This window comes from Sciurus vulgaris, assembly GCF_902686455.1.
Source record: "Sciurus vulgaris genome assembly, chromosome: 12".
NCBI classification, from domain to species: Eukaryota; Metazoa; Chordata; class Mammalia; order Rodentia; family Sciuridae; genus Sciurus; species Sciurus vulgaris.
The window spans coordinates 99,561,590-99,705,768 of NC_136473.1; the positions used below are offsets into that span (position 1 = coordinate 99,561,590).

The 144,179-nt window shown below is 42.4% G+C and overlaps 5 protein-coding genes across 6 annotated transcripts in view; 3 read left to right on the forward strand and 2 right to left on the reverse strand.

Annotated features, from left to right (window-relative positions):
* Positions 1-7,469: 7,469 nt before the first annotated feature.
* RGSL1 (regulator of G protein signaling like 1) lies at positions 7,470-67,273 on the reverse strand (the record flags this gene model as incomplete). The annotated part of the gene is made up of 20 exons (XM_079107306.1): positions 7,470-7,534; positions 16,655-16,764; positions 18,854-18,978; positions 19,216-19,354; positions 19,691-19,865; positions 23,883-24,012; positions 26,496-26,607; positions 27,052-27,169; positions 29,071-29,264; positions 32,703-32,808; positions 44,536-44,643; positions 47,395-47,617; positions 48,046-48,108; positions 52,380-53,344; positions 54,440-54,601; positions 55,648-55,752; positions 60,458-60,587; positions 61,741-61,815; positions 64,068-64,150; positions 67,261-67,273. The coding sequence occupies 20 exons, from the start codon at positions 67,271-67,273 to the stop codon at positions 7,470-7,472; spliced, it is 3,201 nt and encodes a 1,066-aa protein (XP_078963432.1).
* Positions 67,274-72,057: 4,784 nt separating this feature from the next.
* Positions 72,058-72,831, reverse strand: LOC306641985 (transmembrane epididymal protein 1-like; the record flags this gene model as incomplete). The annotated part of the gene is made up of 1 exon (XM_079107307.1): positions 72,058-72,831. The coding sequence occupies one exon, from the start codon at positions 72,829-72,831 to the stop codon at positions 72,058-72,060; it is 774 nt and encodes a 257-aa protein (XP_078963433.1).
* Positions 72,832-117,065: 44,234 nt separating this feature from the next.
* Positions 117,066-117,953, forward strand: LOC306642071 (transmembrane epididymal protein 1-like; the record flags this gene model as incomplete). The annotated part of the gene is made up of 1 exon (XM_079107486.1): positions 117,066-117,953. The coding sequence occupies one exon, from the start codon at positions 117,066-117,068 to the stop codon at positions 117,951-117,953; it is 888 nt and encodes a 295-aa protein (XP_078963612.1).
* Positions 117,954-129,293: 11,340 nt separating this feature from the next.
* LOC306641597 (transmembrane epididymal protein 1A-like) lies at positions 129,294-130,980 on the forward strand. The gene has a single exon (XM_079106739.1). It carries the CDS (start codon positions 129,559-129,561, stop codon positions 130,462-130,464), a length of 906 nt encoding a protein of 301 aa, XP_078962865.1. The 5' UTR covers positions 129,294-129,558; the 3' UTR covers positions 130,465-130,980.
* A 6,487-nt stretch (positions 130,981-137,467) lies between these two features.
* GLUL (glutamate-ammonia ligase) overlaps positions 137,468-144,179 on the forward strand; it is a 9,191-nt gene continuing 2,479 nt past the window's right edge. Inside the window, exons 1-6 of one of the 2 annotated variants that reach the window (XM_079107844.1) lie at positions 137,468-137,575; positions 140,170-140,348; positions 141,636-141,797; positions 143,311-143,457; positions 143,816-143,943; positions 144,157-144,179. The exon at positions 144,157-144,179 is cut by the window's right edge and continues 177 nt beyond it. In XM_079107844.1, the coding sequence (XP_078963970.1) occupies positions 140,183-140,348; positions 141,636-141,797; positions 143,311-143,457; positions 143,816-143,943; positions 144,157-144,179 (626 nt within the window). In that variant the 5' untranslated portion in view covers positions 137,468-137,575; positions 140,170-140,182. Of the gene's footprint in view, positions 137,576-140,048; positions 140,349-141,635; positions 141,798-143,310; positions 143,458-143,815; positions 143,944-144,156 lie in introns of those variants that run through there. The other variant, XM_079107845.1, reaches the window with a different exon arrangement.

Below are 144,179 nucleotides of genomic sequence, written 5' to 3' on the forward strand. Positions count from 1 at the left end.
AAATCTTGAAGGAAGCCAGGGTTAAAAATATTCTTACTTTAGAGGATCAAAGATAATAATTATATCTGATTTCTCCTGAGAAACCTTGCAAGCAAGAAAAGAGTACAATGATGTATTTAAAGCTTCAAAAGAAAAAAACTCACCAAACAAGAATTCTATAGCCTGTGAAGCTATCCTTCAAAAAGAAGGATAAGTAATTTCTTAGACAAACAAAAATTGAGGCAATCTGTTGCCAAGAAATGTTGAAAGAAGTTCTTCAGACAGAAGGGAAAGAATATGGGTCAGAAACTCAGAATTATATAAAAAAGGAAGAGCATCAAAGAATGACCAAGTGAAGATCAAATAAAAACTTTTATTTTTCTTATTCTTAATTGATCTAACAGACAACAATGTGTTATAAATGATAGCAACAATGTATTTGATGCTCATAGGTTATGTATAAGTGAAATGAATGATAGAAATTATATTAAAAATGTGAGGGATATAGTAGGAATATTTTACCACTGTAAGGTACTAACACTACCCAGGAATTGGTATACTATTAATTGACGCATCTTGAATTAATTGTAAATGTATTTTTGCAAAAGACTAAGCTCCTAAAAAAGTAAAAAGAGAAGTGAAATTGCTATGCTAAGGTGAGAAAATGAAATATACGAAATACTCAATTAAAATCAACAAAGGCCAAAAAAAAAAAAAAAAAAAGAGTGGAAGACAAAAATGGGACCAAAGAATTAGAGCAACAAAGAAAAATCAGCAAGAAACATGGCAGATGTTAATCCAGATACATCAATAAACATTTACATATTAGTGGTCTAAAGACACCAATTAAGAGATTGTCAGAGTAGATAAAAAAAAAAAACAGGACCCAACTATATTTTGTCAATAAGAAACCAGGTTTCAGAGCAGGGAACATTGATCAGGAATAAAGAGGGGCATTACTTTGTGATAGAGGGGCCAGTTCTCTAGAAAGACACACTGTTCCTAAAGTACAGGTACCCAGCAGAGTGTTAGAATAAGAGGCAAAGCCAAAGTTAACTGCAGGGAGATGGAGAGGCATTCACGACAGTAGGGCATTCACTGTCTATCAGAAGTAGATCCAGTAGGCAGAAGATCAGGAAGAACAGTTGAAATCAACACCACCCATCAACTGAATACTCTGCCATCTGTAGGCTACTTCATGTAACAGCAGCAGAATACACTTTCTTCCCAACCACAAGAAGGTAGACTACATTCTGGGACATTAAGCACATTTTATCAAAATTTAAAGAATAGCTGGGCATGGTGGTACACGCCTGTAATCCCAGCGGCTCAGGAGGCTGAGACAGGAGGAATGAGTTCAAAGCCAGTTCTAGCAATGGCGGGGTGCTAAGCAACTCTCTCTAAATAAAATGCAAAACACACACACACACACACACACACACACACACACACACACACACACAAAAAAAAAAAAAAGGCTGGGGATTGGCTCAGTGGTTGAGTGTCCCTGAGTTCAATCTCTGGTACAAATAAAAAAAAAAATTAGAGAATAAAAAATCTTACATGGTATGCTTTCAGAAATTACACTAGAATTCAAAAACAGATAGCAGGAAAACCCCCAAAACTTTAAGAATAAGAAACACATTCTCCCAAGTTAGTCCCCAGAAGACTTTAGGAGGTACCTGTTATCAGCTCCATTTTGTACACGGGGTAATGGGTCTTGAGGAGGGTGAGAAATTCTGAGATCACAGAGTTACTCAGGAGTAAAGGTGGGAGCCAGCCTGCCTTGTGGAAAACCTTGAACTCTGAAGGCAGGCCAGCAGAGCCTCCTGGACTGGATGGGGGTCAGGGGACAGTCATGTGTCAAAGCCCCTGGAGGAGACTGGCTGGCCCGTGTTCTTGATGCGGGATGGGAAGTGTCATGTCCTCTGATCTCTTAATTGGAAAAGATCCCGGGAGCCTCTGGGAAGCTACATGTTGCTGCTCCTGAACCCTTTCTCTTAAGAGGAGCGTGGCAGGCCCACAGTGGTGAGTATGGACTTGCTTTATTTTGGCTAGTGACCCACAGACCTGATGGAGGTGTAGGGGTAAGGACTGGCACTCTGAAGTGCTACGTACGTGGGCCACTCCCTTCTTGGGTTGACACTTGGGACAGTTGGAGCCACTCGAAATGAAGGGCAGATGTTTTGTTATACTTCTGTAGAAAAGGGGGAGATTTCATGCCACCCTCTGACACAAGCATCTGCAAAGACTTCTCTGAGGGTGAAGGCAGATCTCTCAGTTTCTCTTGTTCTTTCTTCTTTCCTCTCCCTCTTGCGGTCACTCTTTAGTGTGAATGGGTTGTTTGTGCTTCCTAAAAAATAAAAAAGCTCTTAAAGCATCAAGAATTATTGGAACATAAAAAGTTTCATTAGGAAAACAGCATTTGAAGAAAAATTTTTAAATAAAAAAAACAGCATTTGATATTTCTTCTTTCTTGTGCTATCACAATTGTAATTGACAGTTGATTTGATTTTCTGGTAATAGCACTGTGTAAGGTCACCAAAGGCATAAACTTCACAGTCTGTTTCTTCTACATTCCCAGCAACCTGCACAATCCATTCACTCATGCATGCAATACATACCGACGGGGCAACTAGTACATGCATGCCACAGTGTTCAGTGCTGGCGGTACAGAGAAAAACAGGACACGTCTCTGTCCTCAAAAGTACGTGATCTAGGTCTGTAAGGGTGTAAGATCACTATTTATCCCGTTAGTAAAAGCTGGATCATTAGTATAAGTCACACTCTCTACCCCTTGCTCCCTCCAAATCAGACCATTATTTTATTATTTTCTCCTTTATCTCAGGTCTCTTATGGAGGTGGTCTCAGGCTGAAGGAGTCACACTCCAGGTCTGCGTCATGTGATTTAGAAAAATCTTATTCTACGTATTCAAGTGATCCTATATTTCCTTAGTCAAACAAGGATATAGATTAATTTTTCTTTTTTCAATTCAAAACTAATTCATGGGTTTGCTTAATTCTACATTGTGATTTTTCCATGGGAATTAATTTTCATATTGCTGAATACGACTGATGTCACCAGGAGGACAATGGAAGGGAAGGGCATTTTAGACAATCATGTTTGTTAGAGAGAAAAAGAGAGAAAGAGAGAGAGAGAGAGAGAGAGAGAGAGAGAGAGAGAGAGAGAGGGAGAGAGAAAGGGAGGGAGAGAGAAGAAAGAGATGAACCTGGAAGCTTGCATTGGGGTCACATTATCCATGGCCTGGTGTTCTCCAAAAAGGAATGGAAGTTTTTTCATTCAGGAAAAGAAGGGGGATACATAGGGATACATAGTTTTCTACATGGAACAGATCAGAGTTGGTCTTAAGGTGTGGGGTGAAGTAGACTGTGTTGGGTGTGTGTGGAGAGAGGAGCGAAGAGGCTAGGACTGGTAGGTGACTTCCCAGTGCTGGTGACACAGGTGAACTAGGCTGGATAGAGAGATACCTCCAGGACCAAACCACTAGGACTTCCTGCTCCCACAGCTGCAGTGCAGGAGGCAAGGCTGTGGGATGTGCTGAAGATGATGCTTATGTTTTCTATCTGGGCTTGAGAAACAGAGTGAAGCAGCCACAGCCAGTTTGGGATCTATTAAAGTTGTACTGTCCCATTATGTAATTGGAAATTCGGATTCTAAGCTTGGAGGAGATATAGGGAGTAGGGGTTTCTATCCAATGGGAGAATGTGCATTGTAAGAAGAGAAATTCAACAGTAGAGACATGGAAGCCCAATGTCAGTGGAAGAAGCAGGAGAAGTCAAGGAGACCGAGAAAGGATAATCAGAAAGACATGGCAAGAAGAGTGGTGTTCCCAAGGGTCTCGGAGCAGTGATGGCCTCGGAGTCCTGATTCTGAGTTCCACATTCTTTTCTTTTCTAGGGAGGTTATTCTAAGGACTGTAGTAGGCAGTCTTTGTTGTGGCCACACCTAATCCCTGGAACCTGTTAATATGCTGCCTTATATGGAAAAAGGAATTTGGGAGATGGAATCAAGGATAAGAACCTTAAAACAGATTATCCTGGATTATCCAGGGGCTCTTCCAAGGGTATTTGGGAGGCAGAGGAGGAAGGAGGAGAGGAGTGAGGTGGGAGAGGCAGGAGAAACTCAAAGCATGAGAGGAACTTGATTTGCCATCACTGATCCTAAAGATGGGGGAGGAAAGGAGGAAGGAGGCCATGAGCTAAGAAATGCAGGTGGCTTCTGAGTGACTGCGAATGGCTTGAGATGATGCCAGCAAAGGGATCTCATAGCTACTCCTGCGAGGACTGGGTTTTGCCAGCAACTTGAATCAGCAAGGAAGAGGCTCTATCTCAGGACTTCCCAGGAAGGAACACATCCCTACTGAAACTTGACATCAGCCCAGTGAGTCCCAGGTTAGACTTCTCTTTCTTTTTTTTTTTTTTCCTAAATAGAAGGTGGGCTGGGTTGGCTGGCCAGAGCTGGTTGTCACGGTCCCCTTAAAGACATGTTCTCAAGTTTACCACAGTCTCTACCACTCCCTATTGCCTCTCATGGGCCGCTTTACTCATTTATGTCACCTTCTGCACTCTCCGGGGGATCACCTTTGTGATAGCGACCTAAACTGGTGTTAGAACATGTTAGAACTGGCATCTCTCAAGAGACAGCATGATAAATCTGAAGAAGTAATCAACAAGGTTTGATGAAAGAGCAGATTCTTTTCCTATCTGGGGGTGGTCCTAGCAAGTGTCACCAGCCCTTTTAAATAATCTGCTTGTGTGTTCTTCCATACCTGCATCTGTGTATACCCAAGGTGAGTGTGGAGAGGGAGGCGATTAAGAAATGGGGAAACTCAGTTTAAAGTGAGTCAGTTACACTCCTTTTTCATTCTTGAGTTGAATCTGCCTCCTGTCAATCTGTGGATTCAGCCATGCCTGAGTCCCATACCTGAGGGCTTTTAGGCATGTGACCCTGGGTCAGTATTTTACTGGATCAATCACTTGTTGCTGGCTTTACATTCTCGGTAGTCCAATGAGCAGGGCTCTTGATATGCTCCTTTTTTTTTGGTCCTGGGGGATTGAACTCAGGAGTGCTTTACCCACCGAGCCACATCCTCAGCTCTTTTTATTTTATTTTGAGGTGGGGTCTCTCTAAGTTGCGGACGGCCTCACTAAATTACAGAGGTCAGCTTTGAACCTGTGATCCTCCTGCCTCAGCCTCTGGAACCACTGGGATTAGAGGTGTGCACCACCGTGGCCCACTGACTTGTTCCTTGTTGATCAAGCTCTTTCCTGGTACTTCAGTTCCATAACTGGACTCTCTCTTTCCTTTCCCAGCATCGCGTCTAAGTTTTGGCCTGATTTTTAGGTATTCTTTTTCTTAACCACTTTTCCTTTGATTAACTGAAGTCCTGCTTTGGAGACCTGCCCCTGTCCTCATTTGCTGCTTCTGGGCCTTCCTTCGGAATGCCTGCCCGGTGGGGCCTTCTTCCTGGAGCCCGGAGGCACCCCTGGCTTCCTTGCATACCCCACACCTCCTCTGTAGTCATGTCTGCCCACAGTCTAGGACTTCCTGCAATGACAGCCCCACTAGATGATGTCAGCCCTGTTTGGACATCACAACATTTTCAGCTTTTGGAAAAGTCTAGGAAATAAAGCACATCAGCCTAGCAGCGCACTTTGGCTGGAAAATTGAAAGGACTCTCTAATAAGCTTTCTAGTGCTGCTGAATTCTGCAACCCACAGAGATGTCAAGCCAACCTCTCCTCAGTTATCTCCAGGTCCGAGACTGTTCAGGAAACCCTACCATTGTACTTGTGACGTTTTTTAAAAGATAGAAAATGAGCCTAGTTACTCTAAACATTAAGACTAGTGTTCAAGTCTTTAGGTTAATAACTTTACAAGGAACCTACGAGTCAGCAAGTGAGCAGAATTCCAGGGCAGAGCTATCTATTGGGCATGAAAGTTTGCATGGGTGGCTACCATAGAACAGGAGCAGAAGAGTGTGCAGATTGCCATTTATCAAGATCCCAAGTGATCTTGGGAAAGTGACTTGCCTTCTCTGTGCATCAGTTTTTTCTTCATCTCTTTGAAAACAATTGGCTTCTGACATGGTCGCTCAGAGGGTGGTTGTGATGACTTACTGAGACAATGGATGGGAGAGGTCAGCATTAAAAGACCCCCTCTGTTATTACTGCTGAGAATAACAGCCCCTTGCTTCCCATAGTGTTCAATGACATTTCCACCCATTGGTCCCGCGATTCTTCAACAACCCTGAGCCAGGGTTCGCACAGGGCCATGCAGCTGCAGAGTGAGCCTGAGAGCCCAGGAGCCCAGCTCACTGTGGAAAGACCATCTCCAAGAGGACTCTCAGGCTCAGCGAGGCCAGGAGCACTCTCTTATGCTCTCTGTCCACATCTTACCCACTACAGTCTGCTTCTGCCATGTCTGAGCTGTTGTTCTAGTCACTTCTTGATTTTTCTAGGGGCAGATGGCACAGGGCATTTCATTTCTGACCAGAAAAGGTTCTGCTAGCGTTGGGAGGCCTCTGAGAGATGATTTGCCTCAGTGGGGCTTGACTTGATTATTTTTCTTTTTGGGTTGGGGCAATTTTTGTCTAAAAGGAGAGAAAGAATAGCCAGTTATCACAATGGCAACAAGACAACTGGAGTTGTTCTGTCTTCTAGTTTATTGTCATTTTTTTTTTTTTTTTAAGAAATAACCATGGCCAGACCTAGAACTCCTTGCCTTCGGGATGGGGCTTCCCGGGGGCTCATTCTCATCTTCCCACGGTTTTTAACCTCTAAGACTATACATTTCTTTCCCAGTGTAAAGAGCTTCAGAGTTACCCGGATGATTCCCAGGCACCACCACTAGCCAATGACACCCAGGAAGCTCCAAGTCTTTACTGGAGCTTTGAAGTTGGTCAGAGAAAGTGGAATGGTTGGCAAGAAAATAGGCCTGCCATCCTTGGAGGTGCTGTCTATAACCTTGAACTTCAAGCACCTCTTTGACACTGCTCAGCTGTGGTTTCCATGACCCCTGAGCCCTAACTCAGCATCAGTTTCACTTTGATGACTGTACAGAAGTGAGTTGGACTGAATCTGATTTTGGTAGACTCAAATCCTTTCTATCCTTATTGCCAATGTCCTGACACAGAGCACAGCTTTGCTTTCTTTCCTACCTTACACATCTTATCCTAAAGAGCTAGATCAAGTGGGAGGTTGGTAATAATCATCTGGAACACTCCAATAGTATTCTGTTGGAAAGTGGGGCAGGGACTCCAGCTTCCTAAAAGTGCCTGTTCCAGTTCAAGGTGAGCAAGGACCCCCCTCAGAGAAATCCCTCCCTAGCTGACTCTATTCCAGGTGCCCCACAGAAGCAGCAAGGTCAGCCAGGTTCTACATGTGGGAGTGTTGGAATGCGGAGTCTATTTCATCTCCCATTGCATTCTTGGACAGAGCACCTCTGAACTGAAGATTTCCAGCTTATGCCTACCCCTGGACAGGAAACAGCTGCACAGAAGATGTTCTCAGTTGGGTAAGGTTGCCAGATGAAGCTAGACAAATACAAAGAAAAACTTGATCAAAACTCATGACACAGACTCCATCACTTGGGGACCTGTAGTCTGGGGAGGAACATTCAGGAGAGCTTCCAGGGAACCCTCCAGGTGAGGTGTTGGGAAAGTAAGGGTAGAACCGTGATGTTCCAGAGATATTCAGGAGACCTGGTTTGCATGCTCCATTATTTTTTGTCCCTACTACATAGACACAGGGAAGTAAAATAAGGAGATTAGGCCAGATGAACTCTAGACTCACAAGACCTTAGGACTGTTTGGACCCCAAGGGTCATGGGCAACATTCCATAGTGACCTCCCCCATTTAGCTATGACAGAACATATAGTGCAGTTCATTCAAGCTGGCATTTCATGCCCATGAGAAGCAGAAAATCAGTATCCCCACCTTCTTTTCCAATTAAAAACTGATCATTGGTATAGAAAGGAAAGGTTTATTGGGAGAGGTCATATGGAAACTAGGTAGATCTACTGCTTTAGAGTGGGGTTGACTCCTTGTCAATAAAACTGGGGGGGAAAGATATAACATGCCCCCAACACGGTAGGTAAGGACCATGGGGTCTGCCACAGGGATGAGAAGTCAGTAGCAGGAGCCTCCAGAAAGAGGACATATAGGACGGAAGCACCGTTCAAGCCAGCAGCTGGTCTTGGTGTGCGGGGAAAGAAGCTACTGGTAGTCTCTTACGGCTTGCGCCTCATGCCTGAATTGGGCAGAAGAGTTAGCAGAGACAGAGAGAAGCTTAAGGTGGCTGCGTCAAGGGGCTAAAGAAGAATCAAGAAAACACAATTATTCAGATAATAGTTGTGTGTGGAGCCCAGGAAGTAGGCCAGGAAGAACCACTTTTCTCCCCATCTCTGCCACTCACAAGTTTACAACCTCGAGCAAGTCACTTTCTGTTTTGGGCTCTCAGTTTCCTTCTCATCAATTAAGTGGGTAGGCCCAGTTGGCCGAGGCCAGCCTCTAATTGAGTAGTAGTGGACTCTTGAGAGCAGTGGATTTCCAACTCACAATTTTGGACTGAACTTGTATCCCCTCGCTGTTGAGGCCCAAACCACTCCACACCTCTGAGCAGGGTGAACCTTAGGATGCCTTGGTCTCCTGGGGAAGGAGGAAAGGAGTGTGTTAAAAACCCTACGACACCTAAGAAGATGAATCTTCCTAAGCAAGCAAAAAGCCCTTCTCTAACATTTCTCACATTGCAGGATGTTAATGAAAAAACATGATCTAAATACAAACCTTTGTATCTTAGATCCAGCACTGAGTGGGAAGAATCCTCAAAGTCCCTCAACCCATTTGAGGATTCTCTGGGTCTGGACCCTGATCCCTTAATTCTGGAAATTCCATTGCCGCCTTCTCTCTTTTGATATCAGAGAAGATTTAGGGATTTACTTCGCTGAACTTAGTTACAGGAAATATGCCGGAGGCTGGGAGCTCTTCGGCTACCACTAAAGAGCAGGTCTCCTTCTCTGCATGAGTATGAATTACTTGCCCTGCCTATCTGCTTCTCTCTCTTTAACCCTTTCCATTTTCTTTGTTGTCCTCCATCCCCACCTGTCACTGTCTAGGGGTGCTGGGTCCATGTCTCTATTCCACAAAGAATTGAAGAACAGGACACGGAGACAGCAGGTAAGCAGCAGGTTTATTGCAAAAGTGACAGAGATAGACTTCTCCAAAGAGAAGGGCCCTGGAATCTGGTGGAGGAGTTTTGGCTTGCTCTTTTCATGGTCTCTGGAATTTCTTCCTTTCCTTATCTCCTCCCCTGTCCATGCTCTCCTCATTATTATTGATCCGTGCCCCCTCTGTCCACACGCCTGTTTTAGTTTTTCTATTGGATCCCCCACCTTGGAGCACAAGTACAAAAGTATCTGACTGGGTCCACCCCTTGTGTCCACAAGCACTTTTGTTAACCAGGAAATTGACCTCATTAGAAGACCCTCTCCATGCTCCTTTGTTTTGCCCCGACTTCCGCGCTCGCCATCTTGCCCTGACTGCCTGAGCCCTTCTATATCTCCAGTTCCCCTCTCAGTGAATACCCTGGTTACTCTTGGAAGTTGGGGTAATGACTGTTTTAGCTATTTCAGGCTGACAAGGGGTGTCATTAGAGTAATCAGGATATCCTTCTGAGGAAGTTCTAGGGCAAATGGGAAGCAGCAGGCTGGTCCAGAGGCCAACACTGAATGATACACCTCAGTGAGTCTATCGGTGGGTCCGTGGTAGAAGTCTGGAGCGATGTCCATTAGGGGCTCCGTTTGTAATACCATCTGAAGTTTTGTTGTATCATCCTCTATGATCTAGTTGGTATCCTTGTATTATAGCCCGTTGAGCCTCTTCCATCGAGTACTGAGGGCTATCAGAGGACAGAAAAGAATTTTCCCATAGGAGCAGGGCAACTGTGGAAACCTGTAAAGCAACTGCCTTGGCTGCTACATCTGCTGTCCTATTTCCTTTAGCTAGTGTGTTCTCTCCCTTGTGATGTCCAGGAACATGGATAACTGCTACCTGAGAGGGCAGGAAGATCGCCTCTAGGAGGCAAAGACTCTCCTTGGTATGCTTAACAGAATCGCCTCTAGCAGTAAGCAATCCTTACTCTTTCCAGGTAGCTTTGTGAGCATGAAGTATATGGAAGGCATATTTAGAATCTGTTGACCTCTTATCTTTAGAAAACTCCAGTACCCAGGTGAGGGTAACTAATTCTGCCAGCTCAGCACTGATAATTAGTAGGAAGTGGCCCTGACTCAAGAACCTCAAAATCTGTGCCTATTGCATATCTGGATCTCCAAGTCCCATCAATCACGAATCAACTCCCATGGGTGTATAGAGTGAGATGAGGACTATCTATAGGATGATCAGATAAATCTGGTCTGGCTGCACAAGTTAACATTAAATCTTCACAAGAATGGAAAGGTCTTTCCTCTGTCTCAGGTAAGAAAGAAGTTGGATTGAGGTTATGAAAGTCTTTAAGAGAATTTCAGATCCTTCCAATGAAAGGGCCTGATATCTGAGTATACAACTGACTGTTAACCAAAAACTCCCTGTAGAATTTAGAATTCCTCCTAAGTAATGGGAGGTAAGTACAGTTAGGGGACTTTCCAGAATAAGTTTATTTGCCTCAGGGACCAACAGGCCCACTGCAGTCACAAGCTCTAAGATATCCAGGCCATCCCTTGGCCACCATGTCTGATTCTTTACTTAGGTATCCCACTGACTGGAGTGGCCCCTAATGATTGAATAATCATTCCTACTTCCACTTTGTTCCTTTCTGGAACATCTAATTGTGAAGTTGAGTGCACAAGCACAGAGCAGGGACCCGGATAAGAGCTGTTATTAATGTATCAAAGACTTTCCTCACCCCAGGAGTCCAATTAATAATTGCCTGTGAATGTCCCTGTGCTTCTTAAGTCACTGGTAGGGTGGTCTTTGCCTTCTCAGCATATGCAGGGATCTCAATTCTATAACATCCAGCTGTTCCCAGAAAGTCCCTGGGTTGTTTTCCTATCTGAAGAAAGGGAAAGGAGAGTAGGGGATGAATCCTTTTTGGGCTAAGTTTTCGAGTTTCACCTTCCAGTATCATGCCCAAGTAAGTAACCGGGGTAGGCACAACTGAGCCTCTGCTCAGGAGACTTTATGTCCTCTGGTGGCCAGGAAATTGAGAAGCAAGCCAGTGCTCTCAGAAATTAATTTTTTCTGAAGGTCCACACAAAAGAAGGTCATCTACACTTTGAAGCAACACAGTTTCAGGGTGTGACCAGTCCATGAGGTCTTGTGCCAGTGCTTGTCCAGACAGAAGAGGCTGTCTCTGAATGCCTGGGGAAGGACTGTCCAGGTAATGTCCTGCCTTATGAGTAGGATCCTCAAAGGCAAAGAGAGGTTGGCTGTTTGAATCTAATGGAATACAGAAAAAGGCATCCTTCAAATTTAGGACAGTATGATAAGTAGTTCCCTTGGGAATCTGGATATGGGTTTAGAACAACTGGATGCAAAGGGACTACTGCTTCATTGATTATCTGAAGGTCCCGAACTAATATCCACTTAGTGGCACCTTTTGGGACCCCCAATATAGGAGTATTATAGAGGCTAGAGCACTCTGCCAAAAGTTCCTATTGTTTCAAACTCCATATAATAGTTAGCAGTCCCATACTTAGCTTCAGGTTTTGAGGGATATTCTTTTTGGTAAGGAAAAGTAGGAAGGATCCTTATGATGAATTTCAACACGGATTGCAGTCTGTGCCCTTCCCACTGTATTGTTATCTGGCCAAACTGTGGGGTCCCTACCTTTCTATTAAAGGTAGCCAGTCATAGTCCCCAGGTGGCAACAACAACTTGATCCTTAATTGAGATAATAGGTCTCTTTCTAAGATAGGGGCTGGGGTCTCTGGCATAATGAGAAAGAAGTGACAGAAGTAGAAATTACCCCAGGAACGAGCAAGAGGTCTAGTAAAATATCACTCAAGGGACTGGCCAAATACACCCCAAATGGTTACTTTATCTTGGGACTGAGGTCTAGGAGAGGAGGACGGGACTGAGAATCGAGATCCCCTGTCAAGAAGGAAGTTCATCTGGTGTCTGTCCATAAGCAAGTTTGCCTGGGTCTCTTCAAGTTGAACTTCAGTCACGTGAGCCATAAAGGAAGCCCCTGGGACATCGCGGTGAACTGGTAAGCATTGGCCTCAATCCCCTCAGGTTCCAAGGACACCTAGCCTTCCCTTGGTTCCCCGATACAGAGGACAAAGTCCCAAGGCAGTCCAACAGGTGGCTGATGCCTCTGAGGACAATCGTTTTTGAAAAGACCTTCTCTCCTGCAAGAGAAACAGGAGGTGGAGGAGCGCCCCTGAGCACCTACTCACACGGCTGCCATGGATTCTCCACGGCATTTGCCCTCTTTCTCTTTTTCTAGGTCCCTACTACAGAAGGTTGATGCAGCAGCCCAGGTGACCTGGTCCAAGGTTTTGTCTGGTTCTGCAGACAGTTTTTGTAGCTTCCCTCATATGTCTGGAACAGACTAGGTCAAGAATTTATCGTTAAGAATGATTTCCTCCGTCTGGGACCCTGGCTCACTGTTAGTGTGTTTGGGAGTGGCCTTCCAGGGCCTCTGGAGAAAGGTTACTGGTGGCTCCTTTCCCCCTTGAATCACAGTGTCCAGCTGAGCATAACTGAGAGGCTTAACTTGGGCCTTCCCAATTCTTCTAACACAGTGTATAAAGCGACAGCTGTCCCATTCAGCTCTACCCGCCAGCACTCCAGTTGGGTTCAGTGAGGGGACCTGCCTGACACCTGTTGGGAATGTTCCCACTCTTCTCAGGGGGAGACTTTCTCTTCCCTTGCTGTAGAGTAGTTGTCTCCTGTTTCAATAGCTTTCTCTATGACACTTTTGTTTTGCCAAGGAAGTTAAAGTTTCACTCAAAAGCAACATAACATTTTTCCATGCTAAGTCATGAAGATGTGATAAGTGCTGGAAGGTGTGAAGACGTTGCTCTGGATTTTTGGTGTAGTTCCCTAGATATCTCTCTCTCTCTCTTTTTAAAGTTCTTTAATTCAGTTAATAAAAAAGGGACATGTTATCATTTCAGGTCCAAATCCCAACCCCCCATGGCATTGCTCCAAATGGGAAATAGGTCCTGAGCAGCAAATTTCCTAGCAACTCTGGGATCACTGGTAGAGTTTGTCCCTGGATAAGAAGCACTGGGCTCTGATCCTTTTAAATTGGAATATAAAGGGGAAGCAGTCTTCGGATCTATTTTTCCTTCAAATGGACCTGAGAGAATTTCCTGTTTTACTGGTAAAGGTCCCTTTTTCATTGTAAGTTTTTCTTTTCTGGGGATTTGGTGTCTGGCTTAGTTAGTTGCTAGTTCAGGATGATCTGTCAAAAAAAAGAACAATTGTACATAAGGAACTTCACTCCATTCACCCTCCCTTTTACAGAAAAGGCCTAATTTGCTGAATAGTCCTGTAATAGGGTCCCCTCAGGAGGCCATTGTTCTCCAACTCCTAACAGGTACTGGGGCCAGGCCTCAGTGTGAAAGAAGATCAAAGATTTTCTCTTTAATAGGGGGTCAAAATTATCCCCAGTTTTTAAGCAGACAGGAAAGAGGTGAGTCTTGTGGGATTCTGGAAGAATTGGATCCCATCCGGAAACAAAAAGAAAGAAGAGGTCTTGATGGGGGTCACCCAATCCCCACCTCACTCTTGCAGATCTGGAGAGGCAGCTTGATCTGTGAATCAGGTAGACTAGCTTGGCCCACAGTCTATCCAAGGGGGATCGCGTCCAGGTAGGGACTAGCCAAGCTTGCAGGTGGCTTGCGGTCCAGGTCTCTGATTTTACTTTTGTAACCCAGGTATCTCAGATGCTTCCATTCCTAGAGATCATGTAATTCTCACCTTATTCCTGTCAAAAAGGGATCCAGAATTCTCAGGAGAACAAGAATCTGGAGGGGAGACATCCACCTATAAAAAGATTCATCCTGATGTCTCTGAGATAAGGAGAATCCCCTGAACGGTAACATGAGCTCTCAGCCCACATTTATGGGTCTTTTTCCTGTGCAGGGAAGCTCCCAGCAGCCACTATAAATCGGCTCCAAGAGATGAACTATGATGGTCATTATGATATCCCCTTTTTTTCTTTTTTCTTCCTTTTGGAGTGTCCTTAAGGCCACAAGGGAGGGAGGGATATGATTTCTCAAATTTCTTAAGAAGATAGGGAGTCCTCTTTTATAGAACCATTTGATCAGGGGTAACTATTCTGACAAAAGGGACAAGATCTCCACATAAGGAAATATGAATTAGGAGCGACTTTGTCTCAACTGACATGTGGAGTTCCCATAAGGAGGAAAAGAAATGTTGCTGATTCTGTCGTGGACTGTGGGGCCTATTATTCGTGTTTTTGTCTGAGAGGTAAGAAAAAAAAACCAGTCAGTCTGGGAATTCGGCAGTGCTAGTCCTGGCTGGGGGCCTCCTGGCCTCAAAGAGCCACAGAAGTGATGGTTGTTCAGAGGTCACTTTCCAGGTCTCATCAGCTATTTAGCATGATTGTTACTAACCTTTGATTTGATGGTTTCTATCTTAGACGAGCCCCCAGTTCTGTTACTGTCTGGGGTTGATGGGTTCCTTGTCTCCATTCAGCAAAGAATTGAAGAACAGGACACAGAGACAGCAGGCAAGCAGCAGGTTTATTGCAAAAGTGACAGAGACTTCTCCCGTAGCTTGTTCTTCTTATGGTCTCTAGAATTTCTTCCTTTCCTTATTTCTTCCCCTGTCCATGCTCTCCTCACTATTATTGATCGGTGCCCCCTCTGTCCACATGCCTGTTTTAGATTTTCTATTGGATCCCCCGCCTTGGAGCACAAGTACAGAAATGTCTGTCTGATTGGGTCCCTCCTTGTGTCCATGAGCACTTCTGTCAACCAGGAAGTTGACCTCTTCAGAAGACCCTCTCCAGGCTCCTTTGTTCTGCCCCTGGCCCGACTTCCTCACTCAACATCATGCCCTTGCTGCGTAAGTCCTTCTACATCTCCCTCACCCCCTTCCTAAATAAGCCCTCTTGTCCACAAGGACACTTTGCCCCACGTATTGAAGAGGTTCCTGATATCTGGCTGCTGACCTAACATTTTGCAAGGCACAAGGCTACTGAGGTGGCATCCACTGTGCAGCTTCAGCCAGGGAGGTAGGCGATGTGCTTCCTAGGGACTAGAGTCCTATCAGAGGAGCAGAGTCAGGCCCTGCCGCGGGCCCAGGGTCACCTCCCCGGCTGTTCCCGAGGGCCTTAGCCAGCAAGCTAAGAAGCAGGTGGGACGTAGGTATGTGAAAGCTGACATGGGAGCAGGGATAGGTGTAGCAGGGATAGGTGTCTGGGAAGATGGATGTGAGAATAAAGGAGGTTTCAGCCAAATCAAGAGAATGTTCTGCTCCATCAAGGGACCGAGTTCCTGTTTTTAATATTCCTGTCCTACCCCTGGTTTTGTTCTGATGCTAGTCTTATCCCTAGATTCACAGCTCTGATTTCTAGAACCTTCCACTGAGAGATATCCAACTTTGTCCTCACTGTGCACTGACCGTCCCACACTCCTCCCTTCATTAAAAGTCCCTTGCACTAAAGTACTAATCTTAGTTGTATTTCCATTTTAGGAAAGGGACTGGGTTTAATGGCTTTGTGCCAAGAAAACGTGTGTGTATGTGTGTGTGTGTGTGAGTGTGTGTGTGTACACAATTACACATATATATATAGATTATATATAATAAATGTATTTATTTGAAAATATTTATAAATAAGTATACATATATAAGAAGGGGTATATATATGCTTATTTATTTAAATAATAAATATAATATTTTATGAAATATATACTTTATACTTATTTATAAATATATACTTAAGTATATGCTTAAATAAATACATACACTTATTTATATTTAAATGAACATTAATAATATATTTTAAATAGTGATATATTATAATGTTATTTATTATATATAATTTTAAATAAGTATATTAATAATACATGGTTATATGATATATAGATTAATAAATATATAGATTAATCTATATAGATTTATATAGATTAGTTGATCCCTCACAATCACACCTCCAAAAGATAACTCTGTTGACACTTTTATCTTTATTTCTGTTTTTTCCTATGCTTTTATACAATTACATGTATCTGTAACAAGATAGCTATATATAAATATGTATCATATTAAAACTATGCCACTAATGCAATTTAAAATTTTTTTCTCACTTAACTCTTTAAATTAAGTGGTTTTCAAATGGTGGGGTTTAATGGAGATAGTTGGGGCAGGGAGCCTCTTAAACAGCAGTGAAGCAGGTCACTGCCTCCAGGTGCCACCATGTGGACTGTGGCAGCCATGCCCAGAGGCATCATGGGAGGCAGTGCTGGGAAGCAGTAATGGATGGGCTATTCCCTTGCTAGTACTGGAAGCCAGAGGTAACACATACTTTACCCTGAGTCCTCCTGCTTCTCCAAGGACCAAGTTCAGGAGCTATCCACTGTCCAGCAAACCCCCTGTGCCCAGTGAGTCTGGCAGCTGGCTCTTCAGGCCCGTGCTTTCTCTTCACAAGTCCAAGTTGCCGGAGGGTGAGGATGGGTGCTTACCTCCACTCCCAGGAGAGTTTTTGTGCGCAGGTTTAGGAGCACTTCTTCGGTCTTTGACTGACTTTCCTGTGTACTGCAAGTAAGAGCGGGCAGCCTTCCAAATACAAAACCTGTGGGCAGAAGGGCCTTGGGTCACAGGGAGAAAACCACTAGCTGGGGGCCAGAATGAAGAGGCCAGCGGAACCTGAGTGGGACCAGTCCTCACGGGAGTGGGGTGTCCAACAGAGAAGAGCAGAGCACCCGGCCTCCAGCGTTATTCTCAGAGACCCTTCTGCTGAGGTCTCCTCTGTCCAGACCTGACTAGCAAGGGCCTGGCCTGGGCAGCACACTGGGACTTTCTTCTGGAACCAACAGTGAATGGAGTTGCTAAAGAATCAACCGTGTCTGGGCCTGGGGCGAGGTTAACTCTTGGGGCGCTTGCTTGAGTGTTTGACTATAAAATCTTGGTGCAGCCGGAATGTCCGACTGTGTTCCATCTGCCCCTTCCTGAGATCCCGGCTCTCCTACCTTATTCTCATCAGGCTTTTCTCTGGCACAGACTGTGGCTCCTTAGGCTCCTGAATCACTGTGACCTGAGAACTGTTGCTCCCTAGTGCCCCTGAGCATTCACCATGGTTTCCTCCCCGGGCCCCTCCCTCTGCCCTACCCCCAGCTAGTCCTCGGGTTGGACCCCTTGGCCAGTTGTGGCTAAGCTGGATCTATTCTCTTTGCTCCCTTGGCTGGGCAGTCCTGCCTGTGGCGGTCCTCGCCACTCCTGAGGGGCAGCTCTGCTATCACAGTTGCTTTGTCCCATCCCACCTGCCACTCGGTGTTCCTCCCCACCAACCTTCCAACATGCTACAGGTGCATTACTTATGCTGGAAAGAGACCAAGAGAACTGGTTTCTAATCCTGGTTTTACCACTTACCGAGTGGTCCTCGGCAAGTCCCTTAACTACGCTGTGCCTCAGTTTTCTCGTCTGTAAAACAGGGGTAATAATGCTTTGCCCCACCCACCTCACAGCACTGTTGACAGCTTCTTCGAGATAATACACATGAACACAGTTTGCGCACCATGAATCTCTTTGTAAGTGTATAAAGCAAGTAAAGAACCAACTGCGTGAGGATTAAGGATTAAAAACCTCCTGAAGCAAATGTAATCTTCCTTAAGATGGAGTGGGGAGCTGCGTACTGAGTTGAGCCAGGAGAAGCATGTTCTTCAGAAGTTTCTAATCCCCCCAAGGATGAGTTTCTACTGAGTCCTGGTTGGGAGAACTAAAATCAGGTGCCATCAGAGAGCAATTGGCATTTGAAAGGTTAATTAAATACCAATGTGGATTATGATTTAGGGATTTTAAAATAAAGGTTAGTGATTGGTAGGCAGATTTTACAATTTTATTTTACTAGCATTTTGGAAGGAAGGAAGGGAAACTAAGGAGACAGAGTCCAATAATGATCCCCATTAGCCTCATCTGGGGAAATAGCACAGTTGTCCTCTGGTCATTGCACACACTGTGTGGAAGACACGAACGGGGACTGTGGCAGACACAGGAGACCTGGGAGGACTGAGGCCCGTCTGCCAGTGCACACCTTGGGGCAGGTTAGGAGCCAGTGGGCACGGGTCGCCTTTGGTCTGTGGATATTTTGTTGGTTTTCATGTTTTGGCCTTTGCAGGCTCCTCGCCATGTTTTTGTTTAGAGTTAGTTGCCTCATTTGCCACTTTAACCTTGGAAGAGATGCCATAAAATTGAAGTTCTACTTCCTCTTGAAAATGGAAATATTTAGCAGATTATCTGTGGTAACAATTGGGACACAGCAGTAAAATGCTTCTGTCTGGCTCCCTGCACGAGGCTCCCAAGCACAAGCAGCTGTGTTCGTCCGCTTTGACACCATTTCTCCCCATGGAGCTATGGTCCACTTTGCCCTTGGGTGAGAAGCACAGGCCTGAGAAAACCTCATACTCTTACTCCGAGCACACACAGGAAGAGGAGAGCAGAGGACTAGTGTTCTGTTCCCAGTCTCACCCTGCTTTCCGCCCTCCGATTCAGTGTTCTATGTGCAGCAAGGGACAAAGTACAGCAAGCAGGAGAAGAGGAACCATCCTGTTACCCACAAACCGGAAACCAAGCCCCAGAGGCCCTGGGAGGGAGACAGCGGTCTGTCCAGAAAGGTAAGTGTGTTTTTCTGACTTGGCAGTTGCCAGGTAAAGGGAGATGGTTACCTTTTCCAGAAGTACATAATGACGGGGAAGATGGACATGACAGCCCCGTGGAAGGTGGTCCGATCTAGGTGGCCCTCTGTAATGGCAGCAAGGATGGCTTCCTTCTGGGACTCAGAGATATTCACCTACCCACAGAGTGGGAGCCTGTCACCAACAGAGCTTCCAGGAAAGGTAGGCCCTCTCTCCTAGCCCCCAGGACCCTCAAGACCACCCCTTTCCAGAAAGCAGAGCTTTCTGTGGGCTTGCTACATAGGACATTGAGTTGGTCCAAGACTTAGGACCTGCCTGGCAATTAGCTTTTGGGGTTCTTATGGGGAAAATGCTTCTTGGTGATGGCAGAGGAGAGTGGGTGTCCTCCTTACCCTCAGCCTTGGAGGGATGTCGGAATTCAGGAAGAGCCTTTGGATAATGTTAATCTTGGCCCGCAGCAGCTGTATATCATTCTCAGTGTATGCCCGGTTGACCTGCAGCATGTAAGCTGAACTCACCAAATCATTAAATCTAAAAGAGACATGAGGCAAGAAATCACAAGGGGAAGACAAGAGCAGTGACCGTGGGGGGTGCCAGACCCATTCCTGGCTTATAAAAGGCCGGGTCAATTCTGGGCCAGGTTGTGACTTCATTCATTCATAAGGCACTCATTCACAAGTATTAACTGAGCACAGAAGACATGCTAAGTACTCTTTCAAGTGCATTTTTTTTTTAAAGGAGATTTTAGGAGATTACTTCTTGGTGGGGCCAAATCACTACACTTCTTACACCAAACCACTCTATGCTGGGAGGTTTGAAGGATGAAAGCCAGGGGAGGAAGGAGAGGAGGAGAGATGGGAAACTTACTTCTCCATTTCAGATAAGAAATATAAATCATTAATTGCAAAGTTGACGGTGATGACCCTGTGGCCATATATACGGCGCTTTATAAGGATTGTATCTCCATTTTCCTGGTCTGCACTCCGGATATTTGTGGACAATGAGATTGGACGTACCGATGTATTGGGTGACGTGGAGAAATCTAGGGGAGGGATGAAGTAATTATAATCTGGTTTGATGAAGTCACTCTTAAGTCTGGAGTTTTCAGCCTGGGTATAACTACAGTGAAGAAAGGAGCTGTGGACCCACCTTTGAGCCTGTTGAAATAGTCACTCCCTCCCACTAGGTGACAGCCTCTTACTTAGACTTGAAGGGCTCCTGAAAAATTCATCTACTCAGATGATGGGACAAGGCTCAACTGAGCACCAAATGATATTTTCAAGGAACTTGTCTAAGTGAAATAGAATCGCAAGTGTAGTTATGCTAAATCTTAAGGTTTCTGCAGAGACTGTGAAAACTGAACATGCAGACTTGACCTTCTGCTTATCAAGGAAGCAATTTGGAGTAAATGGGGAAAGGAACATAAAGGAAAAGGCAAAACATAAAAGTGTATTAAAGAAACTGAGGGTAGAGAGCTAGAGTAGAAAAGAGGTAAGAATAAATAAAGGAGAGCATAGAAGCTTCTGGAATATTTGGATTGTTTCAGAAAGTTCTCAACTAGGATATGTCCAAAGAAATCCATACACAGGGATTCATGTCTGAGAAGAGGCTGGATCTGACAAGCAGACCCTGGTTAGTTGCCCGACTGGGGTTAAGAAAACTGTCTAGCCCATCTCTAGAGTCCACGCTCCTTTCTACAAATCCTTTATTCTGTGGTCCTTTGGGCATGACTGATGTGGGTGTGGTGCTCCCTGTGGTACAAGCAGGATTCCTTTTGGACATGTAGGATGGGAAGGTGACTGCAGCACCCAGCGCTTGTTCTGTCCCAGGTTCTATGCTGGGTCCTAAGGGCTACTGCTGCACCGGATAAGGCCCCTGCTCCCTGACCTATTTATTATCTTACAATCTCTGCATTTTTCCAACCACCATCATCATCTTTCAGTTACTGTAAAAATCCCTGAATGTTCTCAGGGTCCAGCCTAGGTAAGGAGACTGAGGTGCACAGGACACAGGCCTGAAGGACACACCCTCACTCAAGGTGGTACGAGGGCAGAGTTGGCCCTTGTGTGACCCTGACAGTCACAGCCTTCTTAACTTCTAAATGCCTTATATGGCCACTGGCCTCACCCTGGTCCTTGCCCTGGCTGTTCTTCCTCTGCTTTGCTTCCTTGCAGTGCATTCTTTACATTATAGTCAGGGCAAACATTCTAAAACATGAATTGATAAACAGTCTGGAATTTTTTTATAAAGTTAACACACAGTTAACACATGACCCATCAATTCTGCCCGTAGGTATTCACCTAAGAGAAATGACATTTCTACACAAAGACTTCTGCTTCAATATTCATAGCAGCTTTGTTCACAGTAGCCCCAGAATGGACACAACTCAAATATCTATCCATTGATGAACGGATAAACAAGTTTTGGTATGGTACAGCGGAATACTACTCAGCAACCAAAAGGAATGAACTCCTGAGACATATAATAGCAATAGCACAGAGGACTCTCAACAGCCTTATGCTGTGTGAAAGGAGCTAGCTTGATTCCATTTATACTAAATTCTAGAAAAGACTAAACTATAGTGAGAGAAAGCAGATCAGTGGTTGCCAGGCCAGGCTGTGGGAGTAGAAAGGGGAGGATGCTGACTAACAAGGGGCATGAAGCGATTCTTTGTGGTGACAGAAACATTCAACAATGTGATTGCAGGAGTAGCTGCATTCACCAACACTCACCCCCTTGCACACCAATGCTCACCCCCATTCACAACTGGTGAATTTTGCAATATGCAAATTATGGTTTAAAGAGTGACTTTTGAAAGTCATCTAAAATTAAATGGGAAGAAAAGAAAAAAAAAAAAAAAACAGCCCACATGCATAATTCTTGACAGTTTTCATTCAAAAGGGAAATGGACAAATGTGCCAGATAACTGGAGGGGATTGATTGTATACCAGGGAGAAATTCTTATTAATTTTTAGTTGAGAGGTACTGGGTCATTATTGGTGCTAATTCAGACACAACAACAAAGCAAAATAAAAACAAACAAACAAAACCCCAAACCCCTAAACTCATGCAGGAGAACCAGCAAAACTGGCTCAATTAGTGGCCTTGGGAAGATGCGAGTGGAGCTTGCTCACTTCCTCCCTGTGACAAGAGAGAACATTGAGTTCAGGGTTGCCGAGCAGGCAATGTGGTGGAAGAAAGCTCTAGAAGGTCTCTTCCAGTTGTTTCTGTTTTCTCAGGTAAAACAAAAAGCACAAACTGGCCTAAGAAGATCAGAAATAGGAATGGAGCAGAGGTTCCAATGGGAACGGGACTTATATTAGTCAGGATACTCTAGGAAAGGTATGGAGACATGTGTACATTTTAAAAGGCAATAATCAAACAAACATTATGTTCAAGACAGCGGTCCCATCTGTGGTGGGTGAAGGGGAGCATGGAGTGCCATCTGAGTTATCCACTTTTCTATTTCTATAGAAAAATGGACAAAGGACACAAAAAAACCAAAAAAGAATACAAATGACTAATAAATAAAAAGGCTTAACTACTGGAGAAATATAAATAGAAATGGTACATTATTTTTCTTTTACGAGCTGGTAGTTTTTAAAAAAACATTTACTACTCCACGTTGGTGAGAATTTGAGGAATCGGACACTAGATGATGCTGTTGGTAAGAGTATACATTCATACAATGGTTTTGGAGCACCAAGATTGAGCCATATTTAACCCTTTACCCAGTACTAACATTTTAAGGGATTTATTTCAGAAAAACACACACAGTTTCACTTTCTCTCTCTCTTGTAATTTTAAGTGCATGTTAGAACAACTCAAAAGTCCTCAAGAGAAACAATTCATCTCTGCCATACTCTTGAGTCTCATCTTGGGGACTTTCCCCATTGCACTGGTCTAGTAGCTGGTCTGATGCAGTTCCTGATTTGCCCACCCTCTTTCTTATTCTAGGGTCTTGAGTAGGTTGACCTAGCAACCCTTGCTTCCATTGCTTCCCTTCTACCCAATCTGCCTAGCTTGCTCATTCTGAAAACTCAGATTTATGCTGTTTTCTGGGAGGAATCTTCCCTGAGCATTCCCTCACTGTTAATTAGGGTCTCCCTATAACTCTCACTGGGATCACGCATCAAAATAATGTAATAATAGCAATAGTCTGGTTAGCCCTTTTAAAGCACATGCTATTGCCAGTAGTTCTAAACTGTTTTAAATGTACTACCTCAAATCATCTTCACAACAATAATTATTCCTCTCCTATGGATTGGGAAACTGAGGCACAAAGTCACTTTCCCACGTAATTGAAACCAGGCAATGCAGCTCTAACAGCTGTGGCTCATACTTTCTATTTGAAAACTCCAGGTGCCTTAAGGGCAGATCCCTTGCTGCATGTTCACCCCTGCATCCCCAGCACCTGGAGTGTGTATCAGAGTGGAGTCTCAAAAAGCATGATGAGTGAAGGAATTGATGAATGAAGCACTTAAATAAATTCATACAGTGGACACTTTATGGCAGTGGAAACAAGACAGATATATGTATACTGACATAAAATGACATCCAAGGTATGATGTTAAGCAAAATGAGCAACTTATAAACAGAGAGCACATGCATTTTGGGGAAAAATATATATTAAGACATATAAAAAATAACCAGGAGGTACTGATTTGCAAAGCAGTAACAATGTTATCTCTTGAAGGATTTTCACTTCTACCCTATATATTCCAGTAATGTTTATAACCTCTTTATTAATATTATGTATTAATTTCATGAGCAGAAAAGTTTAAAAAAGACTTTTGAAAGACCAAATTAAGCAGCAACAGAAAATCGTTTTATAAACTGCGAGACCTCACAGAACCTTAGATTACTCATCCTCCAAATTTGCCGGTTCCCTGAGCAGAGGTCACTTGTCCAGGTAGGCCTGGGTGAGACTTAATACTCAGAACCTGGGGCTCTTGCTAGACCCCAGGCTGACAGAGGCATGACACAGAACAATAAGCACAGAGTTTCTGATAAGAAGCTGAAGTATGGGCATCCCTGTCCAAACAGAGAAGTAACTTACTTTCTTTGGTATTGTACATTTCCAAGTGAAGATAGTCTATAAATTCCTGAAGCTTACTGGGACTTAAAATAAATTTGCGGTATTTGCAAAAGCTCTTGATAAAGCTGATCATTTTCAGCCACCCTTTTTTCTGGGAAAAGAAAGAGAGAGATGTTGCATTCATTAGCAGAGCTGTTCACTGAGAGTCTTCTGTGTGCCAGAAACTTAACATTCATTACATCTAATCCAACATTCCTACAAAGAAATAATTTTTAGTTCCAATTTCATGTAAGGAAACTCAAGTCAAGGAACTTATTTAACCTGCCCCAATTTAAGCAGCCGGTGTGTGGGAGTCCAGCTTCCACTAGGTGTAGCTGGGGCTGTTGCCCACTCTCCTACCAGTCTTTCAACAGTGACTGGAGAGGCCACTGGGTGAGGGGGCATGAATCTCAATACAGGAAGAAACACAGGACATAGAGGGCAGCTTACAAGAAAGGCATGATGGTTCAGGCAGATTTTGAAATGCTGAAGAAACAAGGAAATGAACAAAACCATTGCCAAGCCTTTAAAAATGAAAAAATATGATTGTATGCACCAACTAATATCCCCCCACTCACACCCAAAAAACTGCACCCATACATTTTAAGTTTCTTCACTTCTCTGTCTGTCTGTCTGTCTGTCTCTCTTTTTGGTGGCCACACAGTGAGTGACTCTTCCATCTCTTTTGAATAGGTACCTAGTCATCATTCTCCAGTTCATTAACCTCTAGGTAAATGGGTATTTATAGCCAGAAAGAATCTCATTGATCAATAACTAGCTCAATTGTCTCATTCTACAGAGAGGGGACTGTCGCGACCAGCGCAAAACTCGCGGGTCCAGCAAGGGGCAAAGGGGGATTGGAAAATAAAGATTCACAGACACAGATCTTGAAGACTAAGCTGGAATCAGGTGGAGCCTGCTCTCTGATGGAGATGCAGGTCTAAAGAGTTAGCCAGCAATCTTTATTTATATATGTCTCATTATCAGGTTAAAGACTAGGCAACTATTATTCTTTGTATTCAGGAAAGTTACAGAAACTAGGATATCTATGTAGCTTTTCCACAGTTACAATCCACAGTTGCAGAGTGCAATGTTAGGAGCTCTGTGTAGCTCTCAAGAAAGTCCATGGTTTAAAGTTATTGTAGGGCTTGTAGGCACTGGAGAAGGGAGCTGGTGAAACATTGTGGTTGCCTAGCATATGAATTCCTTTCTTCCGGGGAGCTGTGTGCTGAGATCAAGGTTAGAACTGACAGGGCTCTTGCACAGAGCCTCCTCAGGCAGGGCATTGCCACAGCAGGTAGGCATCCTGTGCCCTTACACAGAAACATTCCCAGGAACCAGACATGTCACAGCCATGAGGGCATCAGAGACCCCTGATCTTAGTACCTGCTCTCCCATCCTCTGTCACCACTCTCAACAGGGAACCTCAGTGTAAGCCTGGCTTTAGAGAGCCATAGTGAGGTATGAAAAACACAGGATTTGGGATTAGAAGCTTTGAGTCTGGAGCCTAGCTTCTCCCTAATTATGTCATTTAGTTCAATTTCCTTGACCTGTACCCAAATATCACCATGTGTAAGATAGAAACATAGCCTTCAGTGTAGGGATGAAGATTAGTGGTTACAAAGGTAAACCCTAACAAAGAGCTTGGCACAAAGTAGGTGTTAGAACATATTGGTTTCCTTTTATCTTAACTAAGAGCAACCGGAAGACCTGAAATGAAAGCCAAGTGTCCCGGTTCTGAGAATGGTATTCTTTTGAACATCCTAGGTAGTTGTTCACAGTGCCCTGACACAGAGTCGATCCAGATGGAAGAAAGGGAGAAGAGAAAGGAGAGAGCAGCACATTTTCATCTCTGGAGTTTTGGATCAATGAGCTTAGGCACTATTTTCAGAGATATCTTCAACAGCTGGGCTCAAATTTTTATGATTCTAACCAACTGTAAAACACATTGAGCAAGTAATTATTTTAAGGGGCCTGTGTCTTTTTTCAAGTCATATGAAGAGATTTTCCCGAGTAACATTCTGGCCTCTTTTTCCCTTTTTTCTTCCTGTTGGGAGAGAGAAGTGAGCGAGACAGCTGTGTGCCAGAGAAGGAACCGGGCATGCGCTGCTCTCAGCCCCTGGCATGTGCCTCTGGGAATTGCTCCTCTATTGAACTCGTTTCAGGTCCCCCCTTGTCATACAGTTTGGGGCTCACCCTGGTCAGTGGAGGCTTAACTTGTCCTCCTATGCCAGTGACCAAATGTGGAAGTCAGTCTAACTGGGGTGCATGGAGGATGGTAAAACCACTTGGCTACAGGGCCAACCACGTCCTCCAAACTGGTTTTCAGCAGTGAAAGACTGCAGTGTGATCCTGTGTGTCCACCTCTTGCGCTTGTCATTCAGCTGGTTCTAATCACAGGTAGAGAAGGAGGGACTCTAAGTTTCCAGTGTAACCATTTCTCTGAGCCTTAGATTCCTCCTTTTTAAAGTGGGGATTTAAAAACCTCCCCCCAGGGGTCACTCTTTGGGGCAGTGGCAATCATGTACAGCTGACGATGCCTAGGCAGGGGCTTTCAGGTCTCCAATGTCTGCTTTTCACTCTCTTCTCACTGACCTGGGAATCCTGCAGATACTCTGTTATCTTTGAGGGCTTCTTAGGCAGAGGTGGTACATCAGGTTCCACCTCCGGAGGATGAAATGGGAACATATCTTGGTAATCTTTAAACCTGCCAGAAGGGAGACCAAGAATATCAAACAAGGCAAAACCCTGGGACAGAGAGATGAATGATTGAGGCGAACCTAGCTCAGCTTTTGGAGGGAGTGCGGTGGGAAACGGGGAATGGTGAATCACTCAGAAATACTCTTCTTGCCATTTCAATCCTCTGCAAATGCCAGTCTACCTTTACGATCAATACTGGAGCTCTTTAAGGCAAAGGAGCAGAAACTCTGCATGTATGTGTGTGTGTGTGTGTGTGTGTGTGTGTGTGTGTGTGCCTGCGCGCATGCAAGCAGCTATGCGCACAGGTAGAGGGTCCAAAACGAGCTTGGCTTTTTCTTTGCTCCCGGGTCTGGGGCAATGGGCTGTGAGAAGGGATTGTGAGACCCTTGATTCACATGGCTTTGAAAAGCCAATGAGTGGTTGCGGAAAGAATCCTTGCCTTTGCACTCACCACTTTTCTTCCAGAGATTTCATGACGTGGCTCTGGGCAATTAACAACGTGCTTGCCGTGACATTACGCATAAGGGCAATTTCTCTGATGAGAGGGACATCACACTGCAGCATTTCTTCTAAAAAATTGCAGGAAAGAGAAAAGGGGGCGTCATATCCGTCCCCCCATCCTGAAGCAGGGGGTGCTTTCATGGCAGAGGCTCCCAGTCCCCTCTCTCAGTCTGGTTTGACTCTGAGCCTTCCACCAGGTGAAAATCTTCCAAGTCTATTGGGAATGGTATATGCGAGTGTATTTGTGGATAAAACAGCTGTCCTGGTTTCGTTCCATTCATATTTCAAAGATGAGTGCTTAAGGGAAGACAATTTTTTTAATTTAAACTTTTTCTCATATTTTGGGAAAATAAAAATTTAAAGGACTCATTTCTGCAGCTGGTGGGAATTTTCAGTTTCGGGGGACTGCATAAAAGTGAAGGACTAAAGTTAAATTGGCAGATGGGGAATCCAGGATTAGCAAAAGGTTGGGTAATGGCATTTGGTGTTCCGGGGGCCAGACACTGTGCTGGGCTCAAGGGTGGACCAGGAACGTGATCTGCGTACTCCTCTTTCTCTTCTGGTTCATTCAAAACCATGTACAGAACTCAATATTCTGAGGTTCCACAAAAAAGTATTTCTTACGAATAAAGACTTTACCCTCTTTTTCTATTTTCCTATTTATGCCCTAAGCTTGGTTAACTAAAAGCAAAACGCCCACAAAACCCATTTCTGTTCATCTGTGCTTAAATGGGAAGCTCCGCTTTCATTATTTTTCTGTGGATTTGATTACCTCCAGGATGGAACTGTTCTCACCCCAGAGTCAGTATTTTACTTGCAGCCTGTGCTTCTGGCCAAGGTGAATTTACATGAGCCAGGTATACCTTCCTGTCTTAGGCAAGACAACAGGACAAAATCTGTGGAGGATTTTCAGCCAGGGAGTTCTCTCTGATTGAATGGAACAACTGTCTTTTCAGTTTACACCAGCTGGGTGGGGGGTGGGGGGATGGTGGGGGTGCCAGGGGTAACACTCCAGCTTTGCATATGGCTAGCCTTGTCTTCACATCGAACTCCAGCCTAGTTGATTTTATGATCAGATGACTTGGTTCTGAACTCAAGTTCTACTAAGCTGGTTAACTTTTCATCTTCATTTAGAAAATGCAGTGAATTACTCCTGCCTCACAGGGATTAAATAAAATTCTGGTTTTAGGATTAAATAAGACCAAATGAGAGGATATACGTGAAAGTATTTTACACTTGGTTTCTTTTTTTTATTTTTAGAGACTGCATTTTGATTCATTGTACACAAAATGGGGTACATCATTTCATTTTTATGGTTGTGCATGATGTGGATTCGTACCATTCCAGTAATCATACATGTACATAGGGTAATGATGTCTGTCTCATTCCACCATCTTTCATACCCCCCTCCCTCTCATTACCCTCTATGTAATCTAAAGTTCCTCCATTCTTCTCTCACCCCCACCCCCCCTCCACCCTCATTATATATCATCATCCACTTATCAGGGAAAACATTCCACCTTTGGTTTTTTGGGATTTTTTTACTTCACGCTACAGAATACTAAAGAAAGAAATTGAAGAAAACCTTAGAAGATGGAAAGATCTCCCTTGTTCTTGGATAGGCAGGATTAATATTGCAAAATGGCCATACTACCAAAGGCACTATACAGATTCAATGCAATTCCAATTAAAATCCCAATGACATTCCTCATAGAAATAGAGAAAGCAATCATGAACTTCATTTGGAAGAATAAGAGACCTTGAATAGCCAAAACAATCCTTGGCTTCTTTTACTAGTATTACAACTTTGATTTAATATTGTTCTCTCACTGTCCCTCTTAGTCTTTGTCTCAATTCTTCCCCCATGTGGCCACTGCTCTGTTGGGCTCTCGGGGACTTATGTGAGACAGGTTATTTCTCTGGACAATAAAGGTAGAAGAAAACAGGATCAGGAGAAAAAGACGCATACCAGGAGGCAGTTTGCCATGGAAGAAAGTCTTGATTATATTTTCCAGTGTAGATTTGTACGTCTTTTCACTGGATTTCATGTTCATCTTCTGTACTGCTATCAGGAATTGCAACGGGCCTTCCGCGTTGTGTTCTCTGAGGAACTCCTTGAAGAGCTCCAAGTGCTGTGAACTTAGGAGGACTTCTGCCAAGTTCCTGGAAAACAAGAGAGCCTGGCTTGTGGACAGAAAGGGATGACGGCCCTGGGTTCTGCTCCTATTAGGGACAGAAGGGCATCTCTTGGGCTGCAGAGCCTTCAGCCATGTGTGAAGAGCATGGCTGAAGAATTGTATAACTGATTCCTTGGAGATGAACTTGAATTTTCATCTGCCCTTCCTAAACCTGGTCCAATGGTTTGACACCCAGGTCGAAGAGGAGGGGAGGTATTTTAAAGGGTGGTCACTTCTTTTTAAGAAAACTCTTTTCACATTATGGATTCAAAGCTACTCCCAATTGGCCCCGTCATTTCTGTGACCCAGAGAGTGACTGATCAGCAGTTATTGGTCCATTATTTCAAAATTTCCTACCCTGATTCCTTCTTTCACTGCTCTTTAAATACAAGTGACTTTAGTGTTTCATTTGCAGTCCTCTTTCTTTTTGCCTTCTGGTTTTTCTTTCCTTTTCTGGGTAACCTTCTGGTTTCAATTTTCATGGATGTGGTGAAGCTATATTCCCAGTTCTCAGAAGCTCCACTTCCACATTTAAACCGCCCACTGAACCTCACTTTATATCACAGCTATTTAAGCCTCTCTATATGCAAATATATATTGATCAATTAATTTGTTTTATGTACCTATTTTATTATGTGTGATATTAGTTACAGGTTTTTGATAGATGCCCTTTATCAGAATGAGATAGTTATTTTCTATTCTAATTTTATTGAGATTTTCATCATGATGAGGTGGTGAATATTGTAAAAGGTTTTTTCTGTAGTCATGGAGATAGTCAACTTAGTATTATCCCTTAATTTTTAAATATGGCATATTATTTTTATTGTTTTTTGGATGTTAAACCAACCTTCCATTCCTTGGCTATATTGTGCTGCACAATCCTTTTTTTATATGTTAGTGGGTTTGGTTTGCTAATACTTTATTGAGGATTTTTATACTAAATTCAAAGGGCTATTACTTCATGGTTTTATTTTCTTATGATGTCTTTGTATGGTTTTGGAATCCAGAAAAAACTGGCTTCATAGAATAAGCAGGCACATATTATTTATTCCTCTATTTCCTCAAAGAATTCTTGGAATATTGGTATTATTTATCTTTTAAATACTTCATAGACTTTTTCAGTGATGTCATCTATGTCTGGGCTTTGTTATGTAAGAAAATTTTAAATTACTAAAAACACCATTTGATACAGTTCAATTTTGTATCAATACTTATTCTGATTTTTCAATTGTTTGTTGTTATAGGTTTATTCATGTTTTTTACTTCTCCTGAGTCAAATTCAATAATTCAGGCATTTCTAGAATATTATCTATTGTATCCATGTTGTTTAATGAGTCCCTTGCATTTCCTTATAATCTTGATGATTTCTGTAGAGTCTTTAACACCACTGAAACTCTTCAAATACTGCCTTTTTATTAATAAGTTTATTTTGTGTCATTTCTTCAGCATGTAGGTAGGGTTTAACCTTACCCACAAAATACTCCTATTTCCTTGCAACTAAATTTATACATGAAGTCCAGGGTCTCTTCCAATAGTTTTAATTTGTCCTAATCTTGACTCAAAATTTCTTTCTCTTTCTGCTATACCCCTATAATAATTAGCCAATATTTTATGAAAACATTTTAAGATGAGCCTTGTATTTTACTTAGTTATATATTCAATTAGGGGCAAGGTCTATGTCTTATTTTTGTTTATTAGCACTCAGAGTGTCTGGGACATAGTATATGATTAATAGCTGTTTATTACATTGAAAGAGGATGAGGGACAAGGCTTAAGAAGATCACAACTATAGCATCCCTGATCTATTCTGTTGTGATCCTAACTCAAGTCATAAATCTGGACTATTTCTGTGATAGCCACATTCAACTAAGTTGGAAAATTGGCATTTATGTAGACTTGGTAGAGAACAGAGGAGGTGGACAGATTGGTTGAGGCTGACTCTCAGATTGGTTCAAAAGGGAAGTGCAAACTGAACTAGAAAAGGAATAAATGATTGAGCCTCAGGGGAGGAGGATCTATTTCATGAGAAGGAAAAGCATTCCAGAGCGTTTGAGAGAGAAACTTACCACCTCCAATGAATGTTATCAATAATTGAAAGCATTCCTGTGGGAGGTCTTTTTTCAATGAAAATATTCTATCAGAGACTGACCACCAAATTTGAATGTACTACTATATTCTCCTAATCTAGAAGATGACCTTTCAGGTATTTAGCCATCAATAGAAAATAACAGTACAAAAATGAATGAATGCATGAATGGCATGAACTAGGGGAAAACTATAGTCAAATTATAGTCAGAAAGGAAGAAAACATATCTAAAGTATTAAAAGTATGAAAAAAATAGTACATGGTCCATGTTGGTTTGTACTTTAGGGATGTAGGGTTTCAGAGGGGAGGAAAGTTCTAGCAGCCTTGACACTTGGAGAACTTTTTATGTGTAGGTGTCACTTGCTCTAAGAGGAATGAAAGGTGGGCGGGAAGCTCTGAAAGAAAAGACCACAGATTCTTTGCCTAGCAGAGTCTGACTCTCTTATTGATTAGAAAGTGGGGAGACATGAAGTAGAGAACCAGGTAGGAAGTTACCACAGTAGTACATAATCCAGAAAAAAACACAATGGATAAGGATACATGTACCAAGAATGCTTATTAGAGTACTATTTATAGCAGTAAAAAATTAAAGACAGTGGAAATGTCCATGTTATGGTTTAGATCTGAAATGTCTCCTGGGAAAACTCACGTGTTCGGCAATGCAGCAATGTTCAGAGGTAAAAAGACTGGGTTATCCATGTTTGACAAGAATGGAGAGAACCTCATCAGTGGATTAATCCATTTGAAAGATTAATAATTTGAATGGACTCCTGGGTGGTAACTATACGCAGATGGGGTGTGTCTGGAGGAAGTGGATCACTGGGAACTTGTGGCTGGGGACTATATCTTATCCCTGGCTCCCCCACCTCTCTGTTTGCTTCCCAGCCGCCATGAGCTGAGCAGCTTTCTGCTGCCAAAAACTTCCATCATAATACTTCTGCCTTGGAGCTGGCCAACCATGGATTGAACCTCTGAAACCAATAAGCCAAATAAATCTTTCCTCTTTTAAGTGGTTCTGTCAGGTATTTTGATCATAGTGGTAAGAAGTTAACAACAATTCATAAAAAGAGAATAGTTAAATAAATCACACAATGTTCATACTATAAAAGTAGATCTATACATAGTGACATAAAATGATGTTCATGATAGTTTAAGATAAAAATTTTATTGCAAGATATATATATCACATGGTACCAATTTTAGGAAATAAACAATAATTTAAAATGCAAAGTGTGTTTGTTCATACATGTATGATACATGGGAAAAGGTCTGGAAACCTACATATAAAAGGAAAAGTTGTGCCTGGAGATATTGCTATAACCAGATCCTACATCTTACCTGGGTCTCACTGAGGGCTTCCTTAAACCAGCTCTTTTGAGGAAGGATAGTTTCCTTTGTGGGGGTGCAACACCCTTTGGTTCCTTGACAATTTGCACCTTAAAATCTAAGAAAAATCACAAAGTTGGGTAAAATCACATGATAAGGAATTAAAGACTCCCTCTGAAATTAAGGGAATCTCTCTAAAATTAAGGACAACTTCCTTGGACTGAAAATAAAAAAATCTCCAAATTGTTTTTAACTTCTGACTTCCTCACACAGAGAATAAGGAGGTTACCCAACTGACATTTGCCAAAAGCATTTAAAGGCACAAGTACTGCCCACAGTAATTTGGGCCTAGGAACAACAATTGGGACAGAATTAGATCAAAAGTTGGAGCCAAAAAAGATGAGGGTCAAAGTTGGATCAAAAAGTTGAGGCTCGGAAAGGAGATAAATAAGATAATAAAGCTTGTTAAAGTCCTTATACGTACCAGAGATTCAAGAAGCCCATAAACATGTCCAGAATAGGATGCATGCCAAGAAAGGGCATTAGAAGACCCAAAACTTCTGGAAATGTTTTGGAATAATAATAATACAAACTACTGCTTATAATTGAGAAAGTAATATGATCCAGACAGTGTTAAAAACTGAAAGATCTCTTGGAAGCATCTTGGCAAGATTAAGAGCAGCCATTACTGAGCTCATTGGAAGAGGAGCAATGAGCTCAGTGAGGTCAAGAAACTCAATGACATCTTTAGAAGTAAGTGATAGACTCAGGACCTCAGTTCTACCAAACCCCCAAGACCATGTTCTTATCTGTCAGCTGAATAGAGGTGCTATAGAAAATGGTAAGATGCTTAGCACTCAGACTGGAGAGAAGTTGGAGAATTGAGACCATTCATGTTTGACAAGAATGGAGTGAACCTAGTATCCCCATGCCCTGCTCTTGGACAGGTCAGTTTGTGTATTTGTGCATCTGTTTTGGATGTGAATTTGACAATAAACATCCAAATCATATTGTATGTAGACAACAGAAGACCCCAAACCTCCATCTTGCTGAATTTTAGGTTCCAGGCAAGAACTGTCAGTCGTCTGGTTAAATGTGAAATGTTGAAAGAGTAACCCAACCCCCGAGCCAATTTGAAAAGACCAGTCAATTTTTTCCCCCTTTTTTGGCTCCTGGAATTTAAGGAAACTATCAAAATACTACTTGAAAACAAGCTAAGAGAACATAGATTTTAGCCTCATCATACAATGAAGGATACAGACTTTATAAAAATCATTGAGAAAAGTCACCGAACAAGTAAATACTACCACCCACAAAAGCAGTAACAAAACTCCGGGGAAAGCATGGAGAATCTGATTTCCAGAGATGCCACATCATAATGTTAAAAACAACAAATCTTCAACAACAACAAAACAACAATAACAACAACAAAAGGAAAACTTTGAGCATACAAATAAGAAAATGTGACTCACTCATGTTGCTCAAAGGAGCTTAGTGGTCATAAGTGCAGATATTAAAGATAAGGTGCCACATCGACTTTAGGAACTAGATAGGCTTACATTTTCAGGAACTAGATAAAGAAAAGCAAAGGTAAACTCAAAGCTAGTGGAAGAAAGGAAATGATTAGAGAAAAGAAATTTGAAAGTGAATGTGTTCAAATGAAAAGTTTGATAATTGCAACTGTTACTTGTTTCATAGGCTTTAATTCTAGCATGCATTAAATATTGGTTGAAATTGCACTTGACGAATTTTTTGAAGAAAAGTAATTTACTCTGTCAAGAAATTAAGAAAACAGGTTTTGCGTATGGTTAAATAGTAAATATTATGTTTACAAAATACTGTGATTTTCTGGGAATCACTGTATTAGGAATGTTTAATGACATATAAATAAAAGTCATTTTTAAACCTGAAAAAAAATGGAGAAAAGAGTGGAGATTAAAAAAAAAATAGATAATAGGAAAGCAGTAGAAGCAACAAAATGAAGGTTTTTTTTTTTTCTTTAAAAATTCAACAAAATTTACAGACATCCAGTAGGCCTATCAAGATGAAAGACTCTATTACTAAAATCATAAATAAAAAGTAAAATCAAAAAGTAAAATCAAAATCAAAAAGTAAAGACACTACCAACTTTACAGAAGTAAAAAGATTATAAAAGAGTACTATAAACAATTATATGCCAACAAATTAGGTAATCTAGCTAAATGGACAAATTTAAAGAAATGCATAAACTACAAAAACTGACACAAGAAGAAATAAAAATTTGAAATGCTCTATAATAAGAGATTGACTCAGTAATCAGAAAGACAAGCCTAAAACCTGATGACTTCATTAGGGAATTCTACATAAGATTTAAAAAGAATAATTAACACCAATCCTTCTTAAACTCTTCCAAATTACTGAAGCAGAGGTGATATTTCCTAACTCATCCTGGGAAAATGGCAGAGACCGGCTCCACTCTTTAAAAAAACTGAGAGATCCAAGATGGTAGACTAGAGGGAGGCTGCATTCCTTGTCTCTTTGTAACTTAGGTTTCAAGCAGAGGATATCTGTTTCTCTGTGAGGCAGTCTTTGCTGCTTATTGATCCCCTGCTGTTTACCCCATTTGTCCACAGTGGTCACCTGCAGTCTGCCAGTACATTGACTACTTTTTGAGTGTTGCTCACTGACTGAAACCTATCATCCACTATTTGCCCATTTGCCTGCCTCTTGCCTACATATCACCTGCCTTTCAACTACACATCACCCATTGCCTGAGGTCCACCTGCTGATCATCCACTGGTAGCCTGTAGACTGACTGCAGACTGCCAGCAGATCACCAACTGCCTGCTGTTGCCTGGAAGTCCATTGTCACATACCCACAAGTTTCGTTATACATGGCTGCCACCATTTTGAGACAACAGCCAGGACCTGCAGTACCCTGGACCAGACTGACTGCACCCCGTCTCCAGCACCCCTGCCCAACCAAACACATCCCACCTCCAGGACCCCCAGCTGACCATGCCCATGCTCCAAGATGCAGCTCCCCATTTGCCAAAACATTTGGAAGTCAGTGTGGCCATCTTGGATTATCCTGGAAGTGGAAGCTCCCATCTTTAGGAGGGGCAAATCCCATCCTGAGATGCCTGCTGGAGACTGGAAGTTCATTGTCAGGAACCTCTCATGCATCAGGCTACTGAAGACCGGGAGGTTTGAATACTATATGACTGTTATAGTGTAGATTTTTTTTCTTTTTCTTTCTCCTTCTTGAAAAATTCTTGCTCTATTTTCTTTTGTTTGCTTGTTTTCTCAGAGTCTTATTCTCCCTTTTCTCATGCTAACAACCAACTTACTTTTGATTACACTTTCGCTCTGTCTACAATCTAGGACTTCTATATACTCTTTTTTCTAACCCTTTAACAGTTACATCCTATTCCCCTCCCCATCCTCTTTGTTCTCCATTAGAAACTGAGACCTTATTGCTAATCTGTTTGTTATACTGTAGATAATAATTGAATTCATCCTCTCTGTTTATTATGACAATATTGTTAATGTCTTCATAAGGGCTACTTGGTTTAGGGCTGCATATTGTCTGTACTGGGCACTGCTAATATTGATCTCCCCCTTAAAGAAGAGGTTTTGGAAACCTATAGGGTCATTATAAGCCTATGGGGGAAACTGCAATACCCCAGATCTGCACTGCTGGAGGGGAAGGTACATAAACAACATGAAAAAACAAAGAAAGAAAATGTTCCAAACAAACCTAGATTCTATATTAATAGAATACAGTGACAGCATGGTAGAAGAAATGCCAGAAAATGAGTTCAGAATATACATAATTAAAATGATTCATGAAGCAAAGGATGAGATAAAAGAGCAAATGCAGGCAATGAATGATCACTTCAATAAACAGCTGAAAGAGCATCTGCAGGAAGCAAAAGATCATTTCAACAAAGAGATAGAGATTCTCAAAAAGACCCAAACAGAAATCCTGGAAATGAAGGTAACAATAAACCAAATAAAAAACTCAGTGGAAAGCATAATCAACATGCTAGATCACTTGGAAGACAGAACCTCAGACAATGAAGACAAAATATTTAATCCTGAAAATAAAGTTGATGAAACAGAGAAGATGGTAAAAAATCATGAACAAAATCTCCAAGAACTATGGAACATCATGAAAAGACCAAATTTAAGAATTATCAGGATTGAGGAAGGCACAGAGATATAAACCAAAGGAATGAACAACCTATTCAATGAAATAATATCAGAAAATTTCCCAAACCTGAAGAATGAAATGGAAAATCAAATACAAGAGGTTTACAGAACACCAAATGCACAAAATTACAATGATCCACACCAAGGCACATTATAATGAAAATGACTAACATGGAAAATAAAGATAGGATTTTGAAGCCTGCACAAGAAAAGCATCAGATTACATATAGGGGGAAACCAATAAGGAATCAGCAGATTTCTCAGCCCAGACCCTAAAAGATAGAAGGACCTGGAACAACATATTTCAAGCTCTGAAAGAACATGGTTGCCAACCAAGAATCCTATACCCAGCAAAACTAACCTTCAGATTTGAAGACAAAATAAAATCCTTCCATGATAAACAAAAGTTAAAAGAATTTACAAATAGCCTGCACTACAGAGCAAAATATTCTATGAGGAGGAATGAAAAACAACAATGTAGATCAGCAAAGGGAGGAACTACCTTAAAGGAAAAACCAATCAAAGAGAAAGCAAGTCAAGTTAAAAACCAAAAATAAGCCCAAATGACTGGGAATACAAATTATAACTCAATAATAACCATGAATGTTAATGACTTAAACTCATTAATCAAAAGACATAGACTGGCAGACTGGATTAAAAAGAAAGACCCAAAAATATGCTGCCTTCAAGAGACTCATAGAAAATGACATCTACAGACTAAAGGGGAAAGGATGGGGAAAAAACCTACCATGCACACAGACTCAGAAAAAAAGTGGAGGTTTCCATTCTTGTATCAGATAAAGTGGACTTCAAGCCAAAGCTAGTCAGAAGGGATAAAGTAGGACATTTCATACTGCTTAAGGGAACCATAAATCAGGAAGACATACTGATAGTAAATATTTATGCCCCAAACGATGGTGCATACATGTACAGCAAACAAATTCTTCTCAATTCCAGGAATCAAATAGACCACAACACAATAATTCTGGGTGACTTTAACACACCACTGTCACCACTGGATAGATATTCTAAACAAAAACTAAATGAAGAAACCGATCTCAATAACACAATCAATAACTGAGACTTAACAGACATATAGAGAATATTCCATCCATCAATGAGTGAATACACTTTCTTTTCAGGAGCACATGGATCCTTTTCTAAAATAGATCATATGTTATGCCACAAAGCAGCCCTTAGTAAATGCAAAAAAGTAGAGATACTACCTTGTGTTCTATCAGATCATAATGGAAATTAAAAATCAATGACAAAATAAAAAACAAATTACTCCAACATCTGGAGACTAAATAATATGCAATTGAATGAAGCATGGATAACAGAAAACATCAGGGAGGAGATAAAAAAAATTGTTAGAGGTAAATGAGAGTGATGATATAACATACCAAAATCTCTGGGACACTATGAAAGCAGTACTAAGAGGAAAATTCATTGCATGGAGTGCATTCAAGAAAAAAATAAAAAGTCAACAACTAAGTGACCTAATATTACATCTCAAAGTCCTAGAAAAAGAAGAACAGAACAACACCAAAAGTAGTAGAAGACAGGAAATAATTAAAATCAGAGCTGAAATCTTTGAAATTGAAACAAAAGAAACAATGCAAAAAATTGACAAAACAAAAAATTGGTTTTTTGAAAAAGTAAACAAAATAGATAAACCCTTAGCCACACTAACAAAGAGGAGAGAAAAAACTCAAATTACTAAAATTTGTGATGAAAAAGGAAATATCATGACAGATACCACTGAAATACATAACATAATGAGAAGCTACTTTGAAATCTATACTCCAATAAAACAGAAAATATCAAAGACATTGACAAATTTCTAGAGACATGTGATCCTCCCAAACTGAACCAAGAGGACATACACAATTTAAACAGATCAATTTCAAGCAATGAAATAGCAGAAGCCATCGAAAGCCTACCAACCAAGAGAAGCCCAGGACCAGATGAATTTTCAGCTGAGTTCTACAAGACCTTCAAAGACGAACTCGTTCCAATAATCCTCAAAGTATTATAGGAAATAGAAAAGGATGGAACCCTTCCAAACTCATTCTATGAAGCTAGTATCACACTGATACCAAAACCAGACAAAGGTACATCAAGGAAAGAAAATCTTAGGCTGGTATCTCTGATGACTATAGATGCAAAAATCCTTAACAAAATTCTGGCAAATTGCATACAAAAACATTTTAAGAAGATAGTGCACCACAATCATGTGGGGTTCATCCCGGGGGATGCAAGTTTGGTTCAATATCCAGAAATCAATAAATATAATTCATCACATAAATAGGCTTAAGGTTAAGAATCATATGATTATTTCAATAGATGCAGAGAAAGTGTTCAACAAAATACAACACCCCTTCATGCTCAAAACACTAGAAAAATAGGGATAGTAGGACATACTTCAACATTATAAAGGCTCTTATGCTAAGCCCACGACCAATATCATTCTTAATGGAGAAAAACTGAAAGCATTCCCTTTAAAAACTGGAACAAGACAGGGATGCCCTCTTTCACCACTTCTATTCAACATCATCCTTGAAATACTAGCCAGAGATATTAGACAGACCAAAGAAATTAAAGGGATATGAATAGGAAAAGAAGGACTCAAACTGTCACTATTTGTGGATGACATGATTTTATACTTAGAGGATCCAAAAAACTCCACTAGAAAACTTCTAGAACTAATAAATGAATTCAACAAAACAGCAGGATATAAAATCAACATGCATTAATCTAAAGCATTTTTATTCATAAGTGATGAAACATCTGAAAGGGAAATGAAGAAAACAACTCCATTCACAATAACCTAAAAAAATAAAATAAAATACTTGGGAATCAATCTAATTAAAGAAGTGAAAGATCTCTACAATGAAAACTACAGAATATTAAAGAAAGAAATTGAAGAACACTTTAGAAGATGGAATGATTTCCCATGTTCTTGGATAGGCAGAATCAATATTATCAAAATGTCCATACTTTCAAAGGCGCTTTGCAGATTTAATGCAATTCCAATTAAAATTCCAATGACATTTCTCATAGAAATAGAAAAAGCAATCATGAAATTCAATTCATCTAGAAGAACAAAAGACCCAGAATAGCCAAAGCAATCCTGGGCAGGAAGAGTGATACAGGAGGTATCACAATATCAGACCTTCAACTATACTACAGAGCAATAGTAACAAAACCGGCACGGTATTGGAACCAAAATAGACAAGTAGACTAATGGTACAGAATAGAAGACACAAAGACATACCACACAAGTACAGTTATCTAATACTAGACAAAGGTGCCAAAAACTTACAATGGAGAAAAGATAACCTGTTCAACAAATGGTGCTGAGAAAACTGGAAATTCATATATAGTAAAATGAAATTAAACCCCTATCTCTCACCCTGTACAAAACTCAACTCAAAATGGATCAAGGATCTAGGAATTAGACCTGAGACCCTTCACCAAATAGAAGAAAGAGTAGGCCCGAATCTCCATCACGTTGGCTTAGGACCAGACTTCCTTAACAAGACCCCCATAGCATAAGAAATAAAAACAAGAATCAATAAATGGGATAGATTCAAACTAAAAATATTTTTCTCAGCAAAGGAAAAAATCAATAATGTGAAAAGAGATCCTACAGAGTGGGAGAAAATCTTTTCCACACACACTTCAGACATAGCACTATCTTCAAAGTTTATAAAGAACTTCAAAAACTTTACACCAAAAATACATAGAACCCAATCAATAAATGGGCTAAGGAAATGGGCAGACACTTCACTGAAGAAGATATACAGGTGATATATACAAATATATGAAAAAGTGCTCATCATCTCTAGTAATTAGAGAAATGCAAATTAAAACCATCCTAAGATTTCATCTAACTCCAATTAAAATGGTTATTATCAAGAACACAAGCAATAACAAGTGTTGGTGTGAATGTGTGGAAAAAGACACACTCATACATTGTTGGTGGAGTTGCAAATTGATGCAGTCACTTTGGAAAACAGTATGGGCATTCCTCAGAAAGCTTGGAATGGACCCACAATTTGACCCAGCTATCCCACTCCTTGACCTATACCTAAAGGACTTAAAATCAGCATAGTACAGTGATGCAGCCACATCAATGTTCATGGCAGCTCAATTCACAATAGCTAGATTGTGGAACCAACCGAGATGCCCTTCAACTGATGAATGGATAAGGAAACTGTGGTATATATACACACAGTGGAATATTACTCAGCCATTAAGAAGAATAAAATTATGGCATTTGCTGGTAAATGGATGAAGTTGGAGAATATCATGCTAAGTGAAATAGGCCATGCCCATAAAACCAAATGCTGAATGTTTTCTCTGATAAGTGGATGACGATACATAACAAGGGGGGTAGGTGGTGGGGGGTGGGGGAGAGAAGAATGAAGGAAATTTGGATGGTGTACAGGAAAATGGGGTGGAAGGGGGTGTGGGAGGAAAAGATAGTAGAATGAGACAGTATTACCCTATGTATATATATGATTACATGAATGGTGTGAATCTACATTGTGTACAACCATAGGAATGAAAAGTTGTACCCCTTTGTGTATAATGAATCAAAATTCAGTGTGTAAAAATAAAAAAATTTAAAAAATTAAAAAACTGAAATGATGACTTTATAGTCTAAACAATTAAGTTCTGAAATTATTAGGGCAGAACAAGTAAGTGATAACACCAAACGGAGGAACGAACCAGAGTAACACAGGAGGATGTCTGATCCCAGGTAGGGTGAGAAGAACTTCCCCGTGAGGCTTTCCTGCACTGGGTTCTGAAGCCCAACCAGGTGAGTAGGGTCAGAACTGAAGCAGGATGAGGAGGACATAATGGAAAGTCTGGCCCTGGGTGGGGAGTCTGAGTCGGGTGAGATGAACTCAGGCTGGAGTACAGGGGGCAAGCCGGTGTGCAGTACTGGAATTTGGGCAGAGTGAGAAAGATATCCCACTCGGTGTGGCCCATGAGGGACCAGAACCTGCACAGGTTGGGACTCCATTTAAAGGGCTAACTTGGTGAGGGGTGACAGAGTAAAAGCGAAAGGAGAAAAGCATCCACAGAAGGGACAGATAAGGCCAGGCATGCGGAAGGTGACCATGCAGAGTGGTGGCCTGGCACAGGTAGTCAGAGGGAGCAGAGGGAGCAGAGTGAGGAGGGATCCCCTCAGAGGAGGTGCGTGGAGGTGCCCAGGCACCCGTGCGTGGAGCCCAGGTAAGGGGAAAAGAGCATTCAGGAGGAGAACAGGGTGGAGTGGAGACAGAGGATCAGTCACAAGACGAGGGTGAGCCAACTAAATCAAATTGAGGATACTGGAGCAAGGTTTCCCATTGTTAGAGAACAAATATGTAAAAAGAGAAAACTAGAGTGAGCCAAATAGTGTTGGATTGAATCGAGGGTATTAATGTTAGCTCAAAACTTTCAATGTATGGAGAGAGATCAGAAGTAAGCATAGACATCGATTTATCTCTATGGGTACACATATGTATACATGCTCTCCGGCTCTGTCCATTGAGAAGAACTGATTGCAGCAACACTCTCAATAGCACAAAAACCCAACTAGACAGGATCAACCAGCCAGTTGATGCCAGCAAGTCTCCGAGCCCATTAACAGTACCAGTACCTAGATGGCCAGGATGGAGTGTTTGTAGGGACCCTATAGTATGGACCCCCACACTCACCATGGCTGGCTTAGCTATGGCTGCTGCCAGACATTCAACCTGCCACCAATAGTGACAAATGCAGAGCCCCCAGTACATTAGCATCCATAACAAAGATAATTAAAATTAATTCCACCCTTTTCCTATAAGCTACATTTCTACTTTCATTAGACCAATTATCTACTTGGTGATAAATAAATTACCCTTGCATCCCTTACAGTTCATTACCATTGCATCCCTTATAACCTGGAAGGAGTAGCAATTCATCTCCACTGAAACTGAGAAGGAGGCCTACTTGCAAGGCCTCAGTTAGCACTGTTCTCCAGGGCCGATGAGCATTTGATCCCTACACGGGATCTCACATAACTCTCACCAGAGAATATGCTTGCAGCAAAGCAAGCATGCAATGCCACTAGGTCCCAGCATGATGGGATCTGCCTGTTCTTTGAGAGCTGCTGGCTTGATAGGGTGATAGAGTTACTTTTTGAAAGTATAGCCACAAATCTGGTTTGGAGATGATACCTGGGTAAAATGGAACATCAACCCCTAGAAAAAATCAAAGACTATATAAAGTACTGTATCCCTGGCAGGTAGAGTACAAGGTTCCAGGAACCAAAGAATGAAAGTAGAAATGTTCCTTTTATTATTTTATTCAACCCATTTGTTTCAGTCACATTTCAAAAACTCAGTGACCACATGGTGTGTGGATCCCGTATACAGTGCCAGTCTAGAGATTCTGCTTCCTTGAGAGGGAATGCTCCTAGAAGACAGAGTAGGTGTCCATTCACTTTAAACTCTTCATGTCAAGAGGCCAGCAGGCAACAAAGGTCATTATACTGATAGGATAAGTGATCCTAATTACTGGGATCGTGAGAATTCACTTGTCACTCGTGATACTCTCTAGTTCAATTTTGATTATAAATTGATGAAGGAAGTGTCCATAGCCCAAGAAGTCATGATGACCAGACAGAGACATCAGAGATGAAACTCATCCCCCAAGACCAGCAGAGATACTGGTTGAACAAGAGGAGAATATAGGATGAGAGAAGACAAGAAGAATTAGCATTAGAAAAATTATAGTACTATAGACCAGCCTTTCTAGAATAAGTTCCCAAGGAAAAGAAACCAACCCAGTCCCCAGAGAAGGTATTCTGGGATGGGATGAAATTACTATACAAAGCAAGCAGGCGGTAGTGGGTGCTACTGAATGCCGTCTACATCCTCTCTTTAGGATCAAAGCATTCACCCCTAACTGCCTGGAGTGCTGGCTGCTGGTGGCCCCCACTGAGCTCCCTCTGGGAGCTGCCCAGCCAAAGGAAACCGCTTGACCCAAAGCATATCCGCCCCAGGGGTGTCCACATCCCATCTGGGTCCACGTGGAAGTTCAAAGGCCCAGGTCCCTTGCTCCAGCGAGGGACAACTCTGGAGGGCCATCCTAGCTTCGGGATTTCCTATGTGATCTGCCAACTGGCTCACAGTTGACAGTCCACCTCCACCTCTGCCCAGTGCTGCTCTCCTCACTCCTTTAGAGGAGCTATTCCCAGGAAGACCCCTAACAAACGTCCTTCCACAATCTCTGACTCCAGGAAACTTGGCAGGAGAAGAATGCACAGCATGTGAAACCCCTAAATGACAGAAGATTAGGAATGAACAATCTTAATCATCACTATGTTTGACAATTTATAATTACATCTCATTTTCCTAATACCCTCCTATGGTGTTGTGGGAGGCAAAAAAGAAAGAAAAAGGGAGGGAGGGAGGAAGGAAAGAAGGAAGGAAGGAAGGAAGGAAGGAAGGAAGGAAGGAAGGAAAGAAGGAAAGAGAGTCAGTACCTTTTGACCACATCTCCATGACAAAGTATGGTTCCTCTTTCGATTTTTGTCCCCAGAGTTTGAAAATTTTCTTAGATTTGAGAAAACCTAATAGCTTCAAATCTACCCACAAGTTTAAACACTTGCCTAAGTTAGGTACTTTCTCACAGTATAATTTGTAGTCCTCACTGATCTTCTTTATGGCCAGCTTTGGATACTTAAAGCAGAGTTCCTCGAAGGTCAATTTGTTTATGTCTGTGAATAAGGGAAAACAGAGATAGCGTCTAGTTATCCACTTCAGGTTCAAAGACTCATTTACTTTTCTTGGGCATATGGCTGTAAAATGTAACTTAAATAGGACAACAGTGTTTTGGTGGAATGCTTACATAAAGAACACAAGTTTTCTAAGCCCAATTAGGAGCAAGGAAACACAGGCTTCTCCCCTCTAGAATGGGAGGATTCTGCCCTCTGGAGGGCCTGGCCCATGGAGATTTTCTGCCTGAGAGATGCTAGCATACATGATGTAGAAAGAGCTACTTGTCGATGCATATACAAGAGACATCTCATTCAGATGACTGGTGACCATTCAAAGCAACCATCTTTTGTAAGGTGGAGTTTGGGATGATTCTCAAATATTTGCTATTGCTTCAGAAATTTGATGTACTTAAGGATAATACATGGCAAATAATGGGAGGACCATTCTTGTTCTTGGCTTTGACTTCTGGAATTAATTTTAGAACTGGCAGTTCATGTATCCAAACAGCATCAATAATGGCAAATCATTGTTCTTTGGGGTGGTTTTTTTTTTTTTTCCCTAAAAGTAGCCATACATGATTTCTGGTAATGCATGGTGAATTGAGAGGTAATATCTTTGTATCAAAAATGTGGTGGGGCAAGAAGGCTGAGCTAGCAAGGGAAATTTTAGAATGTTCTGGACTGTAGAAACAGAAACGCAGCACTTGTTCTCCTCCCAAGAGGAAACCACTGCTTTGTGTTGACTTTTGGTGTTCACAGTTCATCCAGTTGCACAGAGTTCTTCTGGACGGCTCCATTCAGTCCAGTACTTAATGCCACTGTCCTCTTGTCATCCCCGCCATCTGTCTGTCAGGACCATCCAGCCACCGCGGTGAGAGCGGCAGGTTGTTTCTCAATGGATCCAGGTTTCTAGGCCCTGGTCAAGCTCTCCCTCACCAAGCAACCTTGGCAAAGTCCCTTCACCTTCCTGGGACTCTGTTTCTCCACGTAAAAGGTGAGAGCATCCTAGCTCTGGCGCTCTGTGACTTTACAGTGCAGCGTGAGTGGAAGCTTCAGCCTGCCTGGGATTCAAGGCCCCGATTTGAACAAATACAAAGAAAGTCTTTTTCAGGGCAGACTTGTGCTCCCGGGAGCAGTGGTAAAGGAAGTGAAGAAGCTTGCTGAGGGAGGAAGGGATCTGTGGAGCACGGTTCTCCCTCTTCCTGGCCATGCCTGACTCTCCAGAGGCCCCCAGCTAATGCCCATCACCCAGCATGCATGTGGTGTTTTTCACTGCCATCCTGTCTTCCACTTTTGTCATGGTTTCTGGGAGAAATTCTGGAAAGTTCAGGTTTCAGAGGTAAGGTGTAACTGCTGAGGTAAAAAAAAGAGGGACTGTCCATGCTAGATTTAAATAACTATGCCCAAGCATGGCTCTGAGGGGTGATCTTACCCAGCATTGAACTCAGAGGCACTTAACCTCTGAGCCACATTCCCAGTCCTTTTTTACACTTTATTTTGAGACAGGGTGTCACCTAAGGGTGTCAAGTTGCTTAGGGCCTTGCTAAGTTTCTGAGGCTGGCTTTGAACTTGCAATCTTGAGCCACTTGCTTTCTTTTATTACCACTAATCTCAGTGACCCAGCCAACAACAACTCTTTCTCCCTATTCTATAGCTGCATAAGTGAGGTTCAGAAAGATGAAGTAACTTGCCCACGGTCACCGAGTAAGTGTCATTTACAAAAACTTCTGCTTACTCCTACTTTGACAGTGTTTTTCAGAGTATAGTTCAGGGCTTATTAGTATATCCAAAGATGAACTGAGGCATCATTAGCTTTTACAACATGAAATAGGATCAAACAGAATGCTAGATACCTTTTCTTATGTAATAAGGGTAACTATTACTTTGTGAAAAGTTTTTTCCATATATGTGCATACATTTATGTAGTCATATATTTCAGGAATCGTGAGATCAGCTGTATTTAATGTGGATTGAAGTTTGAGAAATCCTGAAGTTCTCCAACTGCCTCATCACTGATAATTCAATAATAAAATGTATTTGAACTTGAATAATGCTGGTCAACATTAATTGGGCTCTTGCCATTGCCAAACACCGTGATGAGAGCTTTTGTAGATGACCTGGAGTTACCTTCAGAAATCGGTTATTATTTCCATTTTGCAGATGAGAAAACTGGGAGTTAAGCAGAGGTTAAGTACATTGCTCAAGTAAACACAGTCCACAGTGGAACCAGGATATAATCCCAGACCTCAGGGACAAAAATGCTCCCAACCTTTTCTCTCCTCTGCCTGGGTGGGCTGCTGAGCTATGTTAGGGGAGGTAGGTGGCTAAAATCTTTCATAGAAACGCCCTTGGGACCTGGTTCTGGGAGTCAGGTGGTGAGGTGGAATGTTAGATGCATCAACCTAAAAGTTTGTTCTTAACAGTGGAGATGTTTGAATGGGCAGGAGTTTGCCAAGGTGAGCTGCTCTGGCTTTCTCAGAACCAGTAGGGGGCGCAGCAGTCTGTCAGAATTCAAAGCTGGCCTCTCACTTAGGGTGGTTGGGACCTTGGGGAGATCATCCTCTCTGGGCCTCAGTTACTTAGAAATTAACTGCCTAGGTTATTTTAAAGATCAAATGTGGTAATTTTTGTATCCCACAGTGCTGACGTAAATATTCACTGTTAAATAATTAAAATTTTCCAGTTTCCTAGAAGGGTAAGCAAACAAATAACAACAACAACAACAAAAGAAGCCCCAGCGACATATCTTACCTTCCAGAAACACTGGAGACTGCAGTTCTACCCGGAGAGACCCAGCTTGGCGGAGGTCCTCAGTAGCTACCTTTGGCCACTGCATAGAATCCATTTCCTCCATGTTCGCCAAAGCCTGGCTTAACTCCAGAGATTGCTGAATCCTCTTATAAAGAAGAATGTGCTCTTCTTTGCTTACAGATTTTCTTTTATGCCCCCGGGCTTTGATGAACCGAGTCTGAGTCTAAGAGAAGCCGGTGGGGAGCCGGCAGTGTTTGACACAGGTATTAGACCAGAAGCAGGAGTTTTGTAATACCTCAGTCCTCCTTACCCAGCCTTGTGCTGACCGTCTTCAATCTATTAAGAGCCAATACTCTCTTACACACTGGACCCCACCCTCTTTTAATCAAACCCATTTTCCAAAAGGGAAACCTTTCTATATGAGTCTGACTTCTTCAAAGTCAGCTTTGCACTGAGTCTTTTTCCTTGAGTGGTTTTTATCTTTAGAATATGGGGGACTGTGCCAATCTCCAGTTGCCTCCAGGAATAAGTCATAATTTCATTTAGTTTGACAAATAAGTCTTCTAAAACCACCTTCTCCTGTTCCCTCAATCAAATAAGACTTCTCTTTCCTCAATCCCAAATTCCTCCCCAACCCAAAGTCCCTCCTACTGTGAAAATGAGAAACCAGTAGTCCTCTTCATTCAGGAACTCATTATAGTAGGGGCTGAGTATCTAAAATCCAAACACAACACAAGAATTAGGAGGTGATGCTCAGCTTGCTGAATCTTTCCATTTTGTGTCCCCCATGGATTCTCGAGTCTCCAAATTAGAGATCTGAAGGCACTGCACACATCAGCTATGACCAACCAATAGGTAAGCCTGCATTTCTCTGAACATAGCAGCTCATAGACTAAGCCTCCAAGAATAGCAATAAATACACACTTAAACAGAGACATAATCATCTACACAACAATTATGTAACATCTGCATACCACTTGGTTCTTTTCCCAAGTACTGTCTTATGATTCTCAAAATGACCCAGAAAACCAAGCAACTCCTTTGATGGTCCTGCTCTTACATCTCCCACTTGAAGACCTTACACCCTCGGGAACAGCATTTCATACCTTAAATGACAAAAGCTATGCATTAGTGCTTGACTAAATTTGTTAAGGCACCCTCTCATTTTCATTTATTTCTTTGACAAATATTTTCAGAGTGGCTGCTCTGTGCCAGGTGCTGTGCCGATTGCTGGAAGTACGAAGATGAATGGGCTCTGAGCCCTGTTCCAAGGAGCTCGCCTCCCAGGAGGCTGGGCAGCAGCATGACACAGGCTGTGATAGGTACACGGACAACATTTCGTGGGTACAGAAAGGAGGGACCTATGGCTCATGCTCTAGTCAGGAAAAACCCAGGAAGAATTCATAAAGGCGAGGAAATTTAAATTAGAATTTGCACTTTGCAGGATAAGCAGACGTCCACCACAGGCAAGTTGAGTAGAGGGCGTTCCAGGGTGGAACGGGCTCAGGCAAAGGTACAGAAATGGGAAGGGACAGGCTGGAGAATGGTGGGAATGCACCATTCATGGGAAAACCGCAAGGGCCTGTGGAGTGGCAAGAGATGAGGCAGGGAGGGTGGCTGTACTGTGCATGAAGGACGTGAATGTCTGGCTAAGTAAACGGGGCATGATTTTGCAGGTAATGAGTTGCCAGTAATAACATTTTAAAAACATAAGATTCTCTCCATAAACCACCCCAATCATGCTGCCAAAAGGTGAGTTTAAAGGTACAGTGTGTACATATATGTATATATATATATATATATATGTATATATATGTGTGTGTGTGTGTATAAATATATATATATACACATATATATATATATATTTTAGCAATGTAACAGAGCTGAGTTCTTGGGGTACTGGAGTGAAGATTATTCCTGAGCAAACACAGCTCACTTATTGAATCCTGGCAATAAATATATAATGTAATATAATGCCATTGACAAATGAATAAGCTCTAAGCTCTACATATATATTAAATATGAATGGTAACAGAGCATAGTGAAATGAATACCCTATTAATGTCCCTTCCAGTTTACAAGATTTATGACTGTAATATTTTATGAATAAATCATCAAATTGGCTTAAGAAGTTATACTTAATAGAGAATTTTTCATTTGAAAAGTTAATCACATAACAGCAAAATAACAGTAATGGATAATACATACAATAAAATAGTATTTAAAAACCTTATCCTTGTTTTTTGTAGTGGTATATTAGAGTTTCTTTCAGATCGAGTGTGTTCATCACTTGATAAACTTTCCTGGCCCCTCCTCAGAGCAGTGTGTGAGGCGATAGACCAAGAAGCATGTTTTATTTCAGGTGTTTGGGGTATCTGGTCTCTGTTGGAAGTACTCTGTTCTGCAGTTGTAGCATGTGACAATGTGTAAACAAATGGGTATAGTTGTGTTGCAATAAAACTTATTTGTAGATGTGGAAATTTGGATTTTATATAATATCTCTGTGTCATGTTACATTTCTCTTTTCATGTTTTTCTACCATTTAAAATATGTAAAGCAATCTTGTAGGTTGCTGGTCACACAAGTGCACATGGTAAACTGAATTTGGCTCCTGGGTTATAGTTTGCTAACCTTGCAATAGACTGAGAAGGAATCTGATCACTGACTCAGCACTTGTCAGCAAACCACAGAGAGGCTTTTGGTCTTGGTCCACTGTCTGTATAATAAGAGGGAGGATGAGAGAAACCTGAGAGGCCCTGTCCTGGTCTAAGGTTCTATGGGTCTGAAAAGGGTTGGAAGAGTGTAAATATTTGTGTACATACTACTTGCTGGACATTGTATACATAAGTGTCTTTATTAAAGAGAGTCATATAATCCCCAATGTACTGATGAGAAAATCAAGGATCAGAAGTACCCAGGTAGAAACCTAAGACCAAATTTTGAGAAAGTAGAGATGTTATAATCAAAACTCACTTTTGTCTGCCCATCTCACTAAATCTCAGTGTTCTTTGTACCTTTAGTCTTATTTTCTTTAAAGTTTTTTAATCATGGTAAAATATATATAACACAAAATTTTCCATATTAACTATTTTAAGTGAATGAGTCAGTGACATTAACTATATGTACAATGTATGTACAATCATTTCTTTTTCCAAAGATTTTTCATCATCCCAAACAGAAACTCTAACCTCTAAGAAGTTACTTCCCATTTTCCTCCTCTAAGCTCTTGGTAACCTCTAATCTACTTTCTGTTAGATTCTCTCTTTATCTAATTAAGGAACTTTTTGTTTAATTACTTGTCATCCTAATTAGCCTCTCACATATCTCTGCCAATGTCTATAGAACTCCTTGCTCTGTGCTGAGGATGAGAGTTATTCTAACAAGGGGAGGGAGGAGTGATGGACTTGTGCATAGATTTTTAACGTTAAGCCAACAGAATTCACCAATATGGTAGACCTGGGTGTGAGAGGAGTAGGTGTTTTAAGGATGATATCAAGATCTTTAGTCTGAGAAACTGTGATAGTCCAATCTTACCTATTTATCAATATTTTCGATATTTTTGTAGGTAGGGGGCTTTACTGTGATAATCTGTTGATCCAGGAAATATAGCCCCAATCTAAGCCTCCGATCCCACCTCTACAAGAGACAGGGAAGCCCTAGGGTTTCATTAGTCAAGAATTGGGCTAAGGAAAACTATAGCTGTAGATTTACTGCACTGCTCTGGTCCGATACTCCCTGCATGTCTATTCCCTGGTAATCATGACGTGGGAAATCGAGAAGGACTTGACACTGAGAACACCTGAGTTCTGATCCTGGTTCATCTACTAGCCAGTTTGTATCTTCAGGCTGATTTACTGAGCCTCCCTGAGTCTCAGCTTTCTCATGTGTACAACAAAGACCACAATACAATGCTGTCTGCCTCTTGGAGTTACTAAGATGCAGAAGGAGACAAGGTGCATGCACGTGATTTATAAGGCAAATGCATTGTAAGCACTAAATAAGTACATGTTTATATCCATTTTTGCTCCTCCAGGTCTACTCTCTACCCTTTATCTTGCTACACCTTAGCAGATTAACCTGCGTAGAGTACACCAACAGGCTCTCTTATCCTCTGATTGGGTTCACCTTGGGAGGTATCCTGGCAGGAAATAGGAAAGCAGAAGATCCCATCTGGATCACTGTGGACTGGCTATATCTCTTAAGCGATGACTACAGTTCCTGCCATGTCTCACTCCAGATAGCTTTTTCTCTCCTGATTCTAGTAATTGCTCTCTCTCCTCAGTTCTTCAGGCCTAGGGATAATAAAATGCCCCATCCTTAATAGCTTTGTGGTAGGGATTGTGCTGTCCCCGTGGTTCCCCCACCCCACCATTGCTCTATAAGCAGACCCTTTTATTTGGTCCTCATCTGTTATCCAACTTGACTTTTCCAATTTGTTCTCTGTCAAGCCTCTGGTTACACAATAATCATGGGCCTCACTTTTTGTATTCAGGATATTCCTTGGCTTTTATGTAATGTGTTGGTATAATAAGTCATTCCTCCCAGTTGGTTATCTCCTTGATGGCTCATTAGGAAATGTGTTGGTATAATAAGTCATTCCTCCCAGTTGGTTATCTCCTTGATGGCTTGTTTAGGAAAGGAGGTCCCCACTTTTCAATACATAATGTGTGTAACAGAGTTCTTAAAACTTACCTTTAAAATATTCCGATTTTTATAGTTTTGGAAGCCTAAAAATAAGGAAGTAGAGGAGCAAGGGAAGGTGGATACTGACCACTCCCTTGCTGCTCTATTCTACTTCAGAGTTTTGGCTCATTCATGGAAACTTGCAAAACTCGTGCCTTAAAAGGTTGAGCAGCATTTCAATATGTGAAGATTTATGTGGGTATATATCATTAACTCAGCAAGTATAGATGACCAGATAAAGTGTTTGGTAAATCTTGACTTGAGCTGCAGGAACTAACCCATTTCTTTGAGGCAAGGTTTACCTTGCAGATCTCCTTCTGGGCTTTGGGAATCCAGGGGGTCACATCCCCAGAAGGCAGCAACTTCTTCAGGCCCTGAATAGTTTGAGATTTGAGTGGTAAGCATGGACCAATCTGCTCATTCAAGTAGAGCTCACAGATCCTGTGGCCCAGCATGTGACGGAAGATGGCGTTCCCGTGCTTCCTGTTACTCATCAGCACACCGATGAAATGGTGCAGGTCCTGCCAAAGGTCCAGGAGTTGTGTCTCCACTTTCAAATTCATCTCCTTGAGGTGGTGCCGAAAGGGACTCCCTGCATAGACATCAGCACACAGGGCCCAATATGTGTACCCCAAGGGGAAGCTTTTCTTGATGGCCTCCTGGACGGTCATCTGTGAAGAGTGATTAATGATAGGGGTGGAAGTCCTCAGATGGGTAGAGAACATTGTCTCAAAGAGGCCCTCCATGTGGAGGTGGCCCTTGGATTTCTTCATAGTGGACTTCTTAGCACAGGGACTGTCATTTTCCAGGGAACTGATTATTGTCTCCTTTGGAGCCACTGTCTGGGAAGGCATTTGCACAACCATCTTCTCCTCCGGAGGACTCATCTCCCCTGTTGGCATAGTCCTGCTATCTGGTTTGGGATTTGCTTCCAAAGACCAAGGGCCAGTTTCTATCATTTGCCACATCATCTTCTTGGCCTTCCTGCTTGAGTACTGGTTTTGGCAATGGTGGCTTTTCCTGATGCTCATGTTCAGAGGGAGCTCTCCGGCATGGGTGCAGCAAATGCTGTACAGGCGCGTCTCATACTCCTGCATCAGACCCTGGCAGGCCTCCTCGCTGGCCATCGCCACCTTGGCATGGGTGTAGAAGTTGGGGAGCCAGTAGCTCTGGAGTTTGAACAGAGCTACTTTCTGCATGTGGCTCAGGGTCTCCCTTCTGGTGGTTGACTGGTTGGGATGCCAGATGGAGAGGTTCAGGAGGGACTCTGGAAAGAATATAGAGAGACGAAGGTGAAAATGATGTAATGATGGCGATGATGATAAGAGAGGTATTAACATTTTCCCGAATGTCTTTGTATATAGCATTATTACATTAGTTCCTCACAGAATTCTGAAAGGTGACAGGGAAGACATATAGTGGATGCATTTTTAGGTTTTTCTCAGTACGGTGACCTTTTTCTCTGATTATCTTTCTTCTATCCCATAGAAATGAGGCATATTATGGAACTCCTTGAATACCTTTTAGACTAATGAATGTTACTGTAAAGAAGAGCAAAAAGTATAAGAAAAGATCACTAAGAATAAGTGATACATATATTTGAATGGGATTCTTCAGGATCAGATATGACCAAAGGAAGGGGTTTGGACTGGATAATTTGAAAGAGTCAAATCCTTCATATAATGGTCCTTACTAGCCTGGGGATTTTAATGTTATCATTTTTTTCAATTATCTATATGAATAGAGAGGAATATAGCTAATCCCAAGCAGCAGATCTTCTGGAACACATTGGTATTTGGGTTTGAAATGCCTTCTTATTTAGCAAATAAATAAACACAGGTGGATCTGATGTTCTAAAGAGAGGGTTGACAAAATTTTCATGTAAAGGGCCAGGTAGTAAATATCTTGGGCTCTTTGAACCACATGTAGTTTGGGTTGCATAGTCTTCTTCCTCTTCTTCAAACCCTTTAAAAATTAAAAACATTCTTTGCCTATAAGCACATATATTGCTTTTTGACCCATGGGCTATAATTTGTTCTAGGGAATCCCAGAGAGAGCTGTGCAGGCTCAGAAGATACAGGAACTTTTCAATTACCCTGTTCCAATTCATCTGCTCTCCTCCTAGTCAACCTTTGCTGGCAGGTAATATCTCAGGTAGAGGCAAGCACCAGCCTACCTGAGGATGACTGGTCTTTTGTACTCTTTACCCAGTTAAGGGTTGGGGATCCCCGCCCCCTGATACTTAGCGAATGCAGAGGGTGGCAGTCTGAAAAGCAGAAGACTAGGGGCTCTCAGATGCTGGATTGATTTTTTGGTTCCATCCCCCAAGAATTTCACTTCAAATATACTTTATAATTCTTACTGATGTTCACATTGCAGAGAGTTACTACCCTGGATCCCTCCTGCAGATGGGTGGCCTTCAGCACAAGAAGGAGGGACAGGTAGTAGTCTCTCATTTTCAGGTCCATCTCATCTATGCTCAGGATCTTCTCAGCAAGGATCCAGAAATCCACCAACTCTTCACCTATGGATCAGACAGGATGGTTTGGAGCAGCCTAGTCTTGCCCCATTGGTGGCTGCATCTGGGTGAAGTCCCTTGAATCCCCCACCAGCCTATCCGACCACATCATTAGTAATTCCTCAGGGTAAGACATCTCCAGAAAAGTCCTAATGTGGGGGAGGATGGGCGCATGGGGAGAAGGGACTTAATGGGTAGTGGTCCTGTGTGACTTTTTTGTTGTTGCTCTTATTAGAAAAACTGTCACTTCAGGGAAAACTACAATCATGAGATAGTTGAACTTGGTCCAAAAAATGAAGATCAGAGGGAAAAGAGCATTTCCTAGACCATCGGACACCCTGAACACCTGCAGAAGGACACTGGAGTCTAAAGGCAACAAACACCCACATTCCCTATGTTACAGCTTTGCCAGAGCCAAACCGAGTGGCCAACGGAAAGATTGAGCCTGTCCAGTTCTTCTTTACCTGGACAGCCAGGGTTTCACCCTTAAAACGAGGGCCTGTTCCTGCATAAAACTCAACCCTGCTGAACTGGAGTGTCTGTCAGTGCCGACATTTCCAGCTTCCCAGCTCCCAGAAATGACTGGACCCAACAGAAGAGAAAGCAGTGGTCATTTGTTCCATCTTTCCCCAGCACAGTGGCAGTTTTATAAAGCCCCCACTCTTTGTAAAGCCACTAGGGACTCTTGTTCATCTTTAAATCCCAACCTACTAACCCACAAGCTGCCACAAACTGATACCCAATAAATAAAGCTAAGTGAATGAATGAACGAAAGGGACCCCGATTGCTATTATGGATCCCAGTTTTACGGGACTTTTACCCAAATTGTATTATTATTATTATTTTTTTGTGGTGCTGGGGATGGAACCCAGGGCCTTGTGCTTGCAAGGCAAGCACTCTACCGACTGAGCCATCTCCCCAGCCCCCAAACTGTATTATTAAACATTTCTTATATTTACCACAGACACACATAGCTGTCCAGGCGGGTTGCAGGACAACCTGGAAACTATTAAGAAGTCCCCAAGTCCCCAGGAACAACCCCAGGAGCCTACCTGCACTGCCCTTGAGGTAGGAGCAGAAGCGCCACATCCCTCTGACTCCGCCAATGCACTTCTCCAGGAGCCACTGGTCTGCCTTCTTCCACCTCATCATCTTGGCTGCCAGGAAACGTCCATGGTGAGAGAGAATGAGCGCGTCCCCTGCCCCAGTCTCAGTCCTGCTCACAGCAGAGCCCCGTTCGCTCAGTGTGGGTAAGGAAAAGTGGTCCTGAAACGGGGTGCTTTTGACGTGTGTCAAGTGACCATAGACAAGCGCCCAGTCCACAACTCCAAACGCCCTCCAGCCCGGGCACCTCCCTGTACAGTCTCCACCTGACAGTGATTTTGCCCTCAGTGTACATTTCAATCCACCTTTGCAAATGTCTGCACATAATGAAATGGTAGTTGAGTGTAGCAGGGGCTTTGTTATGTTTTACTCCGTGGATGCTCCTGGACCCTAACGTTGCCTGTGGTAGCACACAGTTAATTTCCTTTAGTTAGTGAGCCAAAATTTACCAATGTAACCCCAGGTGGAAATTCTGTTTATTCATTCTTTCAACAAATATTTATTATGTGCCTACTAAGTGCCAGACACCATTCTAGAAGCTTTGGGTATAACAGCATAGAACGAAAATCCCCAGGAGCTTATATTCTTGTGAAAGAGACAGACTATAAGCAATAAGCATGACAAATAAATGCATTCTCCTCTGAGATTAAAGGTTACAAGCACCATAGAAAAAAAGAAGAGTGGCACAAGGTAGAGAAGTGTTGGGAGTGGTGATGGAGGATGGGGGAGCAGTTACTGAGATCAGGGGTCTCCGATGCCCTCATGGCTGTGACATGCCCGGTTCCTGGGAATGTTTCTGTGCAAGGGCACAGGATGCCTAGCTTCTATGGCAATGCCCTGCATGAGGAGGCTCTGTGCAAGAGCCCTATTAGCTCTGACCTTGATCTCAGGCACACAGCTCCCGGGAAGAAAGGAATTCATATGCTAGACAACCACAATGTTTCACTTCTCCAGTTCCTGCCTGCCTTACAGTAACTTTAAACAATGGACTTTCTTGAGAGCTACACAAAGCTCCTAACATTGCACTTTGCAACTGTGGATTATAACTGTGGAAAAGCTACAAAAGGTGTCCTGGTTTCTGTAACTTTCCTGAATATAAAGAATAATGGTTGCTTAGTCTTTAACCTGATAATGAGACGTATATAGATACAGATTGCTGGTGTAACCCTTTAGACCTGCATGTCCATCAGAGAGCAGGCTCCACCTGATTCCAGCTTAGTCTTCAAGATCTGTTGTCTGTGAATCTTTATTTTCCAATCCCCCTTTGCCCCTCACTGGATCCGAGAGATTGGTTGTGCTGGTTGAGACAGAGGAGACTGGGAGTTCTGGGGGCACAGATTGGATGAGTGGGAACAATGTAGTATTAAATAGGGTCATCAGAGTAGCTTTCATGGAGGGGGTAAGATTTGCACAGACATTTGAAGTGGTGATGGGGAGCCACGTGGACATCTGGAGGAGCATACAGGTAGAGGGAACAGCCAGTGCGAAGCCTTGAAGTGGTAATGTGTCCTGCATGTTTGGTCAGTGTGGCTGTGACAGAGTGATTGAGGGTGGTGAGAGACAGGAGGAGGTGAGGTCAGAGAGGAGGGGGAGCCAGGTCTCTGACACCCTGAAGGTCACTTGAAAGGTGTACTTTGCACTGAGACAGGAGCCACTGGTGGTATGTGTGTGGGGCGGTGCTGGCAGAGCAGAGAGAGACATACTTTGAATTGCATTCCCTCCTCCTAATTTTTTATTATGGTAAAATAATTTAACATAAAATTTAAACTTTTTTGAAATGTATTGTTTAGTGTTATTAAATAGATTCATACCGCTGTGCAGCCATCACCACCTCCCATCTCTAAAACTTTTCTTCTTGTAAAACTAAAACTCGGTATCCATGAAACAATCACTCCTCATTTCCTTTACCTCCTAGCACCAGACAATGATCATCCTGCTTCCTGGGTCTGATTTTGACTACTGTAAGTTCTTCATGTAATGGAATCAAACAGTATTTGTCTTTTTGTGTTTGGCTTATTTCTCTTAGCATAATGTCTTCAAATTCATCCATATTGTAGCACATGTCAGAATTTTCTTTTTAAGGCATTATACTATTCCATTGTGTGTATATAGCATTTTTGCTTATTTATCTGTTGATGGACACATAGTTGCTTCCACATTTTTGTTATGTAGATAAGGCTGCTATGAATGTGGGTTTACAAATATCTCCAAAGTTTCTGATTATAAATCTGCTAATAATCTTATGAAATCCCTTTGTGACAAGTTGCTCCTTCCTTGCTGCCTTTAAGATTCTCTCTTTGTTTTTGTCTTACAAAAATTTAATTATTATGTGTCTTGGTGACAGTATCTTAGAGTTCATCTTTCTAAGAGTTAACTGAGCTTCTTGGATGCTTATATTCATGCTTTTCATCAGGCTTGGGAAGTTTTCAGCAATTATTTCTTTAAGTATTATCTCGTCCCCATGTTCTTCTCTTCTAGAACACCTTGAATGCATGTTTTGGTTTGCTGGATTGTGTCCCTCAGGTCCTCAGTGTCTTTTCTTTTGTTCCTCAGATTTTATAATTTCCTCTGACCTATCTTCAGGTTTACTGAATCCTTCTTAAGTCTGTTCTATTCACTGAATCCATCAAGTGAATTTTTTTTATTTCTGTTATTGAAACTTTAGACTCTGGAATTTCTTTTTAGCTTTTCTATCTTTTCATTGATATTCCTGTTTTGGTTACATATCATTTTCTGAACTTATTCCATAATGTCCTTTAGTTCTTGGAATATCTTAAAGGCAATTGTTTTAAAGTCTTTGGCTAGTAGATCTATCATCAGGTCTTTTCCCAGAATAGTATCTTTCTGGCTTATTTTTCCATGAAATGGGTCATACTTTCCTGTTTCATTGTACACCTGGTGACTTTCTGTTAAAATTTTGACATTTGATTCTAATAATATGGAACTCCAGAAATCAGATTTCCCCCTTACCCAGAGTTTTCTGTTACTTATTGTGTTTATTTCAGAAAAAAAAAAAATTAATTGTTGGGAGGGAAGGGTTAGTGTTAGGGTTAGAGTTAGGGTTAGGGAGGGGGGCAAGTATGGAGGAAGGAAGCACTGTATAGAGGGTAAAGAGGGGTGGGAGGGGTGGGGGGAAGGGAAAAAATAACAGAATGAATCAAACAACATTACTCTATGTAAATTTATGATTACACAAATGGTATGCCTTTAGGCCATGTACAAACAGAGAAGCAACATGTATCCCATTTGTTTACAATAAAATAAAAAAAAATTTAATTGTTGCAAACTGTCTCTGTGTCAAGATCAGTTTGAATTATAAACTTAGGTCTTCTCAGGTCTCTTTTGAACTTGTGCTTCTCCCTAGGCATGGATGGTTACTTTCTAATTAGTCACTTTTGAATGTCCTAGTTCTCAATCTCTGTTTACCAAAAGAGAAAAAAGTGAAAAATAAAGGTGGGACTAGACCCTCAAATGCTGAAATTACATCAGCTAGATGGAATGGGCTTATAGCAATGGGGGCATACAACAGAAATGGCTGCCTGTGTCTGTGCACCTCTGTGATCAGAAGCAGCAAACAGCACGCAGGTCCTGTATATTTGGAGGACAAGGTCTCTGATTATGCTGACTCTCGCAAGCTGTGTCCAAGCTGCTCTGTGGGCTGGGGTTATGATAGCTGCCAGTCATGGGGCTGGGGCTTGGAGATAGGCAGCGGCTACTGTGCTATTTACTGCCTGAGCCTTCCCCTGAAAGTTGCAAACCTCAGCAGACTCCAGAATAGTAACATCATATAGATTCTGCCAATGTACTTCTTTTATTAATTTTGATTCATTGTACACAAATGGGGTACAACTTTCCTTTCTGTGGTTGTACATGAAGTAGAGTCACATCATTTGTGTAATCATAATGTACATAGGGTAATGATGTTTGTCTTATTCTATTATCTTTTCTTATCCCCTCCCCACCCCTCATTTTCCTCTACACAATGCATTCTTCCTCCATTCTTGCTTCCTCCTACCCCATTATACATCACTTATCAGAGAAATCATTCAGTCTTTGTTTTTTTGGGATTGGCTTATTTTACTTAGCATGATATTCTCCATCTCCATCCATTTACCTGCAAATGCCATAATTTTATTCTTCTTTATGGCTGAATAATATTCCATTGTGTATATATACCACAGTTTCTTTATTCATTCATCTGTTGAAGGGCATCTAGGTTGGTTCCACAATCTAGCTATTGTGAATTGAGCTGCTATAAATGTAATTCATATCAAGATATAAGAAGAGATTACCAGTGCTTCCTACTCTACCATCTTCCTACAATCCTCACCCTCTTCTCCAAAATTATGCTTTTAAAGACTCTCTCTGGTTGCTGTGAGCAGGAGAGCAAGAGTAAAGCTAAGGAGATTGAGACGATTTCAGTACCCAGATAAGAAATAATCATGGTGCTTTAGACCAAATGGTAATAATGAAGGCCTTAAGATTTGTTTGATTCTGTACATATCGTAGGCAATTTTATTGTGATCTGTGACCACCATTAACTCTATAATTTCTGGCTACTGTGAGATAAATAGACTATCCCACCTGACTCTATCACTGCAACATAGGCTGAACCACCCATATATCTACAAAATGCAGCTGGTATTTTTCTTACTGACAGGCATAGGATCATTATGTAGTATGGCTGCCCATATTTACACACACACACACACACACACACACACACACACACACACACACACACACACTTCTGCTTACCTCCTTCTTCAGACTTAATGAAACTGATGAATTCCTGACAGAGAATGTAGTGGAAACACAAGTTTGTTTTGCAGAAGAAAGGTAACCGATATTTTTCCAGCCAGGTCAATAATCCTTTGTACTTGGAAACCTAGAGTAAAATCAAAATAGCAACAGAAAGATACATGAAACTTGACTGGTAAGAAATGCTGCACTTGCAGTATCTGACTGGAAGTAGGGGTGTGTTGCTTAAAACTCATATCCAAGTTCAGTAGAAACTCTCAAAGAAGTGAATGGACTGGTAGAGATTAATAAGCTTGGCCACTCTTCCAAAATTCCTCCTTACTTCTGGGTGAATTTCTTTCAGAAAAGATCTGTGTCTTGATTTACAGAGGAGAAACAGAAAGGGTCTCAGTGTATGGTTTCAGGTTATAAACTCTTGTTTCTTACAAGCCTTTAACCCTTATCAATTGTACAAGATGTACAAAAACACCTGTAGACTCACACACACCACCATTTAGAGTACAGAAGGGATCCCTGAGAGATCAGACCCCTGGAAAAGGGAGAACAAATTTTAACAATTTAAGCTTCCTAGTTGTCTCAGGGAAACCCAACGTAAGAATTAGAGCGGGGTATCTCCTCTTAGCAACTCAGAGAAAAACAAACCTTACTGTGAGCAGGGCTCAAAGTGTCCTTTCTGATCCCACATACCACTGGTAATGCACCTGGAAGCCATTGGCAGGTTTAAATCTTAGAAAAGGAGAAAGGGGAAACAGGAGAAGAGAAAGACAGTTGCCAAGAAAAAGGAAAAGAAATACATGAAGAGAAAAAAGATGAAGAGAAAAACTTGCCTCTGGAAGAGAATTACGGAATGGGATCTTACCTTGATCTGTATCTGATGATATGTATCTGATCAGACCTGTGTGAACCACAGGCAGCACTTCGTATCCATACTCACTGCAGCCAGTGTCAATCAATTCCTGGATACTTTTTGTTTAGATGTGGCCTCAAAGATTTCCTCAGCATCATAGCCCAAGCATCTACCACCCCCCAATCACAGTAGACACGAGAGATGAATTCCAATTGCTCATAATGGACGAGAGTTTAAAGGAAAGAATTTACCAGAAATTTCTTGCCTGAGGTAAAAATGGCTTGATGCTGTTTTTTTCTACTTACCTGCTTTCTGATTTCTTTCACAGTCATTCTCTGATCTCCTTCTTCCTTTCTCTCGCTCAATCCATGCTTCAAATACAATTCTCTCTTCCTCTGCCCCAAACCCTCTGCCACCCAAGACTACTACTTACCAAGTCATGAGGTATTTCTGGCCACAAGCTCCACTGTGACTTCTCAACAGTATACAATGGGGTCTGACCAAAGACCTGTAAAAGGAAGTTAGGAAACAGCCAGAGAACAAGGGCTTCTCTTCATATTCATGACATGGTCCTGCAGCTGGGAGGGGGAGAGGCTCTGCTGCTTTCCTATTCGAAGGGACATTAACTCTTACATTTATTACACCGAATCAGCTTATGCTGCACAAAAGGACTTCAAATAGAACTGCAGCATTCATTCATCTTTTGACTGAGTCCTGCCGAGGCCTGGGGGCGATTGCTGATGTGGGCAGCCAAACGCCCTTGATATTGGAAGACATTTACTCTGTGGGTTGCACTCTCCACTTCTCTCACGAACTTAGAGAACTAAGTCAAAGTTCTACTACCTTTCCTAATGAGAAGTAGCTTTGGATTTACCTAAACTCTTGAACTGGAGAAAGTAGAGAGGAAAATATGAGGACCAGGGAGGGGTACAAATTACACACTGAGGCTTTGAGTGTCCGAAACCGATAGGGTTTCTAAGCTACTGTTCTCTGTTGTCATGTAGGTGGAAGGGACTTATCATCTTAGAATAAGATTTGAAACTGATGGGAAAGGGCTTCCAATGGGAATTAAATGGTAGATGTGTAAATTGACAGGAATATTCGATATGAAATACTACTGTCTTTCTCCATACACTATAGCTGCCTAAATGGCCAGGGTTTATCTTATACTTGGCTGGAATTCCACCTTTCTGCATGGCTTTGTTTCTGGAACCTTGTCTTGGTAAACTGAGTGATTAATGTGTCTTAAGATTACTTAGGTCTCAGCCACTCAGGAGGCTGAGGCAGGAAGATGGCAAGTTCAAAGTCAGCCTCAGCAACTTATGGAGGCCCTAAGCAACTTAGCGAGACTGCCTCAAAATAAAAAATAAAAAGGGCAGCGGGTGTGGCTCAGTGGTTAAGCATCCCTGGGTTCAATCCCTGGTACCAGAAAAAAAAAAAATTACTTAGGAAACCTTGAATTAAGACAGTGGCAAAGGCCAAAGTGTGAGGACCACCTGAAAGACCCACCCATGGAGATTCTTCTTCCTCCTCCTTTTTAAATCACTGTGGCCAGTGCACTTTACTCCCTCTCTTGTGTCTGTCTGTGAGGCCTTTTCTTGCTACTCAACCCCCCAGTATTTCCCCCTACTTCTTTATCCATCCTTCCCAGCCCACCTTCTGTCCCTGGTCAGGTCTCAGATATCCACTCCTAAGACTGGGCTTGCATCAGCTTCTCCTGACTCTCCCCAGTTGGGTGACCTCCCTGTTCCATGTCCTGTTCTCTCACTGCCTCCCGGAATGTCCATCACTGTCACTCATATCTTAAATACCAGTCTCTCACCTAGACTAGGAACTCCTTGAGGACAGGGATGGTACGTTAATATGTGCATCCCCCAAACTAATCCCAGTGGCAGTTACAGAATAAACTGCTCAATACCTGAGATAATACAGTGTCTGATAATACACTTGTCTGAAATTTCACCTTTTAACAGATGACATTCCTTGGGAAAGGGTGCACTAAGACAAACCGCAATTTATAATCACCAGCATTAAAATGTCATCAAAAACTTATCCATAAAAGATGTAGGATGAGCCTAGGTCTGGGTTAGGAAGAGTTTGATTTGGGGGTTTGTCTTAGTTGGATAGAGTGAGGAGATACACAGTTTGATTCTAGTCCACAGCTTAACTGCCACAGGCTAAACCTGGCAAGGGGAGTAGAACAGAATGAATAATCCTTAGTCCTTGTCCTTTGGGAGTTCACAGTCTCACGCTCCAGTGGGACACGGACACGTACACATGCATGCAACACAAGACAGCTGCACATTGCCAAGGGGCACAGAAGCTGGAGAAGCTCCACCGGGAGGTTCCAGCTGTGGGGGCCTAGGAATTCCCTGAGAAGAGGAGAATTTAAGCGGAGATTGGAAGAGAGGTTTGGAGGTGGGGATGGGGGGGCAGGCGTACTCAGCCGGGGTAGCGTAGCAGTCACTAGTGTACTGGGGATCAGCAGCTGGTGTGAGACAACCCTGGACAGGCAGAGGCTGGACAGTTAGGGAGGCTGAGGCTTTAGGATTTGATTGTATTAACAGTAGAAAGTTCCTGGAGATTGTAGAGGTGGTTCTGTTTCATATTTATTGTTTCAAATGGGAAAAGTTTGGATTCAATAAGGCATTTAGTAAATTTGTTTTAGTAAAAACAAAATAACAAAAGGGCACTTAGCTCAGTGAGGTTTATTATTCAGTCATAAATGAAACATTTGGATTTAAGTCTGATCGTGCTTACCGGGAGAGAGAGAAATGTGTTGAAAAAATCAGCAAAGATCTCATCCTCTAGCAGAATTATAAGATTTGTAGAACGGATTATCTCTATATGGGGAGAGAAGAAAACAAAAAGAAAACCCATGACCAGGACTGCATTCATGTTGAGAAAATGAAGATGACTTCCTATGGCTGACTCTCAGCCTGATGACATCCCTTAGGGCTATCCACTCAATTCCCCTTCTCCAGGACTCTCCCGGGTCACCCTGCTTAGTACTCTCAGCCAAGGAGAATGCACTTCCTCGCAGGGCTGCTCCATGTGTGGAGAGAGAAAATGTCAGGAAGATTCTCCTTACTGTGAACTGCCTTCTTTTGTGGAAATTCTACATTTTCTCTAAGTCCTCCTTCATCAGATAGCACTCCCATGTTTATAAAGACATCACAGTCCTTGGCTTACCTCCAACCTCTCTGGCTAGTCACTAGGTAATTCTTCAGCCATCCTCCTTTCTGCCAGGCTCCTCTCTCAGGGTGGGAATGGTACTCACAACCCAAGCCCTGTAGCTGCTTCCCAGGGCAGAGGAGGACTATTGCCCATGTGGCATGTTGCATTAGTGTGGCCTGAAACGGGGTCAGCTCAGGAGCTCTCACACTGCACCACTAGCTCCACCACACTGTATTTAATAGAGTCACTGTTAGAAACCAGGGGCAGGAATTTACATGCACCACAGCGGGTTAGTTTGGGCCCAGCATTACAACCAGGCAAGAGCTTTCTTGATCTTGATTTGGTCATGCAATGTATTTATTACTCCTCTCAGGTTTGATCATTATTTTATCCAAGTTAGTCAGAAGATATAAATGGTGAATGTCAAAAAACCTAAACACGGAGATCTAAGTGGACTAGCGACCCCTCTAAATTTACTCCAATTCACTCTCTACGCCCTTCAGAGCCCAATGCTGAACTAGTGAGTAATAAGCTAATTGTCATCTCATGGGCCAACATTTCTCCATCATACCCAAAGTTCATAATAAAAGATTATAAAATTAGCAATCTAAATCCTATACAGTAGACTATGGGTCTAGTTAAGTGTCTGATGAGGTTAGTGAGTGCCATTCATAATCACTACAGTGCAGTTCTGAGAATATCAGAAAACCAGTCACCTCCATCACCCTTCCTGATGACACCAAGTGACTGCTGTCTTTGAATAATAGAAATAGAAACCCAGACAATTAAACACTAGTAGGGGCCGTGGGCTGGTGCCACTCTTGCTTTCTCTTCTCCCACCATGCTGCCTGTTTTCCAAGCCCAAACCAAGGCACTATTATTTCCTGAATATGGTATGTACTCAAATCTCAAACTCCATGTCTTCGTTCCCACATTCCCATTGCCTAAAATGTCCTTTCAATTCCGGTCAGCTTTGCAATTTCTAGATATTCATCATTCTCTTCTATGGATACTGTTTTTCTTCCTGTCTAGTGTCGTGAACTTTCAGCTGAGCGTTCTCAGCTTCTCATCAGCTCTCTGCTCTTCTTTGTCTGAGCATTCTCTGGTTGACTTAACCTATGACACATAAATGATTCCAAAGTTTGTGTTTTCAGCTCAGACTTCTCTCTTTGGCTCTAGCTGTAAACATCCAACGAGCGGCGGGACTTCTCTACACACATCCACAGCACTTTCACCTCAAAGTGTTCGAAATGTCCAGGTCCCCAAGGTGCCCCCTTTCCTATATTCCCAGTCTCAGTTACTGGAATCATCACTCATTCAATCATCTACATCCAGAAAATTGAGATATGTTCTTTTTTTTTTTTTTTTCTCTCTCTCTCTTTCTTGCTTGATCTCTCTTCTCTTCGCCCCACCACATCCAACATGGTCCATGCTGTGGTTTCTCCCCTTGTTTGTGTTTCTGGAACCTAGTTCCATACAGTCACTTTCTTATTTCAGATCTCTCTTAGAGAGAGATGCAATGTCTTTTAAATGGTCTCCCTAGTTCCTGTCGCTTTCTTCCTGTTCCATGCACTGCCACCATAATGTGTTGAGTTACTATTTTCAGAACTCTTCAAAACTCCCTCCATGTCCTAAGATAAAGTCTAAGCACTGGAGCTTTGACCTATCTGACCTTTGCCTGGTAGGCTCATCTCCCACCATGCTGCCTGTTTTCTAAGCCCAAACCAAGGCACTATTATTTCCTGAATATGGTATGTACTCAAATTTCAAACTCCATGTCTTTGTTCCCACATTCCCATTGCCTAAAATGTCCTTTCATCCCGGTCAGCTTTGCAAATTTCTAGATATTCATCAAGAACTGATTAACATATCATCTTATTGAATCACGAAGGGCAGAACTAACCGCAATGGTGAATGAACCCCCACACCATCACATGTGTCTTCCACTCGTAAGATTAACGAGCCATGCAGTTTCCGCCCATTGATGGACGTATCTTCTTCTCTAGACTGAGTCTCTGAGAGCAGTGACTTTGTCTTCTCATCCTGTTCTCCGAGGCGCTGAAAATGTTTGCATAATATTCAAGGTCTGTAAGAGTGGAATGACTTATTCTTTCAAGAGCTGATCTTTAATCCTTTGGGATTTGTTTGTTTCTCTGTCATTTATAAAGCCTAACTTGGATTTCTAGGATGAGTATGTTATTGAGACTGTCTGCAAGCAGAAAAGTGGGATTGGCAGAAATTTCTCAATGGATTGTTTTCCTTATCTACACACACTTCTGCTGCTCCTGACCATGGTAGGCTCGCCATCCAAAAAATAGTCTTAATGAGGTAAGGGATCAAGGCTGCCCATGTTTGCCTTCCCCATTTCTTCATTCCTGTTTCTCCACTTTCTTCTGTTCTGTATTCAAATGTCCTTGCTAATTTGAGAAAGGCTTCTGTGCTCATTCTACACCATTGTAATATCGACTCGGAAAAGAAGTCACTGGAGGATCCCAAACCCTGTGCAGGCCTCCTGCCTGGAGGAGGTAAGGCACGTGGAGGCCCAGGCGACACTTGACTTTCTCCTCAAGCCTTAGCTGTCTCATGAACAAGGGCCTAGCCTTAAACATTTGGTAGCAGAAGTAGGAAGGGGCAGGAGAGAAAGAGGAGGAAAACAAAGGTTGTGACTGACACAGAAGTCCCAAGCAGTACCCCAAATGGCTCACTCCAGTGAGCTGGGAAGGCAGGTGGTTTGCCGCCAGGGCTCACAGCCTTGGAGACCCTCTCAGACACTCACCGGTGCTGCTCATGTTGCCATGCTTTCCCTGCCACTGTGATTGGGTAGAAATGGAACTAGCCTGGAGTCAACAGAAACCCACCTTTGTGAACACACAGTGACTCTCCCAGGGGTTCCGAATTCCATTGGCAGGGCCGACTGGTCTCTGATGGAGACCCCATCTGGAGGTAAGTTTTTCTCTTACTTGACCTTCCGGATCCCTTTGACTGTGTCAGAATCATCCTGGACTCAGTCCGTGCTATTTTATGGGGTTGGCGGGTTCTTTCTAAGTGCGTCCAAGCCCTGCTTCATCACTCCATCCTTTGCGACCTCATCGCGACTTTTTGCATGATTCACTTCCAAAGACCTGGGAACTGTAACACTTGAGGTAATTTTAATGAGCATTACCTCTTGGATCTTCTGTACCCTTAAAACATCAACCTTCGAAGGACTGACTTCTCTGTGTCTGAAAGTTTTTGAGGCACCTGGTCTTTTCATCCACTCTTTGTTTCTCTGGTCCACTTCTGATACAAAGTGAAAGACCATCAACCCTATGAACCCTAATACTTTAGCCAGGAATGTTCCCTAAACTTGTGAGAATGGAATTGCTCAGTGTTACACCTATGGGAGGACTTAAAGAACTCTAAAGTTCTAGAATTGTTGGGACGCTTATACAATACCTAAAAAATCCTTATTCCATGGGAGGTGGAATAAAACTTTGAAAGTTGAAAGGAATGTTAATAATGAATTGTCAACAATACATTACTTACATTTGAAAAGTTCTTATATTTTGTTTAGTATATATAAAGACCAGATACTGTTAAAAGTTATCTGAAATGAGAAGAGATTCTTTCTTGATGTTTTATTAGTCTCAGACTGGCTCATAGTCTACTGTATTTCTTTAATCTATTACAACCTCACTTTTCAGTCATTGTAACACAAAGATCTTAAGAGAGTAGAAGATAAAGTTCTGGATGGTTCTGTGATATCAGCTTATTCCTTGGATTATCATCCCCTTTTGGAAAAAGTCTATCACAACCTGAGCAAAAGAAATAGAGTTGTGATCTCTTCCAAAATTAATGGCACACACAGTAGTGATATGGAGTCATATTCCTTAAGACAGTATGCTTTCAGGCTAGTCTTCAACCAAGCTATGTGAGGCTACTCTCTCGCCCTAAGTCCTGCCCCACCATCTTGCCCACAGCTCAAAGAGGCTGACTATTTGAACCATCAACAACCAAAAGGTGGTCACACCAAAAATGGTAAGGACAAGAAGCCCTTCAAGATGCTTGAAGTACATAATGATTGCATATGACCCTGACTTTTTAAAGAACTTCTAGTTCCCCAATAGAAGATAACCAGATGTCTCCCAAACTTGTGTGATAATAAGAATTACCAGGGCGCTTGTTAAAATCATAAATTTTCAGGTTCTTCCCCTTGCATTTCTGACTGGAAGGGTGGGGTTGAGCTCAGGAGTCTGTATGTTTCACAAGTATACCCCAGATAATTATGGTTATCAGGAAAACATAGGAAAGAATGTTTTGTTAAATTAGATAGACCTGACTTCACATCTCAGCTCTGAGATTTACTAGGTGTGTGTTGTATCAGGTCCAGGTTGAAATGATTTTCCAAAGTACTGAGCATCTCCTTTACTCCAGTGCATAGTTACTCTGAAAATGGCAGCAGATCTCTTTGACAAATATTAGGAAACAGGTTAACAGTAAACAGTTGTAAAAATGTAACATTTTTCTTCCTCATGGTAAACATGCTTTCTTTTTGAGAGTTTTTAGGGTCTGACAGCTGCAAATTAGATGATGACCTGATTCTCTGTCACCACGGCTCTTTTTAGTTTCCTATTTGTTAATTAATTCACTATTGAGCACTTCCCTATGACTGAGACTTTTCTAGATGTTTTGGATGTGTCCATGAGTAAAACCAGTCAAAAATTCTTACCTTTATAGAGTCAGTATTCTCCACTGAGCTTCCCATTCACTTCCTCAAGATGAGAAGTTCTGAGTGGAGGGTCTGCTTGCTGAGCTTAGGACAGGTGTCCATGTCTAAAACCTTACTGACAGGGCCAGGAGGGGACTGTTACTCTCCCTGTGGCATCCACAGTAGGAGACAGTTCTTCCTGAAAGACACAAGCACACACACTCTTCAATCTCATAGATTGGATTCTGTGCTCATTCACGTCTACACAGCTGAGTTTAACTGTAAACAGGTGTAGGTGATGTTTACTGATTGCCTGGACAACACTTGCTTATGTGCTTTCCCTGCTCTCCTCCCCAGCCCTGCTTCACTTCTTTTAAATTGATAATTAAAATACCAGAGACCAAGTGCCCCTTCCAGTCTCATGTGGAAATGGCGCCCTCTGGTGGATGGTGGGAAGGACTACAATCTTCTCTCCAAAAACTACTCAGTAATTTGGGGAGTTTTGGTTTTTCTTTCCCAAGTGATTAGGATTAATTTCCAAGTGCTCATATCTACTGTGACACGAGGAATACAGAAAAACCCTTATCATCTGAAAAGTAGGCCTGCCGATTCTGTCACAGTATCACACATTGGGTATAATTATTTGTGGCTTTGTAGGCCCCTGCTGATATTACTAATATTTAGTATTTTTTCCCTGAAGATATGAGTTTTAAGACATAATTATATTGGGGGGGGATTAATTTGCTACAAGAGATGAATTCATCAGTATTTAAAAGAACTTCAAAAGTACTAAAATGGGATAAGTCTGCAGCTTTGGTTTCCCTTCAACTCTCATCTTTGTCGGAGACAATATCTTGAAATACTAATATTTTGGTCTTGCTTTTCATCACTTGTATATGGCTCTTCCCCTTGTTTAGTCAAAGATAATCACTTCACGTAGAGGTCAGATTGTAGTAACAAGAGTCAATTTTTAATTTAAAAAATTTCAAAAATATGCTCTTAAAATTTAAAAACAGGGAGAGAGAGAGAGAGAGAGAGAGAGAGAGAGAGAGAGAGAGACCCAAGTGGAGAAGAAAGAATATAGAGGAAAAGCAAATCTCCTGTCACCTCAGCTTCAAGGCACTAGAGGAGGGTCAACCAGGCTAGAGGAAGGAGAACTCTGTGCTGTGCCAGGGCCTGGAAGGATGACCAAGGTGTGGGAGAACAGGGATAGGACCAGAGGTGACCACCAGGAAAAGGGCCGAGCCCCACCCGAGCCCCACTGGTTCCTAGGACCAGGGGGAAGCATGGAAGCTAAATTATGCCTGAACCATATTTTATTTCCACACCAGGGTCCTCTGTTAGCCTCCACTGGACAGGAACGTTGTTGCCTGATGATCCTACGGATGCAGGTATAAACCATCCACAGAAGCTGGTCACAGGCTGAATGTCCAGCACATGCTAAGACTTGGCTGAGCCCCCTCTAAAGATTCCAGAAAGTACCACCCCCTCTGCAATAACAAGTCCCCCCCCCCGCAAAACCAGAGGGTGAAGGTCCTTAACAACTTATTCCTGCTGCACCCTAACTTTGAACAAGAAAATTAACAAGGAAGGGTAGGACCAGAACCGAAGGACACATCCAGTTGTCCTAGGAACTAGAAGGACAAAGGAAACGGGAAGGCTGGTGGACTCTCTGGAACCCCTGCCCCAGCCTCACAGTGTCCTAACCAGATGCTTTAGACTTAACCAGGAGTGAGGAAAACGCGACAGATCTTGATATCCTCTGGTTCCCAATAACTTTAACTCTGATCCTCAGAATTCCAGCCCTGACACCCAGCAATTGCACTAGGTGACATAGAAAAATGTCCAGCTACCTTAAGCTACTTTCTTAACCTTTTGAGTTTTAGATTACTATAAACTTCACTGATAAGAGAGTTGTGAAGATTAAAAAAAAAAAAAAAAAAAAGCACCCAGAAGAAATAATCCATTGGATTTTATTACATGTGAGAACCAGAAGAGAGTGGGTCCAAGAATCTACTTGGAACTTGATTCTAAAGGGTACAGAGCCATGGAGTGACAGCCCGAGGGAGAACCCCTGCAGCAGACGAGCCCTTGGAGCCCTCTATGACTGGGTGCTGCTCTGTATTTCTAGATGCCACAATGCAAGCAGCTGCAACAGGGTTGAACTTTCTAATTGATAAATCACAAAGTAATCAAAATAAGGAACTCAAGAACAGTTCTGTGGGGCCGGAGCTGTAGTTCAGTGGGAGCTCACGTGCTTAGCACGTGTGAGGCACTGGGTTTGAATCTCAGCACCGCATATGAATAAATAAAATAAAGGTCCATTGACAACTAAAAGATGTATTTTTAAAAAAAGAACAGTTCTGAATTCTATTTAGTCAAAACACGATTTAGTACGAACATGGAAGAGATCAGAACCAGAAAGGATGGGATGGTTATTATGTTGGGTAAATTATTATCTGCTGAATTTGACTGTGGTGGATATTCCATGCGGTGGAGTGAGGGATGTTAGTAAAATTTCAAAGGCAGGGTATAGTAAATTTTTCACATGTTCTCACAGGAGAGGGGTGAGTGATAGTGCAGGGCACGCAGGCGCTGTGGCTGGAGCTGAGGGAAATGCTTGGGGAGCTGAGAGAGGAGGTCTTGGTTGCCTGACTCTCTTATTTCATTCAACTTTCCTGCACACACTGTTGAGCAAATGAGACTGAGAGAAGCCAGGGAGGAGAGGGGGCACATCTGTTCCAGCTGGGTCTGCTGCTTCAGGGCGGGACACCTGTGAAGGAAGGACACCTGGTTCTGCTCCCTGGCTGCTCACCTCCCACGACTTCTCATCTGACATCTTGGAGCATGCAGACAATAGGGCCCCACCCAGGGGCGCATCCAGGTTCAGTGGATATAACAATACCACACAAAAGAGAAGCCATAGATCCAGATCATCAAACTGGCATTGAAGATCAAGTGCCAGCAGAAGAAAGTGGCGGTGAATGCTAAGTCGTTTTTGTCATTATCCATCCATTTATAGCCAGAGATTGGTTTGAACAACGAAAAGCCTATCTGTGCCAACCAAGAGCCTGTGACCATGTACAGAAAGGCCTTCGTCATCCATACCAGCATCACATTGGGAGCCCAGAGCTCTGCAGTCACTACCACTGTCAGCAGGAACACGGCCTGGGTGAACAGGATGTGGAATTGCAGTTCCACTCCCTCTGTGTCCTGCATGTGAGACACCATCAGGGGCAGAAACAGAAGAATGCCCACGGCTTGGGCGCCTTGCTCCAGAGCCACACACCTCTGGGGCAGCAGGTTCTGGCTCACCATGTCTGCACACCCAGTCAGGAAGAAGGTCAAATAGAGAGTGAGATGCTGCCACTGTTTGTGGTACATAAAGTCTCTCTGATGATATATCTTGCTGATCAGAACAAGCTGTCCATCAATGCTGTGCAACTCTTGGGCTACTAAAATGCAGGCGCTTAAGATCTTCATCAGGCCAATGTAGTATATTTGCCGTAGCTTTGCCCATCTTCCTTTGTTCCAGGGACGGCGTGGTGGATATTGGACGGGGTTGTTGCAGATCAAGGCTCTGGAGACCAGCTGTGCGTGGTAAATTCCATACAGGAATAAAGACACCCCTGGGAACAGATGACCCTCAAAGCCTCCCATGAACTGAAGGGGGTGTGCCCACAGACAGAAGCACAAGGTTCAGGGGTGTCCTTTCACTCAGGGCTCTGAGTGCGGAGGGAGCCTCCTGAAGCTTATATTGTCTACCCAGCCTACTGCATGCACACACAGAAGGGAAGTGGTTGTGGAGGAAGGCCTAACTGTCGGGTGGGTGTCTTGTTTCCGTTCTGGTCTTCTGCTCTGGTTCGCTGATAACCACCTAACTGTTGACAATGAGATGAGTGTGTCCTCCAGCACAAGGCCTGGGCTTCTGCCAGGCTCGGATCCTTGGCAGAGGGGCCTCCTCGCCTCTCCACCCACTGCCCGTGATCACAGTGCTACCTTCCCTACGTCCCTTAAGTCTGTTCAGGCTATAAAATAATAAATATTATAAGTGATGCCAGTAACAAAATACCACAAACAGTGCAGCTTATCAACAACAGAAATTTATTTCTCGCCTTTCTGGAGGCTGGGAAGTCCAAGATCAAGATGGCAGTAGGTTCTGTGTCTGGTGAGGGTCAGCTTTCCCACAGATCGCCCTTTCTTGCTGTGTCCTCACACTGTAGGAGGGACAAGGCTGCTCTCTGGGGCCTCTTTTACGCAGGCACTAATACCATTCAGGGGTGTTCTGCCCGCATGACCTAATAACCTCCCAAAGCTCCTACTTCCCAATACCTTATCTGGGGGTAAAGATTGCAATACATGAATTTCGGGGAACACGGAATTCTGATTATAGCACCTGCAAATTCACAGGGCATAAGAATCCAAAGAAGACATAGCAAATATGCTGTAGGGTACAGCCCTTAAGATTCCTTACATATTGTTGTTAGATTGTGTCTTGTATGCACGTATGAATGTGTAACAGAAAATCCCATCAGTATCTACAATTCTAATGCACCAATAAAACATGAGAAGAAAAAAGTTTCTTGAAATATAACCTGGTACAAACACGAGGTCCACATGCAGTCCTATAGATGTAGAAGTGTTTAGGAGCCACAGGTGAACCTATGGAGTACCCAGTTATCCTGATGTGATCTCAGGGTTGCCAGAAATATGTACACCCTTAAGAATGTCTCTTGGCTGATCTCCAGAGAGGACTTGGAGGTCGCCATCTGAGATTCCTTTAGACTGAAGCAATGTTTTTCCAAGTTAAAATGCAGGTGGATAGGTTCTTTTGAGTCAGAACTTTTGACTCAATCTCTGAGGGTGGTGTTCTGTGTCCTACATGTGAGACACCACTGGGGACATCTAAATTTCCAGATGCACTGAGCAAAATGTTAAGCACTGGTGAGAAAGAAAGCTCATTAAGCTGGTAACTTCTTGAGAATTTGCCTTTGAACATTTTCTGTCTTGAAATATGCATTTATCTAGAATGTAATGGTCATATTACCTCCATGACAGCCAACCAAGTATAGGGGATACCTCAAATTTTGTTTCACATAGATCTTACATATTTCCATTTTTGTTGGTAAATTCTTTGTTTTTATGCTGCTGTAAATAGATTTATTTTATAACTTTTTAAAATTATGTTCTAATTTTTATTTTTACAGAATGCATTTTGAGTCATTGTACATAAATGGGGTACAACTTTTCATTTCTATGGTTGTACAAGCTGTAGTTACACCATTCATATAATCATACATGTACATGATCTTTGTCTCATTCCACCATCTTTCCTTCCCCCTGCCTCCTCCCCTCCCTTCATTTCCCTCTACACAATTTAAACCTCCTCCATTCTTCCCTTACCACCCAGCCCCCTGTTATGTATCAGCATCCAGTTGTCAAAGAAAATATTCGACCTTTGGTTTTTTTGGGATTGACTTATTTCACTTAGCATGATATTCTCCAACTTCATCCATTTACCTGCAAATGCCATAATTTTATTCTTCTTTATGGCTGAAAATATTCTCTTGTGTATATATACCACAGTTTCTTTATCCATTCATCTGTTGAACAGCATCTAGGTGGGTTCCACAATCTAGCTTTTGTGAATTGAGCTACTATAAACATTGATGTGGCTGCATCACTGTAGTATGCTAATTTTAAGTCCTTTGGATATAAACTGAGGAGTGGGATAGCTGGGTCAAATGGTGGGTCCATTCTAAGTTTTCTGAGGAATCTCCATACTGCTTTCCAGAGTGGCTGCACCAATTTGCAACTTCACCAGCAATGTATGAGTGTGCCTTTCCCCCCACATCTGTGCCAGCCCCTATTATTGCTTGTGTTCTTGATAATAGCCATTGTAATTGGAGTGAGATGAAATCTTAGGGTGGTTTTGATTTGTATTTCTCTAATTATTAGAGATGTTGAACACTTTTTCATATATTTGTTGATTGCTTGTGTATCTTCTTCTGTGAAGTATCTGCCTAGTTCCTTAGCCCATTTATTGGTTGGATTGTTTGTATTTTTGGTGTAAAGTTTTTTAAGTTCTTCATAAATTTTGGAGATTGGTACTCTATCTGAAGTGCATGTGGAAAAGATTTTCTCCCACTCTGTAGGCTCTCTTTTCATATTATTGATTGTTTCCTTTGCTGAGAAAGAGCTTTTTAGTTTGAATCCATCCCATTTATTGATTCTTGCTTTCATATCTTGTGCTACAGGAGTTTTGTTAAGGAAGTCTGGTCCTAAACCAACATGATGAAGATTTGGGCCTACATATTGACATAAGAACCTATAATTTTGTATTGATCTTCATATTAATCATTTTGTCAGGTTGTCATTGTTTTAATTTTCAAATAACTTTATATAGTTATATTATCTGCAAAGAAAAACATTATCTCCTTTTAGACATACTTTTGCCTTTCTTTTGTATCTTCTATATGATCCCATATTTAAAATTCGAAAGCACACAAAACTACCACAAAAAATGTGTTGAACTCTATAATCAAAATTCAGGAAAGTGGTTACTTCTGAGAGGGGAAGAATAAGAAATATTTGAGAGGGACACAACAAACATTGAAAATAATGAGCATGTTTTTCTGTTTTTGGAGTTAGTAGTATGCATAGGAGTATTGTGTCACAACTTACACTTATCCTATAAATGTTATTATATACTCAATATTAAAATTTTAAATAAAGAAATAAGGGAACTAGTAACACCTTGTGGGTGAGTGAGACTTGATATCTAACAAGTCTACTTTTAGGGTGAAAAGTTGGGAAGATAATTGTAGAGGGGCTTCCATAAATGCCAAAATGAAATAAATTTGTTGTTGTTATTGTTGGGGTTTTTTTTTTTTTTTTTTCTTGGTACCAGGGATTGAACCCAGAGGTGCTTAACCACTAAGCCACATCCCCAGCCCTTTTTTAATATTGTATTTAGAGACAGGGTCTTGCTGAGTTGCTTTGGGTCTTGCTAAGTTGCTGAGATGGCTTTGAACTGGTAATCCTCCTGCCTCAGCCTCCTGAACTGCTGGGATTACAGGTGTGCACCACCATGTCTTCTAAAATGAAATTTTATTGAGGGCATCAACTCCTATTGTATGTATCATTCTATGACAAGCTTTGCTTTTTCTTTTCCCCTCAGTCATATAATATGTCAGAAAAAGAATTATTTTGTTACATAGAGGTGCTTTTCATTAACTATTTTCTTTATCCAGATCCTTATTGATTAGACACATTAGTCTTTTTCTTTTTAATGAATGTTGGTGAGTAAATTTTCTTCTTTGGGCAGATAGCCATAAGTGAAATTTCTGGGTCATGGACCATGTCAGTCATCACTCTAACAAATACCTAAGTTCCACCAACTTCCCATAGTGCCATGCTGGGGATCAACCTTCAACACAGGGGCCTTGGGGAACATTCCAGTTCCAAACTATAGCATAAACTATTCTCTTTATGGTTTGACTAGATAGTGACAAATGGCCCCTCTCAATGGGGATACTAATTTTCACTCACTCAATAAGTTCTCTGGATTCTCCTTCCCAAGAAAACCTTCCGGTCAGTTCCTTCCAGTTCATTCCTACCCTTGTTCGGGCATCACCAATTCTGCACCATTGAAAGGTCTCTCAACAAGGTTCCAATCCTCCTCTACGCCTATCCACGCTGCAGCCAGGTCAGTTTTGGGAAAAGGGAGCTAAGCATTCCCTTGGCTAATTTCAATTCTCCAGTGGAATTCCACTGCCTCAGAGACGAGATTCATGCCCCTAGAATAAGCTTCAGGGCCCTGTGTGCTCAGGCCTGGTCTCATTTCCAGGCCCTTTCTACATGTACCAGAAGTTCTGGTTCAGCCTGGAATGGTCCTCCTGTTCCCCATCCATTCTCTACCTGGAAAATTTACTCTTCCTCATTTCTCCTTCAAGTCTCCATTTAAGACTGCCTCCTCCCAGCTGGGCAGGGTACTTTTCTGTGCAAATACAACATATCTTAATCATTATATTTGTCAAAACAGTTCATAACTGTTTATTTGCTAGAAATTTTAAAAAATCAGAGACCATATCTTTTTATCTTTGTTTTTTTATTTTTTGGAATTTAATCTGGCCCTATGCCTGGAGGTAATCAATGCTTGTCTGATAGATGAATGAGTCAATTAGTGTACTATCAGGTGAACACAAGGTCTCTACCATAAAGATCTCTCTTTATAATCTAGTTATGAAGACAAAACAGACACATACAAAAGATGTCAGGTCACGAATGCTAAGTGCTAAGTGACAAATTAGTGGAACAATTGACTACAGCCATGGGATTAAAAGAGAGAACTCTCCCTGCCTGTACAAGTCAGGGCAGATATGACCATTCACAGTTAATGGATGCAGAAACTCTAACATGTAAATTCAGATCTTATCTTTGGTCCCATTGTCCATGGGCACAGAGAGGCAGAATGACAGGGTGTGGTTGACTTGGCATAATTTTAACTTCTCAGCAGAAACAGACATTCTTGCATAAACCAATGTTTCTCAACACTTTTTTTTTCATTTTTTTAAAATTATTGCATAATACTTGTACAGAATAGTGGGTTCCACTGTGGCTTATGCATATATTTATGTAACATAACTCAATCAATTTCACTCAATACCTCCCCTTGTGTTCCCCTCCTCCCTCTCCTAGGCTCCTTCCTCTACCCTAATGATCTTCCTTCAGCTTTTATGATGTCCTTCTCGCTCTCTCTCTCTCCTTTCTCTAATGCTTGCCTGAGTCTTATTTTGCATAACATGATCATCTCCAGATCCATCCATTTTCCTGCAAATGGTATAATTTTGTTCTTTATGGAGTAATGGAGTAATTCAACTCCACTGCATATTTGCACCACATTTTCTTTATCTAGTCATCTGTAGATGGACACATGGGATAATTCCATTACTTGGCAATGGTGAATTTTGCCAAAATAAATATAGACATTCATGTTTATTACTGCCTGCTGACTTTAATTCTCTTGGATAAATACCAAGCAGTGGTGTAGCTGGGTCATATGGTAGTTTGATTTTTGCTTTTTGAAGAACTTCCATATTGATTTCTGTAGCGGCTTTGCTAATTTACATTCGTACCAACAGTGCATGAGTGCCTTTCCCCCACATTCTTGCCAGCATTTGATATTTGTGGTCTTAATGATTGCTGTCCTGACTGGAGTTAGATGAAATATCAATGTAGTTGTGATTTGCATTACCCTGATGCCAGAAGATGAGTATTTTTTCATAAATTGTTATTCATTTGACTTTTTGAGAGGTATCTGTTCAGTTCATTTACCTATTTATTAAATGGGTTATTTGTTTTTCTGATGATGAATTTGAGTTCTTTTTACATTCAAATATTAATCCTCAGTTGGAAGAGAAGCTGGCAAAGACTTTCTCCCATTCTGTAGGCTGTTTCTTCACAGTGTTGGTGATTTCCTTTGCTGTGCAGAAGCACTTTGATTTGACACCATCCCACTTGTGGATTCTTGCTATTTGTTTCCTGAGCTAAGGGGTCCTATTCAGGAAGCCAACACTTTCTCACTTTTACCTTTCCTAAGGAGCTCTTCAACATGTTTTTCCTTATTAACTTCTCCCTATGAAAATTTAATATCACTGTGCTTATTAGAAGCAAGAAGTTCTACTGACTGAGCCAGATGTATCATTGACATGTAAGATGAGCAAGTGCCAAATGTACCAAGTGGTGTCCAGTGACCTCCATGTATGCTGCCACCTGAGACAACCCTCCTGGTACCCTTGTGGACACTTACCACTCTCTGGCTCACCCTGCAGGGACAGGCCCTGGTGGGCACAGTATGACCTTGTTGAAGCTTTTTGAAAATAGATTACAAGTCTCACCCAATCCTAGTGAAAAGTCTCTGGGTTGGGGCCCAGGCATCTGCATTTGAATCATACTCTTCTTCCACAGTGGTGACTTGATTTGATACTGGTCATTCCTCACCCTATGCTTGGAAACCAATGAACTAGACTAGAAACTACCACCTGGTTATCAGGCCAACCCCTAGATACCTTCTTCCTGCCCTCCCCAATCCACAGATTCCCACCAGCTGTGTGGAGCAATGTGTTGTTAGTCAGCTGTTTCATTGCTATGACAAAATACCTGAGGACAATTAAATGAAGGAGGAATTTATTTTGGCTCATGGTTTCAGAGGTTTCAGTCCATGGTTGGCCCAGTCACCGTGGGGTCTGTGGTGAGGCAGCGTATCGTGGCCATGGAAGCATGTGCAGGGAAGCTGCTTACCTCATGGTCTCCAGAAGGCACGAAGAGAAAGCAGAAAGGGCCAGGGTCCCAGGAGACATTTCCAGGCATGTCCACAATGATCTGCTTCCCCCAACGAGGCCACACTGTGAAGTTTTCACATTCTCCCAACAGTGCCATCATCTGGGAACCAGGCCTTCGACACATGAGCTTTAGCGGGAGTTAGGATCCAAACTGTAACAGACCACATCTTCCTAAAAGCAGAACCCAGCAATCAGAGAGGGTGAGAGAAGCTGGCTCTCAGGAGGAGGGGAATGGAGGAGGCAGGAGGCTCAGAGGGTGATAAATAGGGGATGAATAGAAAGGGAGAAGGCAAAAGAAACATGGAGAATTCAGAAAGAAGAAAAGAGGAGGAAAGCAGTCCTGAAAGGGAGAGGCAGGGGGGCCATGCTTTCTCTCTCAATGAGGGAGGCTAAGTGTCAAAAGTTTGATGGGTGTCTGAGGCCTCATTCAATCATTTGCTGAGTGGATTTTTTTTTTTTTTTTTTTTTTTTTTTGTGGTGGTGGGGATTGAACCCAGGGCTGTGTTCATTCAAGGTAAGCACTCTGCCAACTGAGCTATATCCCCAGCCCCAGAGTGCACGTTTTAAGACAATCTTTTCATCTTCTTTCAGACTGAATTTCCTAAAAAACTCAATCTCCTTATATGTAAGCGTAGAATTATGGGGATCTCATGGAATATTGTATTTGAAGGCAGGTTATAAATAAAAATACTGTTAAATTATATATATATTACATTAAATATATTAAACATTAAATGAATCAATAATTTATCATTAACCTTAGTGCTGGATGAGACTGTGAAGCTCATTTCTTTTAAATCCCCTCCTTTTGACAGATGAAGAAACTAAAGCCCCAAAAAAGTGGCTCACAGGATACCACGTGATTATGGGACTAGTTGGTGACAAAGTACATTCTGGTATAGTCTCACAGGCCAACGGTGAACAAGACCCTAGCTCAGCACCAGGCAAGAGTGAGAGTGGACCATGATTGTCCCTGCAGCCCCTGAGAGCCATCCTTCCAGTGAGCACCGTGGCCCCTGCAGCCCAGATTCACAGGAGAGCCCAGCTCTGGTCCAGTCAATAGGCTGAATCTTGGTATCGATCTTCTGTCCAACACTGCTCACCCCCCTCAGGGACACTGTCAGGAGGAGAGGCCAGGATTAGAGGACAGGAGAGTCAGCTTTAGAGGAGAGCATTCACCTCTGCAAAAGTGCCCCACACTGAGATACCAATGCTACATGCCTGCCATTAAAAGGCCCCCTTTAGGGTCTCCTCCAGCCTAGAACATAACGGGAAAAAGCTACAAGCAGACCAGTTCTTTTGAAGGCAGAAAGGGAGAAGCTGGTCAGAATGGAGTCCAGAAACACAGACACTTGAAAGCAAGAATTTACCAGACTTTACCCAGTGCTGCCCAAGGAGAAAGACTTTATTTGGGAGATAATAAGTACTCTTTTACAGAAGTGAAATCATCTTAACGAAGAATATATTTGATGATATCTTTAAGAATATATGTGGCAATATCTCAGCATACACTTCGTTACCTGTTAGCCCAATAACCATGTGATATCTATCCCGTGAACCACTTTTTCTGGACTTCAGTTTCTTCATCTGTAAAAAGAAAGAATTTGAAAGAAAAGAGCATCATGGTCTCAGTCAGCACCAAGATTAATAACTTAAAATACTGACTTATTTAATGTTTAATATATTTCAGCTTTTCCTTATCTGCTGAATTTTTCCCACAAGTTTATCCAGTTAATCTAAGCTCTCCATCAATGTTCTTCAGGAGTACTAACTGAATCATCCCTAGAGTCCGAAGACAAAATTCTAACAAAATCAAAGAAGTGAATTGATCTTTATTTGTGACTTTAGAATCAGGTAACATCTCTCTCTACCATACTGTTCTGATTAGCTGAGCTGAGGACACTGGCTATGTAGAGAGAAGAGGGCTGAAGACAGCAGAAGCAAAGAACGAAAAGTGTATCTCCTACCAAAGTTACTTTTCTTGTCAAGATTAGAGCAGCAGGGACCTCCTTATCAGTTCTCCTGATTTCTTGGAAGGTCAGATAACAATCCAGTTTCAACTGAGTGGCGTGGAACTTAGGTGTGAGTGAATATTTCTGTTTGATCTGTTGGGTCTATTGCAGGAGCTCAGATCAAACTAACAGCCTATAAATTTGATTTAAAGGGAGCAGCCCTGAACCCAGGGTGCAAGGAAAAGTGTGGCTGGGCAGGTGCATGGGGCAGGGGTCTCTTCTAAGTAGGCCTGAGTATTTCAGTCACCACCACATCCTTGAATTCTAATGAATAAACTGGTCTTCTGCTAACATTTATTTTAGTGTCTTAGTCCTTTGGAACCTAAACAGACACCACTGAGTTTATGGATCAATAAGCTGCTTTCTTGGTGGTTCTCAGGATTTATCCTTGCCCCTGTGAGACCTCCATACCCCCTCGCCCCACTTTCTGTCATCTCAGCTACAAGAATATTCTAATATTGACCAGATCACATGTTTGCATTTAAGCTTAACCCACTCCATTTTGATTTAGCAAATATATATCGACCATCTATAATCAGCCAAACACTGTCGAAATCTGGTGTTACAAAGATAAATAAGACACATTGCCTGTCCTTAAGGAACACAAAAGCAGTACCTTATCACTCAAAGTGGTCCAGAGGCCACCAGTGTCGGAATCACCTGGGAGCTGGAGAGGAACGGTGGAGTCTCAAATCTACTGAATGGGAATCTATATTTTACCAAGATCCCCAGTTGATTTGTGTACATAATAAGTTTGAAAAGCACTGTCCTAGTAGGAAACACTCATGGAAGCCATCTTGAACTGAATTTTACCATGGCAGTATAAAGGAAGTCAGTGGGATCACAGAGAAGGGTGTGGTTAATTCCAGTAGGGAGGGGTCAAGATAACACTTAGAAAGCAGTAGACATTTACACTAAACATTCTGACAACGGGGAGGGTAGGGAGAAGGCGAGGGTGGGAACGTTCAGGTTGGGTGGGAAGGAGGCCACCTTGGGAAAAAGACTAGGACAGACAAGAACAAAGGTCTCTTAAGGGCTCCCACTTCTCACCCTGGGATGGCTGGTCCCACCAGCCAGTAGGTGCCATGTTCTCCTTGGCACTGACGCAGATGACAAGTCCTTCACCACCCTTGTCACCTGACCTCCACCCTAGGAGCTCATCTGTGTGTGAACAGGGAGAGGCCTCTTCCCAGCTCCTGGCCCTCAGTGACCCCTCAGGGATGAGGGGCTGATGTTTGCAGTCAGCAAAGGATGCCGAATCTCAGATCTCATGCCAAGCCATCTGGTCCCTGGCAGCAACTCTGCAGAGTGACCTTGGTAAGAAGTGGATGCACGAATTCACACGGATTCCTGGCAGCCCAAATAGCCTCTGAGGAGAGAGTTTCCCCCGTTTGGACTGAAAGGGAAGTTGACTCTGGAGAAAGTAGAAAAATAGTGAAAAATAATGGAAAGGGATTGGGTTGGAGTCCTGTCCTGGCCCCTTGCAGTGTGTCATTTTCAACCCCGATAGCCTGCGATTCTGGCACCCTTTAGACTGTTTTAGAAAAGTCCGCCATTTCCCTCCTTTCAAAGATACTTAGGTTCTCTTGGGATTCACTTCCCAGTGTCAAAGTGAAGCACTCTTCATGGGGACATGACCTCCACCCAAATCTCAAGAGCAGTACCTGCTGGGTTGTCCATCAGGGTTATGTTTAGGGAAAAAAACATGCTAAGCAATAATGAAATAGTTATTAAACATGTACTGTGTATTTGGGGGAGGAGGCAGCTGAGCTGGGCACTAAAGAAGCAGAAGCTTGAGTTCTGGCCAAAAAGTTCTTTATTTTTTGAGGTGCTGGGGATTGAACCCAGGGCCTTGTGCTTGTGGGATCAGGACTCTACCAATTGAGCTATATCCCCAGCCCCAAAAAGTTCTTATATTTGGAGAAACATGGCATATTTGTATGGAAGAAAGCAGTATATAATTCCATAATCAAGCGTTCTATTAATGATAATTGTTAACAGTTGACAATGCTAAGCACTTCACAGGAATTATTTCTTTATTCCACACAGATCTATGAGGCAGTCATTTAGGAAAGTTTGGCAACAAATAATAAAAAACCTTGACTTCACTGGCTTAAACAGTTAAAAAAAAATCCTTTCATTCACTGACGATGTCTGAGGAAGTGCACTGCCTGAGCTGGGAACCTGGTGGAAACGAAGCCTCCAGGAGCCAGCGACTTCTGGTTTTCCTCCTGCCCTTCCTCATTGGCCTCATCCTCATCAGCAACCACCATGGTTTCAGGATGCTGCCATGCTTCCAGGTACCATATCCTCACGTGTGTAGACGCAGAAAAGGAGCTTTCTTTTCTGTTTATGACGTATCAGTAGGGGCCGACAGTACACTTTTTCGTATTCTTCATATTTATGATGGGGGAGGGCCTCGCCCAGGGATTCTCCAGCCAGCCACCCCGAGTCTCCCTGACTGAACCTGGATTTCCTACCTGCACCTCAACCCACCACCAGCAAGGGCACCACAAGCCTGGCTGGGCCCCACCTGCTTCAGACCCTGCAGCCACAGCTGGTGCTCCAGCCCTTGCTCCCTGACGCATGTTAGAGGATGGAGGACAGATACCAGAGTAGTAATTAAAAACGGGGTTCTAAGAAAAGGCAGATGGCTATTAAGGCCAAATATTCCACTTTGCAGTTTAAGAAACTGAGATTTGGAGAATTCAAGTAGTATGTTCAAGGTTACACAACATATAAACAGCTTTAAAAGGAAAATTCCTTTGACCAACTAAATTTAGTAGATTATTGGAGCAAAGAAAAACAAAAGCGAAACAAAACATAAACAAGTCATGAATCTCGCAGTCACCAGAATCAAAACAGGATCTGACAACTCCAACTGACAAGGTCATCTGACAGCATTTATAGATGGTGGGAGGGACACACAGGGACAATTCACGACAGTTTACCTGGTTAACTGGTCATAGAACCTCCTGCAGTAAGGTAAAGCTCAGGGACTGTGATTAAGCTCTATTTTGGTTTGGTCAGCTGGGCCCAGTACAGGAGCCTAGTCCACACTAATGGCCTCCTACAAATTTTATTTACTGTCAATAGAGTTGGAATTTAAAGCATAGCATATACCCCGGCACACCCCAAATCAGGACAATGTCCCCTTTCCCTTTAGGCATCCCTGCCTCCCTAGCCCCCGTCTCCCACTCTTCTCCACTCTGGGGCCACGCCTCCTCTGTACCCTTGATTCGATAATGTGCATCTATTTCTTTGCTCTCTCAGTCTATTCTGAGGGAGGAGACCAGGCCTCGTTCTTTGTTCTGTTTCCCTCCCTACACCCTACACTGTGCTTATTTACTTTTAAAATCAGTCTCCACTTACCATTCTCACTCACTGGATTTTCCTCCTCAGGACAAAGTATGTCTCCTTTCATTTTCTTCTTCCTCTGCCTCACCAGTCCCAGAACACAACCCTAATACCCAGGAAATATTCAGAATAAATAAGGGCTCAAACTTTAGACTCTGACAGACCAAGGTTTCAGTTCTACCTTTGCCACTTACTAGCCATGTGACCTCAGGCCAAATGGCTTATTTAAGCCATAATCTCCTTATTCACAAAATAAGGATATTTAACACATAAGACCTGAATGAAATAATGTGGGTTTGGCATAGTCTTGAATAAATGGGAATTATTATTTTTAATTAAAATAAAAATGAAAAGTAATGTTAACGCAGTGTATCAGTTTACAAAGTGCTTGTCTGAACATTTTCGAGTCCAATCCTCACCCTCCCTCCTGTGACAGCTGAGGATGTGGAGCTGGGAACCTTGGCCTCTTCATGTTGTTCTGTTCCATTTCTGGAGAGCTTGTCTCCCGCGTTGTATGAAGTATCAGCTGACCTTCCTGGTGGATGATCTGTAGTATGGGTTGGATTCTGTAACCCCAAATTCAGAGATTGTAGGCTCCAGGATCTCAGAATATAACCCCATGTGGGAAAAGGGTCATTGCAGATGTAATTTCTAAGTTAAGATGAGGTCATGCTGGAGTAGGCTGGGCCCCTGATCTCACATATCTGGTATCTTTATAAAAAGAGAACATTTGGTTGCAGACACAACACAAGGAAATCATGATATCAAATAAAGACAGAAATCTGGGTGATGACTCTGTAAGCCAAAAAATGTCAAAGATTGGCCACACACCGATCGAGGACAGAAGCTAGGAGAGAGACATGGAGCAGACCCCTCATGGCCTTCAGAAGGAGTCAACCCTGCTGACACCTTGATCTCAGAATCCACCTCTAGAACCATGAACAATACATTTCTGCTGTTTAAGCCACTCAGTTTGTGGTACTTTGTAACAGCAGTCCTAGGAAACTAGTAACAGCATCCTTAGGCAAGGCTATGAATTTGACCATGAACCTGCTCCAATTGTGGTTGCTTTTTCCTTTGGGAGACTCCTTTGCTTCTGCTGGGCACCCCAAGAGTTTCACTAATCCTGTGACATATTTTACATTAATAACTTGGTTGGGATTCCTGCATCCCTTAAACCTAAGCAGTGTGAACTGGGAGAGGTATAGATTCTCACAGGACCTTCATTTTATTTTCTACCCTAAACTCTCAGCAAAGAGCAACTTCTTTCTCTTTCCTTAGCTGGTAGAACTTTCAGTCTTCTTCACATTGAAGGGGCCACACTTCCAAACCCAGCTTTTATGTAGGAATATTGCTTAGTTCCCTAAAACTGTATCTCCTTTCCCCTATCAGCATAAAATACTGTTAGTACCTGTATTTGGGGTCCTGTCCTACTCCGGTTTGCTTCAGGGTCAACTCATGAGCTTGTAATCTACGAATTGCAATCTGTATTTTATCACCTGGGGATTTGGGTTGTCTCCTTACATCTTGGCTAAACACAAATATATATTTTCCCCTGATTCATCTTATTTTTTTATCCAGCATGCCTTTTTCTGAAGAGGTGGGAGGTCAGAGGTCAGATACATCACAGTTGCCAAGTTGACACAAATGGAAGCTCCTGGAGTAAGAAGTTCGTCTTTGAGGGAGAGTGAGGGTGTCTGAAAAGCAGTGGGCTTTTTTCTCAGGACAGGGTCCAGCCAAGCCACTGTGTGCATGTCTGCAAAGAGCTGCTTCTGAGCTGCTTCATCCCATAGGAGGTCTTCAGGGGGACCTTCTTCCTTCCCTCATCCATTCCCATCAGGAAATTTCATTACTTAGGAAAAAGAAGAAACCATTGCTGGACTTAAATTGAATCCTGGGCCACCTGAAAAGAATTTCTGAGTCTCTTCTTTTTGGGAGGAAAGACATAAGGAAGCCAAGTATAGAAGATCAGGATTGGAGCCATTAGATAGATCCCAATAAACCCATGATCCGTGTGGGTTGATCAGGAAGGCCTGCCCACTCTCGTTAGCATCATTTCCATCATGAGCTAGAGGCATTCAAAACTATCCGAGCCAGTCCAGTTTCTCAGGTGGGGAAAGCGGTGGTGGAGGGGTCCTTTACTTTCAGATCTCTGAGAATCTGAAGTCTCCTCCTAAGCACATCAAAAAGATTTGGTACGCAAAGCTTCAGCCAACTAGTCACTAAAGATGTACCAGAATGGCCTTGTGTCACACCACACTGAAAATCAGCCCTGGACCCCAATGGGCCTCTCAGAGAGGAAGCTGAAATCAAGAGAAGTGAGAATTCCCACATTACTGGGAGCAACAATTTCTAGTTATTCAGGTCATTCTAAAAGAAGACCCAGGGGCCAGCACAGTGGCATATTCTTGTAATTCCAGTGGCTTGGGAGGCTGAGGCAGGATGGTAGCAAGTTTAAGGTCAGCCTCGGAAACTTAGCAAGACTCTAAGCAACTCACCAAGACCTTGTCTCAAAATAAAAAAATAAGGGCTGGGTCTACACTAAGCCCATGGCCAATATCATTCTAAATGGTGAAAAAGCATTCCCCCTAAAAACTGGAACAAGGCAGGGATGTCCTCTTTCACCACTTCTATTCAACATCATCCTTGAAACTCTAGCCTGAGCAATTAGACAAACCAAAGAAATTAAAGGAATATGAATAGGAAAAGAAGAACTCAAACTATCCCTGTTCGTTGATGACATGATTATATATTTAGAGGAACCTGGAAATTCCATCAGAAAACTTTTAGTACTCATAAGTGAATTCAGTAAAGTAGCAGGTTATAAGATCAATGCTCATAAATCCAATGCATTTTTATATGTAAGTGATGAATCTTCAGAAAGAGAAGTTAGGAAAACTATCCCATTTACAATAGCCTTGAAAAAAATAAAATACTTGGGAATCAATCTCACAAAAGAGGTGAAAGACCTCTACAATGAGAACTATACAACACTAAAGAAAGAAATTAAAGAAAATCTTAGAAGATGGAAAGATCTCCCATGTTCTTGGATAGGAAGAATTAATATTGTCAAAATGGCCATACTACCCAAAGTGCTATACAGATTCAATGCAATTCCAATTAAAATCCCAATGACGTAACTTACAGAAATAGAGCAAGCAATTATGAAATTCATCTGGAAGAATAAAAAACCCAGAATAGCTAAAGCAATCCTTAGCACAAAGAGCAAAGCAGGGGGTATCACAATACCAGATCTTCAACTCTACTACAAAGCAATAGTAACAAAAACGGCATGGTATTGGTACCAAAATAGACAGGTAGATCAATGGTACAGAATAGAGGACATGAACACAAACCCAAATAAATACAATTTTCTCATACTAGACAAAGGGGCCAAAAATATGCAATGGAGAAAAGATAGCCTCTTCAACAAATGGTGCTGGGAAAACTGGAAATCCATATGCAATGGAATGAAATTAAACCCCTATCTCTCACCCTGCACAAAACTCAACCCAAAATGGGTCAAGGACCTTGAAATCAAACCAGAGACCCTGCATCTTATAGAAGAAAAAGTAGGTCCAAATCTTCAACATGTGGGCTTAGGATCAGACTTCCTTAACATGACTCCCATAGCACAAGAAATAAAAGCAAGAATCAACAACTGGGATAGATTCAAACTAAAAAGCTTTCTCTTAGCAAAGGAAACTATCAGTAATGTGAAGAGAGAGCCTACAGAGTGGGAGAAAATCTTTGCCACTCATACTTCAGATAGAGCACTAATTTCCAGAATCTATAAAGAACTCAAAAAACTCTACACCAAGAATACAAATAATCCAATCAACAAATGGGCTAAGGAAATGAACAGACACTTCACAGAAGAAGATGTACAAGCAATCAACAAATATATGAAAAAATGTCCAACATCTCTAGTAATAAGAGAAATGCAAATCAAAACTACACTAAGATTCCATCTCACCCCAATTAGAATGGCGATTATCAAGAACACAAGCAACAATAGGTGTTGGCGAGGATGTGGGGAAAAAGGTACACTCATACATTGCTGGTGGGACTGCAAACTAGTGCAGCCACTCTGGAAAGCAGTATGGAGATTCCTCAGAAAGCTTGGAATGGAACCACCATTTGACCCAGCTATACGACTCCTTGGCCTATACCCAAAGGACTTAAAATCAGCACACTACAGAGATACAGCCACATCAATGTTCATAGCTGCTCAATTCACAATAGCCAGATTGTGGAACCAACCTAGATGTCCTTCAATTGATGAATGGATAAAGAAACTGTGGTGTATATATATATATATATATATATATATATATATATATATATATACAATGGAATATTACTCAGCCATAAAAAATGATAAAATTATGGCATTTGCAGGCAAATGGATGAAATTGGAGAATATATTGCTAAGTCAAAAAACCAAAGGACGAATGATCTCGCTGATAAGCGGATGATGACACATAATGGGGGGTGGGAGGGGTTAGTGTTAGGGTTAGGGTTAGGGAGGGTGGCAAGAATGGAGGAAGGAAGGACTGTATAGAGGGAAAAGAGGGGTGGGAGGGGTAGGGGAAGGGAAAAAATAACAGAATGAATCAAACAACATTACCCTATGTAAATTCATGATTACACAAATGGTATGCCTTTACTCCATGTACAAACAGAGAAACAACATGTATCCCATTTGTTTACAATAAAAATAAATAAATAAATAAATAAAAATAAGGGCTGGGGATGTGGCCACCCCTGGGTTCAATCCCCAGTAACAAAAAAATAAATAAAATAAAAGCCCATCCGGGGCATCATAATAACTCCTATTACTTGAACAGCCTTCAGGATCAACAGTGTGGCTACCTGAACATCAAGCAAGAAAGGACATTTCCTTTTTTCCTGGTTTCCTGCCTATGCAGATATGAAAGTTACACATAAATGGTTTCATACCCTCTGGACAAAAATAGTGTTACTGACTTCTGAAATGAAACTGGCTTCAGTCACCAGATTGTCAGGAAGTGGAACCTTTGTCCTCCACCACGATCCATTCCCCAACCCTTCCTCCGAGAACCCCATAGCTAATGGTTTCTGCAGTCCCATTGAATCTGTTGAACAGTCATTCTCAGAAAAGAAAGCAGCATGAATAATGCACTTGCTGTTGCTATGGCAACAAGCCCCCCACCCCTACTCACCTCGCCCCAGGTCCCCCATCTTCCATGGGGAACTAACTCCGGCTCTCTCTCCTGCTGTAGCCCAGTGAAATGAAGAGGCTACCACAGCCCTAGTCCCAATTCCAGTCAGCAGGGCTTCGGAAGGAGGAGAGCCTCTGAGCAGCCAATTCATCCCACAAAACCTCAGGCATTGAGCTCCTTGCCCCAGGCCTATGTCTCCCACTCAATCCCATCGGCCTCCTGCTGTCCCCTATGTCGGCCTGCGCAACATGAGCGAGTGCATCTATTCTCAGCCGAATCCACGGTCTTGTGTTCTTCCCAAGCCCTGGAATTTCTTCTAAGCCTGGACTGCCATTCACTTTTTAAGCCCCTGAGGTCCAAAAGTTCTGTTCTGTCTCATCTCCTTCCTGAGTACCAGGAAGGGTCTTCACTGCCCACCCTCCCAGGAGACTAGACAGATCCAGACTTTATGAACATAAAGAATAGTGTAGCCAGGACAATTCCTTTCATTCCTTCTTGATGAGCCTCCATCTCCTTAATTGAGAAAGGGGAACATTTGTCACAGCAGAGACACTTGCACACACACACGCATACACATTGCAAGTTCTGTAGTCCTCCTGCTATACCGAAACATGAAATTCAAGCTAAGTTTTTGTTGATTTGCTCTATTACACCAAAAAATGAGGAACCATGAGTTTGAGATCTGACCTTTCTGCTAGTTTTCTAAGCTTGATAATGTTCAGGCACATTAAATTTCTCTTAGTGGCAAGAAACTTCAGTTTATCTGCCATTAAATTGTTCAGGAAACCAGGAGGATGGTGGTTTTTCTTTTCAGGTTTTAAACATGAATATTGCTAAAATGTATTGGAACATCTCTGCCATCTTTAATGACATTCTGAATTTAGTTGAACTTTTATTTTTATGGCTCTCTTACTTGTCCTCTTCTGTTGCACAGGAACAGCGTGAGTGACAGGAATAGGGTGGAGGGTGATTATCTTGTGAAACCCCAAATTGTTAAGAACCTTCAGGTTTTGTTCTGCTTGTCAGAGTTAATTCTCCCCATCAGGATGCCATCTAGCTACTCCTGCCATCAGTATCAATTTTCTTCTTCACTTAAGATCTTATAAATCTCCCATTACCTAGGAAATGAGTTAGTTGGGCAAGCTGGTTAACACTGTGTCTCAAGAGAGAGCAAGTTGGCTGTGAGTGAGGTGGCTCTCTGCACAACTTCCACTGCTTCAAAACACTAGAACACTGAAGTTTTTTTTTTTTTTAATTTTTTTTTATTTTAATATTATTTATTTCTATCACATACTTTTTTTGTTTTTTTGGTACTGAAGATTTTTTTTTTTATTGTAAACAAATGGGATACATGTTGTTTCTCTGTTTGTACATGGCATAAAGGCATACCATTTGTGTAATCATAAATTTACATAGAGTAATGTTGTTTGATTCATTCTGTTATTTTTTCCCTTCCCCCCACCCCTCCCACCCCTCTTTACCCTCTATACAGTACTTCCTTCCCCCATACTTGCCCCCCTCCCTAATCCTAACTCTAACCCTAACACTAACCCTTCCCTCCCCCCCATTATGTGTCATCCTCCACTTATTAGCGATATCATTCGTCCTTTGGCTTTTTGAGATTGGCTTATCTCACTTAGCATGATATTCTCCAATTTCATCCATTTGCCTGCAAATGCCATAATTTTATCATTCTTTATGGCTGAGTAATATTCCATTGTATATATATATACCACAGTTTCTTTATCCACTCATCACTTGAAGGGCATCTAGGTTGGTTCCACAGTCTGGCTATTGTGAATTGAGCAGCTATGAACATTGATGTGGCTGTGTCTCTGTAGTGTGCTGATTTTAAGTCCTTTGGGTATAGGCCAAGGAGTGGGATAGCTGGGTCAAATGGCGGGTCCATTCCAAGTTTTCTAAGGAATCTCCACACCGCTTTCCAGAGTGGCTGCACTAATTTGCAGCCCCACCAGCAATGTATGAGTGTACCTTTCTCCCCACATCCTCGCCAACACCTGTTGTTGCTCGTATTGTTGATAATCGCCATTCTAATTGGGGTGAGATGGAATCTTAGGGTGGTTTTGATTTGCATTTCTCTTATTACTAGAGATGTTGAACATTTTTCCATATGTTTGTTGATTGCTTGTAGATCTTCTTCTGTGAAGTGTCTATTCATTTCCTTAGCCCATTTGTCGACTGGATTATTTGAATTCTTGGAGTAAAGTTTTTTGAGTTCTTTATAGATTCTGGAGATTAGTGCTCTATCTGAAGTATGATTGGCAAAGATATTCTCCCATTCTGTAGGCTCTTTCTTCGCATTGCTGATAGTTTCCTTTGCTGAGAGAAAGCTTTTTAGTTTGAATCTATCCCAGTGGTTGATTCTAGCTTTTATTTCTTGTGCTATGGGAGTCCTGTTAAGGAAGTCTGATCCTAGACCAACAAGGTGAAGATTTGGACCTACTTTTTCTTCTATAAGATGCAGGGTCTCTGGTCTGATTCCGAGGTCCTTAATCCATTTTGAGTTTAGTTTCGTGCATGGTGAGAGATATGGGTTTAGTTTCATTCTGTTGCATATGGATTTCCAATTCTCCCAGCACCATTTGTTGAAGAGGCTATCTTTTCTCCATTGCATATTTTTGGCCCCTTTGTCTAGTATGAGAAAATTGTATTTATTTGGGTTTGTGTCCGTGTCCTCTATTCTATACCATTGATCTACCTTTCTATTTTGGTACCAATACCATGCCGTTTTTGTTACTATTGCTTTGTAGTAGAGTTGAAGATCTGGTATTGCAATACCCCCTGTTTCACTCTTCCTGCTAAGTATTGCTTTAGCTATTCTGGGTTTCTTATTCTTCCAGATGAATTTCATAATTGCTTGCTCTATTTCTGTAAGGTACGTCATTGGGATTTTAATTGGAATTGCATTGAATTTGTATAGCACTTTGGGTAGTATGGCCATTTTGACAATATTAATTCTTCCTATCCAAGAACATGGAAGATCTTTCCATCTTCTAAGGTGTTCTTTAATTTCTTTCTTTAGTGTTGTATAGTTCTCATTGTAGAGGTCTTTCACCTCTTTTGTGAGATTGATTCCCAAGTATTTTATTTTTTTCAAGGCTATTGTGAATGGGGTAGTTTTCCTAATTTCTCTTTCTGAAGATTCATCACTTATGTATAAAAATGCGTTGGATTTATGGGCATTGATCTTGTAACCTGCTACTTTACTGAATTCACTTATGAGTTCTAAGAGTTTTCTGGTGGAATTTCCAGGTTCCTCTAAATATATAATCATGTCATCAGCGAACAGGGATAGTTTGAGTTCTTCTTTTCCAATTCGTATCCCTTTAATCTCTTTGGTTTGTCTAATTGCTCTGGCCAGAGTCTCAAGAACGATGTTGAATAGAAGTGGTGAAAGAGGGCATCCCTGCCTTGTTCCAGTTTTTAGGGGGAATGCTTTCAGTTTTTCACCATTTAGAATGATATTAGTCATGGGCTTAGCATAAATGGCCTTTACAATGTTAAGGAATGTTCCCACTATCCCTATTTTTTCTAGTGTTTTGAGCATGAAGGGGTGCTATATTTTATCAAATGCTTTTTCTGCATCTATTGAAATAATCATGTGATTCTTGACTTTAATTCTTAGAACACTGAAGTTTTAAGAGTGACCTTTTGTTCTTTCTTGAACATTCTTTGTATTCTGGAAGTTTCCTCCATATGACCTTTCAAAGGATAGTGGAGCATAACTGCATATTCTCAGAGATCTCACTATTTTGCATCTGATTCCATGCATGACAGTGTGGACTTGGGTCCTGTTCACCCCTCCACCTTCCAGTGAGCATTGCCTGCCCCTTTCTCTCTAAGCATGCAGTATTTTGTAATGAATGAAAATTAGTTTCCAAAGTTGAATTCCTAATTTTTCTTACTAAGTAAATTTGCAAAGTCACATGGCTGATCTGAACCTCAAAATTGCTATCTATTTTAATCATATAGCATCATTATTATTAATTTATTTAGTTTTGGGACTGGGGATTAAACCTGGGGCCTTGTGAATGTTAGGTGAGTGCTCTACCACTGAGCTACACTCCAGCCCTCATGTCTAATTGAAAAGAGTAATAATTCTTCTTAGTTACTAGGGCATTGTTAAAATTGAAAATGATAATGCTTATAGAAGCATTTTCTAGAAATATTGTCATTGCCTCCTTGTTCTCACTGCAGGCTGTGTTTTTAGACTGACTGCACAGAAAGAGGAGGTGGAGAGATCCTACCGTATATACACCTCAGCCCTATTCCTGTTCCAGATCTGCACAAGAGTGGGGAGAGCATGGAGTTAAAAAAAATTATCATTATCCCATGTAACATTTTCACATGTCCTTATTGAAGAAATTTGTTTTTTCCAGTTCAATACCTTTTATTCTGAAAATTCTGGTACTAATCCCATATACTAGAGGTAATAATTACTTCTTTTTTTTAAAATTTGTCCTAATTAGTTAAACATGACAGTAGAATGCACTTTGATACATCATACGTAAATGGAGCATAACTTCTCATTCTTCTGGTTGTACATGATGCAGAATCACACAGGTCATGTAGTCATCAGGTACATAGGGTAATAACATCCCATTCATTCTACCATCCTTCCTTCCTCCAAACCCCCCCTTCCTCCCATCACTCCTCTCTGCCTAATCCAAAGTAACTCAAGAAGAAACATTTTGCATTGCATTGCTAATACTTATTGAGAGTTACTCTGTGACAGTGAGACTTTATGATTTTTCTTATTAAATAATAATAATAATAATGATGCTAATGATTGTCCTCATTTTGAATATGAGGAAACCGAAACTTAGCAAGGTTAAGTAATTAGCCCAAGTTCATGCAGCTCATAAAAGGTAGAGTCAGGGTTAAGTTCACCTCTAACCTCTGTGTTAATCCTCTAACACCATCATTTCTTCTAAAACTAAAGGAAAAGACCCCTAGAAGATTTTCCTGAGTAGGTCCTATCCCTACCAATTTATTAGCACCTTCTCAGGAGGCCAACATTTACTGAGCACCTCCACGCCCCTTTTCCTGAGCTTATTGAGCCCCTTAGTGCTAGGCACTAAGTAGTCACATACTACCCTATTTCTCTGCTCCTCTGTGCAGGACATCTCTGCAAAGAAGTTGTTTATACTTATGTCTCAATTCCTGTCCTCTCATGCTCTTTGAACCAACTTCAAAGAGACTCTTGCCCCACCTTTCCAATGAAATTGTTCTTTTCAAGGTCAGTAATGATTTCTATGCTGCTAATCCAATGGTTGATTTTATTAACCTCTTCGTTAACCTCTCAACATTATTTGACACAAACATCTGACTATAACTTCTTTAACAGAGAAAGTTTATTTAAGAGAAGTAAGGTAATAGTCATGAAAATATTTTTTCTTCTATTTGACTTTATGAAATAAAGGCAAAGTATTTATACATACACACACACACAAATATATACATTTGAGTATATGTAAGTATATACAAATGTCATCTGATATGAATGTGGTGATTTAAACAATTGGTAATGCTGCTAGCAATCTGTCTCCCTGCCTCCAATGGTGAATAACTTTGGGCAAATTCTGAATGAAAATGGATGGTTTCTTTGATTTAACTAATTTAATAGTAAGTGTATATTAAGCTGTACTCAAAATACTTTGCAATGCGAAGATAGGGTCTAGACTCTAATAATTATAGGTTGTTTTGTTGTTTGATTTTAAGTGAAGGCTTGACAGGACATTTAAAATTTGTGTGGGGTATGAGATAATTCTTTTTGCTTGATTCTGTCTCATACACTGTAGAATATATCAGGTCCCTGACTCCGGCCCATTGTTGAAAATCAAAAATGTTCACAGTACTCTTTAGCAGGGCGATACTGTGTTTGGAGCTAGTTCTCCATAGATCCCTCTGGTTTCTACATGGCTTGTGAGCAGAGATACCGACGGGCTTTATCTGGACTCTTAAGAATATTTGCTTCACATACAACTTTGGACACAGGGACAGTGGCCCCTAAGGAGGTTGGTGTGCTTCTTGTCCATCACAAAAGATTCAGGTTTCCTCAGCCCAGAGTTCCTTGCCTATATTGCAACCATGTGTACAGGTATCTTCCAGCATTCTCCACGCTGCCTTGGGGGAATTCAGACTCAGGGAAGTGAGCAGGAAAATTCAGATGCTGTGAATATTGCTATTGCTACAGTAAAATCCTTTATCTATGACCCAGGAGCCTGTGGCAAGCCAACTTGTGAGGTTGTAAATAGGGTAAAATCTCAGCTCCCTCACAGTCTAGACAACTACTCCACTGAAAACTCCCAAATTTATATTTCTGTCTTGTCTTCTCCCCAAACTCCATATATAACTCATGGTCATCAACAATTGAAACAAGACAGGTATCTCAAACATAAAGTGTCCCAAATAACCTCTTGATCTTTCCCTAAAATCCGATTCCTCCTGCAATTGTTACCATATCAATAAAATGCAAATTCATCTGTCATCCCTGATGTTGCTCTTTCTTCTGTGCTGCACATCTAATTGTTCTTTAAATCCTCTTGATACTAACTTCAAAAAAATATGAAATATGACCCCTTCTCTTCATCCTCATCTCTCACATCCTGGTCCATGCCTCATTACCTTCCATCTGGATAATTGCCTATGGCCCCCCAACTGGTCTCCTGCTTCTTTCTGAACTCCCTGCGGTCTATTTTCAACACAGTACCCACAATAGTCTTATTTAATCTTACGTCTGATGAAGTTACTTCCTGTTTCAAAATTCCTTAGTGACTTCCCATCTCAGAGCAAAAGGCAAAGGTCCATGATATCCTGCAAAGTCCTTTGCAATCCGGCCCTCTCTGCTCCTCACTGTCCTGGTCTCCCACCAGTGTTTCCCTGGCTCACTCTGCCTAAGAACACAGCCCCTTTCAAACTCTGGACATGTGCACACAACTGCCAACCAAACTTCATTTAGATGTCAAATAGGCACCTTAAATTCAATGTATCTAAAATTGCTGATCATTTCCCTAAACATACTAAACATGCACCTGCCTTAAGGCCTCATACCGACGGTTCCTTCTTCCTGGATAACTCTTCACATATATCTGTGTAACTCATTAGCTTCCCCTTTTAAGTTTCTGCTCAAATGCCATCATCATCACATAGACCTTCACTGACAACCCTATTTCAAATTAGCAGGCCCCACCCCTGCTTCCTGGCACATGCTATTTCCTTTCTCTACTTCATTTCTCTCTCCCCTCTTCCCTGGCGTCTAATATTATGTATACACATGCTTGCTTGTTCTTTATCATTTATCTTCTCCCACTGAAATGTAACTATTTGTTGAGTGAAAGGATCAATCAATAAAACCTCATGGCATGCTCCTATAACTCCCAAAGTAAAAATTTTAAAAAAGGTCCCTACCATTAAACTGCTCATAACATGTTTGGGGGGAGGGGTCCTGATTAGATGCCATTAAGTGGCTAACAGATAAAACCTGAAGCCGCGAAGCCTGGGTTCAGATCTTAGTTATGCTACTTTCTAGTTCTATATTGCTGGGTCACATAATAACATGGAACCAGTTAGCCCACTTGTTAAACAAGTATTGAGAGGAAATTTCTGCCCATTCCATGGGTTGTAGTCATTAGCAAGTGAAACAAAATAACCAAGAGAGCTTTGCAGACAGTAAAGCACTCTTTACTTTGCTCTTATACCAAAATCATAGCCACTAAGATAATAAAGGTCCAGTCAGTATAGTCATCAAACTATGCTGTGCCCAGGGAAGAAAAGACTGGAGGAAAGAGTTAATATCTTCCAACGCTGGCACATCTGTCCATGTCCCCTGGGTGATCTCTCTCCAGAGAAGTCTCTGTGGCTTCCTCAAATATCATGAGGTCATAAGCTAAGGCAACTCCATGTCCACATCGCCCCTCATCCAGAAGGTACCTTCAATTCCTCCTCTCAACCCCGAGGGCATCTTTCACTCTTCTGGGGGTTCTCTTAGGGGAGATCCCTTGAAGGAGACCCAAGTCTTCTGACTTCCATGGGGTCCATGTGTAGGCCCCGCATACATCAGCCACTGTACTGCTTCTGACAGTGGGCATAAGACTGTCCCCTTTTGCTCAAGGCAAGAACAGCTCCAGGACAGCCTCTTGCAACTGGACTTCCCAGGTGAGAGTCACACAGGGCCCCTGGGACCTGCAATTCTGGAGCATATGTGGCCTGCTCTCCACATAACACCCTTGAGGCCAGTGCATTGCATTCAACTGAAGGAGGGGTGGGGGGGAAGGTACCCTTCATACTGTCTACCATCCCATGGGAAGCAGGGTACAGGAAATGCATGGGACACCGATGCACGTCTCTCTGCAAGAAATGTCCACTTCCCATCTCTGAGCAGCCTAAACTTCTAGGCCTGGAGCTGGTAGTGAGCAAAGGCCATGACACTGACCCTGGGCCTCCCCTAGACACTAGCCCATCCCCCAGGAGTCACAGTGGGACTGTCCCATGGACAGTATTTTGCTAGCCTTTGAAGACTCTGCTGAAACTCAGACAGGAGGAGGAGTTGCAGTTAAGATCCTGTTTCAGTGTCAAACAATACCACGAATGAAAATGACAATGGATGGCTCCAGAGGGGTCCACCACTCCTGAGACCTGTCCACAAGGTCAGTGTGGCTACAAGCAGAGCATCTGATGAATGCTTACGCTCCTTGCTGGGAAAGTCTTCAACCAGAAGACAGTAGGGAAGTAGGGAAGGGGCAGTAGGGAAGGAACTGTCTGAAAAAGAGCCGTTCAGAGACAGGAATATGGCAGGACACGTGGAAAGGAGGACCACGTCACTCTGGAGTTTGTAACAGGAGGACTAGAGTGGGGGCTGTCAGAAGGTTCAGTCCAGAACTCATTCCACCCAGGACACTGGGGTCCTTGTATGATGGGAGGGCACTGCCCTTGGTGGGGGCTACCTGTGGCAATCCTAAACCTCCTGTCTAAATATCCGCATAGATCTTCAGCTCCTTTTTTGCACTCAAACTCCATATCCCAGTATATATTTGTGAGAATCTGCTTTTCACCAACTTAGGGACTGGATAAAGGGGAAAATCAGTAACAGGTATGGGAGACGCTAACTACTATTACTTGAGAACATATAATGAACTTGACACCTTGACTATTGCAATGCGAATCATTTGATCTCCACAATTAATATAGACCTAGCCTCAATTTTCTTATGAGAAAACTGAGGCTCAAGTTGATTGAGAGATTTTTGCCATCAGAACACAGAAGGTACTGGGTAGGTACAACTTGCTGTTGCCAGAACTTTCTCAGAACTTCTCTGTCAGTACTCACACTGTGTGCTCCACCTAAAAAAATACTGCACTCCTGTCCAGATCCCACTGCTCTGAAAAGGGCAGTTCCCATCTAACTTCCTAAATACCATCATTCCAGTTCCCTCCAAGGTGAGAGAAATCCCAGCTTTATTCAGTAAATTTTGTATCTCTTTCAACATGTCATAGTCCCCCTCCTACTATGGCTACTTGGGCACATACAATTTCCTGTCCTAGAATATGAACTTCTCAAGGGCAAAGACAGTGTCTTATTCACCAGATATTAACCCAAAGCATTTACTCACAGCAGCAGAGCAAGCATCTTGCTCACAACAGATGTTCAACAAGTTTGTTGAATGAGGCACACAGTGTGTTGGCAAAAGATGGAGCCTCAGGTATTCTGGTACCATAGCCCCTTGTTTGCAGCCCAGATGAACAAGATCTGAGGGTTTGCTGTCATCCAAAAGCAAACGCTGGCTGATTGCCAGAGGGCATCTACCCCATCCTGGCTTCTGCTTCAAAGTTTCCCGAAGTTCCAGTGGCGGGCCTCTTGATCTTTCCTTGTTTGCTCATTAAAGTTAATTTGGGACATGAAAAGGCCCAGGACTGAATATTTCATTAAGGCCAGTTCTTCCTACCGCAACAACTGTGAATAGGTAAAAATAGGGCAAAGGTTGCAGGGACGAGACAGTGAACGCAGCACCTGCCTAGCCCTCAGGGCCTCTGTTCACGGCTGTCATCTTCAATCAGCTCTGGGGATGCTGAGGTGTCAAGGCAAGCGATGCCTCTCTGCAGAGTGTTATGTGCCTTCCAGAAACACTGCTGTCCTTCTCTGGGGACTAAAGAAACAATACTTTGTGTGAAAATAGTCTTGTCTATTGTTCTGCAGGTGGTCCAAGAGACTTATTATTAATAGCATCAGCTATCATTTTCAGAGTTCTTACTCTGTGCCAAGGGTCTGCTGAGTGTTCTTACATACGTTCTCTTTGAATCCTCCGAGGTGATTCTATTGTCATCCCCACTTAACATCTGAGGAAAACGGGACCTGGAGAGGGTATTGAGCTGAGGTCTCATAGATAGCGAATGGCAGAAATGATGACAAAGTTGAAGTTCAGTAGCCTCAGAGCATTCCTAGACTCCGTACTCCTAACCACCTCACCGCATCACTTCTTAGATTATAGCAGAATCTTCTGTCCTTTCTTGGTGGCAGAGAAGGCCAACCAGTAACTGCCATGTTAGACTGTGCCGTTTCAAGGGGGGCTCCAGCCAGGTGAAGCCTTAACTTTCATTAAATCTCAGAATGTAAAGTTCGTTTACTTGAGGAACAAAAGAATAAGAACTATCACAAATTTCTGGTGTCCTGAGAAGCCAAGGACAAGTTTGCCTATGTGACCTGTCATATGATCTTAAGAGTCAGTGGGATTGTTTGTAAGGTTTTATACAGTTGGAGCCGCAGTGCTAAGGACATTCAGAGGACATAAAATGCAGTGATGCGTCACTAGCCTCCAGTTCCTCCAGCCTTCTATCCTAAGAGACCTGGCTTTGTTTTAGGGGGGATTTTAGTTCTAGTAAATGCTTAAGGCACTCATTTTTATGGAACTTTTTAAAAAGAAAAAGCTAGGGTCCAAAATACAATGGTAAGTCCAAATACATCAAGGGTCACAAAAAATTTAAATATCTTAACCGCCCCCTGCATCAAGGTAACACATTTTCAGAACAGGTTAAAATTCTTAGACAAACTACATAGTATCTGTAAGACATATGCTTAAAATGGGGGATACAAAAAGGTTAAAACACAGAAAGGCATCTGTACTGGAAAAATAATTTTTAAAAAGCAGATGCTGCTATGCTAGTATCAGACAAAAGAAAATTAAAGGTGAGACACATTAACAATTAAGAGGGACAAAGATGTTTTCTTCTTTCTATTATATTCAACTCACCAAGAAGATGGAATAATTATGAACTGTAAGTTATTAACAATGCAGCATTAAATTTATGCATATACCATTAAACAAAACTTGATAGGAATAAAGAGAAAAATAAACGGTCTGGGCCAAAGAATATAACACTCATCTCAGACATAATCAATCATGTAAAAAAAATTAATGGACTAGAGAAGGTTTGAATACTGCTCAAGGAATGTTTATGAAGAAAAATATAAAGAGCAGAAATAACATCAACATAAAAAGAATAGTAAAAGAAAAACCCAATTTATTCACAAATTAAAAGACATTTTTTCCATATAACTTTTGGGTTAAGGAGGAAAAAAATAGGAATGGAAAAACTATTCAAAAGCAAAAGATAATAAGCACATATCAAGCCTGGAGGCCCCAGCCAGGGTGGGCTCCAAAGCCCAAGCAAGTCCTCCAAGCCCCACAGGGATTATAATGAAGTGGTGGCTAAGCAGGTGGCCCTAACAGGTCCATTCTCACGTTCCCATTCTCCTGAGCTTGCCACCTCCTTAAACTACAACAGCACCACCACCCAATACAGTAGCCACCAGAAACATGTTAAATTTAAATTCGTTAAAGCGAAATTAGATTTAAAATCAGTTTCTTACTTGCACTGACCACCTTTCAAGTGCTCAGTAGCCAGAGGTGGCTGGAAGTCTTCGTCCTGGACAGCATGAATTATAGGAAATTCCCACTGTGGCAGAAAATTCTCTGTGGCAGTGCCTCTCTAGAGTTTGTCAGGAAAATTCCAGAATGTCAGTTTCACTGAACATAGATCATGGTTGAGTCCAGGTTTCAACTGGCTGACCCAGCAGGTGATTTCTACCCTCCTACATGTTCAAGTCAACATGTTAAATCCAATATCTCCGGAAGGCAGCCTCGCACCGTGACCCAGTCCACTCCTCGATCTCACTTTCCACCTGCAGCGTTCATTCCTCCCGTGCTCACCACACTCTGGCCAAGCCTCGCTGGTGAGGACCTATCACACTTTGGCATACTGATTTCCTCTCCCACATTAGACCAGGTCTTGTACATCCTCACCTGGACTACACTGGGACCTACCCTTGTTATGGACCTGGCGGTTGGTTATCAGAGTGGTGGGAGTGGGTCTTACATAGATTGCTGTCCCCTGGTGATGGCATCCTCCCAGGTGCGGCTATTGACAGGGCAGTGTGCAGAGGAAGGCTTTCTCTCTCCAGTGGGAGAAAGAGCCTAGGGAACTGGGGAGATCTCACTTCAGCTGTTCTCTCTCCCATACACATATCTCTCAGGGGCCCATTCCTTCTCCCACCTGCACCTTTGACTTGGCATTAGAGACTGGCATAGGCGAGCACTTAATTGGCTCTGCTATAAGCCATAAAATGCTGCCCCGGCAAGATTCTCGACCACATCTTCCCTGCAACTCTAAGAATGAGGGGTCCCTTTAAGATTGGCATAAATGCTTTTCATTTTCCTCGCATCTTCTGAATTGAGTGTTTGAGGACTTCGGTGTTTTTCTCTCTTCACTCTATACCCCCTCATGGGTGGCACTCTTCAACACAACTCCATGTTGATGACATGTTCTGTCTATGCTGTCCTATGACATGGCAGTCACTAGCCAGACTTGACCATTGAGCACATGAATGTGATTAAAGAACCAAATTCTAAATTTCATTTAACTTCAACTAGTTTTTATTTCAATATAAATAGCCACATGTGGTTAATGGCTCCCACATTAGATAGTACAGCTCTAGGGTCTCCCAAAGAGTCAGCTGACCCCCAAATTTTTAGAATCACTATTGTTATCATGTGATCAATTTGCCAAAGTCATTTTCTCTGCCAACCTTTGCCTTTCATTTGTACTTCAATCCATGCAATTGGATTAGGAAACTATGATGCTACTGTTTGCTAAAAGTTAAACATCCCATTTTCCCTACCAAGGAGGTTACTCATGCTTTTCTCATACGTATATGAATAAATGTATCCTAAATTCCCATCTTGAAGGTCACTCCTGCCCATTCTTGATATAAGTTACTGTATCATTTACTGATCCAGAATCACACACTTGAATGGGGTAAAATTATTAAGTGTGTTAATTAAAGGAACCATTTAAAGCAACGCTTGCAGGAATGCTAAAAACACTCAACTTTTCATCACTATGACTAAGATACCTGACAATAACAACTTAAAGGAGAAAAGGTTTATTTTGGTTCATGGTTTCAGAGATGTCAGTCCATGGTCAATGACTCCATTGCTTAGGGCCTGAGGTGAGGCAGAACATCATGGTGGAAGGATGTGGTAAAGGAAAATTGCTCAGCTCATGGCAGCCAGGAAAATAGACAGAGCAGGGTGAAAGGGGAAACAGGGACAAGTTAATAGTCCCCAAGGGCACGTCCCCAGTGACCTACTTCCTCCAACCATGCTCCACCTGCAGACAGAGTCCTCCTCCTCCCAGTAGTTCACTCAGATTATTAATCTATCAAATGGATTAATCCGCTGATGAGGTCAGAGCCTCGTGATCCGATCGCTTCCCAAATACCCCACCTCTGAACATTGCTGCATTGGGGACCAAGTTTTCAACACATGAGCTTTTGTGGGACATTCCAGATCCGAACTGTAACAGGTTAGTATCAGTGAAGAGCTGCTAACCACATCTAGCCTGAAGGCCCAAGGATGTGTGTTTATGGGATGTGGAGAGGTAGTTTTATCTATAGAAGGGGACCTTCTGCTAGAGTTATGGCCTTCTATAGATGATGCAACCAACCTACCACAACCCAACAAAAGCGGGAAGTCAGGAATAAACATGTTGGACCCACTCTCTTCCTTTTTAGCACACCCTCATCATGCTTTTTGTTAGCAAACCTAACCAGAAGCCATGAAGGGAAGAAGGTCATCATTACTGTCCATAAAGCACAGCCTCCTGAGGCACAGAGGAAGATGCATAAGGGTGGAGAGGATTCTAAAGTAGGAAACTAAATATCCTTCACATCCTGTTTCAACTACTAAGAAAAGTCTGGCCAGATGAGGCTTAGACTCTGGCGTTGTGCCGATTCCCCATAGAAATGCCACCTCTGAATCCCTGACTTAGCCCCTGGCCACACAGCTGGTCTCTCCTCTCCTGGAGTCATTTCCCAATGAAACAAGATGAGTTACGAACACTGACAAAGACGAAGATGACAAGGACATAAGCAATCAAAAGGAGACAGATTAAAAGGAGAGCTTCTAAAAGAACCTTACACTAAGACCTCCCCCCAGTAACCTGCCGCTTGTATGGCATGGCTAGGGGTGAGTCTAACCAACCACCACCTCTCCCATGATGACGCTTGTCCTTGAATCCTCTAACCTGCGTTCTGCACAGCACTCATGACACATTCTAACTCTAAAGAACTCTTTAACTAGTAAAGCATATTTGTATATTGTGTGTGTGTGTGCATGTGTATACTAGGCTTTTTACTGTATTATAGTCTCTGTGAGGACAAAGAATCTGTCAGTGCAGTTAAAATTCATGTTTACTGAATTCCAGAAGACTCTCTTGCTCACTCTAGCAACTCATGATGGACAAATGGCACTGGCTATTCTCAGGGACCCTCAGTAATATGGAGGAGGCAGGTCTGAGGTGGGTGGAGAACCTCCACAGGCTCCTGTGGTCAAGCTGAGCTTCCCCCATGGAATAGCTGTCCAGGCACTCCACGCCCACAGACTCTGGAGCAGTCTGCAGTTCTGCTAATCATTCACCACACTTGGCTTCCCTCTCCACTACTGTGGGCAGTAGTTTGGGGTGTGTGATTCCTATCTTCAAAGTCCTGAGACCAGGATGCTCAGAGTTTAATGAAGAACACGCAGCCTTGAGGCCTGGCCAAATGCAGTACTGGACATCACAGATGGGATGTTTTGTGGGACTGCTTGTTCTGCATACGTGCCACTTTCAACCTTGAACTTCAGGTGTTCCTTTGCTTGCTCTGCCCTCTTGTCCCAGCTGCCAAAAATGGTCATGAGTGGAAGTAAATGTGGTGGTCAGGAGAGGACTGGTATTAGCTTGTCCCCCACATTCACTGTGTCCCAGATCAAGAGCCCCAGGGCACCAAAAGTGCCATTACTAGTGAACTAGTGCAGCTATTCCTTATGCCCACAGTCTATTCCAAGGGGACCTGAGCTTCTCAGAAACATGCACTGTCTGTGCTCCTGGAAAATACTCAGTGGAGCCACAGACTGCAGCACCAGGGGCCGCTTTTACTCACAACAGCTCAGCCATGTTCCAGAGCAAAGGCAAGAATCAAAGAGAATACCAAGGGTTTCTCTGCCTTGGTCCACTCCATTGGTGTCCCACTCTCAGCTTCCCTTTGTACCTCCTCTCTCTGGGCATTCAGTCCTTCAAAGTTTTCTCAGTGTTTTGACCACTAACTAAAGAGGAGAATGTACAATAAACATACCCCTTCTATCCTATCCTATGCTTAAATTTTCTCTCTCTTTAGAGAACACAGACGTCAAAATGCTTTTCTTTTTCTAATAAAGAAACAGAGATATTACTAATTAGGGAAAAAATTGGGACTGGAATCCTGATCTCTCAATTTCCAGTCACTTTTTATTATTTGCCAATCACTTTTTTCTTTTCTTTTTTTTTCAGTTTTTTTTTCTATTATTATTATTATTTTTTCCCACAGCCTTGCCTTCCTAAAGCTGGGATCCCACCACAAATGTTGACAGTGGTTATCATCAGATTATGGTATTTCAGGTGCTTAATTTTTTTCTCATTCTTTGCTTGTGCATTTGTCCAAATTTTTCTGTAAAGTCTATGTATTAGTTTTGCATTACCACAGAGAAATTAGTTGAGATTAATGACAGGCATTGTTAGGCTACAGTGTAAGGGTTACCTGAACGCAAACGCTATGATACCATGACAGTCACTCTCATAACTGAGATGGCTACTGAGGGACTAATGGTCAGCTACATATAGTTCAAATACACTGGACAAAGGAATGATTCATGTCCCAGGCAAGACAGCTGATGGCACAAGATTTCATCATGCTACCCAAACAGTACATGACTTAAAATGAATAAACTGTTTACTTCTGGAATTTTCCATTTAATATTTTTGAACCATGTTTTACTACAGGTAATGAAAATTGCAAAGACCAAAATTGAGCATAAGAAGGGAATACTGTACTAAGTAGGTATAGAAGATACTGGGATGGGAGGGATTAAGTGGGTAGATACTTTCCTGAGAGTTAAGACTCAGAGGCAGTGAAGACTGCTACACACTGGGAGCACTCTCAGCGCATTGATTCTGCCTCTCTGCTCGACAGCATTGCTTATATGCGGCAGGTAGATAATTATGCAGAGACATAAAGTCAGGTGGTTCGTTTTCTATGACAAACTTCCTCTTCCCTCAAAACTACTACTGCAATAGTCTCATAATCATTTGTTTACCTATGGATTCCTCACCTTGTTCTCCACCATACCCTCTAAATAAAGACTATGTATATTTTGGCTTTTAATCCCTTGTCAGATATATGACAAATATTTTGCCCATTTTGTAGGTTACCTTATAATCTTGTCAATTTTTTCTTTTGCTGCCTGAAGCTTTTTAGTTTAACATAGACCTATGTATATACATTTGCTTCTTTTGCCTGTGCTTTGGTATCACATCTTAAAAAATCATTGCCAAGACAAAAGACAAGGAGTTTTCCTGTTTTCTTGTAAGGGTTTTATGTTTTAAGGTTTTATATTTAAATTTTTAATCAATTTTGAATTGATTATTGTGTATGGTGTAAGATAAGGGTACAAATTTCATTCTTTTGCATGTGCATATCCAGTTTTCCTTCTGCTAATTATTGAAGAGATGATTCTTTTCCAATTATTATTCTTAGCTCTCTAGTCAAGACTAGTTGACCATAAACACAGGGGTTTATTTTGAGGCTCTCTATTGTTTTCTATTGTATATGTCTTTGTTTTTGTTCCAGAACTACACTGTTTTAATTATTATGGTTTTGTAATATAATTTTACATTAGGAAGTATGATGCCTTCAACTTTGTTATACTATCTCAAGACCGATTTGAATATTCAGGGTCTTTTGTGGTTTCATTAAAATTTTAGAATTTTTTATCTTACTTCTGTGAAAATGCCATTGGAATTTTGATACGAATTGTGTTGAATCTATAGAGTGCTTTAAGTAGTATAAACAAGTAAACAATATTAATTCTTCCAATCCATGAACATAGGATATATTTTCATTTATCTGTCTTCTTCAATTTTTTTTGATAATGTTCAATAGATTTTAGGGTACATATCTTTATTCTCCTTAATAAAATTAATCCTAACCCAATTGCGAAACATCAAATAACCCAATTTAAAAATGGGTAAAAACATATAATGTCAGCAAGATGGCTGACTAGAGGTGCCTCACATACTTTCTTTCATAACAAAGGCCAAAAAGAAAAAAGAAGAAAGAAAGAAAGAAAGCCATTTCACTGGAGTGTTCGAAGTAAAGCATCAGAATTCAGTGGGGATGAAACAGAGATATGAACAGCACGGAGATACATGATGACCTTATAAAGAAGGGAATAAAGCACACAGCATCTACATTCCATATCTTGAGATCAACTCTGAACCAAAAGAGACTTTGTTTGGTGGGGAAAGGGTAGGTAGAACACTCCTGGTGGTCTCCATTTGTGCCACAGACACCTAAGGCATTTTGCTTCTGCAGCACCCTGTGAGCCTTGCAAGCCCTAAGCCCATTTTAGGGAGTCGCTGGTTTACCACCCTGCTGAGTTGCCCCAGAGAAACATCCTGGCCTATGTTGTACCTGCCTTAACCCGGGTTCCTGCTGCAAGATACCATCTTTAGATGCTGCAGACCCAGGCTCTGTGATGCAGTTGGGCAGCTGCTCCCAGCAGCTGCATCAGCTTATTTCTGTGAACCAGTCAGGAGGCTTTCCAATCCTCCCACAGCCCCAGGAAGCACCTGAAAAGCAGACCAAATGATTTGACCTGTGTATGCACCCAGAAACCACTCTTGCAGCCTCAACCATACTTCCATTGTCCTGGAAGCAGCCAGGCCCTGCCCAGCCTCCTGTGTTGAGCAGCTATTCTTATAAGTTTGGGTAACCGAAGTTCTAAGAAGCAGATGTTTAGCTCTTTCCACCCACCCTCAGCCCCAAGAAGCAACCAGGCAGACATTCCTGTTCAGGTTGGCTCCCAGAGGCCTTGTGAAGGCATCTATGAAGCCCTCAGATACTGACAAACATCCTACCTGGGCCACTTGTGTGGCCTGGCTCCCATGTAAGACTCAGACACTGACGGGCACATCACCTCACTACTGAGCATGTTGCACCACCCATCTGGGCCTTACCCTCATGTGGCCCATGGAAACTGATGGATGCCCCACCTGTGCAGCTGGCACACTGCACCTAGATCTTCCAGTAAACTGGCCCTGAGTAAGGGAGCTACATCCCAGCTGTCAGTACAACCCCACGACCTCAAAAGCCTAGACTGCTGAAACACCCAGACATTGACTACATTGATTACAGGTCAAGAAGCTACAAGAACACACACTAAAGTGCCCACCATGAAACAAAGTCAACTCAGCATTATATGACCAGTGCCCTAGGTTGTATCACCAGCAGAAAGTATTTTACCAAGAAAGTTACCCTATAAAATGGGTAAAGGCAAGTGACTCAATGGAAGCACAAATATCAATGTATGAACATAATAATCAAGAAAAAATGAGGTAACATGACACCTCCAAAGGAATATAATAATTCTTTAGCACAGACCCCCTTAAAAAGAACATCACCAAATTGCCTGGCAAGGAATGCAAATAAATAAATAAATAAATGAATAAATAAACAAAATAATGAATTTTTAAGGAAACATTGAAATATTAGAGTATACTGAAAGAAACTCAATGAAATTAGGGAGCCAATTCATGATGCAAATAAGAAATTCTGTTCAGAGATGGAGATCATAAACCAGAACCAATCAAAAATCTTGGAGATAAAGAACTCAATAAATGAAATAAAAAATAGAGTTGAGAACCTGAACATCATTAAATATCATCAATAAGAATAAATACAGATTTGTTTCTTCAGTGATGAGGCCTGAACTCAGGCCCTCATGCATGCTAGGTAAGGGCTTTGCCTTACACCCACAGCCCCAAAGAAAGAATTTCTAAGCTTAAAGATAGGTCTTTTTAAAAACTCAGTCAGATTGAAAAAAAGGGAAGAAAAAATTAAAATGAATGAAGAAAGTCTCTGAAATTCATGGAACATCATTAAGTAAGCAAACTATTACCTTATGGGTGTTCCAGAAGAAGAGGTGGGAAAGGCATAGAAAACATAATCAATAAAACAATTGCTGAAAATTTTCCAGATCTTTGGGAAGATATAGACATCCAGGTCTAGGAAGTCAAAGCCCCTAATAGATTCAACCAAAAAAGTTCCTCTCTGAGGCATATTATGATCAAACTGTCAAGAGTATAAGATGAAGAGATAATTCTATGAACAGAAGAAAAGAAGAAGAAAGAAAGAGAAAGCATCAAGTCACATATAAGGGAACTCCTATTAGACTAACATTAGACTTCTTAAAAGAAACCTTACAGACCAGGACAAAATGAGATGGTTTATTCAAAGTAATGAAAGGAAAAAAAAAAAAAAAAAAAAAAAAGAGGAAACCAAGAGTATTATGCCCAGCAAAATTACCCTTCAAAAATAAAGAAAAAATAAACTTTTCCAGGCAATTAAAAACTGAGGGAACACCAACTGAGGGAACATCAACACCAAACTGACCCTAAAAGAAATGCTTATGGGAATACTACATTAGAAGCAAAAGGATGATAACTGCACTATGAAGACAAAACTCAACAGTAAAGCAGATAAACATAAGATAAAAAGAAGAGAAATAAACCTATCAATACAGAAAACCATCAAACCACAAAGATGAACAATAACCAGGAAACAAAGTCAGTTCAGCATATACAACCAGCATCCTAGGTTGTTTTTATATCATATAACAAACCCCTAAATGTGGCAAATTACAGGAGTTATGTTTTTATTTGTGAATAATATTGTTGAATGTAAATGGATTAAGTTTCAATTAAAAGTTAGAGAGGATCCTGGAGGGAGGTTGAGGCAGGAGGATCACAAGTTCATAGCCAGCCTCAGCAACTTAGCAAGGCTCTAAGCAACTTAGAAAGGCCCTGGTCCAAAATAAAAAATTAAAAAGACTGAGGACAAAGCTCAACCATCTCTGGATTCAATTCTGGTACAAAAAATTTAAAAAAAATTAAAAAAAAAAAAAAAGAAAAAAGATGGAGATTGGTTGAATGGGTTAAAAAAACCAAAAATCTAGACCCAATAATATGCTGCCTACAAGAAACTCAGTTCACTAGTAAAGGGGCACATTGATTGAAAGTAACAAGTAACTGAATAAGAAAAAATATACCATAAAAAAGGAAACTACAATCAAGTAGGGATAGCTATATTTATATTAGATAAAATAGGTATTAAGTCAAAACCTGTAAAATGAGACAAAGAAGGTCAGTATATAGCAATAGGGGATCAATTCAACAAGAGGAAATAACAACTGCAAATATATGTGCACCCAACACTGGAGCACTAAATCATATAAAGCAAACATTATTAGATCTAAAAGGGGAGATAGATTATAATACAATAACAATTGGAGACTTCGATGATGTACTTTCACATAAATGGACAACTCATCCAGCCCACCCCTGCAATAAAAAAAAAAGTCCACAAAGAAACACTTGAGTTAAATTTTACTATTGACCAAGTAGACCCAATAGGTAATTACAGAATATTTCATTCAAATGCTGCAGAATACACATTTTTCTTATCACCAAATGGAACATTCTCTAGGATAGGCCATGTCGGATCACAAGATAAAGTCAAATTAAAAAGAAAAAGTAAGAAATCATAACATGCATCTTCTCTTATCACAACAGAATATAACTGGAAATCAACAAAAGAAACTTTCAAAATTGTAGAACTACCTAAAAATAAAACAACAATCTCTTGAATTACCAAAGAAATCAATAAAGTAATCAAAAGATTTAAAAATTTATTGAAACAAATGAAAATGAAAACAGCATACCAAAGTCTATGTGATACAGCAAAAACAGTGGTAAGAAGGAAGTTTTCAGCAGAAAGTGCCTATATTAAAAAAATAGAAACTGGGTGTGGTGGTGCACATCTCCAATTTCAGCTAGCTACTTGGGAGAATGAGGCAGGAGGATCACAAGTTCAAGGTCAGCCTTGGCAACTTAGTAAGACCCTGTCTCAAAATTTAAAAAAATATAAAGATTTTGAATAAATGACCTAGTGATACAATTTAAGGAACCAGAAGAGTAAAACCAGACCAAAACCAAAATTAATAAAAGGGAAGGAAATAAGAAGAATCAGAGTAGAAATAGGAGAAATAGAGACTAAAACAAAATGAACAACAAAAAAATCCCAATGAAACAAAGAGTTGGTTTTTTAAAAAAGATAAAATTGACAGACTTTTAGCTAAACTAACCAAGAAACAAAGGGGTAAGAACCAAATAAATAAAATGAGATATGAAAACAGACATTATAATGGATACCACAGCAATAAAAAGGATCATTAAGGACTGTGAAGAACAACATGCCAATGAACCAGAAAACCTAGAAGAAATGGATAAATTTCTAGATATGAACAAATTACCAAAATTGAATCATGAGGACACAAACAACATGAATGGACCAATAAAAACTAATGATATTAAAATCCATTATAAGAAGTCCCCCAACAAAGAAAAGCCCAGGACCAGATGGCTTCACCGTTGAGTTTTGCTAATACAGGCCCAATATATCTAAAAAACCCAGATGCAAAACTTTCAACAAAACCCAAGCAAACTAAATCCAACAGCACCTAAAAATGATTATATACCACAATCAAAGTGGGATTTATGGCAGCCATGTGAGGATGGTTCAACATAAAGACAAACTGATAAACAGTGCATTGCATCAAAAGAATGAAGACTGAAACTGTACAATCATCTCCATAGGTACACAAAAGGAATTCCATAGAATTCTACATCACTTCATGAGAAAAACTCTAAACAAATTTACATATACACAGAATATACCTCAACACAATAAGATCGGCATATGGCAAGTCTGCAATCTATATCATGCCAAATGAGGAAAAGATAAAAATTTTCCCTGTAAGATCAGGCATAAGACAAAGATGTCTACTTCCATCATTCTTATTCAGGACAGAAGTGGAGGTTTGTGTGGTGGTATGAAACTGCAGTCCTAGGTAATTAGGAAGCTGAGGCAGGAAGATTTCTAGAGCCCAGGAGTTTGAGGCCAGCCTGGATCACACACAGGCTGAGAGGCAATCTTAAAACACACACACTACTGGAAGTCTTAGCCAGAGCTAAAAAACAAGATAAATAAGTAGAAGTCAAATAGGTAAGGAGGAGGTCAAAGAATCCCTGTTTTCAGAGATAATGTCATGTATAGAAAAATCTGACTTCACCACACAATGGTGAGAGCTGATAAACAAGTTCAGAAAAGTTGCAGGATAGAAAATAAACATAATGAAATCATTAAGAAAGAAATCCCATTCATAACAGCTACAAAATAGTACTTAATAATAAATGTAACCAAGCAAGTGAATAATTTCTGTAATGAAATTTACAAAAACTTATGAAAGAAATCGAAGAGGACAAATGCACAGAATGGAAGCTGTTCCATGTGCCTATAAAGGAAGAATTAATATTTTTAACTCATCTACACTATCCAAAACAATCTACAGATTTGATGCAATTATCAAAATACCAAAGGCATTCTTCACAGGAATAGGAAAAAACTAAAATGTGTATGGAACCACAAAAGACACTGAATAGTCAATAAAATTCTGAAAAGGGGGGTGGGGAAAGACTGGAGGTGTTATCATACCTCACTTCAAAATGTACCAAATAGCAGCAGTAACCAAAACAGTATGGTACTGGCATTAACACAGACACATAGACCAATAGAAATAGAGAATTCAGAAATTAACCCACACATTTACTACCAACTGATTTTCAAAAAAGGCAGCAAGAACATACATTGGAGTAAATAAAATCTCTTCAATAATCAGGCCAGGAAAACTGGCCATATGCAAAAGAAAGAAATCAGATCCTTATTTCTCACTCTATATGAAAATCAACTCAAAATGGATCAAAGACTTAAATATAAGACCTAAAGCCATGAAATTACTAGAAGAAAAAAATGGAGAGAGTAATTCAGAATATTTATCTGGGTAGATTATGTTTTTGATATGACCCCAGAAGCACAGGCCCAAAAGTAAAAATTGATAATGGGATCCCTTCAAACTAAAAATCTTCTGTATAACAAAGGAAAAAACAACAGAGTGAGGAGACAAGCCTACAGAATTAGAGAAAAAATTGAAAACTAACTCATCTGACAAGGGATTAATTTCCAGAGCATCCAAGAAACTCAAACAACTCAACAGCGAAGCATAAACAATCCAACTTAAAAATGAGCAAATTACCTGAACAGACATTTGTTGAAAGAGGATATATAAATGGCCAGCAAATATATGAAAAAATACTCAACATTACCAGTTATCAGATGTATGCAAACCAAAACCACAATGAGATATTATCTCACTGTTAGAATTGTTATTAACAAAAGATTAAAAATGCAGGTGAGGATGAGGAAAAGGGGAACGCTTATATACTATTGGTGAAAATGTAAATTGGTTCAGCAATTATGGAAAACAGTGTGAAGTTTCCTTAAAAAGCTGGAAATAGAACTAGTGTATGATCCTGCAATTTCACTATTGGGTATATATCCAAAGGAATTTAAATCAGTGTGTCAAAGAGATGTCTGCATTCTCTTGTTTGTTGCAGCACTATTCATAATAGCCAGGAGATAGAATCACCCTAGGTGGCCGTGGACAGATGAATGAAAAATAAAAATATACTGTGTACACACAATGGAATATTATTTAGTCGTAGAAAATAATAAAATCCATTGTTTGCAGCAACATGGATGGAACAGAAGAACATTATGCCAAGTGAAACAAGTCAGATGCAGGAAGACAAATGCATTCAGAAGCTTAAAAGCTGATCTTAAAGAAGTACAGACAGAATAGTAGCTACCAGAGCCTGGTATCAGGAAGAATGGGGTGGAGGGAGGGTGGTTAATGGGTGCAGAGTGTTAACAGGTAGGATTGGATAAGAAGAATAGCATTGTAGGATAACCATGATTGACAACAATTAATCGAATACTTCAAAACAGCTAGTAAAGAGGATTTTTAAATGTCTGAGTTGATAGATATGCCAATTACCCTGATCTGATCATTACACATTGTATGATCATTGTATGATCATTGTATTCATGTATTAAAATGGCACATTGTACCCAATGAACGGGTACAATTACTATGTGTCAATTAGAAATAAAAATATATTTAAAAATGAAGTGGGACCTTCAGAAGAATGATTAAGTCATGAGGTGTATTTAGCAAGATTATAAAAGGGCTGAAGGGAATTAATGTTCCTCTATTTTTTCACTTCCATCTTTTGCCATGTGAGGATACCATAACAAGGCAACTTATCCTGGAAGCAGAGAGAGTAACCCTTACCAGACATGGAATCTTCTGGCACCTTGATCTTGGAATTCCTGGCATCCAAGTCTATGAGAAATAAATTTCTATTATTTATAAATTTTTTAAAAATGAGTAAAGAATCTGCATGGACATTTTTCCAAAGCGACAAACAGCCAAGAGGTATATGAAAAGGTGATCAACAGGGAAATGCAAATCAAAACCACAATGAGATAGTATTACCCCACACATTAGGATGGCTCTTATAAAAGAGACAAGTCAAGCATGGTGGTGCACACCTCCAATCCCAGCTACTGGGGAGGCTGAGGCAGGAGGATCACAAGTTCAAGACCAGCCTGGGCAACTTAGCAAGACCCTGCCTCAAAAATGTAAAAGGGTGCGGAACATAGGTCATTTGTGGAGCATCCCTGGGTTCAATCTCCAGCACAAAACAAAACAACCACAACAAAATAAATAAATAAGACAAAAAATAATGAGTGTTGGGGAGAATGTGGAGGAAAGCAAACCACTATACACCATTGGTGGGAATGTAATTGGAAGAGCCAGTCTGAAAAATAGTATGAAAGTTTCTCAAAAAATCAAAAATAGGATTACCATATGACCCAGCAATTCTATTTCTCCACATATATCCATAATGAAGTCAGCAGACGACACATCTGCACTCCCAGGTTGACTGGCACATTATTTGTAACAGCCAAAATACAGGAGCCACCTGGCCATCAGCAGAGCCTGCATTAGAAAATTACTACACTATAGTATTCAGGAAATTTTGTCATTCGTGACAACATGGACCAAGCTGAACCTGAAGGGCATTATGTTAAGTGAATAGGCTTTAAAAAAAAAAAAAAAAGAAGGAAAGAAAATATACTGATTGCATGATCTCACATGTGGAATCTAAAAATGCTGAATTTAGAGAAGCAGAGAGTAACAAATGGTGGTTACCAGAGGCAGACATGGTAGGAATCTTAGTCAAAAGGTACAAGGTTTCAGTCATGTAGGATGAATGTTTTAGAGAGCTAATAGCAGAAGGACTAAGATTAATAATGAGACATTATATACTTGAAATTTGCTGACAGAATAGATCTTAAGTGTTCTCACCACAAAAAGTAATTATATAAGGTGAGAGATGTTAATTAGTTTGACTACACTAATCATTTCACAACGTATATCAAAACAATACATTGTATACCATACTTATCAATAATTTTATTTAAGAAAATGAAAATTCTTGCCTTGGATGCAATCTCTCATATGAAGCTGGCTGTCATATAATGTCCAGGACTCCTTTTACCTGTAAGTATTAGATGAAGAGAATAAAGTTGAGGAGTTAATTCACATTAAAATATAAGCAGCTCAATGGATCTACTTGCCTCACATACCTATAACCACATTTTAATAAGAAATTACACCATAATACTCTAAAATTGATCTCAAAAGATGGCTTCTTAGGTTCATTTATTATCCATTGGCGAGAGACTGGGGGAGAGGCAATCAGCTTTCTTGGTAGTCTCCAAAATCTGTCTGTAACAGAAGAATTAGACCAAGAAGGAACTCAGCATCTGCACATATGAACACAAAACCACGTTAATAACTTTTATGTCCATAAAGAATATATTTGTCTTCAGTGTATGACCCAAGATATGAAAAGAGGTCTTAAAGATTGCACAAAAATTTGTACATAGGTGATCTTCTCCATGATCAGGCATCTCTCCAATCTCTGAGAACTGGACATAGGCAGAAGGAAATAAGCGATGAATTGTCACCAGAAGCTCCTAAAGGGTCCCCAGGTAGCACTCCTAAGAGCACATCTTCCTACAGGTGCATACTCAGAAATATTCATCTTTCTTCTTTGGCAGAAGTCAGTCAGTACCCAGTGTTCCAGAATGGAATGGAACAATGAGACTCCTTTCACACGGAGTGTAGGCTCCTGTCCAGAACTTTCCATTCTGTGGGAGAGTGCAGTGGGCAGAGAGAGATAATAAAAGTAGGAAGAAGTTAGCTCTGCATAGTACTAAAAACTTCAGGGGCCCGTGAGGGAAAGGAGGGCAGAGAAGTCCTGAGTTTTGTTCCTAACTCCTGAGTCAGACAGACGAGTAATTTCATGGGAAATTTCAATGGTCACGTTTACCCAGGGCTATTTCTCTTCTGTTATGGACTGTATAAGGCCATAGTGATAGCCAATGACTCACTCCGATCTTTGTGCCCTCCCAAGAATAAAGGGAGGTGGGCCAGACTGTGGAAAATATCCTGCGAAGGTTTGCTGAAGATAGTGGCCGGCTCCTTTTTCATAATTTATGTCAATTCCTGCACTGAAGGAGGGATGACATTGATGAACGGGAAGCTGCCACCAAGGTTTATGTACCCCCAAGACTGGCAGCACCTCACCATGTTCACCCTCCTCATAATCAACGGCTGTGGAGATGTCATAAGCAAGAACTTGCTGCCTCAGAGGTGTGTGGCCCTAGAAAAAGGTGCCCTGGTCCTGTCCTCCTATGAGCTCCTGCTGCTGCTGGTGTCACATGTTAAGGAGTCATCGGGGATTGAGCTGCAAGTTCACTCCCTGCTCATCTTGGTGGTGTTCCTGCAGTTGCTGGTGTTAACTGCAGAGCTGTGGACTCCTGAGATGTTTCACCTCTGGATGACGGAGGCTTTTCTGTTTGTGATCATGGGCTCCTGGCTGATGCAGGCAGGCTTTATTTTGTACGGACCAGTCTCTGGCTACCCCTGGGAGGATGATGACATGAGCGACCTCATGTTTGTCACCACCTTCTTCTGCTGGCATGTGATGTTTGATGCCTTGTGCCTGTTGGCAATCTATGGCTTCTTTTACTGTTGGCATCGTTGTTACCGTCCCAGCTTGAAGATGACGGAGTCCAAGGAAGCTCCGTATCATGAGAGCAGTCCAGAACCCCTGTACAGGCTGTTGCAGGAAGTGGAGCAGCCAGGGAAGGAAGACCAGGCTCCTCTGCTTGCAAAGAGCTCACCCTGAGCCGGGCCTAGAATGCCTGGCACATACCCCACCCCTTCTTCCCCACCGTGGGCCCTCTCAGCCTCATGGGTGGCACACTCATTGCTCCCCAATGAAGGTAACAGCCCCAAAGGACAACAGCTGATCCCAACTGTTGCCCTGTCTGTCACTGAGCCTCTCGTTACTGATGACATAGGAAGAGAATGGCATGGAAAAGTAACAAAGGGGAAGCTGTGAATGAGGACAGTGGGAGAGGAATAAGAGGCCCGAAAGAGCAGGGCCACATGTAAGAAACAGCCATGGCGGGAAGAGAATACAGGAGGCTCTGAAGAGCAGAGCAGAGTGCAGTAGGGATGCATCAAGGTTCTAACAGGAATAAAGCACAAATGGGAACTGCAATGGCGGGTAGTTTAGTTGATCAACCAATTGATTCTGCCACATGCAACCGCAAAGCAGACATAGCCCAACTCACCTACCCAACCTAGATGAAATGACCAGCATCTTATAGGTGTGTGTATGTTCTAATTTGGGTGGATCAGCATGGTTTCAAATTTATACATTGAGTCAGAGTGAAAACTTTCATATCTTGGCTTTCAAGCTGTCATAAAGCAAACATTCACTGAATGACACTTTCTCATTTCTGACCTCTCACCCAGTCAAAGTAAAGTGCTCAGCTACCTGATTAACTACCGTCAGTCCCACCAGAACAGATTGGATTATTTACTACATCCTCTACTCAAGTCTGACAAATAACACTCTGAACAAAACCCATTGCCAGTCACAATTTCCTTATGCATTGATTGTTATTCCATGCCACCATTAAATTCCCTCATACTGCCACCAACAAGAGGTCCCCTATCCTGAAAACTCCCATATATTCCTTGAATCTGGATTCATCACCAATTCCTCCAAATTGACTGTCATTTTACCAAGGCTGTAAATAGCCTTTTTGTCCTGTGTCTCATATTGTTTCTCTTGGGAAGGTTTTGCCTCATGACCTGAGAGTTAGACCTCTAGTTAGCAAGACATTTTTCATACTCTCGTTAGTTTCCTCTGCATGTTCCAGAATATCAGTTACCTCTACACAATGGACAATTAATAAAGTCTTAATTACTTCCAGTCAGGTCTCCCTTTCTGTCTTATAAATGTATGGTCTGACTGACTCCTTTGCAAACCCTCAGGAGGTATCGACAGTCTAAAGCACCCGTTGTATAAACAGCATGCCTACTCTTTCAGGACCATGCGTACAATAAACTTCACTGACCTGACTAGAATTGTTATTCTTACATCATTGCTTACTGTAAATTCTAGTCATGAGGTATGCCATATAGACTTTCCATTTTACATAGGAAAACCCAAAGACTCCAAAAGGGGAATTTGATTGCAGACTCACGGCTGGTCAGAGACAGGACAGAGACCTAAGTTTGTAGGTCTGAAAGTCAAAACTCTGCTTTGTTTCCTTGGCTCCAAAGACTTCTCTGCAGAGAATGGGGATGTGACTGATTTAGAAAACAAAATGGGTAGGAATGGGGTGGATACCCAGTGTGCACGAAGAATAGTGCAATTGTTCCAGTCCTCCTAAACAGTGTGTGCTTCTCACCCTGATCTGTACCCCCAGATTCTCCGGGGTGGGCTGACAGTTCTCCACACTCCTGGCTAGAGTGTGCATTATGGGTGCAGGTCAGAGTAGAGTCTGGGACAAAATGCTTCCAATCTTTCTTTCTTTCCCCATTACACTTAGGTCCTAGGATTTCTCCCATTATTTGTCTTCTGAGCTCCCATTTTTTTAATTGCCATATAGAATATTGTCATGGGAAATGATGAAGGAATTCGGAAATCACTTCTTTGTTGCTTTTAACAAGTCATTTGTACCCTACTTCTGCAATGCTAAACAAACCTCTGATATTTAGTAAAATTCTCCCAACATAGTATCTCATAATTTTTTCCACAAAAACATACTTGCATCTTCATATATATGTGTATATGGTATGCTCATTAAAATTTTCCAATATAGCCTTTACAAAATTCAGCAAACCTATTCTAAAATATATCTCAGAAAGAAATATAAAAAAGAGGCCTGGACTTGTTTTCTCCCAGAAGGTACTGCACTTCTAGCTTTCACAATACATTATGAAATTAATTCAAGAATTGAACAGCCTGATGTAGGAGCAAGCAACTATCACAGACCCAAAACCAACATAGTATAATATAATAGAAGCTCCAGAAACAGAAACAAGGAATGTGAGAATGAAGCACATGTTAAGGATGAACTCTTCAATTAATGTGAGAAATAACTGGCTCCCCACATAGAAAAAGAATAAAAACTTACACAATAAGAAATGTGCAATGCTCAAAATGAATAATAGATGGGTTAAAAGGTTAAATGAGCAATATGACTCTAAAATGTTTTGAAAAGGACAAAGGCAGATATTTTAAAATGAAGGGCATGAAAAACTTTCTTAAGTAAGAAAAAGCTCTGCAAAGACTACACATTTCACTTGGGGTTTTCTATAACTACAAGTCACAATCAAAAAGATAAAAGAGGCACCATGAAAGAAATATTTTCACCATATGTAACAGGCAAAAAAAATCAATATTCAGATATATTGAAATGTTCAAACATTAACCGGCCAGCAGAAATAAATCTAACATCAGGACAATGGATACAGATAGGTTTTAGAATACACAGGTCCTTAAGATCAATAATCTCAACCCATTTTGAGGAAAAGCAGATTTCAATAAAATGAGATCTTCCATCAGGTTATTGAAATTGTCAAAAGCATTTAAAAAATAATATCCACTGTGGAACAAGATGTAGAGAAAACGGAATGGTAAATTATAGACAGCAATGTAAAGTGGTCTACAGTTTTTTGAAGTCAGTTCAACACTTGTCAAACTTGAGAGTGCAAACAATCCCCCTTCTTGACACCTGCAGTGGACAATTGTCACAAGGCCTAACAATGCCTTGAAAAACACCCTCCCAACAATTTGATCAGGTCCATATTGTCAGGCCCACCTTTCTGGGAAGATTTTTATTTTCAACCCCTAGCTTCCTTTTGGAGGTAGCTGGGTACAAGCACATGACCAATTACACAAGCTACTTAAGACTTCCACCCAGAAGTAGAAGTCTACACATATATACAAAGGGATGTGCACCAGAATGGCCACTGCAGCACTGTTTGCATGGAAGTTTAAATAACAAATGTTCACCAATCAGGCAATGTTTAAATAAATTGTGGAGTATTGTGCAGGCTTAAGACAAACAAGGGAGGTTAGGATGCCGGATTTAAGGATCTCCATGATGAAGTGAAAAGAGATAAATGCAGAGATGATGGGGCATATGATACAGGCAGGTACGCTCCTGTTCAGTGTGTTCAAAAGGTCTGAAGTTGTCATACACCTGTCAGCAATGTCTAGGACCATGGGGCAATCAGGAGAGGGCACTGGAGGATGGTGTAACTTGCCTCGCTCACCAAATTCTGCAGAACTTCCACCTCCATTTGAATGAAGATCTAATTAGATGTGGCCCTATGACTAAAGTGACCCTATAATTAACCAAGTCTGGATGAGGATGAAAAGGGGAAAAATTAATTCTTTTTAACTTGGGAATTGGGACAACAGGTAAAAGCTAAACTGCTCCAGACAAATGAGGATTTATGGCAACGCTACCTATGAGGGAAAAAGAGATGTGCTGTGCATCCTGTTTGTCCCTCCAGAGCCCTCTTCCACTCATGCTCAACAGGCTCTCTCTCTCTCCCAGGAAGCTGACCTGGTGTCTAGCACAACAGTGAGCTACTTGATCCTCTGGCTCCTGGCAGGTGTGGTCAGTGACGAACCCCAGCAAGGGCTCAGAGGTAAGGGGAAGAGTGAGGTGAGGGCTTTACTCTGAGCTCCTGGGATGGGGCTCTCCAGGCTGTCCAGACACTATTCTGCCACCATGACACCTGTATTGGTGTCTGAGGGCTCCACGACCATTTCCTATAAACCTGGAGGCCAAAATAATTGAAATGCAGAGATCCACAGTGCTGGACACCAGGAATCTGAAAATGAGGCCTCTCTCCTCGCTTCTGGTGTCTGCTAGCAATCTTTGGTATTCCTTGGTTCGTGGATGCATCTCTTGTCTCTGCCTCCATCTTCATATCATCTACTCTTCTGTGTGTCATTTTGTCTTAAATCTCCACCAGCCTTTTTCTTATGAGGACTCCTGTCATTGGATTTAGGGCTCACCCTAAATACAGGATGATCTCATTTTGAGATACTTAATTATAACCGCAAAGGCCCTTTTTCTCAATAAGGTCTCATGCATAGTATCCGGGGGTTAGAATTTAGACCTATCCTGAGTAGGCACCACTCAACCCACTACATAATCTTCACACATAGTAGGAAATTCTCCCATCCCATGTCCCACATCCTTTGGAGCCTGGAGGTAGTACGGGCATGACTGTTACTCAGCCTATGCCTGTGGTATCTCTATACCATGCCCATATCTATGGTAAGAGGTATCTTTATTAAACCCTCTTTAAACAGCTCAATTGGAGTTTCCATGTATTTCCCATTGGACCCCTACCCGAAACAGCCCTGGAGGTACTGCTCGGTTGGGTAGGTCCTTAAACAGATTCTGTACCTGAGATCAGAAGCAATGGCAAGGAAAAAACAAAACAAAACAAAACAAAAAACTTTCCCAACTGAATTTCACAAAAATGAACACACGATGAAAGAGACTAATATGTAGACGTGGCTAATAAATTAAAGGGATCTTGCACATTCAATCTAGACAACCAAAGAATTAATTAATCCAGTAACAAAAATTCTAAAGAGCTGTTTTCCAGGTACTATGCAAGGATTGGCAATACAATAATGAGAAAGCTACAAAGATGTATAATTACGTTGTAATGTATGATAATAAACACAAAGGAGAAGGGAATGCTGTGGCAAGCAGAACTCTTTTAAGACGGCCTGGAAGATTCTGCCCCAGCACACAGGCCCTGTATGCGCCTCTCCTTGAGTGTGGGTGGGTCCAGAGGATGTAGTGGAGTCGTCCATGATCAGTTGACTTTCAATTGATCCATAGGGGGTTTCCCTGAGTGGGTCTGACTTAGTCAGGTGAGCCCTTTGAAAGAAGGTGCATGCTCAAGGATTTGCTGCTGCTGGCATGTGATTCCCGTGGCAGAGAACTGAGAGCAGCCTCAAGTTGCTTAGAGAGCATCTTCTGGATAACCAATAAGGAAACAAGAACCTCAGATGTAGAACTGCAAATAACTCAAATCTTCCACCAGCCAGTGAGACTCAGTTAAGGACAGCCCTGACTGGCATCTTGAAATCAGTTTGGTGACTGGGCAAAGGACTCAGTTAACTCACATTGAACTTCTGACACATGGAGCCTGGGATAATACATTGGTGTTGCCTAAGCTCCAGAATTTGTGATAATTTGTTGCACAGCAATAGGAAACCAATATAAGAGACTATAATTTTTAGGGAAGGTTCATCCCGATCTGTAACAGGAAACGCTGTATCACATTGAGAAATGAGGCCCTGTGACTGCAAGATGTCATCAGAGCGAAGCAGGGATCCTGACAGAAGGAGATTCAGTGTGTCTGAGTTCCTAGGCTGTGGGAAGTGAGAGTTCTCAAGGGACTGAGAGCAGCCCCATCCCTATATTCATGTCCCTCATAAAAACGCCCTTACAAGTTTAGTTCTCTGGGCCAGGAAGCCTTTGCATTAGGCAAGGGCACTTACATATTACAGATTTGAGATACTGAAGGTAGGGGAGGAGATGGGATGGGATTAGTCAAACAGTTTGTCAAATCAAAGTTGATGTCTTGGGATTGAATTTTCATGAGCTCCTAACATCCTCTTAGTATAGGAAGATACGGTGGAAGATACTGACTTAAAACAGATAAATGCTTAAGCCTTACTGGCTTAGCACAGCATAAGGTCACTTCTCCCACATGTTTAGAAAGTCAAATGCACACATCCTGGTTGGCAGGTACTCTTCTACAGGTCTTTCAGAAGGCAGACTCCTCCCATCTTACAGTCCTGCCCTTCTGTAGGGCCTCATAGTTCCCTGTACCCAGCCAGCAGAAGTTAAAAATAAAAGGTGAGCAATGGGAGGAACGTTCTTAGGGCCATGTCTGAAGGTGGTGTACATCTTCTCTATACACCTTCTTTGTTGACCCTAACTTAGCCACCGGGAAGTTGGAGATGTAGTCACTGCCTGGGCCCCTCTTTCCCAGAAGCACCTTTACACTGTGGGAGTGGGGTGAGCATCCCTGGTAGCCAGATAGATGGATTTCCCACATGGAATTTGAAATTTGGAGTTGGGTTCCTGAACTGCACAATTAAAAATCTTGAATAAAGTCTCTGGCCACTTAAGTGGTGGGGGGGCAGATAATCTAGGATCAGGAAATGCAATTTGTTGAGTGAAGTGGGCAGTTTGTAAAAGACTCAACTTGGTGAAAATATGCACCAATTCCAGAAGAATTCACTACAATGGTATCCTCTGGGTCCTTTGTATAATTGATCCATATCCCTAGTAATACTATCTCTGTTGAATGTGTTTTGACAGAGTGTGTTTCATCTTGGGATCTTCTGAGCCAGTGATGGCTTTGAAAATCTTAGGGAGCAAAAATTTGCCCATTTTTTTTTCTTTTTCTTCCAAGATGTTTTGTGTTACTAAATGAAAATAATTTAAAACTTAAACAAAAAAGAAAGAATCCTGAAGGAACAAAGGATAAATCTCAATGTACAATTATATATATGATTTGGAAAAGAAATAATCTATGGGTGTGAGCAAACAGCACAGTCCTAGTGTTGATAGAGGTATAGCAGGGCAGGGTGATTACATGCTTCTCTCTTGCCAAAAGTTTCCAGAAGAAAAAGAAACTTGCAGGTGTTGAAATGAGATAGTTATAAAGAACTTGAGATCAACAAGGTGAGTGGTGAAATCTGACATGATTTTGCAATGAGGCATAAAGCTCACATTATAGGAAATTTCCATGGGGCAATTTCTGAGTTGACATGCCAGGAAAAAATCAAGGATGTATTTCCTTTTGAACTAAGAAATTAGAATGTGTTTTCCATGCCTTGTGAAACTTGGTTTTGTAAGTCAATCCTAAAGTAGCCCCTACTTGAAATATGAGAGAGGGGATGTCTCTGACCTTGTGCTGTCTCTGAACCCACTCTCTGTGGGACTCTCGCAAGCCTCTGGCCTCTGGCCTCCTCTCTCCTGTGGTGTATTTCTGCTTTGCGGCATGGTGAGTTGCAGTCACTTTTTGATGATGATGATGTCCCTCTGGAGGAGAAAGGAGCTAAATTAAAATTAGCTACTGGAAACCACCATCCTAAAATTCCATTACCATTAAGAAGTTCATAGTGTAGCCCTGAAGATGCCATTTCAGACCAAGTGTCTGCATCTTCCTTTAAGAAAACTTTACAACATGTACTTTACTCAACATGTCATTCTCTACTGTCTAAATCTATGCAGTCCAATGTGATTGACACTGGTCACATGTGGCCATTGAGCACCCTCCATCTGGCTTGTCTTAATTGAGATGTGCTGTAAATGTAAAATGTACACTGGAGTTTGAAGATTTAGTATAAAATAAGGAAGCTCACAATTTTATGTGAATTAGTTGTTGAAATATTTTGAAGACATTAAATAGATCTCATTAATTTTACTTTTTTATTATTTTATGGGTTGTTAGAAAATTAGGGAATTGGGATGTAGCTCAGCAGTAGAGTTCTATAGCGTGTGTGAGGCCCGAGGTTTAATCCCCAGCATGAAGAAAAGATTTAAACTACTGAAGTGACATTTGATATCTATGGGGCAGAGGTATAAAACCATTCTCTAGTGTATATGTGATATGTGTGTTGAGATGTGGTGCCTTTCACTAAATTTTACCCTCTTTGTATCCTAAACTTCTGTGTATGCCCCCGGGCCCTCAGCAGGCTCTGACACAGCAGTGAGCAAATTCATGTTTACTGAATTTCTGAGCACCTTCTTACTCTGGCATCTTACGATGCAGGGACAATGACACTGGTCATTTGAGGAACCCTCAGGAATGTGGAGCCTCTCTGGCAGGGAGGCAGGTCTGGAGAGTTCACTGTGCAGCAGCCAGACCATGAAAACCCTCCACCGGTTCCTGTGGTCAAGTCAATTTCCCCCCATGAAACACCCATGAAAAGGCTGACCAGGTACTTGGTGTCCACAGACTTACAGGCAGTCTGGCAGTTTCTGCTAATCACTCACCCCCTTTGGCTTCCTTCTTGGCTACTGTGGGCACATTCTGGCTTTTCATGGGAGATTCCTATCTTCAAAGTCCCGAGATCAGGATGCTCATGTGTTAATGAGCAACATGTGTCCTTGATGCCTGGCCAAGGCAGGGGCCTGAGCATCCCAGAGGGGACCTTAGTGGGTCTCCTTGCCCTGCACTTGCAACCCCCCATTGCTTTTGGGTCAGTGCTGCTATTCTCTCCTCTCCCCTGACCACAGATGGCCTGCAATAGTGGCCAGGCACAGCTGGGGAAATGATTGTGGGATAGAGGCAGTTCTTTTGGCCTGCAAGCCACAGGTTTCCTGGTCTGGCCCTGCTGATACCTGGATCCTGTGATTCTCTGGGAGCAAACCCAGGAACCAAGGAGAGCACCTGGGGTTCTCCCCTCCCTGATTAACATAGCAACAGTCATGGTCAGATTTCCCCCTTTGAACTGCCTTCCTCTGAGCACTGAACTCTACCGTGCTTTCCAAGGGTTTGGATAATTCACCAAAGGGAGGAAGGAAAAAGAAGACAAATATATTTTCCATGTAACAACTTCCATGCCTTCTTATTTTCACTTCATGGAAAATGAAGTACAATATATCGTTTTGTTTGTTTGTTGAGGTAAGGATTCAGCAACTCAAGAGAGAAGTGGAACTAGAACCCAATTGTATTTTCTTCTTCCTCACGTTCTTATTAAAACTGTGTCTCTAACACACTGGCAGCAAGGGCCACTGCCAGGCTGTGGGGTAAGAGGTAGTTTCTAATGTTCCTTTTTCCAATATAGTTCACCTGCTTTTTAGTCACTAAAAAGATTTAGAAACATCTAAAATCTAAAATTAAATGAGCAAAGTAGATCCCTTCAGAAGGCAGAACAAAGCTTTCTTTTCCCAAATTCCCTTCACATTCAATTCTCCAGTCCCACCAAGTTCTCAGTGGCAAGAGGCAATCTGAATTATTGCTACCCTTAAGGGCAGACAGAGATGTTTAAGTTTCCTGGCATTAAGCACACTTGAGAAAGAGTAGGTGGAGACAGTACTGACTAGGATGGTTCAAACCGCTACTTTTCAACTTTATGATGCTGCAAAAGCAACATGCATTTAGTAGAAATGTACAACAGATGTTGAGTTCTGATGAATCCCTGGGCGAGTGACATGTATGGTGATTCTCTCTCAGATGTTGGGCGGGCCACAGCTCACAGTCTACCTCACAATCACAAGTGCAAGCAATGAAATTCTACAGTGCTCTCCATTGCTACGATGGTCAGTAGGCAGGCTCTATCAACTGTATTAATCTATTTTCATCTCTGATGGGTTCATCAGGACATAACCCCGTCCTAAGTTAAGGAGTATCTGCATTGGGATAGGCGTGAGGGCTCAGGCAGTGCTGTGCCCTAGGGGTCAACCCTCCTCCTCTCCACTGGGACGCCCTCAGCATGCAGGTGCCTCTGCTCTGCCCTACACCACTGCTTGTAGAGAGGATGGAGGATTATGCAGAAGCCTGATCAGCATGGTTCACCATCTGGTGGCCTTCCTGTTTCCTCAGGACACCTAACACCCCCAGACACACTCCTATTCCCTGCATACTCTGCAATAGGCCCAGAACCATCAAGGTGCCCTAGGGAGGCTTCACACGCCCTCGTACCTGGTTCTCCACCATCCCTCCTACCTGTGCTCACTGGCTGTTTCACAATATCCAAGGTGCACTAATCACTAGTCAAATGGAAAAATGAAGCTGGTAGGTGAATTCACATTAAAATAGCAATGGCCAGTGTATGGCTACATTTGGTGTCTACATTTAAAGAACTATAACTTGATTTCTTGTATTAAAGAAGGAAATGAGGAGTGGGATATGAAAAATGGTGGAATGAGACAGACATCATTACCCTATGTACTGTATGATTACACGAATGGTATGAATCTACATCGTGCACAACCATAGAAACGAAATGATGTACCCCATTTGTGTACAACGAATTGAAATGCAGTCTGTAAAAAGTAAAAAAAAATAAAAAAATAAAAAGATGGATGGTAGAATATGAAGTGAGTGATATAGTACAGACGTTTTAAGAAAGGTACATATGCTTGGCACTGTGGTGCATACCTGTGATTCCAGCTACTCAGGAGGCTGAGGCAGGAGGATTGCAAATTAGAGATCAGCTTGTGAAACTTGGGGAGACACTGTCTCCAATAAAACATAAAATGAGCTCCTTGGTAGAGCATCCCTAGGTTCAATCCCCAGTACTGCAACAAAAAAGTAGACCTTATGAATTTGTGGGAGCTGGTGACAAAGTTCATTTCCAGTGGCAGCAGGAAGGAAGAATCCATCCTCTGAAGTAGTGACAAGCAAGGACAAATGGAAACGTACCAAGACCAACTGGAGCCGTACGTATTTCTCACCACCTAAGTGGCAGGCAACCTGCACAAGAATCTAGTGCTCTTCATGCTAAAGAGAAGCTGGGGGAGCTCTAAGCCTGGGTGCTGCTCACACCTGGGGGTCACCAGCAGGCTCCTCATGGAATGCATGAGCTACAGTGGTGCCCTGCACTCCCCAGCTGCAGAGAGTACCTCAATTGCTGCCTCACTTCCACTTGCAGGTTCTTGGGCCATCCAGGGAAGGGCACGCTGGGAAACGTGGTTCAAGTTATGACGACACACTACAAAACCACCACAGCCCCTAAGATCGATTTCCAAGGGTGGCTTTGGAGGTTCATTTACAGACCATAGGCCTGTTAAAGTGATGGTGGGTGCGGGCATGTCTGAAGGTAGGAGAGAGGTGAAGGGGGCTTCGTGGTCTCTGCAAGACGTGGCTGTCACAGAAGAACAGAACTGCCAGGCAGAGGCTAAGTATGCACTACATGGTCACACATCCAAATGACTATAAAAGTGTCCACAAAGGCATTTGACTTTATACTGGGGCCAAAGCCCTGTCTGAGAAGTCCCAAAGGATCCTCAGGAGTTGCTGTGTGCCCAGGCTTTCTCTAGATACTACCCCCTCACCCCATGCCATTTCCCTCTCCTCTTCTGAGTACCATGGAGGATAAGGGCAAGGAAGACGTGGGAGATAGAAACCCGAGCTCCTCCAGGGCTATAGAGAGGAGCCCCTGAACACCCATTTCACAGCTTCCTTCTTCAGTAGAAGCCAGGTTGTTCCCCATGTACCAGAGTGGGATGGAATAATGAGGCCACATCCCGCCACATGTGTAGGTCTGTCTCAAGAAATGCTTCCTCTCTGTGGGTAAGCAGAAGGTGGACTGAGATAATAAAAGCAGGTGGAAGGCAATTCTTTCCAAAGCCCAGAACTGATGTGGCCCCACCAGGTGTGGCAGGCCTGAGTTCTGAGTCCGCTTCATTAGACAGATTTGTACCTCAATGGGAACCTTTATTGGTCATGTATGCCCAGGTCTGTTTCTCTTCTTATATGGACTGTATCAGGCAATAGTGGTCTCCAGAGCTGTGATATTCAACGAGTCTCTCCTGTATCCTTTGTGGCCTTCTAAGAATAAGGGGAGATGGGCCAGGCTGTGGAAAATATCCTGCGAAGGTTTGCTGAAGATAGTGGCCGGCTCCCTCTTAGTGATTTATGAGATCAGCTGCACTCATGGAGAGTTGACATTGATGAACAGGGAGCTGCCACCGAGGTTTATGTACCCCAAAGAGTGGCAGCACCTCACCATGTTCACCCTCCTCATAATCAACGGCTTTGTAGATGTCACGAGCAAGAATGTGCTGCCTCAGAGGTGTGTGGCCCTAGAAAAAGGTGCCCTGGTCCTGTCCTCCTATGAGCTCCTGCTGCTGCTGGTGTCACATGTTAAGGAGTCATCGGGTATTGAGCTGCAAGTTCATTCCCTGCTCATCTCGGTGGTGTTCCTGCTGTTGCTGGTGTTAACTGCAGAGCTGTGGACTCCTGAGATGTTTCACCTCTGGATGATGGAGACTTTTCTGTTTGTGATCATGGGCTCCTGGCTGATGCAGGCAGGCTTTATTCTGTACAGACCAGTCTCTGGCTACCCCTGGGAGGATGATGACATGAGCGACCTCATGTTTGTCACCACCTTCTTCTGCTGGCATGTGATGTTTGATGCCTTGTGCCTGTTGGCAATCTATGGCTTCTCTTACTTTTGGCATCGTTGTTACCGTCCCAGCTTGAAGATGACGGAGTCCAAAGAAGCTCCGTATCATGAGAGCAGTCCAGAACCCCTGTACAGGCTGTTGCAGGAAGTGGAGCAGCCCGAGAAGGAAGACCAGGCTCCTCTGCTTGCAAAGAGCTCACCCTGAGCCGGGCCTAGAATGCCTGGCACATACCCCACCCCTTCTTCCCCACCGTGGGCCCTCTCAGCCTCATGGGTGGCACCCTTTTTTTGTTCCCCAATGAAGGTAACAGCATCGAGGGCAGCAGTTGGCATACTTGCTATCTCTGAGATATCACTGCTGAGATAAGGGGAGTCCTGGGAAAGGGATGCTGATGGGATTTGGGGAGAGGGAGGAAGGAGGACCAGGGGAAAAGATGAGCATGAAAGCAGAGCCAAGAGGGAAGAGAATGCCAAGGAAGGGCTTTAGGGGAGGAGTCTCTGCAGAGGGCTGGGCAGAGTTCAGCAGTGATGCCATTGCGGCTGCTTTTCCAGGCACCTGTGACTACCTTTACTCAAGGGAATAAATATTTCTGATAGTTCAACGCTGGCCTCCTTCAAGCTTCATCCTGTTGCAGTGGGTATGGTGTGTGCTCAACAATGTGCCACCCTCCAGAGATTTAGTGATGGCATTTACAATGGATGCACCCCGTCTGAAACTTCCTCTTTGTGCCTCCTTCTCCCCAGACCCAACCTTTAGGGTTTGGTTCATTTCCAAATTTTACATATGAAGTAACTTAAAAAAATACCTTGAATTTGCACGATTCAAGTGTTTATAGAATTGAAATGCTGTAGTCAAGCTTATCTGTTTCACCATTGCCACCCTGATACATGTCATTTATTAGACACAATCTTTGGGTCTTCACAAGTTTCCATCCCTTGCATCTCACAGAAAGTTAGAGAAAGTCATACCACCGTCACAGTTTTGCCATGGATTAGATATTCAGCATAAACCCCACCTCCACCTCCTGACCACCCCAAGGTGGCTTTCTCCAAGAACTCCTGAACTCTTGGGCACTTACATCAAATCCACCTTGTTATTTTCCCCATTCAGCTGATTCGCTTTGTTTTGTTCTGTTTGGGGAAATCATTTCCCTTGGTGAGTTTTTACCTCACTGACACGTGTAGGTTCCTAAAGGATAGAAACTCTGCTATATTCCAGTTACAGAATGTCCTAAGTATATGCCAACTATGAGATATAGCGATGCTTACTAAAGGCTACTTTGGTTCCAGAACATCCCCCTGTTCCTTCTAGATGTGTCACAGGACAGGTCAGAGGGTTCGTGAACCTCTGGGCCACATCAGCAGTCCTAAATCCTGAGTCATCTCCTTGGTAACAGGCCAGCTTTCTTCCTGGCTCTTGGGGATAGTAAAATCTAGTAACCTGCTTCCAAATTGCTTACTCCGATTTTTAAAAATCCTCTCAAGTGTTTCTATAAGGAAACTCTAGAAAACAGATCCAGCAGGTTGATTTGCTCAAGTCTCATAACTGCCACGAGGCTGGACAGGTGTTCAAACTCAGGTGTGTTAGACCCAGTTCTGTGACTGTGTCCCTCCGGCAACAGTGACCAGTGACTTTGACAAGGAAAATGGAGAAGGAAGTTATCCTCAAAATGAAGAAGGAAGGAAGCGGGGGAAGGAGGGAGGAAGGAAGGAGGGGGTGGTAGCTCAGCCAGCAGGCCCAGGTGGAGGAAGCAGCACTGTATATGCCATAGTCACCCCCAAAGGGTGTGCTTTTGTCACACTTTCTGTCCCACCCGCACCACAGCCCTTCCCCTCTGGGAATGAGAATCTGGCCTACTCTCAACCTTTGGCTCAGTGTTAAATCTCTGTGTTCCGATCCAAGTGAGGGTAGAGGAGACTTGTTTGTGACTAAGCCTGCAAGTCCTTGCCTCTTCCCCTTTATTTTCAGTTCCAGACTCTGATCAATTGCCTTTCTTTGGGGACCTCCTTTTCCCTTCACCTCTCTTACACATGGATGGTAGAGGATGAAAAAGCACAAACGCTGTTAATTGCCCAATCCCAGGCATTGGAGGTCTCGTTTCATAGAGATAAACCTCTTGTAATCACGCAGTACTCCCAACACAGTATCTCTCAAATACCCATATAAGCAATGCACTTGCGCATTATTAATTTACCATATATAAGATTTAATAGAAAAGCCCACCCTCAGACAGTCAAGAAAAAACTTCCCAAATACTCATGCTTTGGGGGAGAAGTTGGTAATCCTCACAAAATTCCACCAGAGGGCACTATGTTCCCATCACCCTGGCCAAGTAATTAGTTCTTCAACCCCAGTACACAAATCTCCTGAGAACCTATTTAAAAGAAGTGGGAGAGGGCCAGGTGCGGTGGCCCACACCTGTAATTCCAGTCACTGTGGGGGCTGAGGCAGGAGGATGGAAAGTTCAAAGCCATCCTCAGCGATTTATTGAGACCCAAAGCAATCTTACTGAGACCCTGTCTTAAAATAGAAAAGAAAGGAGCTGGGGGTTCAGAGGTAGAGCGCTTGCTTAGCATGTCCGAGCATGTGTGAGGCATTTGGCTCGATGCTCAGCACCACAGAAAAACAAATAAAATAACGGTATTGTGTCCATCTACAACTAAAAAAAATAAAAATAAAAATAAATAAAAAGGACTGGGGATGGTTCAGTGGTTAAGCACCCTGGGGTTCAATCCCAGGTACAAAAAAAAAAAAGTATGAGAGGAAAAAGGAGGGCAGGAAAAGTACAGAAGCAGACAAAATATTGCCCAAGCATCCAGAAAATACCCTAGGGCTGTCTCCTGTTAAAATGTGGCACACAAAAGTGAAAGAAATAGGAATCCAAATCAATTAATGGGGCTAGTGGGGAGGAAGGAAAGACTGGATCCAGCTGAGGATTTCTTTGGGAAAAGCACCAACTAAAGGGCATTCTGATTCAAATATTTTGTGTATTTTAGATCAGAATGCCAAATTCCCTATTTTTTTCTCTTTCCACGTTTTTTATTGGTGCATTATAGTTGTACGTAATGATGAGATTTGTTGTTACATATTTGTACATGCATACAACATAATGATATAAATTGGTGATAATTTCCTAAACTTTTAAAAAGCTTCAATAATGCTTCAATCTAGAGAACAAAGAGAACAGAAAACAAAAATGATCTATGAAAATCCCAGATTCTCAGAATGAAACTAGGGGAAGATTAGTGTATGTGATGAATAATCTCCAAAAATTTCTTCACCCTACTGACTGTGTGCGTGTGTGCGCGCGCGCGTGGAACCGGGTCTTGAGCATGCTAAGCATGTGCTCTACCACTGAGCCACACCCCCAGACCTTCTAAAGATTCCTTCAGAGGAATCAGTGCTGCTATGTAGCACTTATTTTCTCCTAACCTAGTTATTCACAAAGAAAATGTACACAGAATGTTCACTGTACAGAAGTAGCTATAATGTAGGACTCTGGGGTAAACTGGTCAGTTCCTGTGCTCTGTACTTTCTTCAGTGGGTTTGGTAGGAATTTCAGTATTTTAGGAAGTGGTGGCCCAGAAGTTCCAACCATAAGCTGAGGACACTGAAGGAAGGGGACCAGAGAAATGTTCTCAAAGGAATGGCACCTTGGAAGTCCATTAGGTTGTGGAATGCTGCCCTAACGTGACTTCAGCAAGTTACAAGTTACCCAGGCCTCAGTTTCTCCCCTTTAAGATAAAATGGCATGAAGATCTAATTCCAGAACTGTATGGCTTTAGTTTTCTCTGTGAGACTTATTTTCCCATGTTGTGAGGTAAGAGGAACTTGACTTTTCCCAACTTTCCAAATAGCTTCCTAGTAAAGACAAGATTTAGAATAGAGCTTAAACAGACCCAAGCCTTCCATCCTAACGCACAGTATGGGAAGTGGCGTGTTCCCTAAATCTAAATGATTTCAGTGTGTGTCCGACAAAGACTCAAGTCGGGCTTAGGAGACATGGCTGAGATTCAAACTTTTGATTTCCTTTTCTCATTTGAAGAATATCAAATAATCAATATATAAAAAGAACAATTCCTGTGCTCAGTGGTTGGTTACTACGTTGAAGTATAATTTGGTCCTTCCATCTTTAATTGTGTAGAGTGAAGTTTGAAAGGGCTTCCAACTATACCTTCCTCCCAAAATATTGTTTAAAAGCAATTCTATCAACCTCCAAAACTGTTCTTCTTTTTCATCTTTTTTCTTTTAAGATTCAGTTGTGGTCTATTCTTTTGAAAAGAACTGATGTTGGTTTATTAAAAAAATTAAAAAGGAAAGAAAAAGTTGATAATGTGGGTCCGATTTTTAAGGGTGCCTCTTTAGCCTGATTTAAAGTTTTCACTGATTACCTGTTAAAACCATTCGTCTATAGGGAAAACTCCATATCCCAAACAAGACAATATGGTTGAAGGTTTGGGTTCATTCGAGCCCTACCTTGAATTTTAATGAGTGTAAGACAACCACACAGGCCCTGGAAAAGCCCTCTCAGAGCACTGCAAAGTGAGAAGAGGTCCTTATGAGAAAGAAGTCTTAAGGAGAACTCAAAGGTAAAGCCCACGCAAGACAAGGCCTTCATTTCAGGCAGCAGAACAACAGTGAAGAAATGCACTTAGTCCCGGGCTATGTCTGCAGATTTGGAATAAAATCTTCTGTAACATTGCTCCCACTCCACCCACCTCTGGGACAGAGCAACTCAGTGAGAGAACCCGGCTTCAAAGCACATGCCCTAAGAACCCAGTTGGCTTTGAAACTGTGTGTACCCAGAGAATGAAAAGTTCATGAGTCCAAGAATCCTAATGTTCCTTTTACAGAGGGGTAGAAAATGGGGGTGGTGGCAATTTAGGGAAGAAGGGGAAGAAAATCAAAGGGCAGCAGATACAGTAAAGTCAAAGTGGGTGAAACAGGGCGTTCTACTTTTTACTTCTCTAAAAGGACAGTCTGGTTTTCTGGAGGCGAACCAGCTAAAAGAACTTTCTTCTGCTTTTTCTTCTATCACAGACTCTTAAACATCTCTGCTCAGCCCCTGGACTTATCTGGGTTCTAATTTGGTTGATTTAAGCAAGCGTCGTGCTCACTCCTGAAAGAGTCAGTGGTCACGTATTATGTTCCTAACTGCCACAAAGCATGCCCCTGGTCACAGGAAGGGATCAAAGCAAATCCATTTCCATTCTTGGAAAAGCAGCTCAAAGCACATGTTCTCTTGATGATGCCGCTGTGATTTCTGTGTGGTCAACAAACGTTTACTGAGCACTCACTCTGGACACTACTGGGGGATATGAAGATGGCAGAGCTTCTCTTGGTGGTTGACATACATAAAAAGGGAAGTAGACAAACAGCAGAAATGCCACAGCTTAAAAAATTACATTTACACCTTCCTATTTCACTTCTATTTGTTTACCATCCCTACTTCAGGTGCCAGGAAAGATCCAGAAGGCTCTGGTTTATGCTTTGGCGGTTTGACATATGGAGATCAACATCACTTTTTCCTTTCTCTGCTCCTTCCCCAACCCGTTCTGAAGAATTCACTAAAAGAGACAGAATGAGGGCAGCTCACTTTGTTACCAGTTCTAAGCCCCCCTACATGGAACCAAAGGAGCTTAATGCTAAATCAGAAAGTTGATTTAAGACTTCTTAAATGGGGAAAGAGATGCTCTAATCTCTTCAGATTATTTTGGCCTATCATACATCATGTTTTCTAAATCTTTACTATGATCCAGGCCCTCCCCTAACCTCTTTTGCAAAAAGTATCACAATTAATCCCTTTAACATACAGGAAGCTATTGTTTTCCCATTTCATAGGCAAGAAAACCCAGGCTCTGTGTGGCCAAGTAACTTGGTCAACACAAAGGTGGTAAGAGGTCAAGTTTAGGTTTGAACCTAGGTTTTTCTGAACTGATGCCTGGCCTTTAAAACGCCATACCATAAGGCTTCAACATGTAGTACTAAAATCTAACAAGAAATCTGCAAGGTGCCTTAGCCAGTCCAAAACTTATCAGAAACCTGTGTTAGAGACAAACACTGCATCTGTCACTTGAAAGTACTAGTGTTCCACACACTTAAAGGGAAGGGATGTTGACCAAAGAAGCCAAGTAATGTGTGTGTGGTCACAAGCAACACTTCTTTTTCATATTTGTGGTACAAAACATAACCAGAAGAACAAACATTTTCCCTTCCTCTTCCAAAGGCAATGGAAGCATGAATTCTTGGTCTTTTAACAGAAAAATCACAGTGTCAAATAGGGGGACTCCTGAAAGATGCAATAAAGGCCAGCCATGTCAGGTGGATTTCGGGCACTAAAAAAGAAGCCACAATCAATTCATTGGAGAGCAAAACCAGGGAGAACTCCTTTAAGGGATCCTAAATTTTTGATGAATGCTGACTTCCGAAGAGGGGGCGAAGGCATGGAAGGGGACCTTGGAAGAGCTGGAAAACCTGTGGCTTTCCATTAGCTGTCCTTAGGGCAGTTTGCACGCAGAAATTTCACAAATCAGGTAGGTGGCTCTAAAGGTCATTCTTTGAACCACTTCATTTTCCAGACATGGAAACTTGGGCCCGAGAGGTGAGACTTGCCTATGGTCTCCTTTGTACAGCCCTCCAGAAGCCCCTCTGTGGAATAACAGAAACACAGCACTTGGGGTCAAAATACGGAATCACAGGGTTCTGTACTTTCCCGGCCCACCACCCGCCCAGGGACCCGGGCTCTGTCGGCCGAGGCCTCCCGCCCCGGCCCAGGCTCCCGCGCCGGTGCTGCCCGTCAAACTTCACCCCGGCGCGCGGAAGGCGGGCAGGGAGGCTGCCTCACAACAAAGGGCGGAATTCGGTGTCTGAGGCTCTGGCCTTCCAGAGGGCGCGCTCCTCGCAGGACTTGCACGGAGGCCGCCGCGAGCCGGAGGCCGGCGGCCCTGGGGCGGCGGGTGGGCGGCGGGACTCGCCCCCCGCCAGCCGGGCCCTCGGCGCGGCCGGCCGCCCTCCCCTCCCCCACGGCCCTTTCTCTTCTTTCTTCCCGGCTCCCTCGCCCCACCCGGCGGCGCCCGCTCGGCTCCTCGCCCAATGGCCGCGGGGCCCCGGCGCGCATCAGCTGATGGGCCCCGGTCCCGGGCGCGGCGAGCCAATCAGGGCGCCGGGGGCGGCCCCGGGCGGCCGATAAAGGGTGCGGGGCCGCGGGCGGCCCGACAGAGCCGAGAATGGGAGAAGAGCGGAGCGACTGAGTGGCACGCGAGCTCCTCTCCTCACCTCGCTCTCACGGCCCGCCTGCCACCTGCTTGCCGCCCAGGTAAGCACGCGGCCGGCCCGGGGCGCCGGAGTGACGCGCGCCCCCCGGGCCGCGGCGCCCTGGCCTTGCTGGCCGCGCGGTCCGCCGCCTCCCACCTGCTGTGTCCAGCTCTGCGCTGCGGCCGCGGCCGCGGGCTTCACACGCTCCCGCTTCCCGCGTGCTTGGCCGCCGGCGGCTCCGAGCCCGCCCCGTCCGGTTGGCGACGGTGGGGCGCGCCCTCGACCGGGGGCCGAGCGGGGCCGGTGGGGGAGGGTGTTGTTTTGATCCTTCTTTCGAAGCGCCGCCCCCGGAGGCCGGCGCCCGGGCGGCTTGTGCGGTGCGGACCGAGTGGCCGCCGGGTCCCCTTCGCGAGGGCACGCGCTGCGCTGGGTGGGCGCGGGTGCGCCCGGGCCGCCGTGGTGGGGCCGGGCTGTTAGACGCCGGCTTGAGGCCGGGAGCGTCGTTCGCGCGGCCAGCTCCCGCGGCGGGGTCCCGGGCCCTTGTAGTGTGACGGAACAATGGAGGGCCGGGGCCGCGCCGCGGCGGGGCGGGCGGCCGCCGCAGTGGAGAGAGAGACCAGGCCGGGCCGAGGCTGTAGCCGCGCACCGTCCCTCCCGCCGACGCCTGCCAGACCCACCCCGGCCTCTGCCCCTGCGGGGTATGGCCGGCTCGGCGAGGCCCTGAGGTCACCGCGGGCCGGAGGGGCGGGGCGCCGATTTTCAGGACCTTGCAGTGGTAGGGGCTGCTCTCAAGGTGGCTTATCCCAACTCCCCCGGGGGCGGGAAGCGGAGATCCTCCGCCGGCCGCAAATACGCAAAGAAGACCACGAACGAAGATGACGATGACGCGGAGTCACAGGCCTCGGAGTCCCCCTCCAACTGCTTCGGCTTCGTGGCCTACTCCAACTCCGGGGAGAAACCATGGGTCAAGGTTAAGACCTCAAACCACCAGCCTGCCTATTCCAGCACCTCCCGGTCGGACCACCGGTCGGTGTCTTTGTCTCAGTCCCCCACTGTGTCGCCCTCACCCAAAAAGCCCCGGTGCATGGACCAGCGAGAAACCCAGGGCGAAGAGAAGCAAGAGAAGCACGAACACTGCTGTAGAAAGAGGAGGGCTAGAGAGGGCAACTCCATCAGTCCGTTAGACCTTCTGTGGCTGGGGTGAGTGAGGGGGCGGGGAGGAGGACCCTGCGAAGGGGGCCTCTGCAGACACCGCCCTAAACTTCAGAACCAGTTCTGCCACGTGAACCTGGCATCGTGAACCTGGCATCGTGTCGGCACCAGTTGATACCCAGGCTCCAGCCGATCTCACCAAAGAACAGGAGATCTGGAACCCAGGCTTAGAGACAGTGGTCCGATGTTGGAGGATTAACAGGTTGGAGAGAAAAGCTGAGACGGGATTGTAGCTTTCAGAAGTTGTCCCTCTGGCCTTCCAAGGCAGGGATGGGAAGTGTGGTTTGACGACCAGTCTTCTAGACTCTGTAGGCAAAGATGATGTTGGTTCTGTAATAGGACTGGACAGGCGAGGTCCTCCTTCCCCAGGGGAAGGGTGAGGCAGTTGGAGGGAGAAGCAGTTTTCAGCTGGGCAAACATGGACGGTTGCCCATAGAAACTTTGCCACTGTACTACAGAAAGTTGCCCAAGTCATTGGAGGAGAACAGTGTGTTCCCTTACCAGCCACCCTGGGCTGGAGAGGGAGGGGGGAACATTTCCTCTTGCATGGAGGCTGGTTTTGTGGCTTCAGAGATCTCTTCTTTTGGAGGCTTTGTGGCCATGGCTTGCAGTCTTTAGCATGCCTCAGAGCTTTTTGAAATCCCAGATCTTTTTGATTAGAAATGGAAATTTTCTACTTGTAAAGATTCTCTAGTAGAATCTCCAGAATACTGTCATTCTCACATTTAAATCTGAGGCCTGTCTTCTGAAGTGAGAATTTTACTTCACACCAATGAAAAATTATGCAGCATGCACCTTTGAGTCTGACTCAGAACAGAAACCACAGTAGCCAAATCTCTTGCTGAATTTTACTTGTATTGGAAGATAGTAAACATTTTGTCCCTGAACTTTTGTATTATCATTTTTGTTTCCTCCTAGTCACCTATTTTAAAAAGTCACCTACCTTAGCCACACTTTGCAGTAGACTCATGAAATTTTAGAATTACTAGCATAGATTCTAGCATGGAAGCTTCGGATCTGTAGTATCTGAAACTGAACCTCTGAGCTCCACGATGCCAAGAGATGTCGGTTAATACCAAGGCCTTGGTCTTTAGCAAGCATTTGTTGCTTTTTTTTTGTTTCCCTGTACTCGGGATTGAACCCAGGGTCTCTCAAATACCATGTAAGTGCTGTATCACTGAGCTACATCCCCAACCCCAAGCATCTGCTTTAATTGCTTCAAAAGATGCTGATCAGATTTTTATACCCTACTCTTAGGAGATTTTTGTTTAATATGGAATTTTGAACCCTCTGAAGGCAGAGCAAATAATTGTATCTTTATTTGTGTTGAGTTCCAAAGGGATGGGCTCGTCACTACCACTCTTGATTCAGTTGTGCCCCTTGTCATTCCTGCAGGGGATCTGTTTGGAGAAGTTGTTAATAAAGTTACTTTTTTCTTTTCAGAACACCTTCCACCATGACCACCTCAGCAAGTTCCCACTTGAACAAAGGCATCAAGCAGGTGTATATGTCCCTGCCACAGGGTGAGAAAGTCCAAGCTATGTATATCTGGATTGATGGTACTGGAGAAGGATTTCGCTGTAAGACCCGCACCCTGGACTCTGAGCCCAAGAGTGTAGAAGGTGAGACTGGACAGGAATGGAGTACTCATCTAGGGTGGGGGCAGTGTGGGGGTGGGCAGCAGACACCCTTAGACCAGCACTAGGTCACTGGATTTGACCTCTTCATTCTGTTTGCAAAGCTTTCCTAAAACAGGGCTTTTCAAACTTCAATCAGTGTTAAGCTTCTGCTAGCCTAAAAGCATAGCAACAATGGAACTCTTTATTTAAATGGACTAATGTGTAAATCAATATATTGAAGATAAAAGGTTTAATTTGTAGAGGGGGTTGGGTCTGGAGACTTTACTGACTTGGCCATCCTACTTAATTGACTCTAAGACACCCCCAGGAACCCAGTTTGAAAACCACTGCTCTAATGTAAATATGCCAAGTAGTTTGCACACTGCTGATGTCTGTGTTTAATACTCTGGGTTTGTCCATACAAAGTGTGTGCTCTCAAGTGGTTTATAAATGGCACTGACCATTTGTTTTTAGTTGGAGCCACTTTTAGAAATTTTAAATGATTTGGTTATACGTCCCTCCAGGAGCTACTATATTAGATTTGTGACCTTCATCTTTTCATTCTAGAACAAGTTGTAGCCCTTGCCCTTCTGGGAAGGGAGCAGGGGAAAAACTGTCACCTCCTGCCTGATTAGCTTATATTTCTGCTTATGTTCACTTTTGATTGAATGAGCGAATGACCGTAATGTAGAGTGTAAAAAGTGTACTTGCTATGTGGCAGGTGTTGGACGGGCCCTGGGATATGAGAATCTGGTCTCTGCCATCTGAGAACTCAGTCAATATGAGAGATGAAGAAACTGACCTCCACAACAGTGGGGAAAGTGGACTAGTCCTATGGGAGCATCAGTCTGTTTTCCTCATCAATAAAATAAGGACACAGCGCTAGCTAGAACAGTCGGTGGAAGTGGGGATGAGAGTAGGAAGCAGCACAGGTGGCCTAATGAGAGAAGCAGAATCTTTCCCATGTTTCTTAAATGACTGATTCACTGATTGTGATAACAGTATCTCATTGTCTGCTTGTATAGAGTAGACTTAAGTAGGAAATGTCTGTCAACCTTTGTGACTTTTGTGACTGTTAATTCTTTTAAGGAAGTAATTCTTAAAATTCTTACTTGGAGTACAGGTGTGTTAAGTAGAGATGTTGTTTCACATAAGGATGCATTTGTGCCTCATTTTCTGAGAATGACAAAGTAAATCTTTAGAAATGGAAAGGTGAATGAGGGGCTGATTGTATTCTTGCCTGAGAAGCCTCATATTCATTTTTAATTCTTCCTTCTCTTTTTGACTCAGAGTTGCCTGAGTGGAATTTTGATGGCTCGAGTACTTTTCAGTCTGAAGGCTCCAATAGTGACATGTATCTTGTACCTTCTGCCATGTTTCGAGACCCCTTCCGCAAGGATCCCAACAAGCTGGTGTTCTGTGAAGTTTTCAAGTATAACCGAAAGCCTGCAGGTGAGTGTAGGATGGGTTTGGATGTCCCCACCCCAGTCCGTTAATTCTGTGAAGGGAGACATTCTGAAATCAGTATTAGGAAGACTAGACTATCTCAGAACTGTTAAGTAGCTGGATTCTAGATTTAGAATCTTGTTTGATTTCTGAACTGCCATTTTGCTGACTTTAAAATTGAGAGAATAGTAAAATCCATCTGAAAGTTGTTGGTAAGATTAAATGATTTAATACAAATCCTTTTGAAACAATTGTATATCAAGTATTGGTTGCTATTTCACTGGATAGCTAGCTTAGTTTATCCTCTCACAAATCATGAGCATCTTGGTTCCCAAATGACATATGTTGTAACTGCAACTTAAGGTCCCTATTTGCAGACATATCTGTTCCCAGTTGTCAGCTAGTCAGCTCTTTAACCCAGAGGAAGTCTCACTTTTGTGAAGTAAGTCTCTTTATACTGCCAGTGAGACTTAGTGGCACTAGACCTTTACCTTTGAAAGGCATTATTGTTGGTATAGGGCCTGGACTCTGAAGCCAAGGCAACCTTGGGTTTCCTGGCTCTGTGGTTTGCTGCAAAATATGGGCAGGTTACCTAACATAACATTTCTGAGCTTCCATGGCACACGCTTATAATCCCAGCAACTCAGGAGGCTGAGGCAGGAGGATCACAAGTGTGAGACCAACCTCTGCAATTTAGGGAGACCCTGTCTCAATGTAAAATAAAAAAGTACTTCTAGTGCCCGCATCAGGGTTGTTATTCAGATGAATATTTTTTGTTTTGAAGTTCTGTTCTAGCTTGGAAATTGTTTCCAGCTGAGCTCATCTCATTTTTGTTTTTCTTTTGCACCAGCCAATGCTATATAATTTAGCACTTAATCTCACCTGGAATGTAAGCCTCCTACAGGACAAACTATTCTCAATAAAAATTAGACTTGGCTGCCCAGTGGTGCATGCCTCATCCTAGGTACTTGGAGAATGAGGCAGAAGGATCACAAGTTCAAGGCCAGGGTCTCAACTTAGTGAGACCCCGTTTTGAAATTTTATAAAAAGTGGGGGGTGGCTGGAGATGTAGCCCAATGCAACGCCCCTGGGTTCCATCCCAGTGTCATGCAAAAAAATAATTACAGCTTTGGCTTTGGCTCTACATGCCTGCGAAATTAAAGGATGAGTTTGACAACTAGAAGCAGCTGTCTTGTGAATAGAGGGTGGAAGTGCCTGGCATTTGGTACTTGGGAGGTGGCCAGCATGCCGATAAGGTGAACACTTGGTCTGTTCTGAATCCACTGCCATGTGACTTGGTTGTAACTGAGTTTAATTATAACTAAAGTCTTTCAGAGGATCCCCCTACACATGTGTAAATGCAGCTTTTCCCATTTTCCTGACTTGGTGATGGGACACAAAGGTTTTCCCTAGGTCAGTCAGCATGTAGTGAACATCTCAGTTGTGGAGAGCATAGGACTGCTTTCATTTCAGCATCCAGGTTCAGCAGTGTCCCTAATAGCATGTTGACTCTTTCTAGAGACCAATTTAAGGCACACCTGTAAACGGATAATGGACATGGTGAGCAACCAGCACCCCTGGTTTGGAATGGAGCAGGAATACACTCTCATGGGCACAGATGGTCACCCCTTTGGTTGGCCTTCCAATGGCTTTCCTGGTCCCCAAGGTAAGTCCCTTCGGGTAAAAGGCAAACTAATCCTCCTCTGATTGCTTAGTCCAGGAAAGCCCCTTTCTCCAGAGATGGGAACAACTCTTTAAAAAAAGTTGAGACTAATTGAAAATAACAATAAAGACAGCCTTCTCGTTACCCAAATCCAAAGATGGATGTAAGTGTGTAAAGTGAGAAGGGGTTTGGATCCATCGAGTCAGTGGCAAAGAGGGACCCCCTTATTTTTTCATTGCCCACCTGAAGGTGAAGGCAGGGATGGTCACTTGGGAGATTCCATAGTCAAGGCCTTCTGATTTCTGACTTGGAGATTTTTTGGATTTCCCAGCTCTTAACCACGTTGTTTTGAAACCTGCAGGTCCATATTACTGTGGTGTGGGAGCAGACAAAGCCTATGGCAGGGATATCGTGGAGGCTCATTACCGGGCCTGCTTGTATGCTGGAGTCAAGATTACAGGGACAAATGCTGAGGTCATGCCTGCCCAGGTAAATGGCTCTGGTCTGTCAGCTTCCTCCCCTCTGAAGATGTCAGTGTAGGTAGGCAAATGGGGACTTGGGCTACCAAGAGCTGCTGATGCACCAGTCACTAACCCACAATTTCAGGGTTGGAGTAGAGGTGGGAAGAAAGCAGGCTTAGGAGCTTGAGTTTGGATGAACAGTTGGCTTTATTTTAAAGGCCAACCTTCTCGTTCTTTCTAGTGGGAATTCCAGATAGGACCTTG

Bases quoted from the DNA above. Each gene is read 5' to 3' on its own strand.
- LOC306641597 (XM_079106739.1), top strand. From the start codon at position 129,559: ATGGGAACCTTTATTGGTCATGTATGCCCAGGTCTGTTTCTCTTCTTA.